The sequence below is a fragment of the Brassica napus genome, chromosome C4, assembly GCF_020379485.1.
Source record: "Brassica napus cultivar Da-Ae chromosome C4, Da-Ae, whole genome shotgun sequence".
In the NCBI taxonomy this organism is placed as follows: Eukaryota; Viridiplantae; Streptophyta; class Magnoliopsida; order Brassicales; family Brassicaceae; genus Brassica; species Brassica napus.
The window spans coordinates 60823991-60928458 of NC_063447.1; the positions used below are offsets into that span (position 1 = coordinate 60823991).

General features: G+C 34.4%; 14 protein-coding genes, 2 long non-coding RNA genes, 1 other non-coding gene and 5 pseudogenes across 23 annotated transcripts; 9 read left to right on the forward strand and 13 right to left on the reverse strand.

Moving 5' to 3' along the window:
* Positions 1 to 8714: 8714 nt before the first annotated feature.
* On the reverse strand, positions 8715 to 11486 carry LOC106391750 (G-type lectin S-receptor-like serine/threonine-protein kinase SD3-1). Of its 3 annotated transcripts, XM_022701560.2 has the most exons (3): positions 11336 to 11419; positions 11156 to 11227; positions 8715 to 11076 (listed from the first exon to the last, which is right to left on the reverse strand). In XM_022701560.2, the coding sequence occupies exon 3, from the start codon at positions 11072 to 11074 to the stop codon at positions 8825 to 8827; it is 2250 nt and encodes a 749-aa protein (XP_022557281.1). In that variant the 5' UTR covers positions 11075 to 11076; positions 11156 to 11227; positions 11336 to 11419; the 3' UTR covers positions 8715 to 8824. The 3 variants fall into 3 exon arrangements, with proteins under 3 accessions (XP_022557281.1, XP_022557280.1, XP_013687905.1); XM_022701559.1 differs by lacking the exon at positions 11156 to 11227 and having other exon boundaries at positions 11336 to 11486; XM_013832451.3 differs by having other exon boundaries at positions 8715 to 11227; positions 11336 to 11462.
* A 44-nt stretch (positions 11487 to 11530) lies between these two features.
* Positions 11531 to 13110, reverse strand: LOC125585690 (annotated as a pseudogene).
* Positions 13111 to 13777: 667 nt separating this feature from the next.
* Positions 13778 to 16068, reverse strand: LOC106355567 (glutathione S-transferase T3-like). The gene has a single exon (XM_048755228.1). It carries the CDS (start codon positions 14998 to 15000, stop codon positions 13807 to 13809), a length of 1194 nt encoding a protein of 397 aa, XP_048611185.1. The 5' UTR covers positions 15001 to 16068; the 3' UTR covers positions 13778 to 13806.
* A 9202-nt stretch (positions 16069 to 25270) lies between these two features.
* Positions 25271 to 28520, forward strand: LOC106391748 (zinc finger CCCH domain-containing protein 30-like). The gene is made up of 3 exons (XM_013832450.3): positions 25271 to 25666; positions 26012 to 28122; positions 28212 to 28520. The coding sequence occupies exon 2, from the start codon at positions 26035 to 26037 to the stop codon at positions 28117 to 28119; it is 2085 nt and encodes a 694-aa protein (XP_013687904.1). The 5' UTR covers positions 25271 to 25666; positions 26012 to 26034; the 3' UTR covers positions 28120 to 28122; positions 28212 to 28520.
* Positions 28521 to 30640: 2120 nt separating this feature from the next.
* LOC111205842 lies at positions 30641 to 34022 on the forward strand (annotated as a pseudogene). Its single transcript, XR_007322683.1, has 2 exons — positions 30641 to 31192; positions 31274 to 34022. The product of XR_007322683.1 is annotated as an uncharacterized LOC111205842 (transcript).
* Positions 34023 to 34206: 184 nt separating this feature from the next.
* On the forward strand, positions 34207 to 36015 carry LOC106395091 (mitogen-activated protein kinase kinase kinase 20-like). The gene has a single exon (XM_013835618.3). The coding sequence runs from the start codon at positions 34503 to 34505 to the stop codon at positions 35562 to 35564; it is 1062 nt and encodes a 353-aa protein (XP_013691072.2). The 5' UTR covers positions 34207 to 34502; the 3' UTR covers positions 35565 to 36015.
* Positions 36016 to 40641: 4626 nt separating this feature from the next.
* Positions 40642 to 41737, forward strand: LOC106394153 (zinc finger protein 8-like). Its single transcript, XM_013834749.3, has one exon. It carries the CDS (start codon positions 40681 to 40683, stop codon positions 41530 to 41532), a length of 852 nt encoding a protein of 283 aa, XP_013690203.2. The 5' UTR covers positions 40642 to 40680; the 3' UTR covers positions 41533 to 41737.
* A 7380-nt stretch (positions 41738 to 49117) lies between these two features.
* Positions 49118 to 53888, reverse strand: LOC106395314 (probable protein kinase At2g41970). Its single transcript, XM_013835813.3, has 8 exons — positions 53629 to 53888; positions 53284 to 53463; positions 52953 to 53206; positions 52696 to 52822; positions 52319 to 52592; positions 52020 to 52152; positions 51839 to 51925; positions 49118 to 51555 (listed from the first exon to the last, which is right to left on the reverse strand). Exons 2-8 carry the CDS (start codon positions 53381 to 53383, stop codon positions 51430 to 51432), a joined length of 1101 nt encoding a protein of 366 aa, XP_013691267.1. The 5' UTR covers positions 53384 to 53463; positions 53629 to 53888; the 3' UTR covers positions 49118 to 51429.
* LOC106394152 lies at positions 50167 to 51012 on the reverse strand. The gene is made up of 5 exons (XM_013834747.3): positions 50887 to 51012; positions 50750 to 50800; positions 50540 to 50591; positions 50411 to 50469; positions 50167 to 50322 (listed from the first exon to the last, which is right to left on the reverse strand). Exons 1-5 carry the CDS (start codon positions 51010 to 51012, stop codon positions 50167 to 50169), a joined length of 444 nt encoding a protein of 147 aa, XP_013690201.3.
* Positions 53889 to 54117: 229 nt separating the features above from the next.
* On the reverse strand, positions 54118 to 56875 carry LOC106391743 (annotated as a pseudogene).
* Positions 56876 to 56934: 59 nt separating this feature from the next.
* On the reverse strand, positions 56935 to 57016 carry TRNAS-GCU. Its single transcript has one exon. It is a non-coding gene; the product is annotated as a tRNA-Ser (tRNA).
* A 5440-nt stretch (positions 57017 to 62456) lies between these two features.
* LOC125585691 lies at positions 62457 to 65624 on the reverse strand. The gene is made up of 3 exons (XR_007322684.1): positions 65023 to 65624; positions 64714 to 64813; positions 62457 to 64626 (listed from the first exon to the last, which is right to left on the reverse strand). It is a non-coding gene; the product is annotated as an uncharacterized LOC125585691 (long non-coding RNA).
* Positions 65625 to 65717: 93 nt separating this feature from the next.
* Positions 65718 to 67574, forward strand: BNAC04G48080D. Its single transcript, XM_013832447.3, has 4 exons — positions 65718 to 66024; positions 66232 to 66287; positions 66825 to 66868; positions 66961 to 67574. Exons 1-4 carry the CDS (start codon positions 65821 to 65823, stop codon positions 67428 to 67430), a joined length of 774 nt encoding a protein of 257 aa, XP_013687901.1. The 5' UTR covers positions 65718 to 65820; the 3' UTR covers positions 67431 to 67574.
* A 109-nt stretch (positions 67575 to 67683) lies between these two features.
* Positions 67684 to 69552, reverse strand: LOC106394150. The gene is made up of 3 exons (XM_048755229.1): positions 68018 to 69552; positions 67859 to 67913; positions 67684 to 67769 (listed from the first exon to the last, which is right to left on the reverse strand). The coding sequence occupies exons 1-3, from the start codon at positions 68320 to 68322 to the stop codon at positions 67701 to 67703; spliced, it is 429 nt and encodes a 142-aa protein (XP_048611186.1). The 5' UTR covers positions 68323 to 69552; the 3' UTR covers positions 67684 to 67700.
* A 75-nt stretch (positions 69553 to 69627) lies between these two features.
* On the reverse strand, positions 69628 to 71450 carry LOC106394149. The gene is made up of 5 exons (XM_048756096.1): positions 71284 to 71450; positions 71211 to 71221; positions 71027 to 71152; positions 70886 to 70961; positions 69628 to 70826 (listed from the first exon to the last, which is right to left on the reverse strand). The coding sequence occupies exons 1-5, from the start codon at positions 71408 to 71410 to the stop codon at positions 70396 to 70398; spliced, it is 771 nt and encodes a 256-aa protein (XP_048612053.1). The 5' UTR covers positions 71411 to 71450; the 3' UTR covers positions 69628 to 70395.
* A 207-nt stretch (positions 71451 to 71657) lies between these two features.
* Positions 71658 to 73376, reverse strand: LOC106391741. 2 transcript variants are annotated; one of them, XM_013832446.3, is made up of 6 exons: positions 73133 to 73376; positions 72652 to 72744; positions 72454 to 72571; positions 72070 to 72382; positions 71944 to 71998; positions 71658 to 71875 (listed from the first exon to the last, which is right to left on the reverse strand). In XM_013832446.3, exons 1-6 carry the CDS (start codon positions 73250 to 73252, stop codon positions 71801 to 71803), a joined length of 774 nt encoding a protein of 257 aa, XP_013687900.1. In that variant the 5' UTR covers positions 73253 to 73376; the 3' UTR covers positions 71658 to 71800. The 2 variants fall into 2 exon arrangements, with proteins under 2 accessions (XP_013687900.1, XP_022557282.1); XM_022701561.2 differs by having other exon boundaries at positions 72652 to 72727; positions 73133 to 73352.
* Positions 73377 to 77578: 4202 nt separating this feature from the next.
* On the forward strand, positions 77579 to 80212 carry LOC106394148 (actin-like; the record flags this gene model as incomplete). The annotated part of the gene is made up of 3 exons (XM_022702096.2): positions 77579 to 77888; positions 79281 to 79894; positions 79971 to 80212. Coding segments are annotated over 3 exons (990 nt in total), but the record flags the coding sequence as incomplete, so codon positions are not given.
* Positions 80213 to 80419: 207 nt separating this feature from the next.
* On the reverse strand, positions 80420 to 83219 carry LOC106391737 (DNA polymerase delta small subunit). 2 transcript variants are annotated; one of them, XM_013832444.3, is made up of 14 exons: positions 83064 to 83219; positions 82833 to 82962; positions 82574 to 82680; positions 82381 to 82507; positions 82167 to 82277; positions 81967 to 82082; positions 81809 to 81892; positions 81659 to 81727; positions 81492 to 81563; positions 81330 to 81421; positions 81132 to 81259; positions 80960 to 81061; positions 80794 to 80861; positions 80420 to 80701 (listed from the first exon to the last, which is right to left on the reverse strand). In XM_013832444.3, the coding sequence occupies exons 1-14, from the start codon at positions 83118 to 83120 to the stop codon at positions 80648 to 80650; spliced, it is 1317 nt and encodes a 438-aa protein (XP_013687898.1). In that variant the 5' UTR covers positions 83121 to 83219; the 3' UTR covers positions 80420 to 80647. The 2 variants fall into 2 exon arrangements, with proteins under 2 accessions (XP_013687898.1, XP_013687897.1); XM_013832443.3 differs by having other exon boundaries at positions 82833 to 82965.
* A 3303-nt stretch (positions 83220 to 86522) lies between these two features.
* On the forward strand, positions 86523 to 87810 carry LOC106394822 (annotated as a pseudogene).
* Positions 87811 to 91481: 3671 nt separating this feature from the next.
* Positions 91482 to 92590, reverse strand: LOC125585692. The gene is made up of 2 exons (XR_007322685.1): positions 91923 to 92590; positions 91482 to 91833 (listed from the first exon to the last, which is right to left on the reverse strand). It is a non-coding gene; the product is annotated as an uncharacterized LOC125585692 (long non-coding RNA).
* Positions 92591 to 96410: 3820 nt separating this feature from the next.
* Positions 96411 to 98764, forward strand: LOC106392393 (annotated as a pseudogene).
* Positions 98765 to 99089: 325 nt separating this feature from the next.
* On the forward strand, positions 99090 to 100644 carry LOC106391736 (histone chaperone ASF1). 2 transcript variants are annotated; one of them, XM_013832441.3, is made up of 3 exons: positions 99096 to 99315; positions 99408 to 99527; positions 100010 to 100644. In XM_013832441.3, the coding sequence occupies exon 3, from the start codon at positions 100052 to 100054 to the stop codon at positions 100472 to 100474; it is 423 nt and encodes a 140-aa protein (XP_013687895.1). In that variant the 5' UTR covers positions 99096 to 99315; positions 99408 to 99527; positions 100010 to 100051; the 3' UTR covers positions 100475 to 100644. The 2 variants fall into 2 exon arrangements, with proteins under 2 accessions (XP_013687896.1, XP_013687895.1); XM_013832442.3 differs by lacking the exon at positions 99408 to 99527 and having other exon boundaries at positions 99090 to 99315.
* Positions 100645 to 104468: the final 3824 nt, after the last annotated feature.

Consider the following 104468-nt stretch of genomic DNA (forward strand, 5'->3'; position numbering starts at 1 on the left):
CAGATCCATCATATGATGGAATAATAGATATTAATTTTATTTAATAGATATAGATTGACCTAATTTTTAATATTATTAATTTGAATTATTATTTTTGATAAATTAAAATCAATATTAATTTTTAATAGTTGTTTATTTATTCTATTACTTAAATTAATAAACATGTATCTATCATTAAACTTTAAATAAGAAAAATTAAAAATATATTGATATGCAATTTTCACAAGAGTATCTTTTTAGTTAAACGAGTTAAATGTTGATCAAATTTAATATAATATATACGTTGTAACTTTGAATTATTATCTTTCATAAACTTAAATCAGTATTAATTTGTAATAATTTTGTAAATCTTCTTTTACTGAAAATTATTATAAATTTTATTATATTAAAAAAATATATCTATCTTTGAACTTTAAATCAGAGAAATTAAACATTTTAATTGATATGCAATGTTCAAAAGAGTATCTTTTTAGTTACAAACCGAGTTAAATGTTGATCAAATTTAATATGATGTAATAATTTTAATGATATCCTAAATATATTAAAAGTTAATGGAATAAATTGTAATATTTTACATAAATTTTAAATTAGTTTCATATTTATACTTTCTTTTTAATAGTATAAATATTTTCAAATATTTTTATTAAATTCAAATGAGTATCTTTCATACCTGATAAGTTTCGAACGTTACACACTTACCTTTAGGGCAGAATATTGAATGTGTTTTTTCAATTTATGGCCTGACTGGTTCAAACGCAGCGGTTGCGGTTGCGGTTGCGGTTGCGGGAGTTTGCGGATGCAGGTGGTTGCGGTTTCTAGCGGTTTTAAGAGATTTGTACGACTGGTTCTAGCGGTTGTTTCGTTTGCGGGATATTTACGACTGGTTAACTAACAAATGCAACAGCGGTTAAGTAATAAATTAACAATATTTATGTTTTATAAAATTATAAAAATATCAAAAATCATAATATTATAATAAATATAAAAATATATTTAGAAATTTATAGTTTTAAATTTTTAAAAATTATAGAAAATATTTTTATTTTTATAATTCCAATTTAAAATTTTTTTTGAATATTTTTATTTTTGTATTTGTATTGTTTAAAACAAAAGAAAAAAAAGTTATCATCCTGCAACCGTCCGCAACCGCAAACACTAGCTGGAATAAGCTTTTGAATTTATGAGGTTTAGAGCGGTTTAGAGCGGTTTGAGTGATTGTTGCAAAACGCCACCAACCGCAAAAGCTGCGTTTACGGGTGGTAGCGGAAAAACCAGTTACACCCTTAATGTATGCTGTCCTACCACGAGGGATGATTGCGAGATAGATCTTGATTGGACAAAAAGTTTAGATTTTTGGATACAAACGAAAGAAATAATAGAAATCGGGCCCTTGATTATTTAATGGTAATCCCTTTAAAAAAACTTCTTCTATATTTTTTTGAAACAATTTTTTTTTTGAAAACTGGCCTATTTTTGAAACAGTTGCTAAATAATTAATACATATAATTAGTTTTAGCGATGACAAAATAAAAAATATAACCACTAATAATTTTGAAGATCATAAAAGAATATTTTATCTCGTTATGCCCAAAATCAATAATGTCTTTGAGCTTTAGATAAAAGGTGCCTATCTTAGAGTTATAAGACAACTACAAACATTTCATCTCTAATAAAATTTAAAAATAACATTATCCTATCAAATTTAATATATTGTGATTACACCAATTTAGTATACTATTCGTGAGTCGTGACATCAAATATTTTTTTTTCATATAATTATAAATATATTAGTATTATTAATTAGCTTTAACTCATAACTGAAAACAAAGTATCATACTATTTTCTTTTTTATTCAAAATATTATTTTATTAATATTTTATTTAATAATATAACTAAATGAGTATTATCAAATTATAACAAATAATAAATTATTATGTTTTCATTTTTAATTAATTTTAAATAATATTTAAATAAGATAAATAAATCAATATAAAAATTAAATTTAAGAAACAATAAAAATTTTAGTTAAATAATGAAAATAAACTTATAAAATATTAACAATGAACATAAAAAATTAAATGTGATAAAATATAAAATAATGTATTAAATTATTAAAGCTAATATATATATATATATACAATATTAATTTGCTCTAGAATTTAGGGGGGTTATTGGGAAAAGAATTTTAGAGGAATTACAAAATTTTGAGAATTCATTGTTATTGGAACAAGAACTTTTAAAATCTAGGTAAAATTCATTGTTATTGGGATGCAGATTTTTAAATTTCATTCAAAATCTTTTGTTATTGGAAAAGTTGACTTATGATGGATTTAACAATTCTATTAAAAAAATTTGTTATTGGAATGTAAATTCTTTTTATTTTTACTCATAAGACTCAACTTTGAGAATATCTTCTGCACCCATAAGATTTCTAAAATCTATGTTATAAAACTCACACATATAAACTCACAGTCTAGAAGGATGCTTCAAGAAGAAAAAACAACGGAAGTAAAGCTGATAAAAATCTTGAACAAAATTGTAAAAGAAGATGTTAAAGTGGTGATGATGCTATTCGAAGTGTTTTTGCTTTCATCGATGATGTTATTCACTCATACTTTCATCATATATCTGTAGAAAGCTAATGTAATATATTTCTTTTCCCAGAAACACCGTAGACATAAATCATTGTTCAATTGGTAGTGATGCAATTCAAAATCAAGCTACTAAAATTGAAAAGTTTCTAGAAAGAGAGATTTGTTTATATTACCTTATAAAGAGAATTTTTTTGAAAAAAATATATTATGCAAATCCATAGCATTCAATATAAATACATACAAAACATTTGCTAGAAATTCAGAAGATATTTGTTAACTATACTTAAATTTTAAGAATCTCTCAACTTTTAAAATTATTAAATTCCATTCAAATTCTTGTTCCATTTAAAAATTATAGAAAATATTTTTATTTTTATAATTCCAATTTAAAATTTTTATTGAATATTTTTATTTTTGTATTTGTATTGTTTAAAAAAAAAGAAAAAAAAATTATCATCCCGCAACCGTCCGCAACCGCAAACACTAGCTGGAATCAGGTTTTGAATTTATGAGGTTTAGAGCGGTTTAGAGCGGTTTGAGTGATTGTTGCAAAACGCCAACAACCGCTACCAACCGCAAAAGCTGCGTTTACGGGTGGTAGCGGAAAAACCAGTTACACCCTTAATGTATGCTGTCCTACCACGAGGGATGATTGCGAGATAGATCTTGATTGGACAAAAAGTTTAGATTTTTGGATACAAACGAAAGAAATAATAGAAATCGGGCCCTTGATGATTTAATGGTAATCCCTTTAAAAAAACTTCTTCTAAATTTTTTTGAAACAATTTTTTTTTTGAAAACAGGCCTATTTTTGAAACAGTTGCTAAATAATTAATACATATAATTAGTTTTAGCGATGACAAAATAAAAAAATATAACCACTAATATTTTTTTTTTTTTTGAAAAAGGGCATACCACTAATAATTTTGAAGATCATAAAAGAATATTTTATCTCGTTATGCCCAAAATCAATAATGTCTTTGAGCTTTAGATAAAAGGTGCATATCTTAGAGTTATAAGACAACTACAAACATTTCATCTCTAATAAAATTTAAAAATAACATTATCCTATCAAATTTAATATATTGTGATTACACCAATTTAGTATACTATTCGTGAGTCGTGACATCAAATATTTTTTTTTCATATAATTATAAATATATTAGTATTATTAATTAGCTTTAACTCATAACTGAAAACAAAGTATCATACTATTTTCTTTTTTATTCAAAATATTATTTTATTAATATTTTATTTAATAATATAACTAAATGAGTATTATCAAATTATAACAAATAATAAATTATTATGTTTTCATTTTTAATTAATTTTAAATAATATTTAAATAAGATAAATAAATCAATATAAAAATTAAATTTAAGAAACAATAAAAATTTTAGTTAAATAATGAAAATAAAATTATAAAATATTAACAATGAACATAAAAAATTAAATGTGATAAAATATAAAATAATGTATTAAATTATTAAAGCTAATATATATATATACAATATTAATTTGCTCTAGAATTTAGGGAGGTTATTGGGAAAAGAATTTTAGAGGAATTACAAAATTTTGAGAATTCATTGTTATTGGAACAAGAACTTTTAAAATCTAAGTAAAATTCATTGTTATTGGGATGCAGATTTTTAAATTCCATTCAAAATCTTTTGTTATTGGAAAAGTTGACTTATGATGGATTTAACAATTCTATTAAAAAATTTTGTTATTGGAATGTCAATTCTTTTTATTTTTACTCATAAGACTCAACTTTGAGAATATCTTCTGCACCCATAAGATTTCTAAAATCTATGTTATAAAACTCACACGTATAAACTCACAGTCTAGAAGGATGCTTCAAGAAGAAAAAACAACGGAAGTAAAGCTGATAAAAATCTTGAACAAAATTGTAAAAGAAGATGTTAAAGTGGTGATGATGCTATTCGAAGTGTTTTTGCTTTCATCGATGATGTTATTCACTCATACTTTCATCATATATCTGTAGAAAGCTAATGTAATATATTTCTTTTCCCAGAAACACCGTAGACATAAATCATTGTTTCAATTGGTAGTGATGCAATTCAAAATCAAGCTACTAAAATTGAAAAGTTTCTAGAAAGAGAGATTTGTTTATATTACCTTATAAAGAGAATTTTTTTGAAAAAAATATATTATGCAAATCCATAGCATTCAATATAAATACATACAAAACATTTGCTAGAAATTCAGAAGATATTTGTTAACTCTACTTAAATTTTAAGAATCTCTCAACTTTTAAAATTATTAAATTCCATTCAAATTCTTGTTCCAATAACCCCCCCCTAGTGTTATGATAGAATACATGTGCAAAGAAGATCCGCAAATTAATGTGCCGATATTGTGGAAGCCCCATTAGTCCACTGGTTTGACTAATGGTTCATTAATGCTTCTACACCCAGAGGTCTAGGGTTCAAACCCAAAAAAACGCAAATTATGCATATTATAGAGAAAAAGGATCGCAAGAGGTCTTCAGCATGGTGCAAAGCATATCATCGAACATGGATCTCATAGGACGGCTCGGAGTAACGCAGTTAGACGTGTATTCTCATCTGGTGGTAGAATTGTCGGTTGTAAAATCATCTATGTAATATTTCTCAGCGTTGTAATAGCATAATTAATCAGACGTTAAAAAAAATGTGCGGATATTTCAGCACACTCAGTAATGACAAGCTGTATTTTTTACATATTTATTTTTTACATGTGCAAAGGAGATCTACCTTGGTCTATTTATTTTGTTTTCCCATATTTTTTACAAAATGACTTGGTATTTCTTCCACCATGTGCAATAATATTTTTTTTAAAATTTAGTAATATTGAAAAATAAAAATTTACTATTATTATAGATTTTATTATTTTCTTACCAATATTTTAATATTTGATTTAATTAATGATAAAATAAAGATAAAATAAACAATTTTGTTTATTTAAAATTAAAATTAAAAAAATATATGTATATATTTAAAATTATAATCTTATAAATTTATTTTATCTATTTTTTTGGACAAAATATATTAAATAAACTTGTATAAAATTAATTAAAAATTTCGATATAAATTTTTATGATTATCAAAAATTAAAACTAAATAATATTTTAAAAATTTGTAGATATTACGATTAAACATTTATAATTTAGAAACAAAATTTTAAATCTTTTTTAGCAATAAATTTGTGTAATTATAAAAAAAAAATTCGAAATTTGAAAATTTCTATTATTATATTAATTAATGTCATATTTGAATAAAATTACTTTAAGGATGATGTATAATTTATTATTGTATTCTACAAAGATTACCAAAATTTTAATTAAGCATTAAATTTAATTGTTCATGTCACATTTAACCATAAGCCATATCATCAAATTCTATCATCCATTTGTCACATTTATTTATTGAAATTGATTGTAGAGATAACATGTGTCAAAATCACTTTGTAAATAATGTCTAGGAGATTTATGCACGACAATTCGTAAATAAACAAATTAATTGACACAAAAAATTTTACTGCTAGGATTTGAAACGAAGGATAAAGTTTAACACCAAAATATCATATTTGGTATAATTATATCACTAAATCTATATTATTAAAAATAAAGTATATTTTGGTACTGTTTAGAAACATGAATAACATTATAAATTATATTATTTTTTTGGAAACATAGATAGTATACTTTTAGTAATTTTATTAATATAATTACATTAATTTTCTTTTTATATTCCACTCAGTTTAACAATTTCATTAATTATATTAATTTAACAATACATCACATCAGTAATTATATTACCATAATAATAATAGTGCATATTTTTATTTATTAGTTAATCAACATTAACTTTTTCCCAATTATAAAATCAAAAATGTAAAATAACTGGGTTTTGCCTATGGTTAACATTCGGTTTAGTTTGTTCTACAAAAACTTTTTTTTTTATTTTAGTTTCAATCAGTGAAAAATTACGTAACCAAAAACATAATTCAAAAGCATGTTTTTGTGAATACAATAATAACTTAAATCAAAATAATAAAAATGTATTGCATTTATTGTCATTTAATTTTCACTCCATATACTTAGAGGGGGTTATTGGTAGTTAAATTTTGAAGGAGTTATAAAATTTAGAGATTCTATTGTTATTGGTTTATGTATTCTTACAATCTTATTAGAATCCTTTGTTATTGGTTTATGGACTTTTAAATTCTATATAAAATCTTTTGTTATTCAAAAAGTTTAGTTTTTATTGATTTTTTAATTCTAGTAAACTCTCTTGTTATTAGGACATAAATTCTCTCTAGTTTTACTCATAACACTCAACTTTATAAATATCATCTATACTCATAAGATTTTTAGAATCTATGTAACAAAAAACACAAATATACAAACGCAAAAAGTTGTGTACATTTTTGTTGTCATATGAAAGATAATTGTAAAAAGAAATTTAAAGATAAAAAAATTATTAAAGATAACATAATCAAGAATCATGAAAAAATCGTAGGTTGACCTTATAAAACTTTAAACAAAAATCAAACAAGACAAATTCAAATATTAAAAAATAAATAAAAATTATTTTTAAGATCAAATAACTATATTTCTTGAAATTAAAAAAAATTAAGTATTTTTATTGAAAGATAAATCTGGAAAGAAAAACATATATGAAAATTCATGCTATTCAATCATAATCAATGACAATTTATGCAATACATATGGCAAAAATTCATCAAATTTTGTTAACTCTTAAAAATATTTGAACTTTAAAAAATTTCAGATTCCATACAAATTCCATTTCCAATATGCCCCCCTTATTTTACTAAATAGAAAACTCTTTTTATTTCACTTAATTTATCCAAACACATAGAAATAGTCTTTTTTATTAGTTTATTAAATCGGTTAGACATGAACATTGACAATAAATTTAGTTACGGGTTATTCTTTTCGGGTATCATTTGAATATTATAAATTTATGCGTGGGTTTTGGGTTGGATCTTTCTGGGTCTGGATGAGTTCGGTTCTGATGTATAGGAACCTAAAGATATCTAAATAACAAATGTATCTGAAACAGATTCGAATATTTGTACCAAAAATATATTTTGAATATAATTAGTTATATTACGACTTATCTAAAATATATAACACTAATTATGAAAAACATATATTAATGTATAAAAATGTAATAACAATATATGTGCATTAATCTAAAAGTATTGAAATGGGTAAACAAATTAGTTGGTGTATATTTGTGGTAACTCTAAAAGTTGGTGTATTAAAGTGGAAATAGATAAATAGTTGGTGTATTTTTACGGAATTTTCCCTCTCTAGTTTGATATTATAGTTGGACTTAACTTTAAGAAATAGTAGAATCTACACCTTTGATGCGACCCAACAAAATGAACCAGTGCTTAGGTATACAGTTTACTGCTTGTGAACCAAACAAAGGAATGCCACCTTACTTACTGCTCAAAAGATTATCAGTTAGTTAACCAAGTTGCAAAGGTTTGCGAACATGTCAGAATGACAAACCACATGTTATGTCAATCAGTGACCCAAGATTAGCCCAATTATCAAGCCCAAGATTTGCCATGATCCACAAGCCTATCAACAGAACCAGGCAAAACACACTTTCCTCTTTTTTTTAACAGCATCAAAGACTAGAGGCTTTATTGATAAAGCATTAGCATAAACGTTATTTATCCAATAAATAGTTGTTATAAAATCATTTAGAAAAATATTTACTAAATACGAATACTTTCCTACTAATTTCTGGTAAATGCTCTTATACGAAGCTTTTAGAAAAACATTTGCGTTTATAATTTATAAAATTAAAAAAATATATATAATTAATTCATTTATTTGTAAATTGTAAATTTTATTTTTAAAATAATATTTTTCGATACAAACATAATTATTAAATTATTAAATAACATAAATTAATTATATATCTTTAAAATTATATATATATATATATATAATAAAATATTATATACTAATTTTTATAATAATTTTAAATAGCATATTGTTCTACCAATCATTTAATCAAACAGTTTAGCAAAAAATACAGTTTCTGCAGTATACTGCTACTGTTTTATCATCTAATATGCCAATCAAAACCTAAGTAAAACCTTAATAAAAAAAGAAACAAGAATCATCATCATCCTTCACTACAACTTGTTAAATCAGATACCTCAAACTATACAAACACTTAACTTCACTCTCTTACAGATTCATACAAAGACTGACCAGACCCTGATGAGTTACTCGGCGATGATTTTACACAACCAAAAGGCGGCGGCGGTGGATCAACACACAATGTACCTTCCAAAACCTTAACCACTTCCCCCATAGACGGTCTCAACCGCTCATCCACCTGAACACACCAGAAAGAGATTCTCAAAACCCTCTCAAGCTCCTCTACATCAAAACCACTTTCTAAACTTCTGTCCACAACGGTTTCTCCCCTCCCTTCAATCCATTCTCTGTACACCCACTCCTCCTCATACCCACCAGTCACCAAAGCTAACACCATTTTCCCAAAATCCTCAACGTCTTTATCAGCAGCACACGAGCCAAATCCATATTCTGTCAACTTAGCTTCAAACTCCTCACCTATCAGAATGTTCCCAAGGCTCAAGCTCCCATGACTGACGAACTCTCTGCACTCCGAGTGGAGATAGAAGAGAGCTTTCGCCACGCTTAAGCAAACATCGTTTCTTCTCCTCCACGTTAGGTTCTTAGCGTGATGGTCAAGTAAAGACCCGTTCTTCGCGTATTCATAAACAAGAAACCTCTTGCCACGTTCGCAGCAGTAGCCTTCAAGCTTAGCTAAGTTCTTGTGATGCATTGTCCCAATCTTCGCCGCAGAGCTTCTAAACTTCCTCTCCTCTGTCAACGCCCCTTCAATCTCTTTAACCAAAACAAGTTCGTTCTCGGACATAACTCCCTTGAACATCTTTGGTCCTATGTTATCCTCAAAGTCATTAGTCATCTCCTTGATCTCATCAACAGAGAACACAACCACTCCTTTGGGGTTTCTCACCCGTTCAGCTCTCTTCACAGCTTCCTTCTTCTTCCTCTTATAAACATACACAATGACACCAACCTGGAAGGCAAGAAACAACACAAACGTAGTGGAAGTTACCCCGAGAAGACAAGAGAGACAGACACTATGACTCTTCTTCGTCACAGTCCCCACTACTTCCCTCTTCGAAGGATCAACAGCCACTGGGTTTAAACACGTTTTAACATAAGACACCGAGCTAAGAGACGGATCAGAGTATCCACTAACGTATCTAGTCAGCTTTATCAGACACTGAGGCTTCTCCACATCGTTCTTGTAAGTAACCGCAGTGCAAGAATCATCCTCCAAACACATCTTCTTGCATCTCAGTGAGCTAATAGGAGATACAACAGAATCATTAGCCGGATAGATCCCATACAACTCCATGTTCTCGAACGTCACCATTCTGAAACTAGACTTGCAGCTTAGCTTCTGGTAAGGCGTCACGCACTTGGATGCAAAGGTGTTGTAAGGACAAGTGCACTGAGAGTCTCCTGAGCCGTTAAAGGAGCAAACTTGCGATCCGCAGGTGGCGAAGACACGGCACTGATTCTCAACAGCTTGCCAGACAGTTCTCCAGGACCTTGAAGACTCATGGAACGAGTACATTCTGAGGTTACCGTCCCGGTCTAGTCTAAGGAACCGGAACTTCACTTTGTCGTTGTGGTCTTCTCCAAAAACAGACCAAACAGGTTTAGTAATGTCTTGATGAGAGACAAGAAGAGCTCCCTCTGGTGTAAGAACAGCACTAATGTTCTTGTACTTGACTGCTTCTTGGTTGCTGCTTGACCAGAAAGTGATGTTACTCTCCCACCTCAGCTCCAACCTCCCTGAACCCACCATGTGAAGGCTGTAATAGCTAGACCTAGAACTCTCGCTAGCGGCTCTAAGCATCTCAAAAGCCTTCAGCTTTTGGTTCGGAAGTAGAGTGTCAGCAGGAGTGTCAAAGCTCTCCCAAACAATCTCCTCCTTACCATTCAACAACACAAGGTTACCATCGTCACCTAGCAAAGCAGAGGAAACAGATTGAACAGAGAACCGGTTCGTTTTGCTGGTCCAAACCGGTACACCCAAAGAGTAATCAAACAAAACCAAATCTCCATCAGGGCTAAGCTCGAAGTAAGAGGCGTTGTCTGAAACGGAGACACCAGCTCCAGCAACCCAGACGACTCTCCTTTGATCAGAGGGGATGGATTGGGAGTTAAACCGGATACCGACGCTAAACCGGTTAGGCAAATCAGGAACGTTGAAGAACCCTAACGCAAAGTCTCCGTTTTTAGATACCCACGAGGCGTTTTCTTCACCAACCACGAGCTTGGAACCGAGCTGAATCTCTGAAGCCGCGAAGGGGAGGAGGCAGAGAGAGAGAGAGAGGAACAGAGCTCGAAGAAGAAGCTTCATCTCTGTTTTCATCTCAGCATCATGAGAGAAAAGAGAAAAGATCTAATCTTGAAATGTTTGGCAGGTAATTAAAGGTCTCACCTTTGGACCCACATCAAGTTTTCAAATCATATCTTAGTATCAAAAACTTGACCGGAGCAATTAAAGATTCGACTGTAAGAACAGAGACTTTAAGCTTTTAAAAAATGGGACCCAGGAATGACAGAGAATGAAGCTTTGTAATAATAATATGTAAGAGGAAGACAGAGAGGAGGCACTAACCCAGTAGCAGGTAGATGAAGAAGTAGACAGAGATTGGAAGAAGGAGATAGCAAGTGGTTGTGTGGATACTTTTGAGAGAATATCTAAAGCGGTTTTGGCTAGTGTGAAAGAGGAAGTGGTTTTTAAGGGAAAACATTTTGTGAAGAAGGCTTTAATTGAAGTTTGTCTTGTTACCGTTTACGAGTTGTCTTTTTAAAGAATGCAAACAAAAGGAGTGTTATTACAGGAAGATAATGAGGATTTACTATAGTTTTTGAAACGAGTTTAGACGATGATATTGATAATAGAGCATCAATAATTACAAAGTTAAAAAAAAAAAAACTCATAATTACAGTTTACGAAAACCAATAGTTCTACTAGTGATTTGATAAAAGAAAATAAAGTTGTTGGATTTTTTTTTGACATTATTTAAATAAAATATGTCACATTTATAATTAACACTCTTAGACTATATACAATAGATTCAACACACAACGCCCTCCACATCATCTTCTCTTTCTTCCACATCAGTTTCTCTCTCTTCCAACTAATAATTCAACACCCACTCATTTTTTATACTCTACAATGGTTTGTTTAAAATAAAATTCAACACCCTACCCTACAATTTTTATTTTCCATTTTTTTGTTTTGTTTTACATCTTTTATTTTGTAATTACATATTAATAATTATTATTAGTTTAAATTAAATTACAATACTTAAGAGCTATATAAATGATTAAATAATTTATGTTTAATTTTATAATTTTAATAAAAATATCAATTATTTAAGACATGAAATATAAAGAATTATTATTAAAAAATAGAATTACGAAAATTTAAAATTTAATACAATACATTAATAAGCACACAACACAAATAATAAAACACATAACATAATTAGTACAATAAACACAACTCACAAACTTGGAAATCTTTCTAACCACGGAACATGCTGAATTTTTGCCATATGTGTTTGACTAGATCTGTTTGCAGTTCGTGATGCACATTTGAATCCCGCAACTCAGATCTAGCACGCACGTGATTTGCAAATGAAGGTAACACTTCGGTCGAGAATGGTTGTGGGGCATTAGATCCACTTGCCTCAGATTGATCATAATCGGTCCAGAGTTGAGCATATGTATCTCGTTCATCCTCAACAATCATATTATGCAATATGATACATGACCTCATTATGATAGCCAAATCAGAAATTTCCCACAAGCGAGCTGGTTCCCGAATGATTTTAAATCGAGCCTGCAGCACTCCGAATGCACGTTCAATGTCCTTTCGACATCCCTCCTGAACTTGTGCAAATAACTTGTCTTGTTCACTCTGTGGAAGCCTAATCGATTTGACGAAAGTAGGATAAGAAGGATATATACCGTCAGCTAGATAGTACGCCATATTGTAAGGTCGTTGGTTCACGAAGAAGTTCACTCTTGGAGTATTTCCTTGTTCAACATCATCGAACACTGGTGAACGATCTAGAACGTTTATATCGTTCAATGTGCCTGGACATCCAAAAAAAGCATGCCAGATCCATAGATCATGGGTTGCGACCGCTTCAAGAATAACTGTGGTAGTTCCCTTGTCTCCCCGAGTATATTGTCCTTCCCACGCTTTAGGACAATTTTTCCATTCCCAGTGCATGCAATCAATACTCCCAATCATTCCCGGGAACCCTCGCATTTCACTAACATGCAAAATTCTTTGTAGGTCATCTTCAGTTGGGGCTCTCAGATACACTTGCTCGTACATGATCTCTTTTGTGGTATCTCCTCTTGCTACGAGGTGGATAGTCTTCCTCTATTTTCTTTCGACGCTCTCTAAACTGGTTGAGGATATACCTTTCTTCAATTTCAGATTGTCTTTTGTAAGCTTCGATATCAAAAAGAAGTTCTGAAGGATCCATATCAAAAGGAATTTCCGATGGATTCATTGTGGTATTGGTACATCAATGAAAGAATGAGTCTTTATTTATAAGACAATGAAATCGATAGATCATGTTCAGTGGTTGGAGGATAAGATTTTTACATTGAAGAAAAAGTCATGGGCACTCGACAGCATTATTAAATCGTGTTGAGTGGTTAGAAGATAAGATTCTCCCATTTAAAACTGAAATTGACGGATAGCATTGATTGAAAAGTCACGGGCACTCGACAGCATTATTAAATCGTGTTGAGTGGTTAGAAGATAAGATTCTCCCATTTAAAGCCGAAATTGACGGATAGCATTGATTGAAAAGTCACGGGCACTCGACAGCTTTATTAACCATGTTGAGTGATTATAAGATAAGATTCTCCCATTTAAAACCGAAATTGACGGATAAGATTTTATATTATTAAACCATAACATAACAATACATTATTAAAGCATCAACAGACAACAACATTATTAAAGAAGAAAATTACAACAAACATTACAAAAGCATGAAGTGACATGGTGCAGACAAGCATGGAGTGGGATGATGCAGAAACCACTTGTGACTACAATTATTTTCCAAATAATTCGTAGCTCAACTGTTGGAACAACTCGTTGCTCTGGTCATTGAGATGTTCCTTTTCACTTAGCTTCAGCCACATCTTCATCTTCTTAGCCCGAGTTTTTTCTTTCATCAATTGATTTGCCTCCTCTTGCCTTTGGTTTGCCTCCTCTTGCCTTTGGATTGCCTCCTTTCGCCTTTCGTTTGCCTCCTCTTGCAACATGGCTAATTTTTCCAAGCGTTCAAACTCTTGAGCCTTGATTTGTTTGAATTCATTAAAATCTTCGTTGACCACTTCCAGGGCTACGCTCTTGCCTTTCTTTTTAGCTTTTTTCTTTGTTTCATCCCTTCCCATTGGACGAGCAGTGGATCCAACAGAGTTAGAGTCACTAGCATCACTATCGTGGGCTCTCTTAGATCCACTGCTTTTAGAGCCACTATTCCCTCCAACTTGACTACCATAACGTGGTTGATCACGGACAGCGATCCATTCTTTCATTAAATTGAAATTTCCGGTACCACCACCTGAATAGATTTCTTGCGCTTTCGCCAATACATCTTGCTCCGACCACCCACTTTGTTGCATACGCTTAGCGTTATCGTAAGCGCCAATCCATTTTGACAATTTTTGGTTCATGTAGTTGTAATGATTTCTGCATGAAACTCCACTGCGCGGAGGATCAAATGAGCAATGTTCATTACAATACTCAGCAATTTTGCCCCAAAATGATTCATTTTTCTGGTTTCTGCCAACAACGCTGTTTGTTCCGTATTTGATCCACCCACTCAATAGCACCAAATTTTGCTCAGTTGTCCATTTGACGCTTTTTCGGGTAGCAGAGGCTGAACTGTCTGCTCCAAGAGTTGCTTCATTAACCCCACTTATACCACCAAGAGTCATTTGTGTAGAAAACTCGGGAAATTCAGTTGCTCCAACATTCGAAGCAATTTCCTTATCCGTTGGAGTAGAAGAATAAGTGGGTGGTTGAGATGAATATGACATTGGCGAACCATAATATGGATGGTAGTTTGGAACAGCCGATGGCGTGAAAAAACTTGGTGGAAAACCATAATTTGGTATGTTTTGGGGTTGGTTGGGGTTAGGAAACGGATTTTGGAATGGATAGTTGTTGGGATTCGGATAGTTAAAAGGGTTGTTTGAAGGGTTTTGGATATTATTAGAAGAGTTTTTGTTGGGATCCATTTTTTCAAAGAAGATAGAAAAAATATAGAAACGAGAGTTATGAGAGGCTAAAGATGGTTTTTTTTTCTGTGTCCAAATCTAATGAAACAAGTCTCTATTTATAGACTATGAAATATGATAAATTTTGATATAATTTTTTTTTAAAATAAATATTTTAATATACAATAATTGAATGAAATAATGTAGAAGAGGAAAAAAAAAAAATCTAAAACACAGCCAATCAAAGAAAAGTCGGCAGAACCACTTTCTCTTTGGCCAATGGAACTATGCCACATCAGACTGTCTCTCTCCCTCTCAACGGGTTTAATTTTTTCAGCTAGTTGTGTGCCAAATCATTTTAAACGTTTGATTAAACACACCACTGCATTTGGTTAAACGTGAGATTAATCTCTATTTATAAATATATGTCCAAATAAAATGAAACAAATTTCTATTAATAGAGTATGAAAAATGATGAAATTTTATGATTAAAATATAAATATAAAAATTAATTTACTATGAAATAAATGACATCAAATAATGGAGGTGGAAAAAACAAAATAAATTATTTCATTCTCTTTCTTCCTCAAATTTCAATTTTTAACTCTAATAATAATATGACACGTGGACTCTCTCTCTCCACCCATGTTCGATTCAACTAGTTGAAAATATTCAACTATGATTAATCCACCTATGATTCAACTCTCCTTTCAACACATGCATTGTAAGTATTAAACTGTTGAATTAAAGTTTCAACACCTCCATTGCTTGTAGTCTTATAAGGTGAATATCCGACTTGAGTTCCAGTGGAAAAAAAAAACGTAAATATAGTCGTTAACTACTTGACTAATAAAGGCATTCTTTCAATACTCTATAGATGAATTTGTTTGTCATTAACATTAGATCCTAGTCTATAGATGTAACTAATCACAATATATCTGAGTTTTCTTATTAATGCGTGTTTTCAATCTTTTGATTTGTCGGTAAATCTTTTGATTATCTTTTCTATTAAACAAGTAATAATTTAATAATGAGAGGGTCAGCTTTGGACAGGCAGGGTTTGACGAATTGATTTGCCTCGGTTGAAGAATGTCGCGCACTAGCAGTCTAGCACGTGTGTCTAAAATCCGCTTTGTTTATCTTTTCAACTTTTTTTTTTTTGTCAACATCTTTTCAACTTTTAAAAACAATATTTCACCGTATCCAAATTCAAAACACAAAAAATTACAGCATAACCTCGACGTCAAAGTATGTAAAAAAATTTTAATGGAGCAAACAGTTACGTGTTAGTACTTTGTAGTTAGTACCAATATACTAAAAAAAAAAAAATTCTTAATACTTCCATGTGGGAGTATTACAAAAGTTACGAACTAGTGGAAGACGAGAGAGATTCCTTTGTTAAGCTTTTAGACTTTTCCATTTCTTCAAGTTTCAAAAGAAACCTTTCTATCACTCTTTTTTTTACTAGAGAATCAATGCAAATCACTTTGTAATAAAGTCTCTATACGTTGCATGCAGATCATATACAAATACAATCCATGAGTCTTAAATAAAAAGAATAGTAATCATTTTTCCTTGCATTGGTTTTTTTGTTTAAGTACAACCATATAATCATAATCTGTTCACAAAATGAAAATCGATGATCATCAAAATCAAAGCAATAATAGTACGCCGAACCATAGAAAGAACTTATAGAGATGGAACCAATTGGGATATTCAGATGGAGAGGATATGGGTCTTGACATATTATTGTATATTCACAGGGTCCACTGAACTAATCATTTTAGCATGGAGCAGTTGGCCTAATTGATTCCCTTTTCTTTCTTGTAATTTATCTAATAATTATAATTTGTATTACTTTTAAAAAAACCAATAAATCGTACACTTTTTAAAAGTGCACATATTTCAATGCCAATTATATATTCCCTCTGTTTTTATATGTAAGTAATTTTAGTTAAAAAAGATAATATTAAGAAAATTGTTACTTTTGAAAAAATAACATTTAATACATAAATTTAACCAATAATAAAAAGGTATGGATTATTAGATTGGTCACAACATATGTAATAAATGTAAAAGCTGCTTTGGATTGTGTAAACATCTTATATTGTGAAAAAAAATTATTTTGCTAAAACTACTTACATATAAAAATAGAGGGAGTATTTTATAGTTCAGCAAATAAACCATTTAAAAGTATAGAAAACCACAATTTAAACTTGAAAATAATATGAAATAAATCACCATTGAACCATATTTTTGAACTGCAGGGTACTGTATTTTCTCTTTGAAAAATGTACAATATATTGGAAAAATCTCTGATTTATTTGTTGAAATCGAGACATTAGTAGTTTACTGGAAGAATGCAATCTGGTTAGACCTCGTATTTGAAAAGATATTTAAAGTCTTACTGTATAGCACAACTAGAATAAAAAGGAAAATGTGAAAAAAAATCAACTGGTTTACTTTCATTTCAACTAATCAAGGTATTAAAATGTAGAAGTCATTTGTGCCAAATTTTAAAAGAGGATAAGATAGAGTAAAATTTCTTTCAATTTTGGATGAATTGAAATTTTTTACTCCAACATATTACTTTTTCAGTTCATTTTCACTATTATTTTTTATCTGTTTCGTCTATTATATAACAAACCACACCCTTCGTAACCATGGTAGATTTGTTAGTAATCAAATCACCTCAGATAATAAATTGTCAAACATCACACAATACCTTAGAGCATCTTTAACCCCAGATACTTAAAAGGGGTGCTAATGAAATTTTAATATTAAATTTAATGTTTAGTGGGGTTAAGGATCTTTGTTAAGGTGTTCCCATTTTATGCGGTCCAATGGAGAGTTTTTAAGTTGGAGTTCTTAATAAAAAAAAATTTAAGAAAATTCATTTATTAATTATAATACATTAAAAGATAACATTAAAAACGTAGAAATTTAAAATAAAAATGAAAATAAAGATTAGTACAATAATTGAGAAAAAATCGAAAACAAACTTCCAAACTCAGTTGTTGTTTTCATCACGTCCAAATTTATGCCATAAATGTTGAACCAAAACTTTTTTCAGTTGTTGATTTGTATGTGGATCACGAATTTGTCTTCGACGTCCCATCATATTGGTGAGCACTTCATGGAATTCTTTTTCAATATCGGGATCGACATGTGAACTTCCGGTATCTTCTCCTTGTTGGAACTCTGAAACATTTCGCATGGTATGTCCATCTCGTTCATCTTTTACTATCATATTATGAAGTATGATACATGCCCTCATAATATTCCCAAAATTGGATGAAGTTTGAGTAGGGAGTTGTGAAAAACTAGCATACGGATGGACAGTATCTTGTTGACTGTTCAACAGATCAACAAAATTGGATGTCTGATCCATTTCCTAACCAGTGAGGGAAGAGAGGAAAAAGAAATGTGTTTTGAAGATGAAAAACTAGAGAGAAAGGTTCGGTTTTAATAGAGGAAAAGAGAAGAAGATCGACTTAGTTGGACAGCTAATTGCTTTTACTCTTCTATCTATCTAAGAAATTTATTATCTACCACACAAACCTAACATGCATTCATCACAGTCATTAGTCAGAGTTAAAGTTATCTACCACTAACACAAGCATTCATCACAGTCATTAATCAGAAGCATTCATCACAACCACAACCTAACTATAACCAACATTTATTATCCTAATAAATACTATGCATAAGAAAGCAATTAAGAAAAAAACAACAAACCTGTCTTTGCCTCCTCATTCTGATATTTGCTTCCAACATCCCGCCTGTCTTTGGCTCCTCATTCTCCTCTGACCTTCCTCACATGATTTATCTACGCAAACCACAGTAAACACAATTATATATACGTAACTGATTTCAGTTGTATAAACAACCTTAATTACCATTCCCAAATAACCAATACACGACACATGATTCATCAACTTGTTTGGACAAATAAAAAAAATGATCTAACGAGATGTCAGCAACAATACATGACACTATATAGTCCTATCTGATCTTCAATACTTGTTTCAAGATTTACTAAGCAATCAGACAAAACAATCACCTTTCATTAACTAAACAATCAGAAAAAAACAATCGCCTTTCATTTACTAAACAATCACACCAAGCACACTAAACATTTAAGCAGCCTACAATTTTTGATCAAAGGCTAAAGCTTTACAATGACACACAAAACTTAACTACTATCACATGCATTCATGAATTGAAAGGAGAAAGATGTCAATAGTTGTGAACTTATCTCCAACGGAGGAGACGCCGTCAACACGGACAGAGTCCTCGACCCTCACATGAAGTAGGAGGAATCTCCATGAGGAGCCAGACAGAGTCCGTCCTCGGTAGCGATCGTTGATCTGGCGGAGAAGACAACACAAGTGGAACGACGAGACTCCGTGAGGAGAAGAGAGTCGTCCTCGGTATCGGCGGAGATGGCGAAGGAATCCCCGTGAGAAGCCAGAGAGACGTCGTCTGTCACCAGTTTCGATCCTTGATCTGATGAAGACCCGACAAGTGGGACGAGACTTCGTGACGACAAGAGAGTCCTCGGTTTCGATCTTTGATCTGATGGAGAAGACCAGGCAAGTGGGAAGAGATGAGACTCCGGGAGGACAAGAGAGTCGTCATCGGTTTCGATCGTCGGTTTCGAGCGGAGAAGGCGGAGGAATCTCTTCGATTTTGTTATTTTCTCTCGACGGACAAAACAAGAACACGGGAAAATCAGAGAAAAAGAAGAGAAAAAAAAAAAAAAAGATAAAAGCATCTTTAAACACAGTCCACTGCTTACGTGACACGTGTTTTAAATCCCCATTAAATTCGATCACAAATTACCTAAGCTAAGCATCGGTTTTTGTCTTTCTGATTATTTTTCATTTAATTAAATCATTAGATTCCTCTAAGCTTCCTTTTAAATGCCCCGATAAACATGTTCTTAGATGTTGATGATATACAGGAGATAAGGGAGAAGAAAAAAAAGAATTGTGGGTGATATGTCGGTAATATTGACATATACTACCGTACTAGAAGTCTACAATCTTTTTCTTGGGTCCCCTAAATAATTTGGAGTCCTATTTTGATTGATAATACATCGACACAATGGCCAGTAAACTGGGCATCTTACGTTATCATATGGCCTCATTTGTCTTCACCTATTGGATAAATTATTGGGCTTGACAATGGGTTTCTTGGTTCGCTCCGTTCATTAAAAACCTCGCACAATAATGTGTCACACTTGTCTTTTTTTCGTAAATAACTTGTGGAAAAAAATATTATCCAACGTCTACAGTCCCATCTTAGATTTTCTTATTCGAAAGTTGAAACTAAAGGTTCCAAGTAGCAAGTAGCTGGACCCGAAATTTCTAGAAATAAAAAAGGAAATGTTTAAAATAAGAAAAAAGAAGAGCCACAAACATAGATGTCAGAAAGAAAAAGATGCATCTACGGTTCGTAACATCCCATATGTCGGACAATGGACCAAGTTTTTAGGTTCGGTTGTTTTCTCTTGTTCATATCATTTGACTTGTAGCTCGCTCTCTATCTTCCAAACGTCTCTATTTGACGTATACCATGATAGATATAACTTTAAGTATATCGTAATACTATTAAGTCAACTTTTGTTATTTTTGTTATTCTCTGTTTTACAAGTTGGTACGTACAACACACAAAACCATATATACAGATTTGAAATTAGCATTTTCAGAAAGTGATATACTCTTGATTTTTTTGTTTGGTTAAAACGATCGATATTCATATACTTGCAAACAAGACTATCTCATTCCTGACACAAATATATTATATATAAATGTGATGAGGATATATATATTTATGGTTTATAACGAAAGGAGAATATGTTGCCCCTCCAATCTAATGTCGAGAGACTCAACATCACCAAACCTTATCGAAAACAACACATATCTCTCTCTATTCGGTAGCCATCTCACCATATGCTCTTCTCTTGAAGTTTGTCTCTTGGTACTAAAAATGAAGAATATAGATTTATTTATAATTCATAACTTTGACTGTATATCTCGATTGAGTTATATATGTTGAGTACTAAATCGATTCAACTGTTTATGACACTTCATCTCAGACCTAACTGACGAGTGACGACGAGATGAATTATTCACAATCTTATACATGTATTGTCTTCACATTTCAATATTTATTTAAACTTATCTTTGTATATCACCGACATGCCATTTAGTTTCTAAAAGCGTACAATGTAACAAAACATATGCCATGCATTATGTATTTGCCTCCTACCATATTTTTCTGTTTGGAGTTCATATAGTACAACTACCGACGATGTACTTTTGTCATAAACATATTGATGGAGATGTCAGACCTCCTACTCTTCTTGGCTATTAAGAAAACGCGTTGTTGTATATGGAATACTTTAGACATCGTAGCAAGTTCTCATTGAATAAATATGTAGTTTTGTGTGCCCTATCACTATAACAAAAAAATATGAATATATGAAAATACAAACCAGCAGCTCGAATTTCACTGCACTGAAAATGTTAGAGAGATACTAACCAAAGATAATTAATTCATGTATGATACAAGAGAGCTGGAAGAAGTTGCCCCCTGTGGATGCAACAAGAGATTAGAGTGTGGTAAGTGTTCACGTGGAAAGCAAATAAAAGAGAGGGAGAGACATTTGACCAAAAAAAAAAAAAAAAAGAGAGGGAGAGACGCAGACAAAACACCACAAAGCAAACACACTCACAAGTTTGGTCACTCGGGCCCCTTCCATTATTGCTACTACTCTCACACTACTCTCACACGCCTATTGTCTTTATACACGTGTCATTTGTTATTTTTTACATTTACCAATTGGTAGTATTAAAATTTTCACATTGCTGATCGCTACTCACGAGAATTTTCACTATGATAATTTCTTTTCTAGGATAACAACCTTATGAATGTAATGATTGGTCTTAATTTGGTGTTGGACATGCTCTATATTGTCTTGTTTATTTACATGATCTAAAAGTTATATCGTGCATGAAAATAATGCTTTCTCATTTTTACAATTGGATTGGATGAGTACATTGGTGGGTGCCGCACCATTGAGTATTGGTGACGAATTATCATCACTAATAATGATTAGTTGGGAGAGTTAGTGTATTCCTCCCAGGGGTGGACGTTTGGGTATCGATTCGGGTTCGGTTCGGGTTTACGGATTCAAAGATTTCAGTCTCATTCGGATATTTATAAATTTCGGTTTGGATTCGGTTCGGATCTTTGCGAGTTCGGTTCGGGTTCGGATAACCCATTTAAATTGTTTTAAAAATTTTAAAATTCATTATATACTTTAAATTTCTCAAAATCTATAAACAAAACATTATATTACGTATAAATTTGAATAACATATGTCAAAATACCTAAAATTAACATATAAATTGATTTGGTTTGAATATTTGGATTGAGAATCAATAAGTATTGTTGGTGTTTTGAGTATACTTTAGCTATTTTAGACATGTACTTTTGATTATTTGTATATATTTATAAGTATTTTGGACAACTTAAAAGTATCTTATATATATTTTGATGTTCTTAATATATATTAAATCAGAAAATAATTAATATATATAGGTATATAAATCAATTTCGGATATAATCGGATACCCGAAATATTTTGGTTCGGATCGGATTCGGTTTCGGTTCTATAAATACCAAAATTTTGAACTCATTCGGATATTTAATCAATTTCGGTTCGGATTCGATACTGTTTTTTTCGGATCGGGTTCGGTTCGGTTTTTTTGCTCCGAGGTTTTTGCCCAGCCCTAATTCCTCCCACGGGATGAGGAGGCCAGTACTCGAACAATAATTATGTATGAATAACCATTATTGTTGTTATTTTTAGTTAGGCAATAGCCAATCAGAATAAGTAGACGTTTTATTAAAAGTTTAAAACTAACTGATAATCAAACTAGCATGCACATCAAATTTTCAACATTACGAATATATATATATGCAATATCTCATTTTTCTTTTCACGGATATATTTTGGATAGTAATATTTGATATTCAAACTATTCATTCATATCCAATCTTACTTGTTATTCTCTGACTTTATACATGTTATGTTAAAGTCTATATAGAGATGCAAAGAGTTTGGTGATTGTATCGAAATGTTTTAAGTGGTGCGAAATACAATTTTGTGGGGGTTTCAGAATTATATCTGATCATCAAAACTACAATTTTCAAACAGTTTAGTGTTTTTTTCCAGATTAATGATATTTTAATCTATAAAACGAAACGACGGAACTAACAATGTTTTTGGTTATAGTCGGAAATATTACCACATATTGCAATACATCTCTGATTCACTCTTTTACCTTTTAGGTAATGGAGATCTAACTGCAGTTTTCTTAATTGCCTTTAGTCTTAAAAATACTTTCTCTATTTCAAATTAAATATCATTTAAGGTTTTTGCATATATATTTCTAAAAGTTTAATATTTCATTTTTGTTTTATTTTATTATATATTTATAGCATTTATTATTTTCTATGGTTTTTTTAACAACTTCAAGGTTCAATACATAGGAGTAACAATATGCAGAATACTCTTGGCATAACTACGTGATTATGCACTCTACAAACATGCAAGAAATAGATAAAAGGAAATAAGAAAGAGACTAGATATCTAAAAAAACTTCAAAAAAAACTCCATACGATATGATTTCGAGTTAATAGCTCTAATTATTAACTCTAATGAACCCCAGATTGTCAGATGGAATCCAAATTTTCGAAAACCAACATTTATTTTGTAAATTTTAGTATACGAAAGCAAATAACATGAAACGAAGGGAATATCTTTTTTTTTTTTTTGTCAACATAATTCCATTAAGGAAATTGCCCAATAGGCTATTACATAGTAAACGAAGGGAATATCTAAGAACCACTTTATTTATCTCTTTGTTTAGATTGACTCTTACAATTAATTAACTGGAAATAAATAGAATGGAATGTGTCGAGTCCATTCTCCGTACGCTTTGTGGACGCCAGTTACCCTTCTTAAAATCGTTTAATAATCCTCTCAATTACGCCGCAATAGGCTACCGGTTCCTCCCGTTTTCTTTCTCCATCCCGCATGCCGTCCGTACCACCTGCTTCACCGGTAAAACCACAGAAGCTCGCGTCCGTGTCTTATTGTGCTCATTGCTCAATGTTTTTACTCCACGTGTCTCCTCAAGCAAAAAAAATAAAAGGGGTATAAATATAATTGACTTACTACAGTATTTCCGTGAGGATAATCTATAGGCCCTGAGTCATCGGACCGGATTCGGACTGGATCTTGTCGGGTCCGAATCTTTCGAACTTAGATATTTAGACCTAATATGGTAATTAAAATTTGTTGGTTCGGGTTTGGTTCGGGCCATGTCAAATCCGGATCAGTTCAGGTTTTTGATAGTTAAATCCAATAGAACAATTAGAGTTTGTCAGTTTAGATTTGGTCAGGTTTCGAACCGGATTCGGTTCGGATCCGACAACCCAAAAAATATTCAAAACACACAAAATATCTGAAAATATTTAAATACTAAAAAATATGATAAATTTTATCTAAAATCTGATCAAGACATGAAAAATATAAATTTTTTTTTTGATTATCGGAATTATATTTTTGACAATTTAAATTTTTACCCAAAATCCAAAACCATACCCGAAAACTCAAATCTGAAACTTAAAAAATATATCCATAATAATAAAAATATACTGAAACACTTATATTTATTTATAAAGATATACTAGAAATTTTAGGTTTTCAGGTATCTCATTCGGGTTCGGATCGGGTCGGATCCAAGATCCGCGGATCCTCCACAACAGGATTCAATAAGGTAAAAAGATCGGTTCGCGAACCAGAATTTTACGAGTTGGTTTCAGATCGGGTCCGAAGACCCGTCTAAAATGTCCACGCCTAATCAGGTGAAAGCAGAGCGTCTAGAGATTTTTTTTAAGCCACACTTGTGTCGCCACGTATCTGATTAAACTTTAATACGATGTAATTCGACACACTAGATTGCTACCTCTTTAATTTAGGAACTCACATTAAATATAGTTACTGCATAATTTGACCCGAAGGACAAAAGCTAAGAGGTTACATGCGTGTCCACTTCCACTGTCAACCAATCAGTAGCTGCCACCTCAGCTTCTAGAATTTTAAATGACAGATTTATCCTCAAATTCTTCTGTTTAGTTATGACGTGGATCGTTCTTATTGGGCTGAGCTGATTTAAAATACGTAAGATGGATAGAGGTTAGAATACAAATAATTTTTTATATCTTTCTTCTATTGGATAGCGAAATTTAATAAATAATAATAATGGAAAATGATATGTTTTCTCAGAAAATAAATATTTTTAATTTTAATTGGATGTAAAATACTTTTTTTTTTCTAGAGATCTGAGCTTGGGACATGGAGATGGTAGAAGAACAAGCTCTCACCATTTCTTCTTCTCTCTAAAATCACTTCACACCAGATTCTTTTTTATTTTCCTATCCCAGATTTTCTCGGGAAAAAATAAGTATTTCCTTTCTCTTTCTCCTCACTTGCTCAATAACACTCTCTTTATTTTTCTCTAGATCTACCTGATTTGTTAAAACCATCGAAAAGTCTCCGGCAAGATGTGTTCGCTTGTGTTCTATTGAGCTTCGAGAAAAATCAAAGGTGAGAAAAGATCGAATCTTTATGTTTGTTTTATCAGTTAACATGCATCAATACCCAGTTATGTCTTTTTTTTCTGATCTGTTTGACTTTGGTGTTCCTGTAAAGAACAAATCAGATTTTAAGATTTAGTTTTATCCGCGCGTGTCAGTTCTATTTTTGGAAGTAGCTTTTATGCAATAATCCTCTTGATTGATTCTTCTTTGAAATCTGTTTGACTTGAGTTTAAGACATAGTGTTTTTGTTTCAGACAGAACTCTCCCTTCTTGTCTGAAAATAACATAAATCCGAGTTTTTTTTTTGTTTTTTTTCGATCTGGATTGATGATCTGTTTATTTGATGATGCAGAATCCGATTCCACAGATGGAACTATGTGCTGTGGATCAGACCAATTAAACCAGATCTCGTCGTCAGAAGATTCCACCACCAACATAGAGATGAACCACTTGACAGTCGAAACAGAGGACACTTTCGCTAGCCTCCTCGAGCTAGCCGCTAACAACGACGTAGAAGGCGTGAGGCTATCCATCGACAGAGACCCTTCCTGCGTAGACGAGCCTGGTCTCTGGTACGGTCGCCAAAAAGGCTCCAAAGCCATGGTCAACGATCACAGAACCCCCTTGATGGTCGCCGCTACTTACGGAAGCATCGACGTGATCAAGCTGATCCTCTCTTTAACCGACGTGAACCGAGCCTGCGGGAGCGATCAGACCACCGCCTTACACTGCGCCGCCTCCGGAGGGGCCGTGAACGCTGTTCAGGTCGTTAAGCTGCTTCTCGCGGCTGGAGCTGATTTGAATCTGATGGATGCTGATGGTCAGAGGGCTGGCGATGTTATCGTTGTCCCTCCGAAGCTTGAAGGTGTGAAGCTTATGCTTCAGGAGCTTCTCTCCGCGGCTACCGCGGAGAGGAACTTGAGGGTTGTGACGAATGTTAGGACCAGCAGGTCTAATTCTCCTAATGAAGAGGAGTATGGTGATGGCGATGGCGAGTCTCCGTTTAAGATGAAATCGTCTACGGAGTTCAAGAAAGAGTATCCCGTCGATCCGTCGTTGCCGGATATCAAGAACAGTATCTACTCAACGGACGAGTTTAGGATGTATTCGTTTAAAGTAAGGCCATGCTCGCGCGCGTACTCGCACGACTGGACGGAGTGTCCCTTCGTCCACCCGGGCGAGAACGCGCGGAGGAGGGACCCGAGGAAGTTTCATTACAGCTGCGTTCCCTGTCCGGATTTTCGGAAGGGAGCTTGTAGAAGAGGGGACATGTGCGAGTTCGCGCACGGCGTGTTCGAGTGCTGGCTTCACCCGGCTCAGTACCGCACGCGTCTCTGCAAAGATGGAACGGGATGCGCTCGCCGGGTTTGTTTCTTCGCCCATATACCCGAGGAGCTTCGACCGCTGTACGAGTCGACCGGTTCGGCCGTTCTTTCGCCTCGGTCTAACGCTGATTTCGCCGCTGCGTTGAGTCTTTTACCGCCCGGCTCTCCGTCTGGAGTCTCTGTCATGTCTCCGCTCTCGCCGTCCTCCGGGGGTAACGGGATGTCGTCGATGGCGTGGCCGCAGCCGAACGTTCCTGCTCTGCAGTTGCCTGGGAGCAATCTACGGTCGAGCAGGCTGAGATCTTCTTTCAATGCGAGAGATGAGATGAATATGTTGGCGGAGTACGAGCAGCAGCAGCTTCTTAATGAGTTCAACAGCTCGTTGAGTAGGTCTGGTCGGATGAAATCGCTGCCTCCTTCGAATCTTGAAGATCTTTTCTCTGCGGAAAGCTCTTCTTCTCCGAGGTTTAATGATTCGGCTTTGGCATCTGCTGTTTTCTCTCCTACGCATAAGTCAGCTGTGTTTAATCAATTCCAGCAACAGCAGCAGCAGAGTATGTTGTCTCCTATCAACACAAGCTACTCTTCGCCAAAGAGTGTGGATCACTCTTTGTTTTCAGGGGGAGGAAGGATGTCTCCTCGGAATGTGGTTGAGCCAATCTCGCCGATGAGTTCTCGCGTCTCTATGCTTGCTCAATGCGTGAAGCAGCAGCAGCAGCAGCAACAGCAGCAGAATCAGTTCCGTAGCCTTAGATCCAGGGAGCAGCTTAGAACAAGCTCAAGCCCTGTTGTTGGTTCGCCGGTTAACAACAATAATAACAACAACGCGTGGTCATCTCAATGGGGTTCATCAAATGGTAAACCGGATTGGGGGATGAGCTCAGAGGCGGCAGCGCTTGGGAAGTTGTCGTTTGATGGTGGTGTTGAGCCTGATGTTTCATGGGTTCAGTCACTGGTGAAGGAGAATCCAAACGAGGCCAAAGAGAAAGCAGCTGCTACATCTTCTAACACTGGCCAAAACACAATGCAGCAGCCAACAACAACAACAACGTCTGAAATGGTAATGGATCATGCTGGCCTTGAAGCTTGGATTGAGCAAATGCAGCTCGATCAGTTCGTAGCTCAGCAGAATTGAGAGGTTAGTTAAAACCAAAGAAGCTCACTTTTTCTTGTTTTTTATTGTCTCTCTCTGTGTGGTTGGTTTATATGAACCTCTTTTGTTTACAGGTGGTAGAAGTGGTAACAAGATTAACAAAAGAAGGAAGAGGTTTTCTATGTTTTTGGTCAAATTAATTTTCACAATTTTTAGATAAGAGAAGGGAACAACAAAACAAGAACAAAAGGCTTATGGGAAGGAGGAGAAGAGAAAGAAAAAAAACTTCTTGGTTTTTTTTTCTCCCATTTTCATATTTATTTTTAGGATATTCTCCCATTATTATCATGATTATTATTTTTATTTATTGTATGAATATTTGTTATCTTTTATATGTTGAGAACTCTGAAATTAAATTCTATAATATTTAAACTTTTGGTTTATCTTTTTTATCCCTTTCGAAAAACATATTCTCGTATGTCTATTTATCTTTAAGTGACACAATATCTAGAGATATTCATTTGAGCATTAGTGCAATTAATAAATGTAATTATGTCGGGTAGAGTTGAGTGGGGGCAAATCCATAAAGGGTTTATTTTGGATTTTCTTTGAGATGTGGATGTGGTTTATTTATTGGGCAGGTGAGAATGATATTATAGACATCTTTAGTTAAGTTCTTGTCATCTATCAATCTTGATAAAACTGATCAACCACATCTTTTTCTTTTTTAAAAAAAATGCTTTGGAATATACAAATTTAGCTTTGCGTGGTGGTGGTGGCCTGGTGGGTTGATTTAATATGAACATTTAATATTCAGTAATTCTTAATATCTACATCTGATAAATTATAAACCTCTTTCTCTCCTTGGTGCAACCAATTTTGAGTCCTCAAGCTCACGTGACTGTTTTTCTTTAACTCATTCTTATCATTATTCTTTGATCAGAAAAATAAGGAAACCAAGATTAGTGCGAATATGTTTTTTTGTGGGTCTTCTTTTGCCATAGAGCATGGTGCAACAGTATTTTTAAGTTATTTATTTTTGTTGGTAATTCTTTTGTTCTTATAATTTAAAGTAAACAGATCAAATAGATTTGTGGGAAAGAACAAAACCGGTTGATCGTCACCTTTCAATGATCAACTTTCGGTGCATATGTTTGTTCCTAAGTGATTTTCTTTATCACCTTTTATATTCCCATTAATATTTTATTTACCAAAAGCTTTGTGGTGATGTGATCATCAAACACAGAGCACAAATCTTATGCGGAGTATCTTATTCAAGATAACACCAAACCTATTGAGAGAATATATTATACTCAAGAATCATTTTTAATATTTTCAAGAATTTATTCATCAATCTATCCCTGAATTTAAAAGAAAGGAAAAAGCTGATTTTAATGCAGCTTTAATCAAAACCAAAGGGGAAAGAATACAGAAAAAGTAGCGTGAGAAGTAAAAGCATATCAGCAGAAGCTAATTCATTCTTCCTTCTCCTTCTAATTATTCTCTTTGTATTCTCTTTATCTTTTATTATTTCCTAGAAGTCTTCAGATTTGATCACTTTATTGTCATTCATCAACAGAGATAATGGCAAAATCAATACCAGCAAATCTACTTTACCAGGAAAGTTTGGGTTGAGAACAAACTAATTACACATTTTGTCAAAAAACAAATTATACAAATACTCGGACAGAATATAAATATTTTCCTCCCGAACCAATCCAATACACAAACGATGACTATTTAATGGGCTTTAGACCTCTTTAAAGGATGAAGTATCCACATAAGAAAACATAATGAAGACATTGGACCTCACAAGATCCATGCGATCCATTTGAAACATTCAAACCAATTTAAATAACCAAAAGATATAAGAGCGACTGCAACGGAGGTCCAAGTGTGATCCTTAGGTGTAATCCTTAGGTTAGTGACAATATAATAATATTAATTATTCGACTTAAGCTAAGGATTGACCCGTCGCGAAGGGTTTTAAGGATTTGATCCTTGTGTACATGTTATGCGTTGAGAGGGCCGGTGTCGTTTGTGTTGCGTTGGGTCAAAAATGGTTAACTCATTTTCGACCGACCGCGTAGAAAAAAAGGGGCTCTCGAGAGAAAGGCGACAGGAAGGGCGATTCCTCTCCGTGTTCTTTACGAAGGTAGATCGTTGCGTAATTTTCTTGATTCCTCTGATTTTTCGATTCAGACCACGTTATCTTCTTACTTCCTCTCAATCTGGTTGGGTTATGGGGTTTGAATCGATTTCGTTTAACGATTAAAATTAGGGTTTCAAAACGATTTGGGTATAAAATGATTTGGGGAGAGGGGTTTTAAAGCTCGTTCAATCGATATGTTCTATGTTTCGTTGCTCGTTGCTTCCGTTTGAGTAGCTCGTTGATTTCTTTAAGTTGTAATTCGTTTAATTATTTGAATTCGTTGAATTAATATTTGGTTTGATGATTATACGCGTTGTACTGGGGTTTTGGTTGAATTCGTTTCGCTAACTAATTTGTTTTTAAGCTCGTTCAATCTTCTTTTAACTTTCTCTTATTATATCTCGCTGAATTCGTTTTGTGATGATGATTATTGTTGTTTAACTATGTTCTTACATAATTTCTTTCAGGTTAACGAAAATGGGACAAGATTACAGCTACAGTCAGTCCTTTTCATCATCAGAGTCTGTAGACATAACCTCCCTTCTTGAAGCCGAATGTCAGATTTACGGGGATGAAGCTGACAGTAGCTACTGCAATTCATTGCCGGTTCAGTACCCACGTCAACCAGAGGCTGATGATGGAATCCCCACGATATGTTACTGTGGAGCTCAGCCTGTTCTCGGATGCTCTTACACTTCTAAAAATCCATACAGAAGGTACTTTACGTGCGACAATGCTGATGATGGAGACTGCCACGTTTGGAAATAGTGGGAAGTGGCAGTAATGGAGGAGATGATGGAGTTTCAGAGACAACTTAGGATCTTAAGGTCCAAGGTTATGAGAGTGAGCAGAAGGTCCTTCACCTTGAGAAGACGGTACATGAGCTTTCCAAGAACAAATCAGGAGTTAAGCTAACGGTCTGTCTGTTAGTTTTAATAGGTTTGGTGTTATTGATTGTGCGAGGTAAGTTTCTCTCCTCTGTTTCATTGTATTTTCTTGAATTTTGATGAAAATTTTTAATGTTTTATCTCATGTTTTTTTCAGGAATCATTGGAAAGGTTTCAAAGGAGAGTGGCGGTCCTCGGGATTTTCTGTAATAAGGTATGATATTTTTAAAAAAGTTAGTATTGATGTTGTGTTTGAAATGAACTTAGTTTGCTTGTAACTTGCTATCTGCTCTGATTTGAGTTGCTTTAATTACTTACTTAGGAATTAATTCGGCCTAGCTTTGGTGTTAAATGATAGTTATTTGCTTTCTATCTACCCAACTGCTCTGATTTGATAGGCTTTAATTAGTAGGAAGTTAGCTTACTTAAGGGTCTTTGTCGGTAGAATAATGTCACACACCAACTTGTAAACATGGCTAACACTTCCGGTTATGTAAACCTACTAACTAGTCAAATCCCCATTGACATTGAATCACCCGAAGCTAATTGGTTCGATAGCCAAGTTCCCGATAAGTCTGGTGTGAAGGAGAGGAGGAAATGGTCTCCCACAGAGGATAAAATCCTTATTGGTGCGTGGCTTAACACCAGTAAGGACCCTGTGGTGAGCACTGAACAGAAAGCTGATGCTTTCTGGAACCGTATCGTTGACTACTACAACGCAAGCCCTCTCCTGGTGGGTACTATACCGAGGAACAGGGGCAATGTCTTCTTTCTCATTCGACTACTGTTTTTTGGCTGAGGTCACTGCTTCAAATCTACAAGAAGACAAATTTGTGAGTCAATTTAGTTAGTCAAATAAATGGTTTAATCTATTATGTGTCTTTACGTTATTTGTTTGCAGTATCTTCCTGTGGGAGCTACGAGTTCTACTGCTTTGAACAAACAATGCCAAGAGACCATACTGGTGAACAAAGAGGGAAATTCATGGAATGTGAGTTTGCGATTTACCGAATCAGGCGGCAAGTAATACATCACAAGAGGCTGGAGAAAGTTTTGTCTCGATAACAATTGCGAGATAGGAGACTTATTTGTGTTCAATGTGGTTGGAGATGGGAAAACTACTCCATTGATGTATGTATGTCCGGAAAGAAAAGAGTGCTCTGAAATACTGAGCAAATACTTGAGCAGAAAGAGTGGTGAATCTTCTCACAGATGAATTAGGAGAATGCTCAAGTCTTTTCCTCTGCTTTGACCGTGTGTTTAGCTACCGTTACATCTTATAAACCCTTATGTGTAATCTTTATATTTAATCATGTTTTTATTTAATCATGTTTTATTTAAATTTTCCTTTCTAAAATTATATATAAAAAAAAAAAAATTTATATACCTAAGGACTCCGCAATCAGACTCACCATTGGACTCACTATTTCGATTCGGATCCTTCACTATTCAAACAAAAACAAAACAAAAAATATATTAATATTTAACTATCTAAGGACTCCGCAATGGGACTCACCATTGCGGATGCTCTAAGGCCACTCAAACTTTCCCTCGTCAATAAACATTAGATCAAAGCTCATAAGATACATTATGTGGATTCTTTGATCCTATTAGAGCATGTTTATTGCAGGTCTCTTAGGTTGGATCTCTTATCGTAATATAAGATACGGTCTCTTAGCTTTTAACTAAAAAAGATAAGAGACGTCTCTTATATCTCTTATTTAAGAGACGTTTTTTAGCTTTTTGTAAGAGATTCAACCTAAGAAACCTACAATAAACATGTTTTTAGTTTGTATAAAATTAGCATATCTCAGCTGTTTCTTTCCTTAGAGACGAGCCAGCTTAGTAATCAAGTTCGTATTGATCCATACCAACCTATGAGGAAGGAACAATAGTATAGCGGGATCGGATGTAGTTGAAAATGCTCTCGGATATATAGTCATAAAAAGCTTAAAATATGAGTTAAGATCAGAGTTTCACAGGCCTAGGAATAGCAGCATCAGTGAATATTTAGAACATCTTAAACTATAAGCAAATAGGATTATTATAAGATCACATCACAACCATACCCAACACTAATGCAATGTATGCACACCTAATACTTCTTCCATCACAACATCCAATTTTTTTTTGAATTGTAGATATGCTACATTTAGTCCAGTCTGCTAATTTTGGTTAAAGGTTTGATATAGCTTTTTTATTTGTAACCTAGCTAGTGTGTTTTCAAAAGTTAAAAGTTTGTAAATAAATTAAATAGTGTTACTAACTTAGAAAAATACATATGACCCGGTAAAATATAAATGGATGGAAACGCTGAAATGACTCAAAGCCACACAATGGCATACAAATTCAGCGGTGATTAGTATCCTTAACTTACATTATTGATGTAATTTCTAAATATCTGGTTAGAAATCGATACCTAAAATAAACCTCCCTAAAAATAACTTATCTACCTCCGGTATAAATACTCTTGAACACCATCCTTTCTCTTCAGACCTGCAAGAAAATAAAAATAAAAAGTAACAAAAGTAGCAAGAAATAAGAAAAGAAAAAAACCTTTCAGGTCTCAACTAAAAATGGAGATGAAGAAGATTGCCTGCGGAGTTCTTTTCGCTGCTGCCTCCATGACCGCCGTCATGGCTACAGAGGTTGGAGCTCCTGCACCAGGACCCGCCGCAAGCGGAGCCTCCGTAGCCGTACCGGCTCTTGGCTCATTGGTTGGAGCTTCCCTTGTGTCTCTCTTCACCTACTACTTAAACTAAATTAATCTTATACAAAAAATTGATGCCCATGTCTGATTTTGTACGTGTTTAGACAGGCAAAGTGAATAAGACGGAAGACGAATACTTTTGATTATGGTCAGATAAACTTGATGTAATGCTGATTAATAAATATACGTTCTTCTCTTCCTTTTGTCCATATTATACGCCATTTTAGGCACCATCATTCGTTTCTGTAATAATTTGCATGCAAAGATCACCACTCAACATAACAGCATAATATACTGATAATAGACAGGATGATGGACATCTTATGGATGCTATATATCAATCGCATTAGCTGGTTAGTAGCTAAAATTATATGCGTAAGAAATATTTCAATCACAATCATTCGCTACTCAACATACATACTGATACAACGTAACGTAGTGTTATATTTTGTCTGTGGATTCTTAACGTTATCTTATTTAGCTACAGTATATGCATTATCTTCTAGAAGGGTATACTCAATATTTCCTTTTTTATCCGAGCTCAATATTTCCTTTTTTTTCTCAACAAATCATATTAGGATTTCATTTTCCTTTCTGACCAGTCTCAGGGTTTATAAATATTACATTGCACTAATAAACCATCAAGATTGATCGGAGCCAAATCACTTGCGAGACAATGCGACCTAACAGAAAGAAACCAAAGATTGATCAGACCAAACCAGAGATGAAGTTCATCAAGTCTCTAGGAAAGGGTACGTACGGCTCCGTAGATCTCTTTAGCTACACCAAAGACGACGGCTCAACGTTCTACAACGCCGTGAAGATCTCTGATTCTAATTACTACAACTCTATCAACAGAGAGTTTAAGATCCTCTCGGCACTCAGAGGATGTCAAGGAATCGTGCAATCTTTTGGTAACTCACTGCTTCAAGAAACCGATTCCAACGGAAAGAAAGTCTACAAGATGGCCATAGAGTACGCAGCTGGTGGTAACCTAACCGACTTCATCCGAATAAACCGAAAGTTATCGGACACGATCGTTAAAGACTTCACTCGGATGCTTCTCCAAGGGTTAGTGTTGGTACATGATCACGGTTACGTCCACTGCGATCTTAAACCGGAGAATCTCCTTCTCTTCCCGCGTCACGATCAAGAAACGCGGTTTTGCTCGTACGAGTTAAAGATTTCGGATTTTGGATTGACGATAAAGGCAGGAGAGGAGTCCGTTTGTTGGGAAACCAAATCTCCGTTTGTCGGAACGCCGTTATACATGTCTCCGGAGTCGGTACGGGACGGTACCACCGTGGAGAAAACCCTAGACTTGTGGTCGTTAGGTTGCGTGGTGTTGGAGATGTGTGTAGGTAAGCATCCGTGGTCAGGGTTTAGTGTTGATGATATAAAGTCTCGTTTGTTGTGTGGGAAGGCGCCGGAGATTCCAGAGACTGTGCCGTGTGACGCAAGGAAGTTTGTGGAGAAGTGTTTCGCAAGAAAGCCTGAAGAGAGGGGAAGTGCTTCTGAGCTGTTGTTGCATCCGTTCTTGAACGGAGAGAGGAAGGTGGATGGTGCCGGCGGCGGCGGCGGAGAGAGGAGGCGGGTGGGGTTGAGGATCAGAAAACAACCGGAGAGGTTTGAAGATATTGCAAAGAAGTCATTAAAATTGAAGATTATTTCATCGAAGTCCTCGCAGTTTAAAAGAGTTTCGAATAAACCCCAAAAGGTTAAGATTGGTCGTCCTTGACTCCCAAAATCAAATATTGCTCCCGTGCAGTAGTTTCCTGAAATTAAAAGTACCGCTGTTACTCTGTCAAAAATGTTAATTTTGGCAATTATCAAATTGTATGTTATATGAAAATCGATAATGCATATATTTCCATTTTTTCGAAAATTTATGTCCAGTTAATGTTAATGCTCAATATGTTTCCTCAATATACTGTATACATTGCGAATGAGAAAGTATGTTACAAGGTTTAAACATATGGGCCGAAACATAAGGCCTGTTGAAGAATTGGCCCATCGAGAAGCTTATAGTGGTAGAATCACCAACATCAAAGGAAGAATTTCTTTTGGTTAATAATAGGTTTTAAGTAGCTAGCCAATGCTATATTTCTAGCAACAAAAATGAGATATATTTATGTATACGTGACTCATTTTGACGCACGAGGGTTCTAATATTAAAAACCAAATCATTGTAAGAGTTTAGGTTTCCATCTTGAAATTTGTTTGTTTTAGACAGAAAATTGACAAGAGCGTCGGAGACATATCACATAATGTAGAGAAAGTTCCCCACATACATTGTTAAACCATTATCTGGCTTTCACTTATATTTTATATGTAGTTATGCATATATAGGAATATTCATAAATGGTGGTCCAAATAAAAGAAACAAGACCCATATCAGTTTCAGACAGTAATGATAATCACAAACCTACCAAAAGCTATAATAATCCACATTTCACATTTGTATGTATGTTCTATTGACATTTCACTTACATAGACAGAGCTGAGAGACCCATTCTCTCAAATGTTGTTGTCACTGCCGATTCAGAAATCTTACTCATTCAATCATGTTTTTTTTAATCTAACGCTTATTTTTAACTCTCTTTCTTTATACTAAATATTTATTCACATTCTTTTTATCCGACTCTATTACACGTTCTGAAACTAACGACTGTATAAATTTCAAACAATAAGACATGCAATTTTAAACGTTATCATATATAGGAGTTCTAAGGACACGAGTAAGAGTAAAGCTAGGCTGATACGTTTTTCTATGCCGAATTTAGAAAAATTATGTTGATTATTGCTGATTTGTAGAACATCGGTGTTTAGTTTTAAACTCACTAAGATTGTTCATATATATGGTTTTGCGTTAAATTTTCTAATCTTATGGAAAGGTATGTCTAGTTTAGTAAAAACAGTCCTCTTTAAGTTGTAATGTGTAATGAACATTATACCATGGGTATTAATTGATCGTGGCATTATTGTATTAAAAAACTAATAATGAGTTTGGTGAATTCGATGAAGTGGTGAGTTAGAATAGATGGTTTAACACTGAAAGAGACCGGTGAGGTCTTCATGTTGTTTTTAACTCCACTTGCATTTGTTCTATAGCTTTTAATTTTGGGCTTCCTACATATCATTCTTATTTTCTGTATTCTTCTTGTGCACAAAAAAAAAAACTGTATTCTTCTACTTGAAATAAAATATCTTTCACCATGTATTTTCTATATTACTTAGAAGTTCGGTCCTTATATATATATATAAGCTAAACATTGTGATGTCACATACAAAGGGAAAGGACAAGATATGCTTGTCCCTCAAAATCTAGACTCTTTTTCTCATCTTCTATATTTATGATCTTTATTTATTACTACACAATTTACCAATTTTCTTTTTTTTTTTGAGAAAGGGCTAATTCACCAATTTTCTTCTGAGAAAACAATAATAAATTAGAGGGAATTTGCTACATATGTATGTAAATAAGAGGATATAAGAGTGGAAGAGTTGAAACCAAGAAATGGATGTGAAGGCAAGAAAGTGAGAGATATGGTCCCCTCAACAAAGGCCATTAAATCTCTGAGCATATGACTGTGACTTTAATGGCAAAGCAAAGAGGTTCGCAATTGCATGATTCAACGAAGAGTTGCTGTTAGGGCTTGGAGATTTGTGGGCTTTTAAGTGCATGTTTTTTGTGGGGTTCAAATGCCATTCACGGGACCCGATTACATTTTCTCAGATTTGTTTTTTTTGGTGACCCATATTTTTAGATTGGTTAGACGTATTTATTATGTAACGTAAGTTCTTACTAGTCTATGGTTGTGTTTTTTTGAAGACCTTTTTTTTCTTGAAGAATTTTTTATTGCATGACCTTAAAATGATTATATATAGACTAATTTGCTGGATACTGATTAAGACTTAGGATCAAACAAACTATACAGATCCAAATATTCTTCATAATCTTCGACCGTCTTCGGTACACATATTTTTAAAATACATATTATAGGTTGTAAAGAGTGTTTTTCGGAAAATCACAGGTTTACCACTTTCATGCTACCACTTTTCATTTTTACCACTACTAAAGAGACATTTTCAAAAATACCTTCTTCACTAAGTGGCAAAAGACTCTTATGCTCATGTTTTTTATATATATAATAAATAAATAAAATAAAAAAATAAAAAAATAAAAAATAATTTTTTTAATTTTTTTTTGAATTATACTATTTCGAAATTCAAACCCTAAACCCAAAAACTCAACTCTAAACCCTAAATCATCAATCCTAACCCTATTTTTTATGAAATACGAATCCTAAACCCTAAACCATCAATCATAAACCCTATTTTGTTTGAAATAAACCCTAAACCCTGAAACATCAACTCTAAACCCTAAACCCCTAAACATCTAAACCCCTAAACATATAAACCCTAAACCCTAAACCTTCAACTCTAAACCCTAAAACATCAATTCTAAACCCTAAACCCTAAACTTCAACTCTAAACCTTAAACCATCAACACTAAACCCTAAACTATCAACACTAAACCCTAAACCCTAAAAAGTAAACTCTAAAACCTAAAAAATTAACCCTTAACCCTAAAACATCAACTCTAAAACCCTAGAGTTGATGTTTTAGGGTTTAGATTTGAAGATTTAGAGTTTAGGGTTTACGTTTAGGGTTTAGAGTTAATGTTTTAGGGTTTAGATTTGAAGGTTTAGGGTTTTAGGGTGTAGGGTTCGAATTTCAGAAAAATAAAAGGTTTAGGATTTATGGTTTACATTTAGGGTTTAGAGTTGATGTTTTAGGGTTTTATATGAAGGTTTAGGGTTTAGAGTTGATGTTTCGGGGTTTAGAGTTTAGAGTTGATGTTTCATGGTTTAGGGTTTAGAGTTGATGATTTAGGGTTTAAAGTTGATGTTTTAAGTTTAGATTTAGGGTTTACGTTTAGGGTTTAGAGTTGATGTTTTAGGGTTTAGATTTGAAGTTTTAGGGTTTAGGGTTTAGAGTTGATGTTATTTAGGGTTTAGAGTTGATGTTTTAAATTTACATTAGTTAACCATATGTTTTTTTGTCAAATGTAGTCAAAAGGTTATAAATGTTTTTTATCCTTCATTAAAGATGAAGATAAAAGTAGTTAGTGTAAACATGAAAAATGGTAATTTGAAAATGGTATTTTTGACAATTTCCCTTTCCTTGCTATAGACTAATAAAATAGTTCTAGAAAATACTTTAAACATTTTTTATAAATTAATATTGTTTAAGGTAAGCTTAAAGCGCTTGAATCACTTATGATGATTTGCCAGGGAATTCGTTGATATAGTTTTGAAAATTTAAATTGGATGTTAGGTTTATTTGTGGAAAATAAAGACATGTGGACTCCTCATGCGAAGTCCAAAATCTGCAAAATTATGTATGTAAAATAATGTACTTTGGGACCAGTACTTGGCATGGACATTACCATAGTTGAATTAATTTCCGTTCTTACAATACGTTTTGATTAGTCATACATCACATACACATTATGTGAATCAGTGAATTTGTGCAATGAAGTCACTCTAAAACAACCAGTGTAGGGTAATCCTTTTGAAGCAATTTTGAAGATATGAACAATTTTTTCTTAGTTGAAAAATCTATAAATGATAGCTTTTTTCTTTATAAGAGAATAGTTTCATATTTTGACCAAAAAGGAATAGTTGAGCTATCAACAAATGGATGATCCATATTGGAGTGTACAGAACAACGAGAAATGATACATATATATGCCAATAAACAATATAATTTTCTTTATGAAAACCCGTGTAATATTTCTGTGTTCTTTTTCTGGGATAATCGTTCATCTCTTTTCATCAAGCAAATATCAAAACTAGTAACAAACTTTGTTTTGTCAACTAACAATATTATTAGATTAAAAATCAAACTAATGGGATTAAAGTTGGATCTTCTTACAAAATATCAACATATTTTTTCTTAAAAAAGTATCGAAATTTATTGTGTAGATACATAAAGGTATTACATATAGTTCCAAAAAAAAAAAAGACGTGGATCAAATCTTGCCGGATGATCGAGTTGGTAAGTATCATCAATAATAGATTTACATTGATGATGGTATGGTGAGAACTCTACAAACAAAGGTTCAATATTATGTTTAATTATCTGGTGATGACTGATGACATAGACTAGTTGATTAATTATTAGCATCATTCAATGATCATGCATGTCCAAGGACCACCTCTCTCTCTTTCTTGTAAATTTTTGCACCAGTCGGACAAAACATCCAAGAGAGTAAAAATCTGGTCCTTGAGAGAGAGAGCTATCTTTAATCAGGTCTCTCTCTTATCTCTAGTCTATTAGTAGTAAAATTCATGTACTTAATACGTAGACATAATAACCAAATGGCTAGTTCATGGTGTAAAATAGTACATACCTAACTTCACCGTGGTTACCTACGAACTCTTACTCTATATAGTTCACATCCCATTAGTTATATATTTAGTTAATTAGTTTTGAGTTAAACTTAAATTAAAATTAGAAGTACATAAGGAATCAAGTGTGGTCGGTATCTAATGTGTATACATAATAGATCTTTTACATGTTCCAAAGATTATTTTGAACTATTTTTATTTATTTCTGCACAAAACTAGCATTTTAAATTCTTTAAAGAACATGTAAAAAAAATCCTTTAAAGAACAAAACAAATACTACTATACATGCGAGTGATGTGAATCACTTGGGTGGATAAAAGTAAAATTGTGATATATATACCCACGGGAAATATAACAATTAATTACCTTAAAAAGAATTTTAGAAAACCTCTTTATGTTTCACAAAAAAAAAAAAAAAAAAAAAACCTCTTTATATTAATGCAAAACCTCATCTCTTGTCTTCCTGTCTCTGAAACAGCCAACCTCTCAAACTCATTCATTCCTCACTCTCTTTCTTCCATGGACGAAACAAATGGACGAAGAGAAACTCACGATTTCATGAACGTCAACGTTGAATCTTTCTCTCAGCTTCCTTTCATCCGCCGTACTCCTCCCAAAGAAAAAAGCTCCATTATTCGTCTCTTCGGCCAAGAACTCGGCGGAGACAACTCCTCCGATGCTCAACAAGAAGACTTCTATGTAGATTCTTCCGAAACCACAACGACCAAGATCAACGAAGAGAGCTCTGAGAATGTCAAGAACAAGGACAAGGACAAAGACAAGGAGAAAGACAACAGCAATAACAGGAGATTCGAGTGTCACTACTGTTTCAGAAACTTCCCAACTTCTCAAGCCCTAGGTGGACACCAAAACGCTCACAAACGCGAACGTCAACACGCCAAACGCGGTTCTATGCCATCATACCTTCATCATGCTGACCATCACCACGTCTACGGCTTTGTCAACAACCATCACCACTGTCACTATCCCACGTGGACGACGGAAGCTAGATTCTACGGTGGTGGAGTAGGAGGAAACCAAACGCCGTCGTATTACTCACGCACTCTTCTTCCTCCTCCTTCTTCTTCTAACCCACCGACGATCAACGGAAGTCCGTTGGGTTTGTGGCGTGTACCACCACCTTCAACGTCAGCAAACGCTATTCATGGCGTTTACTCAGCTTCACCAGCGTTTAGAACGCATGAGCAGAAGCGTAAAGAGCCGAATTGGCCGTACAGATTGATGAAACCTAATGTGCAAGATCATGTGAGTCTCGATCTTCATCTTTGACACTTTGTTTTTGGTATCCATCATCACTTTAACTTAGCCGTGATGAGACTTGTTTGAACGGTAAAGCCTATTCTTCTGCGAGTCTTGGAGGAAAAAAAGAATACAAAACTAAGGAGAACCAACATAATGTGTAGATCTTGAACCTTTTCAGTTTTGAGTTTATATTGTTATGATTATTATTAAGGAATAATATTTGATTTAATTAGTATAATTTATTAGATCTTGAACCTTTGAGGAATTTTCAGTTTTGAGTTTATATTGTTATGATTATTATTAAGGAATAATATTTGATTTAATTAGTATAATTTATTCATGCATTTTCCTCTGAATCAGTGTTCAAGAAAGCGATAATTAATGGGCGGTGATACAACACCTAACATCTAAAAAAGTTTAATCGGAAGCTGAAATTATTACTTAACCGGTATGAATGTTTACAAAATATAATAATATATTCCTTCTGTGTTCCCAAAAGTATTTATTCCCGAAAGTATCTATTCCCGAAAGTAAGATTTTTTAAAGTGTTCACGCTTATTAAAAAATCAATAAATGTTTATAATTTAATTTTTCTTTTACTTTATTATACACTTTCCAATAACTTTTCACCAATGAAATTTAATCAATTCAAATATTTTCATTTAATGTTTCTTAAAAGTATAAAAAAATTACCTTAAACATATAGAAAATCTATCTTTGTGGAACAAATAAAAAATCTGAAACATTTTACTCTCTCTGTTTCTAAATATAAGACTTTTAGTATGTTTCACACAGATTAAGAAATAATAAATACACACTTTCTAATCATTTATGTTTAATGTTTACTCTGAATATTTTTTTTTTTAAATTGTTGTAACTAAACCAATTCCCACTTACCAATATTTGAACGTCTTTTTTAACCAATCAAGTTTGAAGAAAAGTAAAATTGTCTTTTCCCAAAAATTTACATTTAAATAAATCATTGTAAAAGTAATTGTAAATCAGTTGATTTAACTTTAAAAAAGATAAAAAAAATGTACAAAATTCTTCTTTGTGGAACACGAATAAAACATAGAAAATCTTATTTTTAGGAACATAGATAGTTTTTAGTTTCGGGAACGGAGGGAGTACTAAATATAACAATATAGTATTAGATATATTTGAACGATGGTTTGAATAATACATTTATCCCAAAATAAATCATCAGTTCATTTCTGAATTCTGTTATATGGCTTCAAGATTCTAAATAGGAACATTAAATTAAGTGTCGTGGAAGACATACATAAGCACGTACTTTCTCTGTTGTAGCAGTCAAGAAAATTCAAGTCTCGATCAATATGTGTCATTAAGTCAAATTTGTATGTCTTTTAAAACAATTAAAACCCTCAAATCTCTTAAGATCCAAACGTTCAGTCTATGTTTTACCAAACGATCTTTTACCGAATCAAGAGCCAAAGAAGAAAGCTCTTGATGTTGATGATGATGAATGATTCGGTGACTGTGGGGATCACTGAAGACAATGGACAAGACAAGAGGGGAAAGAGAGAGAAAGAGAGTTGAGAAGTGAAAGTGGTCCATGTTACAAATGTAGAGTTAGCCAAAGAGAGCTTTCACATCTCAACACACAGAACCTAAAGCCTTTCCTCAAAAGATTTCTTCTTTAGTTTCTTTACAGACTTTTTTGGGGCATTTCAAAGAGAATTATCAATCAAGCTGTCTACCAATTTGTTCACTCTACACATACACCATAATCATTAACTTGAAAGAACATGACCATGTTTCTTGCTAATAGCCTCCAGAGAATAGAGTTTGATAGAAGCACATACACCTTTACAGTAACAAAGGCCTAGAAGAATCATAAGTTATTAATCTCCTATCTCCTTAGAAGAAGCAATGATATCAATCATCGTACCTAACATGTGCCTTTATGTGTTACACTAATCAAAACATTAAAGACAACCGTATGCACCTATGACTTTTGTTTTAGACCAAGAAGTTTAAAAGCTAGAGTTTTCTAGTTTTGGCATGTCTTCAGTCACCGATTGCCTCGCACCATATTTAGAAGATAAAAATCAACAACTATTGATATGCTTGTTTGCATTATAATTACCAACTGGTGCATATCATACCAAAGCTAACCGATATATAAAGGCTAAAAGACAGATAATCTCACTTGATCACCTCTTCTAGGAAAGGATATGAAAAGGGTAATTACCGCCCAAACGACAAGTTTATATATTATTGAGGCTAAAATGCAGTTTAATTAGAAGTCTATTATATACAACAACTGTGATTGATTATGTCTTGTAATATGGTAAGCTTAATTCTCTAATTAATTATATCATAAAAAGTTGTAGCAATCACGATTGGTATTATCTAACTAATTAAGTTATACAACCAATCCTATAGTCTATAAACATATTGTTGTGATAACAAATGACCAAACTCAGCCCGTCAAAAGATTTTACAGCCAAGTCTTATGGATTGTTTTTGAACAAACTGGATGCAGCATCACATGGGGAAAAAGACAGATATGCCCTAGTCGAGACAGTTGTTTGGATAACAAAGCTGAAGAGAGTCTAAACCAGAGAACACAGTACATCTGCGAATTACGTGATGGTTTTATCAAATTATGGAAATTTAAGGATATATGGTGTCAAAGAGTTAACATATCAAGAGCAGCTAGAGAAGGACCCCACCAAAGTTAATGCAATGTAGAAGGAAAGCATGTGATGAACAAAATGATAAAAGAAGCACATAATAAAGACGTGTGAAGAGCATACACGTACATTATGTAAAAACCTTAGGACCACTTTTTCTCTGCTCACTTGTCTCTTTTTTAGATATGTAAAAAGGACTAGTGGAATTTAAGGAACATCGGCCCACAACCCTAGGAAAGTTGCAACTTGAGGATGATGATAGTTCTAACTGTACACATCTCAAAACACCCCTTTCAGAATAGAACTCACATTCTGAGGATACACAAACGATGCAAGCTTCCAAAATGGTGGCCTTGTTTTGGTAACCAAAGCTAACATAAAGTTACACCGACCCTATCTATCCAGACCATGTGGTTAGTCCTTTAGACTCTGGTTGCTTATTACTATACTAATTTTCAAAAATATGATGTTATGTAAGGATTCAAGGAAAACGTATTAAAATTTATGAAGTTGGATTAATATGTACAAAGTAGCCACTGAGAAGACACTATTCATGTAGTTACATGACTGCTTGTAAAATGAACCAGGAAGATATTGTTAATAATCATTGTAATAGTTACATTATATGACTTGATTGTAAAGAAACCAACCCTTGATAGTGCTTACCACTAGCCCAAGACCGTAATACCCGAGAACCCGAAAAAACCGAGAGAATTTCTAAGTATGAAGAATAATATGGAAGAACTCTCAAAAAATTTAGAGAACTTTGAGTAGAACACACTTTCTTTAAAAAAAACTTTCTTATTATTACAATTGTTCAACTTCTTGTGTTATGTAACAAATGAGAGAAGAGAGAGCTATTTATAGGCTCCAAAAGTACAAAATATCTTACAAACCTTATCTTAATCTCTAGAACTCTCAACCATAATATCTAGATTTTTTTTACTAATACTTATCCAAAAGAGATCTCTAGAACACTTGAGGAGGTGATGATTTTTTATGATTTTTCTAGAAAGATTCTAGAACCTTAACTTAACTTTGGGTTAAGCCAAATAAGATTATTGGAACCCATAATTAAGGATAGCCCAAAATCATGTTTAACTTCAATACTCCCCCTTAAACTTGATTTTGTCCACCATTCCGAGCTTCGAGCGGAGTATCTCGAACTGACCTTTTGGTAATGACTTGGTGAAGATATCAGCAATGTTGTCCTCGCTTCGAATCTCCAATGCTTCAATTGTTCCATCAAGCACTTTCTCTCTTATGAAATGATGTTCCAATTCAATGTGCTTCGTCCTTCCATGGAACACTTGATTATTTGCCAGCTTGATAGCACTTTGATTATCTCCATAGATGGTAACCGATTTATTTATTGGCTCAAACAAGTCTTCAAGGAGTCTTCGAAGCCATATACATTCTTGGGCTGCGAGTGTTGAGGCTTTATACTCTGCTTCGGTAGTGGACAGAGACACCGTTGCTTGTTTCTTGCTGCACCATGAAATGCTTGTGTCTCCACACAAGAACACAAAACCCGAAGTTGATTTTCGATCATCTAGATCTCCACCAAAGTCAGCATCTGTGAAACCATGAAGAGAAACCTTGGCATTATACTTGTACATCAATCCCATGCCAAGTGTTGTCTTCACATACTTCAATATCTTCTTTGCTGCTTCTAGATGTGGCTTCCTTGGTTCCTGCATAAACCGGCTTACAAGGCCAACCGCAAAGGCAATATCTGGTCTTGTAATGGTTAAGTATAAAAGACTTCCAACAAGAGAGCGATAAGGTCGAGGATTGGCTAACAAGGATCCTTCATCGCGTTTGAGCCTTATGTTAGTATCCAGTGGAGTAGAACGTACCTTTCCTTGGTGTACTCCAAACCTGTCAACAATCCTTTTTGCATAACCTTGTTGGCCGATGAATATTCCATCCTTTACCCTCTCGACCTCTAGACCAAGAAAGTGATTAAGCTCGCCTAACTTCTTCATCTCAAACCTCACCGACATATCCTCTTGTAGACGAGCAATTTCAACATCGTCATTTCCAGTAATGATCATATCATCCACGTAGAGGAGAACTGCTACATGAGCTCTTCCACTTCTCTTGAAGAATAGGCTTGGATCAGCACTTGATGCCATATACCCGCAAAACTGGAGAAATTGAGCAAGCTTTCCATACCAAGCTCGTGGAGCTTGTTTTAACCCGTACAAGGCCTTCTTTAGCTTGCACACATGGTTAGGATACTCTTGTGATTCAAAACCAGGTGGTTGCTCCATAAATATTTCTTTATCAAGCTCACCATAGAGAAAATAATTCTTCACATCTAACTGCCATAATTTCCATCCAAAGCTTGCAGCTAAAGATAAGAGTGAGCGTACCGTAGTCATCTTTGCTACTGGACTGAAGGTCTCATCATAATCTTCTCCGTACTTCTGAGAGAATCCTCGAGCAACCAACCTTGCTTTGTATCTATCAATGCTCCCATCTGCTTTTCGCTTTAGTCGATACACCCATTTACAAGAAACAGGCTGAGCATCCTTGGGTTTCGGAACCAAATTCCAAGTTTCATTTTTCATGAGAGCATTAATCTCCTCCTTCATTGCGGTCATCCATTCCTCAACTCCTTTTGCTTCTTCATAAGATGATGGTTCATCTTCATCTAGAGGAGCTGCAAAGTAACAAGAGTAAGTAGTGACGAACCTTTCATCTCTGAACCGAGCGGGTTTGACAATGTTCCTTTTTGGTCGTTGATTGGCGACAGAATCATGATCATGATCCTCTTCTTCATCTTGGTCAATGCTCCCCCTTTCACCTTGAGTCTCCTTTTCAAAGCTTTCATTATTACTTGGAACTTCAATAATTTGTTCATCAGTCTTGGAAGAACCTGTACCATTTTGCTCAGCCAAGACTTGAGGTGTTTCATAGTAGGATGAAACTTCGTCAAAGACAACATCACGAGACACTGTGTATTTATGTGTCTCTGGATCCATACACCTCCAGCCCTTCCGTTGTTCATCGTAACCGACAAAGATACACTTCTTAGCCTTTGCTTCCAACTTTGTTCTTTGAGAGTCGAACACATGGACGTAGCAGACTGATCCAAATATCCTGAGATGCTTCACTGTTGGCTTCTTCCCGTGAATCATCTCGTAAGGCGACTTCATATTGTTTGGACTGAGTGGCATCCGGTTGATGACATAAGCTGCACATCTCATGCCTTCTGCCCATAAAGCCTTAGGCAAATTCTTGTCATGTAGCCAGCTTCTGCACGTCTCGGTTAGATGTCTAATCTTTCTTTCTGCTACTCCATTTTGTTGAGGTGTATACGGGCATGTATATTCTCTCTTAATACCATTCTTTTGGCAAAAAGAGAGGAACTCCTTTGACATAAATTCTCCTCCATTATCCGTCCTTAGAGTCTTTAGCTTCCGACCAAACTCTCCTTCCACAGTAACCTTGAATTCTTGAAATCTTTGAAATACTTCTGATTTTTCCTTCACAAAGTATACCCAAGTGTACCGTGAGAAATCATCTACGAACAACAACATGTAGCGAAACCCGGAATAGGAGGATGTTCTTGTTGGACCCATCAAATCACTATGGACCTTCTCCAATGGACCGCTGCATCTTGAGGTTGAATGATCAAATGGAAGTCTATGTGACTTTCCATATTGACAACCTTCACAAATTTTTCCTCCATCTTGAATCTTCAATTTTGGAAGCCCATGAACCAAATCTTTATTCACCATGACCTTAAGCTTGGTCATATTTATATGGCTAAGTCTAGCGTGCCAGATGGAAGCATTGTCATTCGTACTCATCTTCTCCACATAGGCATGTGAGGCCGATAAAACATATAAATCTTTGACGCGTGCTCCAGTGTGAACAACATCCGCCTTTAATTCTTTAATATTCCTTAAGAACTTAACGTCTCTTGGGCCAAATAGAATATAGTTACCTGAGTCGACCGCATTCACCACCGAAAGAAGATTCTTCTTTACTCCAGGGACATGATACACATTCTTGAGGGTGATCGGTTCCTCATCATCTCCTTTAATGACAACAGTCCCTTCCTTCTCAACTCGATGGATTGAATTATCAGCGGTAATAATGGCTTCTTTTCCGTCATGACGTTGAAGACTAGAAAATAACTTCTCATCTCCGGTAATATGATGGCTACAACCCGAGTCTACAATCCAATCATTTCTCAAGTTCTTAGTTGTGGGTGTACCTGGATGTGTAGCCTCCACCGTGAAACATTTCCCCCATTCTTCGTCTTCCGTATGACTTTTTGACTCCACCATATTTGTTTCCTTCAACTTGACTCGACAATCCCTTTTGAGATGCCCAAGCTTTCCACACCGGTAGCACTTGAACTTTTTCTTATCCATAGAAAAGGTCTTTCACTTTCATCATTGTACCTTGAACCTCCATCTTTGTTTTTCGCCTTGAAGCTTTGTTGTCTCCGAGCTACAAAGGCGCTTCCCGAGTCATCATTAATTTTGACTCCTGACATTTGCATGGCTAATGACTCTTGCGAAGCTAGCAAATTTTCAAACTCTTCCAAGGAAGGCTGTGTAGCCCATCCTTAAACCGAAGTCACAAACGGTGTATATTCAGGCCGTAGACCTCGAATGATAGACCGCTTCAACCGTGCTTCAGAAATTGACTCCTCCGGATTTAGAGTATTAATCTCAGAGCATAGGTTCTTTACCTTAATAAAAAACTCCGAGATTGAAGACTCCCACTGCTTCGCATTCGCAAGCTCATTCTCTAATAATTGTAGCTTGGCCTCATTCTTCTTGTTGAACAGTTGATCTAAAGCTTGCCAAATGGAACTAGCGGAAGTACATCTTGAGAAATGCTCAAATATACTTGAAGATATGGACCTCTTCAAAGCAAACTCCGCCTTGGCATTCTTCCGTGTCAACTTCTTTGTCGCTTCCGGGGTTGCAACATTTCCCCTTGGTGGTGTTGTGTTGTTACCACCGACGACATCCCATAAGTCCTCACTCACCAGGTATGACTCCATGCATGACTTCCATAACCGGAAGTTAGATTGGTTTAGGATTTCCATTCCCAATCCAACAACACGACCCGTTGATTCCATACTTAGAATAGACCCGAGCTCTCTTTAAAAACCGATCTTGATGAGCACAAGATTAGCTTGGCTCTGATACCATGTAAAGAAACCAACCCTTGATAGTGCTTAGCACTAGCCCAAGACCGTAATACCCGAGAACCCGAAAGAACCGAGAGAATTTCTAAGTATGAAGAATAATATGGAAGAACTCTCAAAAGATTTAGAGAACTTTGAGTAGAACACTTTTTCTTTAAGAAAAACTTTCTTATTATTACAATTGTTCAACTTCTTGTGTTATGTAACAAATGAGAGAAGAGAGAGCTATTTATAGGCTCCAAAAGTACAAAATATCTTACAAACCTTATCTTAATCTCTAGAACTCTCAACCATAATATCTAGATTTTTTTTACTAATACTTATCCAAAAGAGATCTCTAGAACATTTGAGGAGGTGATGATTTTTTATGATTTTTCTAGAAAGATTCTAGAACCTTAACTTAACTTTGGGTTAAGCAAATAAGATTATTGGAACCCATAATTAAGGATAGCCCAAAATCATGTTTAATTTCAATATTGATAAGCTGCTCAGCCAGGCTAGTAGAATAGATTCTTGTTTATCTGTGCTGATTTCATTTTACCTATTCTTTCAGAGTTCGAGAGAGGTAATATTCTTCGATATGGCAGGTGAGCATAGAGATCCCATAATGTGAAGCACTTGAAGATGCATAATACGAGGTAACTGTCAGCTGATCAAATATTGTTACAAGATCAAAAAGTTCAAGTGCTTTCTTGAAAGAAAACATACAGATGTATATACATAATACATGAGAACTCATGGACATAACACTTCTTTGGGGTAATATAAAACAGAGAACTCCAACAGCTAATTATAATCCCACAGGTTCAAAATACAGCCCTTTCACAATATTTCAGGACAATGGGGCATGCATTTAATCACTAACGCAGGACATATTGATAATGCACATTTAGGCACAAAGTGAAGCAAGTCACCAAAGAAGATCCTGTTACCTCCAAAGGCAGCCCCTACACCTGAATATCCTAACAGCAATGGAACCTACAAGTAAAAGCTATAAGTGAGAAGCAAAAGAACATTCATATGAAGAAGTCCAGAACTAGGAGACAAGGCAAGATCAAATACATACTCCTACAAGAAAGGAGAGCCGCTTTGACCCAGAAAACCGATTTTGAAGATCGGGTATCCCTGAAAGAGAAAAGAAACGAGATCCATGACATTGTAGAAATGATTTGATAACAAGGGAATCATGCGATACCTGTATTGAAAGCATGGACGGCACTAAGCAAGCCACCAATACCAGAGCCAGGCTATTGCACATTGGATAACCTAGTTAGAAACATAGTAGTTCTACATGCACAATCAGATAAATTCGATTTCCACGTTGTCAAAAAAAGCTGATACATGTCACGGTAGTACCAAACCAAAACATTACTAAAGGAAAACTCAAAACCAAACCAAAACTGACCACAGCAGCAGCATCATGCAGAACTGAAGTGATGGTCCATTCTCCTTTCTCCTGATGACAAGAACAAAAGAAACTGTTTTTTTTTCAGACACCATCATAACTAAAAAAAAGCACTGAAACAAACTTTGACAGCTCACTGGATTAGGGTTTAAGAGGGAAAGGCAACGAGGACACCGAGCAGAACCAAGACCAGGGTTCATTGTCGTATCATAATCAAGATTCCCACCCCTCAGCTTCTCTTCGTATACTTCTCTCGTTCCCATGATCTCCTCTCTCTCAATCGCCGATCACCTGCTCTCTCCCCTGAACATGCTCCACCGTCGCTACACCATCAATGGGCCTTATGGGCTTCGTTATCTCGGCCCAAAGATAAACTCTCCTGAACACACTCAGAAGATAGAAAAGATCATAAACAGTCCTCGAGGGTTTTGGTTTCAATGAGCTCAGAAAAGAGAAACAGAGTACATCGTTTTTTAATTTGTATCTGGCAGCTAATTTAATATTTCATGCTGGCTTCTTACAACCAAAAAGAGAGAGATTGCTTTAAACCATTGAAAATTGTAAGTTACATTCGATTTAAGTAACAACATCTTATATAACCAACAATCATTTTTGTTTGAACAGAAAAAAGGCTTAACAACAACAACAACAAAAACAAGAGAAATGGTGATTTGGTTAATTTAGGAAGTACACTCGGGACCAGCCGGTCTAGAGTTGAGAAGAGGCTGTAGTGCCTTTACAACGATTGTCATGTTTGGTCTGAAGTCTGCTTCGTACTGTACACACAAGGCCGCCACGGCTGCTAACTGTCCGACCACACAAAAATGAAAAGTCAACATTACAAAACTAAACCAAATCAAACATCCTTAGTCATCAACTTAGAATTGATGCCTGTAGGCTGTAGCTAGTATTCAATATGAGTCATGAAAGAAATGTTCTAATTGCATTCACACACTCGAACATATTTGATTCTTAATTTACGCAAATTTTCCGTCTAAGCGGCAAACCGGTTATAAACGAAACGATTTTTTTTAAAAAATAATATCAAAATATCTTTTTATTGTTTGAAAAATAAAATGTAGAACGGACCTTGGCGACTGCTTTGGGAGGGAAGTCATTATTAAGCTTAGGATCTATGCATTGTTTAACTTTGTCTTCACTTAACCTCGGAGTTGCCTGCCCATAGCAAGACAAGTAAAAGAGTTTATTATTAACAATGGTAGATATGGACCTCTTTCGTACATATTTACTTTGACAATGTGTTACACACCCAAGTAACAAGACTTTGTTGGCCTTTAGGCATGGTATGATCTACAGGTTTTCTTCCCGTCAAGAGTTCCAAAAGCACAACACCAAAACTATACACATCACTCTTCTGCGTTATCTGCCCCGTCATAGCATACCTGAAAACAAGAACAAACTTTACGTTATCAAAAACATTCTGAGTGCTAAAAATGCATGCAAATACTTTTTTTTTTTACAAGTTCTCTAAGATTTGGTTCGTTTAATATATTTGTTATTATATGAGATGATATAAAGATATGGATTAGTGGGTTTATGGTACAATACTCTGGAGCGTGATAGCCGAACGTTCCCAAGACACGAGTGGAGTGAAGCCTAGCCGCGGTATCGGAGGATGCGTTGGTCAAGTTGAAATCAGCCATTTTGGCGACAAAGTCATTAAACAACAAGACATTGCTCGACCTTACGTCCCTGTGTACTATTGGTGGCTGGACCTTCTCGTGAAGGAACTCCATCCCCTTGGCTGCTCCATACGCGATCTTGACCCTCTGGTTCCAGTTCAGCACTGGCCCTGGCTCAGCCCCTTGGACTCCCTTTCTCCCTAAATATTCGATCCATGTATATATATCTCACATACATATATATATATATATATATATAACATGAACTAAAATATTAGTAGTGAGAGTTGAATTTTTACGTACCGTGTAATACATCGTGTAAAGAGCCTTTGGTTGCGAACTCGTAGATGAGAATGCGGTTATTTGCTTCTAAGCAGTACCCCATCAACTCCACAAAATGTTCGTTTTTGAGCCGTGATACAACCGATAACTTGCCATTTTATAATTAATAGAAATTACATATAGGTTATAAACTACCATAATATATATTGACCTAATCAGACATACATGATCGATGTTTGAGCTGAAGGATCATCAGTTTTGTGATATTTAATGTGTACCTGTGAGGTGAAATCGGAGTCAGGTTCTTCAGAAGAGCTAGCGTCAAGCTTCTTGATAGCAACATCATCTCCATTATACTTGCCTTGGAAGACACGTCCATAAGAACCTTCACCGATCAGTGCCTTGTTGCCAAAGTTACTCGTCATTCTATTCAACTCATCCAATGCAACAGCAGGGATCTCTATGGGTAAAACCTTTGCAGGACCTCCTGATCTCGGTGCGTTCGTATTCCTCGGCTCCCCTCTATTTCCACCTATTCACAAAACGCAAAACGCTTGGTGGTGAAACTCATAGAACACATTAAACTCATAAAAAAATAAGGGATATTACCGCCAAAGTTAGGGTTTCCGGCCTTGTTAGGAGGGGCTGAATTATACTGGTTTGCGGGCGGACCGGCAGGTTCCTCATCCGCACCTCCGCAACAGAACATGTTTTTCAGATGTTGTGCTTTTGTCTTATTCTTGTGTTTTGGTTCTGTTTCTGTTAATCTGTTTTACCTGTTAATAACATCTGAAAAAATGTGTTATTAATTATGAATATTATGAATTTAAATTCATTTGTGAGATAACATATACATGGCAGAAAAATTATTACGCCTCATATTGAAGATGGAGGGACAAAACCTTGAAGAATCGTTGATTGTAAAAGAAGATGGAAGAGATTAGTGATTGTTACCTCAATTCTGCCATTAAATCAACCTTAGACAATGATGATGTTGATGATGATAAGATGAATACTTCAGAACGTGAAAAAAGATCTATTTCTAGGACGTTTGAATAAAAACTATGTGTGATTTCTGGGGAAGAAATTGGTTAGAATAAAAAAAAAGAAAGAACAAATTTTATTTGGAGAATTTTTGTAAGTCTCTCTCTCTGTTCAGCGATAAATTAGGGGGATAAAAAGACACATTTGCTTATATTAATCTTGTTATTAAAATGAATTTTAGTATAACCAACTTAGGATAATGTTAAGTGTTGCCTCCACGTCTTGCACGTCCTCTCCGGGACCATACTACTAAATTTATCTTTGTAATCATTTGGTTATACTCATAATTTATCATTTTGGTACGTAAAATGTTTTCTTGGCAAATGAAAAAAATCTCTCTCAGATCCAGCAACATTCAAATGAAGCTAAGTTACTGTAAGATTATATTTTCTTGTAAGATGATGAGGAAGAGTTATTATGGATCATACTGTATGATAAAACAAAATCAACAATCGATACAAGAACAGAACCAAAACTAAAGCTTGTCTGTCTCTGTCTTTGTCTTTGTTTTGTTCCAACAAATCAGGAAAATTTGCAAAACAATAAAAGATTGGTACCCATTCATGGTGAAAGAAGCTCTCAAAATTCTGCTATGTACATCATCCGTTTCAACTCCAAACAAAATCATCATCAGACAGCTTATTGCTTCAGCATCATGAATCATCATCATCAGCTACTCTTCTTTCCAAATCCTCCCAGTAACTCGCAGCTTGAGCTCTTCTTTATCACTACCAGAAAAGTACAAAGCCATGTTCCTAGGGATGATGAGTCCATCCTGACTATCTCTGACTTTCCTGTGACTGTCTCTGATGCTTCTCGGAATCCCTTGCCACGTCAGTTTACGGCTGTGAGCTCCAACTTCCAAGCTGTAACTAAACTTCTTAGCCTCCTTCTCGTCTCCCATTAACCTTAGAAACGCCATGTACACTGGTGCCGTCCCAAGCTGAAATGCCTCAAAGTGTAAGCAGAACTGTCTTCCAAAACAGTTGAACACCTTAAAGAAAACATCAGACAAGACAAGATTCAAGTCAAGTAGTGTAAACACAAGTTCTTTATCTGGACTAGTGTTCTAAAAATCGGTCTAGACGGCAACCAATAGGCAAATCATACCTAAACTAAACAACTTTTTCCAGAAAGATTTTTTTTAAAATCGGTCTAGACAGCGACTAGTAGGCAAATCGGACCTAAACTAAACAATTTTTCCAGACAGATTTTTTAAAAATCAGTCTATACAGCGACTATTAGGCAAATCGGACCTAAACTAAACAATTTTTCCAGAAAGATTTTTTTTAAAATCGATCTATACTAGTAGACAAATCGGACCTAAACTAAACAATTTTTTCACAAATATTTATTAAAGAATTGGTCTATACACTAAAAAAAATCGGTCTTAGCGCCTGCCTAATCAATAATCTAATATAAAACGCCTAACTACCACCTACCGATTTCTAGAACATTGATATGGACTAAACGCAAGTTCATATGATTACCGTAAGCATCCACGTAGCATTCTCAACCTCGTGAGGATTCGACTTGACATAACGGTGGTTGAAGGTGCAACCATCGTGCATATCGACTTTATGATCATCTTTGAGATGGTCAACAAGGGTTTGAATATCACCGGTCACCGAACACTCGGAGCCAGCGTAGGGACAGTTGTATGATCGAAACCTGCAGTGCTGCTCGTGCTTGAGCTTGCTGTAGTACGGGAAAATGTCGTGACACCCTAGACTTTGGAACCGGCATGGAACTTCTAACGATTCCGCAACTTTCTCGAGCGCCAAGCATCTTATGTTGCCGAGCTCGTAGCGGCATGTAGGGCACGTGTTGTGCACTTTCAGTTTGCAGTTTGAGCACAGTGTGTGGCCATTAGGGCACTGTATGGAAGTAACACACTTTAACTAAACAAAGAAGAATTAAAGAGGAACATTAGTGACATTACATACCTGAAAGATTGGAGGATACATAAGATTTGTACAAACTAGGCATTCGAGGAGCTCATAGACACCATTGCTTGAATGGAGTCCATGTTTTCCAATGGAGGCATTACCTGATCTTGCTGGTTTGTTGTTAGCTTCCACTTTAGACATCTTAACCTCATAATCTAAGCCTGTTGAGTTGGATTCTAGGGGCTTCTTTGAAAGCATTGCCACCAGGAGGAGCCATAGAGAGTCCAAAGCTTTGTTTATCTATGTTAGCAATCAAGTAAAACCAACTTGCTCTCTCGTGTTACAGATGATATACTCCTGCAGGAAAAGAAACAATGTAAGCTTATATAACAGTTCTTCACCAAAACCTCTAAGAAAATGAAATGTGAATGTTAATCATAGGCAAGTAGGTAACATGTTGTTGTTAAGAAAATTGAGGAAGAGTAGGTTAGGAGGAGGTAGATACTTGGTTGTTCACTTAATCAAGTATTTTTTTTTTCTTTATATCAGGAAAACAAGATGAAAATGATAATCTCTTAACAGTACTTCACCATAAGTCACATAAGTGTAGGTCAAACCTTATATAACTTGGTAGCCACTTGGTTTGAGAGAAAAAGGTTGATTTGAGCCTTTGGAAACTATTGTCACTATAAAGCTCATTCCTAGTCAGCTGAAAATTGCCAACATCATTGTTTCCTCAGCTCAGGTCCCTTGATTCTTCTAAATCCTTTCAAAATGAATTAAAAAAAAAAAACAGAATGGGATCAAGTAAAGAGTTTGATTGTTATTAGCATTGATTATTTGGAAATTTAAAAGAGAAACATCATGTTATGAACAATGTGATATGGAAGCTTATAAAAACAAAGACTCGAAAAAATTTAGCAAATTTTGAATTTCTCCATGCTGATATTTTCTAGATTCAGACAAAGACCATATTTTTAGACCCCTAGAGAAAACAGCACTCAAAATTTGGCAGAAACAAGACCAAAAATAGAGACAGAGAGAGAAACATTTACCCTCTGGAGAAAATTTCCAGGCGTGGCGGTGGCGTTCAGTTATGGAGGACTTTGTTTTCAGATTCAAAATGAGGAGATTGAAGAAGAAGAAGAGACGCGGATTAGACAAGCTACTAAATTAAAGACGGAGACAGACAGGAGATAGTTGTGTCCGTCCTGTCCTGTCTTGTTGTTTGGCTCGATGATGAAAGCCATTTAATGGTTTTGCTCTGTTTTACTTTTATCGCTTTATTACACTTTTTTTTTAAAAAGTAAAAAAAGCAAAAAAAAATCGTCGCCTGAGAGATTCGAACTCTCGCGGGCAGAGCCCATGTACTTAGCAGGCACACGCCTTAACCACTCGGCCAAAGCGACTTGTTGTTCATTCGACAAATTTAAAATTTTATATAGGATAATCATCAGTGACAGTAACCAAGAAGTAGCGACAACCTAGTTTCATGTTCGACTCACCAGATAGAATTGACTTTATAAGCAGCTTGTTTGATCCAAGAATGGTGTTTATGCTGGTGCTTTTAATTGAATCAATACAATAAAAGAATCTAAGTTGAATGATTAGATTCTTGAGGCTTAGGAGAAATAATCAATGAAGTCAAATGGGAAAAGAAGATAAAAGAGATTTCATATTGATTAAAGATTGCATTACAAAGATGTTTGAAGTGTAAAGTGAATCTATGAATCAATAAGATCTCTATGAAAATGTCTAAAGAGTCAAAATGAGAGAAGATGAAATTCCTTGCTAAAGAGAAGTGTCCCCTTATTTATACAAAGATATGTCTAGGGTTTTATAGCCAAATAGGCCTAGTTCCTTGTCTTATGGGTCTTGCTAGAGGATCAAGATCCACCCCCAACAATAAGCCCCCCAAAGTTCGTTGAGAGAGACGAAGTCGATCTCTGCGAACTTTATGAATAGGGTTTATTAGACAATGAACTAGACACATTCATGCCTATGACGGTTTAGGCGATTTTATTTCGAACTTGTGCCTAGTAATAAGCAAGTTTTCTTTAAACTCGTGCTTAGCGAAAGACGAGTTTACTTGACTCATGCTAAGACAGAGAGTTTACTGAGAGCTCGTGCCTAGTAGAAGGAGAGCTTCTGTAAACTCATGCCTAGTCAAAGACGAGTTTCTGTAAACTTGTGTCTAACAATAAGCGAGTCGACCACAAACTCGTGCCTAATAAAAAGCAAGTTCAATTTAAATTCGTGCCTAAAATACATGTTTACCGAACTATTGCCGACCCGAAGTCTCGTGTTGAGATCGTGTGTACCAAGCAAGTTGTTGGCTTGTGTGTTCGTCAGGCTATGATGACGTTGAGAAACGTTGTGGCTTGTGACAATTGTACCGCTTCCGACAAGCTCGTAGCTCAGGGCCATCCTTTCGAAGCATGAGGACATGATGATGGCAGTCACCTGTTGATTCTCTTTGGCTCAATGATCTAATCAACTCTGGTTCATAAAAAAAAGGATTAGATCACGACAAACCAAAAGAAATAAACAACTTTGCATAATCAATAGAACTTGTTTCTACTTAATGCTTGTGGGTTGCACATGATGATATAATAATTATAACTTATTAATATCATAAGTCTACCAATCAGCAAAGCAATAATGAGATGAGTGAACAAGTTTTTAGAATTGTTTAATTGTTTAAACCAAGGTCACAATGTTTACTGTGACACATGTATTTAATTTAAAATTGATTAAAGCTTCGGATATAATTTAATAAAAGAGCTTATCTTGAGTGAAGAAATGGTTGGAAGCAACGAGTGGTGACTTCTCAGGATCTTGTTGCCGAGGATACAAGAAGCAGCTCAAGAATTTGCTGAGTTGCAGGGAGCAACGACTTTGTGCCTTTGACGTGATGATCAGAGCTGTACTTGGGCTTCTCGAGACACTGCAATCTCGTCCTTGAACTTGTCCAATGGCTGATGAGATGGCCTTTTTCGACGGAGCTTGTGCCGGTTACGGCAAGCTTGTCTCGAGCGCCTGCTTGATGAGGAACCCATGTGTTGATTTTCTGCCAAGCTACGCTATCATCGTTGCGGGCATGAAGGCTTTTGCCGAGATCATGTGATCCCTACGCTCCCACGATCCAATAGAGATTCAAGGACTCACAGCTTCTCAAAATTCAACTGCCATATCGGGATGTGACCTCTAAGACCGCAGTTTCAGAGGGCTGAGATGACGAGGTTGTCGAAGCCTGTTACATTTCTTCGCACCTTCTGCTCACATGAAGTTCTTTGAGAGGATAAGAGTGGAGAGGTTTCTGCAGTGTAGCAGCATGTCCATCGTTTTCGACAAATCCACAGAGCTAAAGAACATGTTCTTCAACGCTCCAGGACTAACCACAGAGACAAAGAGGGTGTGAAGATGAAGCTTGAGCCGTGACAGCTCGGCGTTGAATCCAAGTCGCGTAGCTATATCAAGTCTTGATCTTTGTTGTAACTTGCGGGGAGCTTGGAGACGTTGCCGTTAGTGGAGGCTTCATCCTCGAAAAGAAACATGATGCTGTTGGCCGAGAAGAATAGCCAGAGATACATTAGAGCTTATACTGAGACTGTGACTGCGGTTTTGTCTGAGCGGGAAGCTCAAGCTCGATGCTCTCCACCGGCGAGCTCTTCTTGGACATGAAGCTTGTACCTTTGAAGTTCTCTGGTCCGGAGATACAGAACTGAACGAGTGTTCGGTGAAGGCTTAAGATGGAGATCGACGACGTCGAAGCTCAAGACTCTTCTCGGCCAAAGCTCAAAACTTGACCTTTCAGCTTCCCCTTGCTATCAAGGCGAGCTCAATAGAAGTGAAGAGTCTATTAAACGGTTATGTTGAGAGGAACATGGCATCTCCGAGGTCGCGGTCGCCGACAAGCTGATGAGCTGACTGAAGACTCTGAACGGAGAGCTCAAGCTCAAGGCTCACCGCCGCTGAGGTCTTCTCAGATGAAAAGCTCGTCACTTTTGTCTTGGCTTAATCATGCCACAGGCAGTTTCCGAATCAATGACGAAATCTGAACGCTTCTCCCTGAAAGCTCCTCGTTTTGCAATCAGATGGTGAGATACTTCTCCATGTTCCCTCTTGTTCTTCTTGTCGGCTTCGAAGTCGGAGGCGTGGTTGCCACAGCGACGAGACGACGAAGCTACGGGATGATTTGGTTCATCGTCACTGCTTTCTTCACGAAATTGGACCTTGCACGAGCTTGCGCGAGCTAAAGAATTTGGAGCTTGCACGAGCTAAAGAAACGACCTGACTTCCATGGCATCGACCAAAAGCGAGAAAGTTTTTGTCTTTACCGGGAGCGTCGCAAGATTCGGCTGATTCTCGACGAGAGTGACGGAGATTCTTCTCTTGGCGAGAGAATCTGACTGTACAGACGCCGATACCAGATATTGCCTCTGCCGCTTCGGTTGATGACTTGGAGCAGATTGCCACCGTTTCTGTGCGGCTCCATCGTCGGGGTCTAATCATGGTCGTCGCCGTCTCTCTTCTCACTCCGAGCCTTCGATTTTGGTTCAGACACACCTGAGCCGTCGATTTGGGGTGGGCTTGGAGCTTCGTCGTCGGGAACTCTCCGCCGCGAACAGCTTCTTCGTGAAGAGCTGAGGATGCGACCCGTCACTCTCCGCCGCTGGTTTCTTCGCTGCTCGTTTTGATGATTTGGAGCCGATGGACATTGTTCATGTACGGCTCCGTCGTCGGGATCTCGCCAGAGGGAATGACGAGGACGAGGTGATTACGTCATCTCTTGGGTTTCACTTGGGCTTTCAAAACAACCTTTTTTTAGGCCCAAACAGCTTGTGTTGTTTCAGGTGAAGATCAAATGTGGAAACCGACCAGATATATGGTTTTCTCCCAAGTTCGATTTGATTCGATGATAAGATAGTTCTCCTTGGCACCCTCCTTCTAGCGCCAACTGTTTGATCCAAGAATGGTGTTTATGCTGGTGGTTTTAATTGAATCAATACAGTAAAAGAATCTAAGTTGAATGATTAGATTCTTGAGGCTTAGGAGAAATAATCAATGAAGTCAAATGGGAAAAGAAGATAAAAGAGATTTCATATTGATTAAAGATTGCATTACAAAGATGTTTGAAGTGTAAAGTGAATCTATGAATCAATAAGATCTCTATGAAAATGTCTAAAGAGTCAAAATGAGAGAAGATGAGATCCCTTGCTAAAGAGAAGTGTCTCCTTACTTATACAAAGATATGTCTAGGGTTTTATAGCCAAATGAGACTAGTTCCTTATTTTATGGGCCTTGCTAGAGGATCAAGATCCACCCCCAACACAGCTGAACATAAGATGTCACGTAAAACAGCTTGACCAACGACTAAAAGTAATGTGACAAAAAATAACAAAACAGTTGATAAACATATGAAGTTATATTTCTCAAAAAAAAAAAAAACATATGAAGTTATTCAGACCAAATATCTTTGAGAAATTCATCTATGGCGCCAAAAAAGTTTTCAAACGAGCGAGGTGCACGTTAAGACGTCAAGCAGGTTCTTTTCTTAACACATGTACAATAACAATGAAAAAAACTAATAAAACAATTTTGGCTTAATGTGACATGATTGACAGCCCATTCCCACCTATTTCAATTAGGGATACAAGTACAACACACTGTCGTTCATCTCTTTTCTTTTCTTGTTATTGTTCATTTTTGTAAAATACTAAACTTACATAATACGTTAACAGGTTTCACATAACAAAACATAATATGTTTAATCTATATATGGGGACACATGTATTATTGGACCATGATGTAAGCATACATTAAGAGGTTGATTGTTTGTGGTTTTTGATTTAGTTTTTGGTTTTTGCTTTTGTAGAAACCATTTTTCATCCAATCAAGTTTTTGGTTTTAGTTTTTGTTTTTATAAAAACCATTTGAGTTGTCAATCAAGATTTTCAATAAATAGATTCCCTAAAATTTAGGGAATCTAGTTTTTGAAAAGTTTAACCAATTTATGAAGAAAAACCAAAAACCAACTTTTGTGAGCTTTTATGAAGAAAAACGAATTTTGATTTTTTTTGTAGAAACTACTACATTATAATTAATTAATAATTAATAAATAATATTTTCATAAAAATTAAAATTATCATAAAATATTTTGTACATTAGATATCATTTAAACAATAATGTGAAATATTTCAATTTGTGTTTCATATCTGTAAATAAATTTATATATTTTATAAATAATATTATTTAATTTTAAAACTTAGTTATTAGTTTCTATAAATAAAACAATTGAATAATTTTAATAATTATTAGTCATATTAAAAATAACAAAAAATTATAAAAACATAATATGTTTTATTAATAAAATATATTGTATAATCCTGAATTATAAAAATTGCCATTCAACTTTAAGAAAATATAAATAATTTATACAAGAAAATTTATAATTAGTTTCAAAATTTTATGTTTTTTTATTTTTGTATCATTTATAATATTTATATAAGAAAAACTATTTCTATTCAAGTTTTAAAAATTAAAATAATTTATACAAGAAAAATTTCTAAGTAGTTTCAAAATTTAATATTTTTATTTTTTGTAATTATATATATATATTATTATTTATATTTTACTATAATATATTTTTTATAAAAATATAATAATTAAAATATGTTATTGTATTTTATTTTAAAATAATAATCACAGTATTTTGATAAATTTCAATTGTAAAATCTAAATCTTTATTTATATTTTATTATATTATTTTAAAGTAATGTATTAGTTAATTTTTGAAAATTTAAAAAAAATACAGCAAATCCAAAAACCAAAATCTAAATCTAAAAACCAAAAAACAAAAACTAAAAGCTGAAAACCAAAAACCAAAATCTAAAAACCAAAAGCTAAAATCTAAAAACCAAAAACTAAAATTAAAAACTACCGAAACAATCATCACCTTAGTTGTTGTAGCTCGATCTATCTTTTTTTCGAGAATATTATCACCCCCCTTGTTAGCTCGATGAAAGTATGAATAGGCCGAGTTAGCTCGTAAATACTCTCCCTCAATGAATAGGCCGAGTTAGCTCGTAAATAGTCTCCCTCCTTGCACTTCCTAGAGAGGATGGGGAAAATATAAAACAAAAAAAGTTAGGGGTAACAAATAGTATAAAACGAAAGTTAAGGGGTCGTTATGAGAGATGTAAAAAGAGGGACCCACACAAGAAAGCCTAAGGATAAAACTTCTCTCCCCCACCCACTCCCTCTCGTCCAAGCTGGCATCGATGATAAAGAGAGAAAGAAGCCACCGATTACCTCTTCTCCCGGTTCCCCGCACGTGCGCCACCCACTATCCACGTGCCTCCTCCCTCCCACAACGCAAAAAACATACCTCAGTTTTTGACAATTCACCCAATTTTTTGTTGAGAAATCTACATGTGAATGGCATTAATATTCAATGTTATATAGTAGTTGACAATAAGAGGAAGCATATAAACTATACAGTATATAAAGAGATGGTCTACTTAGGCTCTGAATGGTAATTGTGGATTGAGCGATGAAGAACAAACGTTTCAAGTACGGTACGGTTTTAACAGTAATAAAAATATATAAATATATAATATATGTAATTTTTTTGTTACTGTTAACTACGGTGCAATTCGATCGATAATATTCGAAGCCTTAATCACACTGATTCATATTCCTTTCCTAAGTCTCAATTACTACTAACTTGCTTTTCGGGTGCAACAACAATTAAAAAAGCGAGTGTGAGAGAGAGAAGAGGCCATTACACAACACCACAAAGCCTTCTCCTTTTAGAGCAACTCCATCCATTAGAACCTCTAAGGGGCTCTAATGATTAAATTAGTTGGAAAAAAATGTGATTTGATAAGTTTAGAATCTTGGTTAGTAAAATTGATTTTTTCTTCCTCCAATGGTAGAATTCCATAGGGGTTCTTAATTTTTTTAAAATTTTTTGTTTTATTAGAATGATTTAAAATAAAAGCATACATAAATTTATTAATAAAAATTACATAAAACATATGAAAGGTACAAATACAAATCAAAAACGAGAAAAGCCGATTAGTAGAAATCTTGATTTGTTCCAAATTTTTGCCAAATATGTTCAACCAAATCAGCTTTCAATTGTTGATGTATTGTTTTATCACGAACTCGATTCCGAACGCTCATCATATTGCCGAGATTTGAAGGCATATCTGTAGAATACGTGAAATCCACTTGTGAACTTCGGTTTGGTTCCGGTTGTGCGAAAACTGATACATCAAACTGACAAACCAACAAGCTTGGGACTTGATGCAAAATAAAAAGCAATTCTCTTCCAAAACGCTATGGCCTTTTGCTCATTACCAATTACAGGATCTTTGGAAGTATTCAGCCAAGCACTGATGAGAACAAGATCTTCTGTTGGTGTCCACTTACGCTTTTCTTTACGGTCAGTAACAAAGTGTGCATCTTGGGCCCATTCGCTACCGAAGATAGAGACATCGGAGGCTCCAAGTTCATCTACACTAGTTGACGGATGAGGGTTTTGACTGTTTAGAAGGTTTATAAAGCCTGATGTATGGCCGTATGAATCCATAAGAGAGTTTTAAAGCTAGAAGGAAATAGAGAAAGGAAAAGGAATGTGCAAAGGAGGAAGGGTGAATTCATCATATTTAAAAAAAGAGTTTTTGGTTGTTGAATTTATGTCTAACCAATACACAGTTACTGTAAAGCACACCTACCATAATCACTCTCTAACAATTGACACAATACTGGCTCGAACACAATTTATGTCTAACCAATAAACAGTTAATGTCCATTTAACTCAAACTCAGACACTACCACATCACACTTAAGTCCATTTAATTCCAAACCTAAACCGTTTCTAACATGCATTAAAAGACAAGTATACTAACCACTTGCCAGTGACACGTTTGGACTTAGCTTGATGCACTTGGTACAGAGTAAAGGTGGGATCATTGGCAATTTGCTCAGCCAATTCCTTGATGCTTGGATCCTGAAAGACAAAATAAACAAAACCCAGTTCAACTATAGAATCAAACAATACCCAAAACAAAAAAAAAAAAAATATAAATAGGCTTACATTGAGATAATCAGCAAACGTATCTGACTAATGACGTGAGATAAAACTCAATACCACGATTGTTGTCTGAACTTAAAGCCATCGGATATCACGTTAATCCCTATTAATTCACAGACAATTAATCAAAAAATCTGAAAAGAGAAGATCTTCATATTGGAATTGAGAGATGGTCCTTAAATCAAATGTACACAGAGCTCAAATCAAATAATTAATTCACTATCAAAAACTCAAAAGTCTAAAAAAAAAAATGTAGATCGAGAACAATCCAGAATCCTGTAGCCTTGAGATCGAGAGAGATGAAAATCTTACAGAGAGAGAGCTTCGAAACTGTGTGAGGAGGAAGAAGGACAGAGATGTTGAAGAAGAACTCGTTCTCTCTCGATTGCTTTCTCCATTTTTTTTTTTGCTGATTTCGGCGAACAAGGGTAGAGTCGTTCCCTTGCTGATTTTACCAATCGATCGCCGATGAAGAGAGCTACCACCGATCGACCGCAGATTTCGGTGATTTCATCCACGGATTTGGAAGAGGAGGAGGCCAAAGGACATGCATGAAAAGAAAGCGATAAAGAGAGAGACGGGTTTTGGATTCCTTTTCTCTTTTACAAGTACCCAATACAAAACCGCCACGTAGGGGTTATTACCATTACCAATTCTAAAATGACTCTGTTTATAACCGGTTCTGTGCTATTTATTCATTTTTCATTTATTTTTTTGTGTTTTTTGATTAAGAACATTTCCTAAAACTAATGGAGGTGCTCTTAGAGCATGATTATCCGGGGTTCTTAGTGGGTTTTTTAGTGCGTGGGCCTCCACAAAACTCTTAAGGATCGGTTACAAAAACTACTAATTAAAAACCGATCTTAGTGAGTTTCTTACACTGTTCGCGGGCCCCACTGACACGTGGCGGCCCGCGATTGGTTTGTTTTTTAATTTTTTTTTTTTTTTTTTTTTTAAAAAAAATTTGGGTTTCTTAGGGATAGTGATGGCCTTATTATCTTTAGATTTCCAAGTCCGTGTAATAAAAATAAAAGGGGGTTACTCTTTGTTTCCTTCTTTATATAAGTTCTTTGGTGCAAACAAAAAGTAAGAATCTTTTCGTACACGACGATGAGGATCCGGAAACGACAAGTGCCTCTCCCTCTTTCGTCTCTCTTACCTGTTCCTCTCTCAGATCTCTACTCTAACCGGTCTCCGACGTCCGCCGCTCGATACTTTCACGGCCAAGACATAGACGGAGGCAGTTCTGCTTCTCTTCTTCATCTTCCGCTGATTCAAAGAGATGTGACGAGCAAGAAGGAGGAGAAAGCTTTGGTGAGTTCTTTTTTCGTATACGCTGAGCTTGAATTATCAACAATTCTAGTTGTATTTATAATCGACCGATAAAAATACTTGATTATTGGGTGCAATTTGTGTTTTGTTTATAATTGGGTTTTACACCAGAGAATAATTGTTCTTCATTTGCAAAATCTTAATTTGAAGGATCTTATGTTCAATTGCTCTTTTTTGTTTTTCTAAAAGGATAATGGTGATGGAGATGATGTAGACGTGAAGAGCTGTACAGTTGCATCGGGCAGGTAAGTGAATTCTTGAACTGTATTGTATAAACTCTCTTTGTTCTACACTTCCATGTTATAACTTTCTGGTGTAATAATAATTGGGATAACAGTTTAACTAAAAGATACAAAGTTTGTTTTTCTTATTTTTCGGCTTTGTAAAAGATCCAAGCCTCAAAAATACCCAAAACACAGAAACATGATCTCAAAATTAAAACTTCCATGGTCTTTAGAACTTAGCTAGAAAGTTTTTTTGTTGTATGTGGTTAACGTTTTGCAGATGGAAAGTTGTAAATTCAGTTTCTTTTGTTATGGTTGTATAGTATCGTCATTCTTCTCACATCTTTAACATTTTGGGAATACAACTGTAGTTAGTATTAGCGATAATGATAACTCTAAACATGCACACCTCATGACGGTGCATGTTAGCATGGTCCCCATATCGACCCCTATACTATCTTGTGTGCTCTCTCTATTAATCTTCTTTTTACTGCACTCCAAGATCACTTTCATCTCTTTATATTAATTTTCCCTCCTTGTTGCTTCAAACTATCGCAGCAATAATGTTAATTCCCAAGGAGAATCCGACTTTTCAACACAAGGTAACACATAGAGCTATCTTTTTGGTGAAATGAAGCTTTATGTTATTTTTGTTGCACCAATGACCATTCGTATATGTTTTCTATATTATTAGCTGTGGAGAAGAATGAAAACGTTATTACTTTGAGGAAGAGAAGAGGCTATACAAGCTTCGAGGAACAAGAAGAGGATGAGGATGAGGATGAGGAAGAAGAAGAAGCTAATAAAGGGAAGAAGAAAAGGAAAGCGAAGAAAAAGAGCAGTGATGTATTAGAGGAAGGATCACGGTGCAGCCGCGTTAACGGTAGAGGATGGAGATGTTGTCAGCAAACTCTTTACGGCTATTCTCTTTGTGAGCATCATCTTGGTAAAGGAAGGGTAAGGAGCACGAGCAAGAGTTCCGGCGGTCGTGGCGGCTGCCAGAAAAAGTCGGTGGTGGCCGTGGAAGTGAAGAAGAAGAAGAGAGTGAAGCTTGGAACGGTAAAGGCGCGTTCCATAAATAGTTTGCTTGGACAAACCAGCACAAGTAGTGGAGTGAGTGAGATAAGCGCACCTGCTGATCAGTTTGCTGCTAATGATAAGTGAGTCATATGTATATGTTTAGGTACATATGATGATAATGGACATAGCTCTATGTATCGGATGTGTAGATTGATCGAGACCTTAATGGCGCTTCTTCTTGATCATCCTATGTATATATTTTTGGTGGATATTTCAGTTTCAACGATACATTGGTTTCTCAGGGTCATAAACTCATAATCAAAACATTTTTTTGTTATAAAAAAATCGTTAAGTAATGATGAAAACATATATAACTTTTAAATTTTTAATTAATCCGCCATGCTGCGTCTTAGTTTACTGTAGCATTTTGATTAAAGATTCATAAGCCACATTGCAGAATTTGAACTTAGCTTCAGCCTCAGCCTGTTTATATACATTCAAGAGTTATAACACAAATTTATAAAAACACTTGCAATGAAGATTGTAAAAGATTCTTATTAGTTTTTACGTACCTTGGTAGAGTCATCATGATGATCAGGATGCCATTTTAATGCACAAGCTCGATACCTAATCCAAAACAAAAGGAAGCAAGAAGTTATAAATGATCATCACGAGGAGTTGTAGATGGTTGCATGTGTTATGTCATGATAAAATTTAATAGAAAAACTCACGCATGTTTGACATCTTCAAGTGTTAAAGGAGCCCAAGGACTCAGACCAAGTGTTTCTCTATGAGAAGCTTCTATTGGGTCAGATAGTACTGAACCAAATTGAAAGTTTGATCTCCACGAGTTCCTAGATCTGTAACTTTCTTCTTCTTCTTCATCTTCATCTTCGTCTAGTTCTTCATCTTCATATTGTTCTAGATCTTCATATAGTTCTTTATCTTCGTAATTTAGTTCTTCCTCTTCTTCTACTTCTTCTACTACCTCTTCTTCGTTGTTATAATGTCTACGTGTTGATATCCACGAGGTCATACAGAAACCAGAATACCATGAAGGGTGATACCACCAAAGATGATCCGCCGCTGCATAGATTAAATAATCGAAACCTCGGGGGCGTACACCAAATAAAGATTGGAATACAATATCAAAGTCTTTATCCTCGCAATCAAATTGACCTTCAAAATGTAACACATGTTTCTTAATACGAATTTTGTATGTAATTGCACCTTGTGATTCAACAAAGCTACAACTTGTGATATATTTTTAAAAGGGACAACCACCTACTTTCACGTGTATTCAGGTTTTCTTTTGCCTTTTTAGCAGCGGCCTAATTAATGTGTAATTACACCAAGAGCGTTAAAAACAGTTAACTCATGGACAAGAGACATTATACACTAGAGCTAAAACGTTTTGTTTGTGTTTTGGTAAGTTATAAGTCTCATTTACCTCTTCTCTTTCACGTCTAAGTTCTTCCACAGCACGATGTACTTTTTCTTGATGCTCCCTCAACAACTTCTTAACATTTGATTTCTGCCAAAAAAAATTAAGCAGCAGTACTTTTCTAAAACACTATCTCAAAAATCAAGAAGAAGTAGACATAGATGCATATCAATTAATCACCAAAACATACTTTTCCTTGATGCTCCCTCAAAAACTTTTTTGATCTCTTGTTCTTCTTAGCCTTTGATTTCTGCTTGAAAAGTTTTTAAAAACACACACAAAATAATAATCAGAATTCAGAAGCTGTATATTCAGGAACACCTGTTAAAAATCTATCTAAAACGTAGAGAAAACACATCCTTTTTTTTCTCAAAAACCTAAAATAAACTGTTGAAATATTGATACATATCAATTATTCTAGATATACCCACGGAACTAGAAGGTGAGGAACCACGTTTGCGTTCCAAGACAGAAGTGGAATGAAAAAACGCAATATTCAAGAGAGAAAAATACTTTTGCGGTCTGAAAATTGCTGTTTTAGCAACAGCGTTCATCTTTCTCTCAAAGACTAGTACACAACACTGCGTCTGGATCGAATTATGTGCGACTCAAGAAGAGCTTTCCTCAGAGAGAAGAAATTTAAAAAATAGTGTATTCTCCAATTTTTTTTTGTTTTAGGGTAAAAGAAAAATAGATAATAGAATATTTACTCAAAAGTTTTTCTTGATCACCAAGGACTTACCATAAATGATTATCAACGTGTTGGGCGGTTAGGCTTCGAGTTCAAAAGGACCAAACACATAAAAGAAAAGAAAGAAAAAAAGAGCTGTTTAGAGGAAGGATCAAGGTCCAGTGAAAGACAGTGTTGGTGGAAGTGAAGAAGAAGAAGAGAGTGAAGCTTGGGACTGTAAAGGCGCATTCCATAAGTAGTTTGCTTAGACAAACCAGGACAAGCAGTAGAGTTGGTGATGTTGTTGTTGCTACTGAGAGTGAGATAATTGCACCTGCTGATCAGTTTGCTGCTTATGATAAGTAACTCTGTCGATCAGCCTTTACAGTTGATGCAAACTTTGATTCAATCTTTCACTTTGACAGGTTAAGTCACAGAAGCAGACGTAAGAGATACCAATATACACTTGATGCAAAGTTTAGAGAGAACACAATATTTCGATTTAAAAGATATGAGAGGACAATACATAGCAGTGCTTGGATGATGTATAGTATATTGGTTGGTCAAGGTCATAAACTCATAATCAAAACATTTTTTTTTGTTATAAAAAATCTCCATGTAATTATAAAAACATACATCACTTTTAATTAATCCACCATCTTTGCATTCTTCAAGTAATCTTAGCTGACTGTAGCTTTTGGATTAAAGACTGATAAGCCACAACGCAGAGCTTGAACTTAGCTTCAGCCTCAGCCTGTTAATAGTTTCAAAAATAAAAACAAAGAGAAAAAGAACAATTACAATGAAGATTGAAAGATATTCTTATTGGTTTATTACGTACCTTGGTAGAGTCATCATGAAGATCAGGATGCCATTTTAATGCACAAGTTCGATATCTAATCCCAAAAAAAAGGAAGCAAAAGAAGTTAAACATGATTATGAGGAGTTATAGATGAATGCATGTGTTATATCATGATGAAGTTTAATAAACAAACTCACGCATGTTTGACATCTTCAATTTTCAAGGGTGCCCAAGGACTCAGTCCAAGTGTTTCTCTATGAGAAGCTTCTATTGGGTCAGACAGTACTGAACCATTGGACTTTGATGAACCATAGCCATCTTCTTCCTCTTTTTTCTTTTCATCAAATCGAGATTTTGATCTCCACCAGTTACTAGAACTGTTGCTTTCTTCATCTTCGCTTAGTTCTTCTTCTTGCTCTTCGTCTTTGTCATAAAATCGATATTTTGATCTCCAAGAGTTGCTAGAGGAACCAGAAAACCATGAAGGGTGATACCACCAACGACGGTCCTCCTCTTCATAGATTGAATAATCAAAACCTCGTGGTACACCAAATAAAGATCGGAATATAATATCAAAGTCTTTATCCTTGTAACCAAATTGACCTTCAAAAATGTAACACGTTTCTTAATACCACTATGTATCAAAAATGCGACATGTTTAAAAGGGTTATACAACCACTTACTTTTACGTGGACTCTTGGAGTCTTGGTTGCATTTATTCAAGTTTTCTTTGGCTTCTTTGGCCTTTTTAGCAGCAGCCTAATGGTTTAATTACACAAAGAGCGCTAAAAACGTTTTTGTTTGTGTTTTGATAAGTTTTAATTTGTCTCATTCTCATTTACCTCTTCTCTTTCACGTTTAAGTTCTTCCACGGCACGACGTACTTTTTCTTGATGCTCCCTCAAAAACTTTTTGGATCTCTTGTTCTTCTTATTAGCATTTGATTTCTGCTAGAAATTCAAAACCAAAAAAAAAAATTTAATCTAACAATCCTTTTTTCTAGAACACTAGCGAGAACACTAAAGAATACACAGTAAATGTAGAAGCAATTGACAAAATATTAAATCTTAGATATACCCACGTACGGAACTAGAAGAAGAGGAACCACGTTTGCGTTCCAACACTGGAGTAGAATGGATAAACGCAGTTTTCAGGAGAGAACAATAGCTTTGCGGTCTGGAAATCGCTGCTTTAGCGGCAGCGTTCATCTCTCTCTCTTTCTCTCTCTCTCTCTCTATCAAAGATTAGTACACAACATTGTGACTTGATCGAATTATGTTCGACTCAGAAATATTTTTTTTCCAGAGAAGCAAGAAAAAAAAATAGTTTATTTTCCATTTTGTCTTTTAGGTAAAATAAAAACAGAGAATGGAATGTTCACTCAAAAAGTTTTTTTTTTTGCTTGAGCACCAAGAACTTTCCATAAATGATAATCCACATGTTGGGCCAGTGTAATTGGGCTAATGGGCCGTTGCAGTAGTAACCTTTTAATAATAAAAATGAACAGAACAAAGGTTTTGCTCTGAGATGAGCTCTAAAATGAAGCAACTTGGAAACAATAATGTAAGTAATCAAACACTATCTAAGCTCTTTTAATCTTAGTTCACTCCTAGCTTTTCGCATAAAGATTGATAAGCCACACTGCATAGCTTGAACTTTGCTTCAGCCGCCTCCTGTTTCAATACACATCACACATAAGAGAATGAAGATTTCAAATGGAGGAGATCTAATTGGTTTATACCTTAGTAGAGCCTTGATGACGATCTGGATGCCATTTCAATGCGCAAACTCGATATCTGAGATATAACCAAAACATAAGTTTCATGTAAAGTAATGAGACGATGAAGTGAAGTAGAAGTGTACTCACGCATGTTTGACGTCTTTGAGGTTTAAAGGACCCGAAGGACTAAGACCAAGTGCTTGTCTATGAGAAGCTTGGTTCGGTTCAGACTCACTCTCAGAGTCGCTTGACTCTGTTGAAGTTGTATAGTCATCTTCATCTTCTTCGTATATTCGATGATGTTTCGATCTCGAAGACCTTGATGATGAGTGGTTCCGCTGATGCCATCGAGGAGGTTCATCGTCTTCAAAGGTGAATGAAAAAGAGAAACCTCGTGGTCCACCGGGGAAGATATAGTCAATGTCAAAGTCCTCATCCACTTCGCAAAAATCAAAGTTCCCTACACATTAAGAATAAAGAAGTGCTTTAATAAGAGTATGTAGATGAAGACGCTAAAGACATTTCACTTACTTGGACCGTGTTTGCCGTTCCATTTCCCTTTAGGTTCCTTGGCGTATTGTTTTTTAAACCAAGAGGTTCGCTTCTGTGAGGAAGGAGGCTCTTTGTAGTCAAACTCATCATGCCAGCTCTGTAATCAAAAACGTCAAAGTTACTTAAACAAACCGAACAGCAAACACATGATAGCAGAGAGAGATTAGTTCATAGTACCGTAAACATGTTTGATGCGAAGGCATTCACGTTACGCAGCAACTCTTGCTTCTCTCTCATTCTTCTGAACCTCTTCCTGTGAACATTTGACTTCTACAGATAAATTAAATAAAACAGGAAACATCAGAAGATAAATTAGATCCCCCACATGTTCAAACATTAACACTAGTTTAAAAATTGGTCGGAACTTAGACAAGTAAAAACATCTCAAAGTCCCAGACTTTCAATTTATCAAACAAAAGCTAAAAAAGAAAAGCTAAGAACATGGCCATAGATCCACATCAGCTATATACATAAACCCAAATCAAATGGTCGGAACTCAGACAAGTGGAACATCTCAAAGTCCCAGACTTTCAAACAAAAAGCAAAGAACATGGTCATTTCATCGATCCATGTAAATGCCAAAGCACGAAACTTTAGCTGATGGGTTCAACGAAAAATCAAATTTTGAAGGAGAAAGAGAAAGAGAGAGAGACTAAACCGAATCCCAGGAAGTGCGACGTTTGCGTTCCAAGACGGGTGTGGAATGAAAGAACGCAGCTTTCAGGTGAGATGATACGCTTTGTGTTCTGAGAATCGCAGCTCTAACGGCGGCGTTCATCTCCGGGAGGTAAGAGATTGCGTATTGAGAAGGAAGGGAAGAAGAAAACTAAAAGAGCCGATGAGGTAGACTCGGTCTTTGACTCGGTGTGTGGACTCGTGATAAGGGCATATACTTCGCTGGCAAAAAGCATTTTCCGCCAGTAAAAAGAATTTAGAGGAGGAAGGAAATTACATTTTTACCTCTTTTTTTTACTGTTTATTTTTCTCTGCCTCACGATCAAAAGTTTTTTTTTTTTTTCATCGATTTTTACAAGATTCATACTGATTCTATAAATCAAACTGGATCCATGTGAACGACAAAAGGTGACTGCTATCTAACACTGTGTTCTAATCTATCGTAAAATGTTAAATGTCACCGTAAAATGTTGTGAAACCACTTGGAAATTAGAATGTATTGAGTATATTAATCTGCAATTGAATTTTTAATGATTAGATAACTTTTATATATTTTTAAGACAAGACACAAATTATGTAAATGAATTTTCAGAGAGTTATATATTTTTCGATGGGATTTGAACAAGTAATTCATTTTATTCTTATTTTATAATTTGAGAATTTTAGTCAGTAAACCAGTTTTCGTTGGTGAACGGATTATTATTTGAGTTGTGTATACAGTATACTATACTTGTTCAAAATGCATTCCGATATGTCATGTGTTTCTTTTCTGGTTATTGATAGCTTCTATAAAGCATCTAATTGAACGGGTAAATATACTTTAATTAATTTATCATACTGCAAATGATTTTTCTTCAAATACTATGAATGATCATCTTTACTCTTCAGTCTCCACATAATACAAATAAAAAACCATTCTATGAATTTGACAACACAAGTTCGTTTGGTTTGTTTTTTTTTTGGTAAAATATTAAGCTTACCATTTTCTGAAGAAATTACAAAGTTGTTGTTAAACAATTTATTACAGAGATAAAGAAACAGACAACAATCCAACTTAAGAGCATGTTCAACGCAGGCACGGAACTATAGGTTTTTTTTTTTTTTCCGTCTGCTAAAACAAAAATTAAAAGAAGAGCCAATCGCGGACCACCACGTGTCAGTGGGACCCGCGATCAGTGGAAAAAACAAAGAAAGATCGATCTTTATTCTCTTACTTTTGTGATCGGTTTTAAAAGTTTTTGTGGGGCCTATGCATTTAGAAACCCACTTATTACCGGCGATAATTATGGTCTAAACAACTTCCTTTGGTTTGTTTATTGTAACTTTATTACGTTACAATCATGAATTCGTGATAGTTATTGCAACACTATAGGGTATCATTTACTTACATCATAACTTCTATTCTCCAATATTTAGAACATGTTTTCTCACACAAAAAAATTAGAACATGCCTATGGATATATCTAATAGATTATTTATTAGAACATATATCCACAACTATAAGTTTTATCACTACTTAGAGTTTTTATTTGGGTTACCCATTTTGTTTAATTTGTTTCTATAACATATGTGATATGTACTTATATTATGTTAACTTTGTCTTAAATCATTAATCAAGAAATAACTTTTAAATAAAATTATGTATTATGTAATAAGAAACAAATTCGTATTTAGGAAATAAATCAAAATTTGTATTTAGGAAATAAATCAAATACATATTTAGGAAATAAATCAATTATAATATCACATTATTCATGGTTTTAGGTGTTTTGCAGGTTCCACATGTCAAGTAATTCAAAACAATTATATATGCAATTAATATAGCATAAAGTTATTTTGGGTTAAATGATTAATGTTTTCACTTTAAAAAAGGCTAAAAGTAGAAACTAGACACGTGTCTGCGTGTAGTAACAAATAATATAGCCAAAAGATGCACCTACGTACATGTATTCATTCTTATTACAATTTTGTTAGATTTCTTTTTTGTTGCATTTATTTTGCAGGAAGGGGATTTATGCGTGTTGGACTCAAGCTTATCATTCCATGCCACTATATAAACGCAACAAAGCGGTACGATTCTTGTCAAACGCGATCTTGTTAGTGAGACAGAGAGAAGAACAAACGAGAATACACCCCGTCTAGAGATGAATATAGCACTCTTGCAAGTAAGAAAAGGATGGTGGTTATACATTTGAACCCTTTCTCGTAATTCGTACATATCTATTTTTTTTCTTTTACTCTTTTTGTTTGTACTTGTTTTTGCACCAATGTTAATTAGCCATTGTTTTCAATGAAATAGTCAGGGTTCCTATGAGGTACGTACCATCATCCGCGAGTGGAATTTGATGGTTTTAGCTCTCTTTTTCAGTCTATTCATAGACTTTAGTTTCTGAGTTTTATTGTTAATATAAATTGGATATTTAGTTTGTACTCGTTAATTTTACCAATTTTTACATTGTTTTACTCAGAAAGTGATATTTTTTACATTAGGCTTTTATTTAGAAAAAGTGATAAAGTTTTAAAAAAAATATGAATATGGTAATCGACCCGCATATGTAGCAACAAAATAAAAGGGAAAGTAAGTTTTTGCACTATGAACTCAGAACGTTTGCAGATGTGAACCTACTTCATAACCATCCGAGTCAAATGATCTCTTGGTACATTGGCCCCTAATAATATTCTAAATTTACGGGCCCTGAAGCCAGCGATTCATCAGCTTGCTACTGCTACCTAGAGTAAAGGAAATTTGAAACTTTCGCTTAGGACAACATATTTTTATGAAAAAAACAATTAGAACATATATATATATATATATATATATCCATAAACAAAATGTTTGGATTGCTTCTCTATTAAATTACTTTTTAAAAAATATTTATGAAAGAAATATAAAACTATAATAAAGCGCATATTTCTGCCAAAATGTTATTTCAAAAATGATTCTGATTAGTTCTTCTATTCCATCAAAGAACATTTGGTTTAGGGCATCAAAAACAATTGGCGCCCTGCTGCTACCAGGACCAGCTTTGGCGCAGATGACACTGACATGGTGCCTATCGTGTGCGACAACGGAACTGGAATGGTCAAGGTAAGGAGACAAGTAAAACACTCCTTTTTAGTCCGCAATGTTCTAACTGTTTTAACCTCAGTTTATGCCTTTGCATGAAAAAAAACATGAAAAAAACATATTTTAATATTGTAGATATTTTCAGTTTTTATTTTCTACAAAATATTTTGCATAGTGAAAAACGCAAACAAAAGTATATCTTGTGTTTGCCCGTTTACATTTATAATTAACAACTAGGTTAAGACCCGCGCCTTGCGCAGAATAAACATTATATATAAAAATTATTTTATATATTATATGTTTATAGCATATTATGAAATAATAAATATATATTGAATAATTAAAAAGTCATTATCTACTACTTATATAATTAAATTGGTGCGAACATATAAATAAATTTAATAAATCGAAAAAATACTTTTTCTATTTGATATGATATATAATTAAATTTAAATGATAGTAACATATATATGGTATATGTTAATATTAATATTTATTAGATGATACTTTTTGCTCATTTTTTTTATCATTTGTATCTGTTATAGCAAAAAGTCTAAATTAGTGACAACAAAATTTTCACTGTGTGAATAGTGGTTTAAGTAATTTATAATATTTTAAAAAACTAAGCTGTCAATATTTTTTCAAATTTTTTATCAAAAAAATGTTCAAAGTAAATTTCAAAATTACGATATTTATGTATTTTTATATGGCATATAGTTTAATTTAAAATGATACATATATTTATATATCTTTTATTTTTGATACTTATTAAATGAGACTTTCAACTTATATTATTTTTCAATTATTTGTATCATGTCATAAAAAAAATTTAAATCATAGATCACAAAATTTGAATGTAAAACTTTTAACAGTTTTAGTAATTTATACTCGCTTTTAAAAATTCAAAATATAATATATAAATAATTTTTTTAATTTTTATTATATAGTTACTGTGATTGTTTAATTTATTTTAATAGCTTAAAATTAAACAAATATAATTATAATACATACTTATTTTTATCAAATCTTTATTATTCAAAATCATTAATTGTCATATATACTTTAGCCACATTAGGTAATTCCGTAATCTTATTTAAGGAAATAATGAATCACATTAATAATGTATTTATTGTGGTTTAATAAAAAGCTTATTATATATTTAAATGGATCAACATATTTTTCTAATGATTGTAAGAATCATTCTAGTGATGACACGTGACTACAAAAAAATGTTGCAATGCTTATCAAATAATATATAGGAGATCTAATTTTCATAAGATACTTCCGGTCGTGCATACATTTAGAAAATATACACTACATATAAACAAACAAAACAAGACAGCATGTTGTGATGATTGGTAAAATGTGCTGAAGGCGGGGTTAGCTCGAGACGATGCACCAAGCGCTGTGTTTCCAAGCATCGCTGGCCGTCCACGACACATGGAGCATATTAACAATTGGGATGACATGGAGAAGATTTGGCACCATACTTTCTACAACGAGCTACGTGTGGCTCCTGAAAAACACCCTGTGCTGCTCGGTGAAGCTCCTCTAACCCCAAAGGCCAATCGAGAGAAGATTACCCAAATCATGTTTGAGACCTTTGATGTCCCTAAACTATACGTTGCCAATGAAGCCGTTCTTTCTCTCTATGCCTCTGGTCGTACTACAGGTAAAGCCAACTTTTTATTTATGTTTTGAAAAAATAAAGGTAAAATTTAAATTTAAATTTAAATTTTCCAATTAATTAAAAAGAGTATGTTATTTTTTTCCGTCAACCACATGTAAGAATATGTTAGAAATTAAAATTTGGTTAGTATTTAATATAGAATATGTTATTCTTTAGGCATATGTTTTCTATATGTTTTTGTGAGATAAATATCCAAAAGCTGAATATAAGCACAAATAGCAATGATGCATTGGACGTCTAGTGGTTTAGCATAAAAAGTTGGGTTCGTTGTACTTCTGATTTGAATTTTTTTTCAAAAGATATTTTACGCCATGTTATAAGGTATTATTATGAACAAAACTTAGGTTCACCCCATAGGGTGAACTTTTAAATTCACCTCTCATTCTAGAACCAATCAAATTGCCACGTAGATAATTAATTAAAAAATATTAAATTTATTTTAAAATAACTAAAAAAAATAATGCTAATTTTAACAACGCTGACACCGCCATCTAAACCGTAAACCCGAAATCTTAATTTTTTAACCCTAAACCGTAATTCTAAAACCCAAATTCTATACCCTAAACTCAAATCCTAAACCCTAAAACCAAACTGTATATTCTAAACCCAAATCCTAGATCCTAAACCCAAACAGTAAACCTTAAATCCAAACCTTATACCCTAAACCAAATCCTAGACCCTAAACCCAAACCGTATACCCTAAACCTAAATCTTAGACTTAAAACCCAAACCGTAAAACCTAAACCCAAACCCAAACCCTAAACCTAGATGCTATAAGGTTTGGGTTTAGGGTCTAAGATTTGGGTTTATGGTTTGGGTTTAGGGTTTATGGTTTGGGTTTAGGGTTTATGGTTTAGGGTTTATTGTTTGGGTTTAGGGTATACAATTTGAGTTTAGGGTATATAATTTGGGTTTAGGGTATAGGATTTGGGTATAGGGTTTAGGGTTTGGGTTTAGGATTTAAGGTTTAGGGTTTAGAATTTAAAATTTAGGGTTTACGGTTTAAGTAACGGCGTCATCGGCATTAAAATTGGCATTATTCTGTTTTTTTAGTTATTTTTAAATAAGTTTAATATTTTTTAATTAATTATCTACATGGCAATTTGATTGGTCATAGAAAGAGAGGTGAATTTAAAGGTTCACCCTAGGGGGTGAACCTAAGTCTTGTTCTATTATTATCAACTGGTCCCCTGGGAAAAAATAGGATTTGGTGCAAACTACTCCCAGTTAAAATAAATAAATAAACACAAAGGAACAAGAGTTTGTTTGGTTAAGTTAATTTATGAAAATGTGATTTTAACAAGTATATATTTCATTAGTTGAAAATTGAAATGATTGGTGCATGAGGTCTTATCCTACTGATTTTTCTTCTAGGTATTGTGGTGGATTCAGGAGATGGTGTAAGCCACACAGTTCCCATCTTCGAAGGGTACCCACTCCCACAGGCGATCTCGCGTCTAGACCTAGCAGGCCGCGACATAACCGACTACCTCACCAAGATCATGATGGAACGTGGCTACACATACACCACAACAGCGGAGCGTGAGGTTATCAGAGACATCAAAGAGAAACTAGGTTACATAGCTCACGACCTAGACCAAGAAATGAAGAGAGCTACTGCGAGCTCAGCCATCGATAGAACCTACGAGCTTCCAGATGGTCAAGTGGTCACGATAGGAGCCGAGAGATTCAGGTGTCCTGAGGCTCTTTTTCAGCCCTCCTTGGTCGACATGGAAACTTGTGGTATTCATGAGACGACTTACAATTCAATCATGAAGTGTGATGTTGACACAAGGAAGGATTTGTTCGGAAACATTGTATTGAGCGGTGGCACAACGATGTTCCCTGGGCTTGCTGATAGGATGAGCAAAGAGATGGCTGCGGTTGCACCTGCTGGCATGAAGCTTAAACATGTGGTTGCTCCTGAAAGGAAGAACAATGTTTGGATTGGAGGCGCCATTTTGGCTTCTTTAGACAGTTTTCAACAGGTAAATTATTTGGATATCATATGGTTTTTAATCAAGTTAATGTGGTTTTTGTTGTAATGCATGTGTGAATATGCAGATGTGGGTGACTAAGGCTGAGTATAACGAAAATGGACCGGGGATTATTCACAGAAAATGCTTCTAATAATTAAGTTTATCAGCCTTAAATCATCATTTGTTCTGCTGATATATATATATATATATATGCTTTCTTCTTCTTAGTGTTATGCCTGGTGAAATAAATCGTGTTGAGGGAAGCAATATAATTGACTTCTTTGTTTGTATTAAGTTAACTTTTTAAAGTAATTTATTTTTCTCCCATAATATGAAAAGGAAAATGACAAATTTCATCAATTTTAGATAATCAATAATTATATGTCAAGTCTTTTGAAAACATCAAACTGATTTTCTTCAGGGAACAAAAACAATCAAAATTATGTCAAACATACGAAATACTTGAGAGCTAACATGAAAAAAAAACTCTTTCAAATGAGCTCCATAGGGGCATGCACCCCTATGAGTTTAACCTTTGGACATATTCAATGTCTTTTCATTCATATTTTACGAATTGTCAATCATGTTGCAACATTTGCATTGTAAATACTAAAAAGATTAATGTATCAGATTCTTAAGAAAATAATACAACAAATCCAAAGATTTGACAAAAGTACGTCTTAAAGAAAATACATCTGTTTGTTAGGACCTTGGAGATCTAAGATTTTACCAAAAGGTAGCAATTCATTGTTGTGATTAACATTATAACTGAATGTTAAAGCTACGAGTATGACATTCCAGATTCCTTAGGTTCACCTGCCAAAAAAAAATAACCATGTTAGTGACTCTGAGATATGAAAGAAAATGGAGTCCAGTGAGGACCATCTCTGCCTCAAATTTCAACTCACCGCAACAGCAACACCGGTCTCACAGAATTTAGGAATGCAGATCAACCTCACCAGCTGACCTTCTGACCCTGCAACATTAATATATTAAACTTAAAGCACTGCTTGACCCAAAAGAATAAAAGGTAAACTACCTATCATGTTCTTATATAATCAAAGGAGATTGTACCTTTTACCAAACGGCTGTCATACTTGTCTTGATTCCCAACGAAGTAAACATGAGGGCAAGTTTCAATCAAGAAAGGGTCTCTATCCGTGAAAGGATAACAACCTGTAAAAAAAATGAATCAAACCAATGGACACTAAATGTACACTATGCAGAGGGGAATGTTAGCACTCACCTAGCGTATTAGGTGCAGTGGGAGCAAGATGCCTCCACCTCAGTGTTCTTTCGACGAAATCAAGCTTGCTTTCAGCCTCTGAGTACTTGTCAAGGTCATCAATGTTCTGACCAGAAGTACCAAGAAATCTGCAAGAAAATGTCAAAAATAGGTTTTAGCTCAGACGAACGAACTGCAGTTAAGAGATTGTGACCATACCTGATATTATCGACGTCAAATGAGTGAGGATTTGTACATGATCTGAACGTGTTATAAGGTGCTGATCCAGGGAAAAGGCATCTGTTCAGAGGCTGAAACAAAAGAAAACTTTGTCAATTCATATTTCGGTTTTTTCAATGTTTAGTTATGTAATCTGCAAACCTGCTGAGGTAATGCGAAGTTAGCTGGATCATTCAGGCCTGGCATTATATCCACTGAAACTCCTGCAGCTATCTACAAACAGTCCACAAACAAACAAAAAAAAAGAATTTGAAATTTTCATCTCAATAGAATTGATAAGACACATGTGGATCTTGTTTTTAACTGACCTGGTTTAACATGATATCAAGCTCTTTGATGGGCTCATACAGTGTTGATTGATCTTTTGAGGCCATGTTCTGCAGAAAATCAACCAATAATAATCATAACAGAGGCAGATAACTGAAGATGTGTATATCAGCAAGGGAAGTTATCAGTACCTGTCCAGTTAAGAGTTTACGGGGGAATTCAACAGAGTTTCCAGCAATCACCACATGAACTATCTGCGCTGCAAGGCCTAGCTCCTGTTCAAACCAACATAACTATACATTAGAAACTAAAAGGAAGAAAAATACAGAAAGTTAAAAAGTTTTTAAACCTCATCATCAGAGACATGCCCAGTTATATGGTCAACAAGAAGCTGAAATAGCAGAGGATTAGACGAATTGCTTCCAATGGAGAGACCCGACACTAGTAAAACGTATTTATCTTCCTCTGCAGAAGAAGATAAGATGAATTATAAGAGAATGCTTTAAGATGTGATGACAAGCAAAAGGAAGAGAAGATATGTAGACTTACTTAGATGATCCAAAGGACGCTCTAACTGAGGTGGTAAACCAGCTTCTAGCACATCTTCAACAACGAACTCACCAGCACTAGTTTCCTTCCCGTGCAATGCAACAACAACACCTACAATTCTCTAATTCTATCACTATCCATTTTCTCAAAGAATCTTTCGTCCAAGAGACATTACCGCAACTCAAACAATCAAAGAAGAGGGACACAACAATACCTGTGACATAAACTGGAGGCGAAAGAGCAGAGCCGCCAAGCTTAACTCTACCACTCTCGTCTTCTAGGATAAGACTATCATCAGGGTGCATGAAGTTATGAGGCTTAACAAGAGGAGTAACAGACCTCTGCAATTGTGTTTTAACATGTACTCATCAATCTCAATCTAGAGTTTGTAAAAGCAATGAACGAACCTCTTTAGAGTATTCATCAAGAACGCAAGGTTTAAGCTTCATATGCTTGAACAAGGTGCCCACAATGATGCATTCCTTTCCTTCCTCAAGTCCCAACACCTTGCAAACTGCAATACACACACATATTAAAATTTTCAAAAAAAAAAAAAAACAGAACTGTAAATTAAACGATGCGAACCCAAAACCACACTCTACAAGAAAGTTATCTCCTTTTGTTGAGTTAAGTAAAAGCAAAAGCAAAAGGCTCTCTCACACTCACCAGGCAAATGGGGTTTCCAGGAAGGGGCAAGGGAGTAGAGAAGAGTTCTCATGAGGTGAAGACGGACGAAGTAAATCTGACTGTATTGCTGCCCTCTGTACATATCCTTTTGTATCTCGAACCGCTCATCCTGCTTCAATTCAAATATAAACCAAGTTCAGAATCACAATTTACAAACCCTAGCTTCCGCGCAGAGAGAGTCGTCGAATTAAAACAGAGAGGTGGGTGAACCAGGGAAGTGTAATCGGATTGCTTCCGTTCGTGAGTCTTCTCGGAGTCGATTTCCATGCCGGGAAGGAAGCAAAATTGGGGACTGACGAAAAATGTTATCGAACGAAAGAAAGAGACTCACTCTTCTTCATTTATCAGAGAGTGGAAAAGGGAATTTATTTAAACCGGATATCGACCGGTTTAACCAGGTAGAAATATATAATAGTATGCAATAATCTCAATCAACTTGTTATGAATTTAATACAAAACAAAACATTTGAAATAGATTAATTGTTATCATAATTACAATTTTAAAAGGAAAATAAATAATAGAAAATTAAAATACGCAAGAAAAAATTTATTAAAAAAAACATGATAAAACCGAAATGCCACGAAAAAGATCTTCAGAACTCATGATTTGCAATACTATAGAGAGAAATAACTAAGAATTAGTTTACCGAACAAAACATAGCTGATAACCAAATGCACTAAACTAATTGATATACATTTATCTGAAATCACCAATTTCTGGAACATCATTGGGTTTAAAAATAATTCTGGAAAATCCATCAATGTTGGTCACATACTTTAAACGACCTTAAAATGAAAAAAAAAAATAGGTGAGCAAAATATTAAGGGGATATCATCTCCAACAAATTTCTATTATAAAGTAATACTATAAATTAACTTCTCTCCAATTAAATTTTCAAAGTTGTAACACACCGACGACAACATTTGCATTTGTAGAATTCCATAAGTATTGGAAAACATGAGCACGTGCTCCATAAGCAACACACTTAATGACAATGTTACTGAAATGAATGAAAAAAAATCATAACTTAAAACTAGTTAAATGCGTAACTTTTAAGTTCAGATGTGAAATACTTATTCCATGTTTACTACAAAGAAACAGATCTTATGGTTAGTGAAATCATTGTTCCCGTTAGTAGGTTCTGTCATATATTCTTCAAGAAATCCTACTCCTACTACAACTCCTTACAAAAGAACAAAAATAAAACTTTAGACAATCACACTCAAAATATTGCCGATTTACGGCTATAATTAAACTTGACTATTAGAGAGAAGAAGATCAGATATAAACATATCAATAGAAAATTTAGGATGGGCAAATCCGTGGTAGAGGTCGGCAAACTTTGGAAAACAATAATAGTTGGACTTGAGAAATGGATCGATCATCGCAATGATAGAGGCCTTATTGAGTTTGATATGGTATCGTTACTTTGTCAATGACTTCCCTCCAATGGCATTTCAGTTGATGCATCCAAATCTCTGAAGAATGTGGCTTGGATGGTATTACCCTATTGAAAAACCAGTAAAAATGCGTCAGATAAAAACACAAATAGTAGTAAGACTAACCTAAATTTGTAACCTATTTAATTGACAAAACTTGGGCGAGAAGGTGTATACTAAGACTAACCTAAATTTGTTAGACACGATATCAAAACTTCCTAAAATTTCTCTACAAAATTTTGTAAATGGAATATAGTCGAGTATTAATTGATTGCAAATATTGAATCCATAATCTAAATTCCTTATATAAAACAATCACACTTTTTGATAAAGAATGCTAACCATAATCACCTCCTTAGTAATGATACGAAATTAAGCCAGTTAATCACTGCATATTATTAGGCTTTTAAACACGATTTGGTTACTAAAATCGTAACAGAAAAATATAACAAAGTTATTAAAAATGATTATTTTAACAATCACGATATCATTTGGCCTTGCTTGCTACGTTTTATTTAATGCCATACAGAGTAAACAAATAACTTTAATATTGATTGATTGAGATAAGTTTGAATTTGGTAGGCTATATTCATTCTGAATGTGTCAAATTAAACATTTGTGGTAGTAGTGCTTTTATTATTTTCAACTTAATATAGAGACGACATTATAGTTACAGATCTAAAAATTTGGACTCATACAAATAAGAAAACATATAAATGTCGTATGGTTCACTAATTTAGCTTGTCATAATCATACATATATCAAAAAGACAAAGTGGTATATTTGCTTTACAAAGCGACGTTCATATGGTTTTCATAGTAATGCTTTATTTTTTTTTTTACACTTTCATAGTAATGCATTATAAGGTTCTAGGAACTCTCCAAAGATTAAAAAAGATAACCAGATCTTATTATATGATATGTGATTGTATGTGGAATATATTAAATTACCGGTATTCAAAGTTTTTATATAATATGATATATGTATGAATGCATTATATAGTTTTTACACATTTTATATCACAACCCGTGAATTTATTTTTGTTACACATATTTTATATCACAACATGTTATTAATAACTCTCGAGATCACATTTTAATGCTATCACTATAACGTGAAGTGTATCCAAAAGATTAATAACTATCGAGATCGCATAAAATTTGCTCTTCGATATAGGAATGAATAATGTATTAGCATTAAACGTGGCTGGTTTTATTTGTTTGGTTAGGAAATAACAAAGAAGCTTATAGTATATTAATAGATTTATAATGTAATGGTCAATGACAATTTTGTAATTAATCTAGTTAACAAATAGTTTTTAAATTTAAGACGTAAGAGAGCTTGTGGTGCTGCCACATAGGAAATGTCACACATATAAATAACATATGAAGTAAATGTTATTTATTTACAATGTTCCTCAAATAATAATAAAGGGATGTTATGTCAATTTTAACAAATTTAAATCAGAACTAACATTAAATAAACCATATGAACTATCAAATTTAAATCAGAACTAACATTAAATAATATTGATTAACGATATTGAATTTAATTTCATCTGTTTAGTTTTTGAGATATCTACTGTTACATGTAAAATAATTAAAGAACAAATACAAATACATAGAGTTGAAGGATTTTTTTTGTGTCGACACAAGATGTTGATAAAAAAAAAATATCGTTTGAACAGATGATCTTCAGAACGTGGACTATTAAAAAAGCCTTATGGGCTTTATATGTTATCCCATTCGACAGATAACCTTTGTCTAAACTCTAACTGATCAACGCTTCTCTGAAGCAAGTAGGTTGAGGAGGTGGCATCATTCTTGGAGCACTATGGGCTTCATCTTTTCAATTTTTTATTATTAAATTTTTTTTCTTCATTTTTTGATTTTAAAAAAAAAAAAAAAAAACTAGACTAATCGTGGACCTCCACGACACGTGGGATCCGCGCTACAGTGATGAAATTTAAGAGAGAGGGATTCATCCCAAAGAGCTTTAGGAGAGAGGGGTTCATGGGATTAAATTATTTTATTTTTTTTTCGAAAGCATCACTACTCACAGAAACAGCTGTGAGTGAGTGAGTGAAAGATACGCGCCGATTTGAGCGCGTTGGATTATGAAGAATGTGAAAAATCTTGTAATCCCATCTTCAAAGGGGCTTGAGAAGTCATCCATTGGCTAATGGTTTTATAGGATGCTGCTGCTGCTGCAGTGTATGTGTGTGTAAGTAACAAAGGAAGCCCTTCTTTTACTCTCTTTGTTATTAGATCTCTCTAACGTCAAGGTTTATTTAGATTGTGTATGTGATCACTTTAGTTAAGAGTCTCAATGTCTCGCTGATCTCTATTTTCCTTCTGAGTATGATTCTTTTTCTAAGTATTTTCTATCGGAACACAAGAAAGAAACCATTTTTTATTGTCTGGTATCCGAGTAACTGATACATGTATTAGCCACACATAGGTGCGTATTACCCTATGAGTATTACCCTGTTCTTGCATCATTGTTAAGTTCCTTTATACTTTGTTTGTGTTGCTCTGGAGAAGCTCTATGAGATTGGAAACAAAGTAAAAGTTTTGCCTTTTTTATCATTTGATTTACTCATGCAATGATATTTCTTGGATGTTAATTGAACTTTCTGTAGCTTACCTTATCATATTATTCGTGCAGTTGTTAGATTGTTTAAAGAGGAGTGGTTAATGCCTTCTTGTGAATGATCTCTGTGCTTGCAGTGGAATCTTATTTTTCATGTTTATGATTGGTTATTTTGAAAGTGCTTGTTCCTCCACTGTTAAAGTTAAATAGTTTTTTTTTTTTCATGGATCTGCAACGTGAAATGTAGTAATGCTACTTGATTGGTTTTTTTTTTTAAAGTCCATATATATATATATATATTTGAGAATGACGTAATGATTTTCTTCTTATGAGCTAATTAGAAGCGATATTTATGTGTGTTTTAACTTTGTGTAGTAGCTTTGGGAGTTTATAGACTATGAGAAGGGGTAGAGGGAAAGGGAGGAAGCAGAGTGCATTTGCTCAGAAGACCGTGGAAACGGTGAAGAAGAAAATATCCCTTACAAGAGAAGAGGAAGGCCACAGAAGCCAATGAGAGATGATTTCGAAGAGGAAGAGGAGATGGAAGAAGAAGAAGATATTGGTGATACAAATGAAAGCAAAAAAACAAGAGAACGAGAGGAAGAGGAAGTTATCTAATGGAGACAATGTGGATTTAAAAGAGGAAGAGAGTGTGTTAGGATCAAATCAAGCACGGATGGTTCCACGAAATCGACATCTACTGGGTTTAGACAGAATGGAAGCAGGAGGAAGGGTAAGCCGAGACGAGCTGTTGAAGCTGTTGTGGAATGTATGGAGTTTAGGAAAACATGATGATGGACAAGTTAACCTGATAAGGCTTTTCATTTTGTCTTTATTACCCTGTTTGTTTTTGCATTTTGACAACTTTGGATATCTTTTTGGTGTTTATATGATCCATTGAATCAATGGCATCAATCTCCATACCCTTTTCTTGTGTCTCATACGTTTAGTTTCAGACATTTGATCGTCCAAGCATGGTCTTGCATATTTTGAGAGAGATGTGAGTGGGATCCTCTCTTCTACAAAAGTTATAGTTGCAAATCCGGTAAGTTAGGCAAAATTTTGCAGCAAAGCCAGGAAAATAGCTTAAGAGAGACTGAGAAGAGTCGCTAAGACTTAGGAGACAGGTCTACACAATTTTGAATCAATAATTTTATAGTATTACTAGTGGTTTGTCCGCGGGAAAGTTTGTTAATTATATAACACAATATTTAGTATTAGTTATAAGATTTGATTTTTTATACTACAAATTAACACTTTTATGAATGGACTGCCAAAATTTCATTTTTTATATTTCAATTCATCTTAGGTCATTAACAAAATGTACCTTCATGTCTATAAATCATCTATGCCTTTGAAGCTTAGTTATATAGATTTATATTATGTATAATTTTTTGTTTATTAAATGTTTTTTTAATACGGGTATATCATTATTGTTACGTTTTGTATGCAAGTTCTGAATAATATTTTAGCAGTGATCAATAAATATTCAGAAAATAAACATTCAGTTTGTGTGTACACATTTTTGTGTGTTTGGATGATACTTTTTTCGTCTTTTGTTTTGTATTTTGTGGTGCTAATTTGTGATTGTAACTACTGTTAGTTGGATGATCCTGATTTTCTTTAACTGTTTGTGCTTTTTTTAGTTGGTATATACATAGCTGCTGGTCATATATATGGCTAATTTTATGTAGTTGCCAATATCTAATCTATTAAAAGAAGAGTACAAATTAAAATTACCCCTTAGTTTTGCAAGTTATTTACAATGGCATGCCACTAAATTATTAATTAACATATCTTTTAGGATTCTTTATCTTTTCATCTTTAATTAATGCATTTCCAAAATTAAATTATAAATAAAAAAACATGGAAACAATAATTTATAAATCTAACTTTTAGTATTAATTGTCCTTTCCTATTTTATTATATATATGTGTTTGGAAATAATAAATTATACATATATATATATATATCGTAATTAAATACATACATTATATGAGAATTTAGGTACGTGTTCGGGTACGGATCAGTTTTTTGGGTATCAGATTTTTAGGTTTAAAATTAAACATTGTTCGAATATGATAAATTTTCGGACGAGGTTCGGACTAGGATCATTCCGGATCCAGATAGATTTGTAGAAACCTAAAAATATCCAAATAATTTATGTTTTTAGAAATGTCTTTATATAATTTATAAAAAATAAAAATCAATACACGCGTGCGGGTCAAGCTCTAGTTTTTGTTTAAATTGTAAGCTTGTAGAGTAAGTTAACTCATGTTGTTCTTGTGCCCAACCGTCGAATTATACAAAGTGTGAGAATCTTAGTATTAATGTTTAAATATCTAATGCTTTATATCTGTGTCATGCCCGTGTGCTTTGTATGACAATCTTCTCCTTCATAGTTAGTTGTAATCTTTAAGCTTTATATATGATTTTATTTTGGCACTATAATACCTGATGAACTTTAACCAAGAGAGCTCATTGTTCCAAGTAATACAAATAAATTAAAAGATTTTGGGCGTCAAGTGACTGAAAACCCAAATACAGAAGATTATGAAGCACGTCGTTCAGATGTCTTACATGCAAACCAATGAGATGATATATAGCTAAGTGTTCCCAAAACATATTAAGATGAGCAGCAGCCTGATTACTGGTGATGGTAATAAGGAAAGTGTTCATATATGCACATACAAATTTTGTTTTCATTTCACAAATTACTTACACCAGCCTACTATACTAAGAAATGAAAACTCCAAATATTCTGAGTTATACATGGATAAAAGTAACGTAATAATAATTCTTTATGAAAATACCAAAGCTCTTACATTATTCCTGTGTTAATATTATATATAACGGCCCAACATGTAAGACTTGAAACTTATATAAAGAACTACTGCAGCCCAAACAAAAATAAGTCTATAAACAATACGAAGCCCAAGAAGATAATAACGAACGCTGAAATCATAAAAGGAGAAGATTCGCTAGTTAGAAGCGAAAAGAAAAAGAAAAGAAGCCCCCTCCCTCTTCGACACGTGGCGGAAAAAGGAACAGGGTGTGCTGAAGTGGCACTCTAAGAAGAGTTTTTTTTGGCAACTTTCTTAGTATAGATTAGTAATCAACCCGCCCTACAGGCGGGAGTATGCAAATAAATGAAAAAAATAATATATTTTAAATATTTAATTTATTCTTAACTAAAGATAAACTTAATTTTGATATATATATATATACCTTTTAAAAATACGTATATGAACTGAAATTGGTCTATATATCTGTTTATTCAGAAAAAAAATAGGTGAGTAAATTTTTGTTTATTCAGTATTTTTTTTTTTTTGGTATATTTCTGTGTATTCAGTTTAGTTGGTGGATATGTTCTAGCGAATTGGTCCTTGCTTGCAAACCGAACCACAAACCGATTAATGAAAACAGAGAACCGATAATTTTGGTTTGGTCGGTTCCGTTTGCTTAGGTTTGTACCACATGCCCATCGTTAAAATCCAGCGTCGTTGAAGAATGAGAAGTTTCATGTTTGCTATTGGCAGTTTCGGGGAAATTGTCGATGTTGAAGAATAATAATGTGATCTTCTGTTTGTTATAAATCTTTAAATCTAGTTGCAGGTGACGTAAACATACATGTTTAAATTAATCCCATTAGCCACAATTATTAGTATTTTATTTTCTAGAAGAAAGATTGGTGCCCGTTATGCTAATGGTCCGAGGTAATTTATTAAAGGTTGAGTTAATAGGGATTATTTAATATTGGGACGACAATGAATCCCACAAATCCATATGTTGTATGCTTCCAGCTACTGAGATTTACTCAATTTAATGAAAACATTATTTTTTTCTTGAAAATTTTGACCTTTTAGCTTGTCCGTTTAATACTCGTTTAAAACATGTTTTCAGATAGAGTTTACATACATTGGAATTATAAAATGTCAACTGATGTAGATTCTATGCATTGTGCTCTTATCATAATCTGATTTTCCTTACTCGCGTACTCTTCCAAATTTGCCTTCACACAAATATTTTGTGTTCATGTTAGCAGGTCTAGGAAGCAATGATGATTATGGCTTCGTCATAATACCTACGACAGTTATTCTGTCTTTTTTTGACATGTCCTCCGTAAATATACACCTTCGGTTTGACCTCTGTTGCTTGGAAAATACCAAAATTGCGCATGCAAAACCCCATCTCGAAACTATTTTCTTCCTTCTCTTATTTACTATGTTTCGTTCTCTCCACTGCTCTGCCTTGTCCCCCCCCCCTCCCCACCCCCCCTTGCGACTCAACTCTGCTGTCACCATGACCCTACCACCACTTATCCACCATTCTACAACAACTTTCATTAGACTCACCCAGCGGAAACTTTGGCACTTTTGTTGCTTTCTATAACTTCTAAAGCACCATTTGATGTGGGACTCATCATCTCCTGCATTAATCCCGCAGACCCTTTCTTTTCTTTATGTTTCAATATAGAGAAGATGACAACAAAGCATTTAGGATATCAACTTTTTAACACATATTATCTCCTACATTTTTGTTTCTTCTTCTTACATTGGATAGCTGATAAGAATAATCAGTCTGAAGATTGAAAAGTAGCTGCAACAATCAAGTTCTTTTATCAGTTCAAATGTACATTAGATCAGATTCAATTGCAACAAAATGTTCAAGACAATGCAAATGTTATTGCAATTATGTCACATATAAGACCCGATGGAACCATGAATCATTCAAGTGTGACTACTGATTATAAGAGTTTGCTAAATGAAAAACTCATTTTAAATAACGTGTGCAAATATATTCATTGATGTTATTTAGGTTGTACCTCAACTTTGTCGGTCCTTAAAGCTGCACTATTGGGGGTATCTGTTGTTTTTAGCTGAGAGAGTGCATCCCCCATAGCAGAGTTGAGCTGAGTGAATTTCCAAGCCAGTACCTTCCAATTTTTCTTCATTTACCGTACAAATCATTGTTAATAAGTAAATCAACAAAGAGGGAAATGCATAAGTGATCATATAGTGTTTATTTTCAAATCACCTCCAAAGCTTTGTACTCATCATATATGAATTTAAGATTTTCCTCCTGAGAACTGTTAGTCTGCTCCAAATATTGCCTTGCTGATCTGATTTAGTTCATAGAAGTAACATCATATATCGACATATGTCGTCGAACGTTTTTGGGACGGCAAGGGTCGATGGTGGAGCCATTGTTTTTTTTTTGTGGAGTCTTCTTTGGAATCTTTTTTGATGCGTGTGAGGTTGATGTTGGTGGGATAATGAGTTTTATAGCGATGTGTCTCAGAGCGAGATAAATATTTAGAAATAATAATAATGTAAAATTACACATTTTTTTTTCTTTTTTCAGATAGATGTAATATTTGGAAATAATTAAAACATAAAATTATACATTTATTCATATATATGTTTAATGTAATATTTACTAATATTGTAATGTTACCATTTCTTAAAAATATTTGAAAATAATTAAAATGTAAAACTATACATTATTTCAGATATATGTTTAATGTAATATTTCTATTTTTAATTTTTTTACATTTTAACATCATAATAAATATACATTTTATCATACATAATCAACGTGGCATTATTACATTTTAATGGAAAATAAAATTTCATTTTATGTATAATAAATATACATTAATAATATTTACATATATTCATTTTTTACATTTTAAGATATATGTTTAATGTAGTATTTCCATTTGGTTAATTGTGTATTTACTATTATTTGTTTGATGTAAAACTATAAAAAAATTTTTGTTTAATGTAGTATTAATAATTTTTTTATATTGTATATTACTTTTTTAATGTAGTATTTCCATTTTTTAAATTGTGTACTTACTTATTATTATTTTTTCATATATTATATATTTACATATTTAAATGTATATTTGCTTATATTTAATTTTTACATTATTTTGTATATTATATATTTACAAATTTAAATTTACATTTACTTATATTTCGTATATTATATATTTATATATTTAAATGTAAATTTACTTATATTTCATATATTATATATATTTAAATGATAATAATGTGATTTAATGTAATAATGTAATAATAGTAATAACGCCACATGTCTTCTTCTCGAATAATGATTCTATGCTGATGTGGACATCCTATGGAGCTTCAAAAGTATAGATTTATTCATAATCTAAAACACAACTTCAGAACTTTTGCCTTGAATTGTTTAAAAAAAAACATGTGGTAATCATTTAAATTCTGTGTGAAAAAATTAACATTATATATATATATATATATATATATATTAATGTTCGAACAATCTTCTAGTTTCTCCTTTTAGCTAATTTTAACCCCAATGGCAGTGACTTGAAACCTAAGGTTACTAGACCAATGGATTATATTAAGAAACTCGAACCCTAATTCCCATCTTTTGTTTAACAAATAGAAAATAAACTGAGGAGTTTATGGCATTTTGTAAGTATATTACATCATATTTGATTATAATGACGACATAAATAATAGTATTTTCTAAATGCATATTGAAATATAATATCTTTTATTGTAAATAAATTAAAATTTTGATTAATTGCATTTTATTATTATAAAATTTTATATTCTTCTTATAGTTAAATCTTAAAATGAGAATTCATATTTACTTTGGTATTTTGATTGTGGTTATATTAAGTTTCACAAACATAAAAACATAAAATTTAAATGCAAATTTAATATTAAGAAAAGAAACAATATTAATAATAATGAAAAATTTTAATAATTATAAAATATAGAATATGTACCTCTTTAAAGTATATAGTGTTATGTTATTTAAAAATATTTTGTAATTATTTGATTAAAAAATTTTACTGTTAAAATATATTTTAGGTTTTTTACTTAAATTTCTCCTAAAAGTAAGCAGTAAAAACAACATATTATGTAAGTAAAATATATGACAAATAAATAAAATGTTTCAATAATACTAACTATAAAATATTATTAGTCAACTGAACATATATAAGTTTATGTTACGAAATTATTTTATTTAACCATATAAGAAAATAGATGGATGTATAAAAATATTTCTATTACTTTGAAAAATTTGTTCGATGGTTAAGGGATGATTGAAGACGATTGATTCTATTGGAACGTGAATCTGTGTTTGACTCGATCAACATCTTTTCTTCTTCAAGCTTTTATGATTCAATCGGTTCGACTCTCGTTGGTTTGAGTTCGATGTCTCTCGATTGGAACTTCATCAAAGAAGAGAGATCCTTTGACTCGTGAGGTTATTGGTAGATCTCACGTTCAAGTCTCAAGCAGTGTTTTTGGTGTGTCTTCAATTTCTGTTATCGTCTTCGTTGAGGTTGTTTGAACGGGATCATGTTCCGGTTTGTTTCCGGTGGATATGCCGATTAGACCTTCGTTGGTGGTGATTCGCATGGTGGACACGCGTCTCTGTCATGCCAAATGGTAACGCATGGAGTTCGAGTCGGCCACGCTTTTCTCTAGGACTTCTTTTTGTTGGGCCTCTTGTATATTTCTTTTTTTTGTACGGTTGGGCCTTTCTAATATTTGACTTGGATTTTTTTAAAAAGATGGCAAAACCTTCGACTGAAAAAAAAGAAAAGAAAAAGAAGACAAACAAAAAGAAGAAGAAGAAGAAGAAGAAGAAGAGTAGAGACACAGCAGTCATGAGAGAGAGGGTGATGAGAACGGTGATGGTTCAATGTCGCTTCCTGGATCATTCCGGTTAGTAAACACGGTTAAGTTAGATTTAGATATTTTTCACCGTTTCCGATTTCGCGCCCGATATAAACCCCCCCAAATGCATTCATGAAGCAATTCAATTTCAATTTCAACTTCTCGAGTAAGTCTGATCTCTCCCTCTCTCTCGCACTCTATATCTCTCTCTCTGTATCTCCGATTGTTTTGCTTTTGGATAGTGGAAACAGAGCAGGCCGTAGATGTCGCCAGAGATGGCACCGGAGCTGAGGCGTCTCACTCTCCTCCTCCAGGTAAATCATGATAGCGTCCCGTTCCTATTAGCCTCTGGATTGACTCGAGTGAGTGTGGTAGATATGATAAACTTAAGTAGTTTAGCTTCGGATCCGATAGTCCGATGTCTCGATCTCCGGAACCTAAAGTGTATGTGTGAGATGGAGAGTCTAGATCTGCTATTAGGATCGAGATTGATCTTGTGCTTTCTACTGATAAGAGATCGATTGTCATTTTCTTAGCAGCGACTGAGGATGCTTGGTTGAAACTTCATAAGGAGGTTCTCTCTGCTGTAGTTGCTCAAAACAAGCGGTTGATCGCCATTATTAAAAAGCAGAAGGAGTATGTTACCAAACAAGATTTACAAATGCTGAAAGATAAAATTGCCGAAAAAATCACAAGAGCTGTTCCAGCCATTGCAAGGAAGCAAATGGATGATATAAAGGAGAGGCAAGCTTGTGATGATGAGTCAGTTGCAAAACTTGTGCGAGACCTCAAAGAGCAGATTTGCCAATTTGTTGAATCTCTTGAGGTAAAACCAAACCTTGATGTATTTCTCATGTTTTACCTCAAGAGATTCAACAAATTGGCAAATCTGCTCTTTGAGGTCTCGCACAAGTTTTGCAACTGACTCATCATCACAAGCTTGCCTCTCCTTTATATCATCCATTAGCTTCCTTGCAATGGCTGGAACAGCTCTTGTGATTTTTTCGGCAATTTTATCTTTCAGCATTTGTAAATCTTCTTTGGTAACATACTCCTTCTGCTTTTTAATAATGGCGATCAACCGCTTGTTTTGAGCAACTACAGCAGAGAGAACCTCCTTATGAAGTTTCAACCAAGCATCCTCAGTCGCTGCTAAGAAAATGACAATCAATCTCTTATCAGTAGAAAGCACAAGATCAATCTCGATCCTAATAGCAGATCTAGACTCTCCATCTCACACATACACTTTAGGTTCCGGAGATCGAGACATCGGACTATCGGATCCGAAGCTAAACTACTTAAGTTTATCATATCTACCACACTCACTCGAGTCAATCCAGAGGCTAATAGGAACGGGACGCTATCATGATTTACCTGGAGGAGGAGAGTGAGACGCCTCAGCTCCGGTGCCATCTCCGGCGAAATCTACGGCCTGCTCTGTTTCCACTATCCAAAAGCAAAACAATCGGAGATACAGAGAGAGAGATATAGAGTGCGAGAGAGAGAGAGGGAGAGAGAAAGATCAGACTTACTCGAGAAGTTGAAATTGAAATTGAATTGCTTCATGAATGCATTTGGGGGGGGGGGGGTGTATCGGGCGCTAAATCGGAAACGGGTGAAAAATATCTAAATCTAACTTAACCGTGTTTACTAACCGAACATTAAACCAGAATGATCCAGACATTGAACCAGCACCGTCGCGAAGTCGAACGATACGATCTATCTCGTAAAAAAAACTCCATCGACTGTGTGATTAAACGGTTAGAGATTTGGAGGATTTTTTTAATGAATCGAGTGGTTTCGTGATGATGCAGGTCGTTGCGATCGAAGGTGAAGATGATTGGAAGAAGAGACGAGCTCGGATCTAGATAAGAAAGAGCTCCGCCGCGAATCGGATCGCGACGGCGGCGAACTGGTCCCGATTTCGCCGGATCCGGTAGATATCAGCTCGGTGAACGTGAAGAGAGAGGAGGAGATGGCCGGAGCCGTCGACGGAGGAGGAGAAGCGAAGCTGACCGGAGATGATTCGTGTAGAGGGAGCTGCGAGAAGGAATCGGGAGTTAACTCGGAGCGAGAAGGATCAGGTTAACTGAGTCGATGGCCGAGTCGGAGGGAGAAGTGAATCGTGGAGAGGAGGAGGCGAAGGAGACGAGCGATGTGCAGAGCTCGACGAGCTTGCCGAGGAAGTGGATAATGAGGATCGATCTCAGCCGTCGATTAGTTTCGTCGAGATGCTTCTGTCGCATCCGTGTGGCTACCTCTTTTCGTGCCGACTCGAAACCCAGGTGAAAATTGAAATTCGATTTTTTAATTTTATATTTTAACTATCTTTATTTAATAAAATAACAATACAACCGAAATAAAACTGGATAATTTATTCTGTTAAGAATAATATGCTTTGTTATAGTCAGCAGCATAGTATATTGTTAGCAAATATTGTTAACTTGGGTATTCAATGAAGAATTTGGATGATATGTATTAGAATGATAAATTTATTATTATATAAACAGATTTTTATTATATTAAAATTTAATGTTATTTAACTTGTTATTTTAGAATATACACTAAAATATAGGGCTATTGAAAAATTTTAATATAGGTGTTTTCTAATGATTTTATGATATTTTGGTGAAGTTTTTACCGGATAATATAAAATTGTAAATGGTTTTTTTAGAAATTATAAATATAATGATAGTAAATTATTTAATTCGAATAAACTCATTTAAAAATCAAGAAAAAAAAACAAATTACTCCAAACATTAAAAAAATAAATTAAATGCATTCATTTAAATACTCGGGTGTTTTTTAATTTTTAAAATATTTGCTAATAGTTACAAAGGAGTTTATTGAAAAAAGGTGACATGTGGGCATCTTTGATTGGGTTATTAAATCGCCCTTTAGGTTATTGACTGGTTTGGAACGTGCCCACGTTGATATATTTTTAAAACAACGCAAAAGCCATGCACTCAATCATACAGTATATGTATATTAAAGTGAAAAATAAAACCAAAATTCTTAATTAATCTGCATTGTTACAGGAAATACCAGAGTACGGTAATATAATCAGACAGCACGTAGATTTTGAGATGATTAGGAAACGTGACGAAGAAGGATTGTACAAAAGTTCGATGAGCAAGTTGTTTCGCGATTTGCTTCTACTTATCAACAATGTTAAAGCGTTTTATCTCAAGGGCTCTTCTGAGTTCAACTCTGCAGAGCAGCTTCTCCAACTCGTCAAGAAACAGATGATTACTACTCTGGAGAGACCTAGAGAGAAGATCTCGCCACCGAAAGAGAAGTCCTTGGAGTTAATTTCGTTTAAAGAGGCTGTTGCGGTCACTTCAAAGCCGAGAATCTCTCTCCCTATTGTAGCTTGTCGGAAACATAGTTCCTTGGCTGCTAAACCTTTGCTAATGATATCACCCACTGGAGGTGACAAGAAAGGGAAGAAGACAGATCAAGTGGTTGATGATGAGAAGCTTGTTTTATTGAAGGATGAAGAAACCTCTGGGAAAGATGACGAGTCTCTGGTTTTGAAGAAGATGGTGAGAGGAGAAGCCTCTACGGCTAAAAAAGTAGCAATTAGGAACGTCAAGAACAGTGATTCCAGCTTGAATGAGGTTAAGAAAACTGATGAAGAGAAGAAGGGTAACAAAAGTGGTAGCTCGAAAAGGAAAAGCGTTGCGAATTTTCTCAAGAGAATGAAAGGTGGTGGTTCTTCGTCTGATACAGTGGTCGAGACATCAAAGCCAAGCTCTGAACAGAAGAAGAACAACATCCGCAAAGCTGATGCTAAGAAACGAGCAACAGGGGAGAACCAAACAAATGAAAAAGCAAGTCCTGTGAAGAAGAAAAACAATGGTCGAGCCCTGAAAAGAGAGGCTGCTCCATCTCCACCTTCTTCTTCACCTGTTGTTGCCAAGCGAAGCAGAGAACCTGGTGAAAATTAAGAAGGAAGCCTCTTCTTCTCCTACTTCTACACGGTCGAAGAAACGTGCAAGGAGGTAATTAGTTATATTGTACTACTTAATCCTCTGAAGTACAGAGCTTTTTTCTTTTTGCTAACAAGTTAAGAGTATGATGTTGATGATTGGGGGGAGTACGAGGCAAAACATTTATCAGGAGTATCTAGTTTGGGACCTCTTTGTGATTCTCTCTATCTCTAAATCAGTAAACAACTGCAAATTATGTGTTTGGTGATTTGTATAAAAGCTTTCTACCACTTAGATATGGCAAAACACAGAAGTTAAAGTTACAAAGGAAGCTAAGAAGAATTGATTTAATGGATAAGAACTTTTATATGATTTAGTTACTGGAAAAAAATACAAAGCCATGAAGGAATAATTCAAAATAAAATTTGTACTTATGGTTATAGGATTCGATCTCATTAATGAAACAATTCGTTAAACAGTTGTTCTTCTGAACGTGACCCATTAGGAAAGCCTTATGGGCTTTATCCAGGACCCAAAAGATAAATAGCCTTCTTGTATCTGATCAACTCGTCACTTAAGCAGGTTGAGCTGTCCTACTTCTTATCCACACATGCACTTCGAGAGCACCACTACTCGCAGTAACAGCTGTGTGTGAGTGAGAGATACGCGCCTATTCTGAGCGCGTTGGATTAGGAAGAATGTGAAAATTCTAGTAATCCCCTCTTCAAACGAGGGCTTAAGAAGTTATCCATTGGCCAATGGTTTTATAGGATGATGCTGCTGCTGCTGCTGCTGCTTCTAAGTGTGTTGTGTGTAAGTAAACTGAGGAAGCTCCTTTTTTTATTACTGTCTTTTGTTATCAGATCTCTCTAATGTTTAGGGTTTTGTGTTTGTGATCACTTTAGCTCAGAGTCTCTCAGTGTTTCTCTGATCTCTGTTTCCTACTGAGTAGTTGAAAGCAAAGAAAGTGACCATTTGTATTGTCTGGTATCTGAGTAACTGATGCATGTATATGCCACACATAGGTGAGTTTTGTCTATTTTCTTCTTTTATGAGTATATTACCCTCTTCCTGCATCATTGTTAAGTTCGATTATACTTAGTTGTGTTGTGTCCCCATGAGATTGGAAACAAATTAAAAGTTAGCCTTCTTAATCATTTGATTTACTCATGCAATGATGTTTCATGGAAGTTAATCCAACTTTTTTTGTAGCTTATTATATTATTCATGAGAAATGGAATCTGTTTAATTAGGTTTGGAAGTTGAAATTTTTTTTTGTAAGTACAATTCTTTAGATGTTAAAAGAGGAGTGGTCAATGCTTGAAGTGGAATATATATATATTTTTTATGTTTATGATTGGTGGTTGAAAGTGTTTGTTCGTCCATTATTAACTAATTTGAAAGGGTGTAATGCTACTTGGTTGATTCTAAAATGATACATATAATATATATTGAGAATAGTATAAAGATTGTCTTCTTATGAGCTAGTGTGTTTTGAGCTTTGCAGGTTTCTAAGTTGTGTAGTAGCTTGTAGCGTTTATAGACCATTATGAGAAGAGGTAGAGGGAAAGGGAGGAAGCCGAGTGCATCTGCTCGGGAAGATCGTGGAAGCGGTGAAGAAGAGAAGATCCCTGCTTACAGGAGAAGAGGAAGGCCACAGAAGCCGGTGAGAGATGATTTCGAAGAGGAGGAGGAAGAAGAGATGGTAGAGAAGATGGAACAAGAAGAAGATATTGATGATACTAATGAAAGCTCAGTAACAAGCAAAAAACCAGAGAACGAGAGGAAGAGGAAAATATCTAATACAGATCACAATGCGGATTTAAAAGAAGAAGAGACCGAGTTAGGATCCAAATCAAGCATGGATGGTTCCACTAAATCGATATCTGTTGGGTTTAGGCAGAATGGAAGCAGGAGGAAGAGCAAGCCGAGACGAGCTGCTGAAGCTGTTGTGGAATGTAATGGAGTTTGAAGAACTAAAATGAAACAGGATGATGACAAGTTAACCTGAGGAGGCCTCTTCTTTTTGGCTTTTATTACCTTTTTTTTGTTGCAATTTGATAACTTTGGATATCTTTTGGTGTTTATATGATTCATGAATCATTGGCATCATCAATTTGCATACCATTTTCTTGTGTCTCATATGTTTAGTTTCCGAGGGTTGATCGTCCAAAGATGGTCCCTGCTGCAACACATGAATATGGGAGGGAAAGTCATTCATACATGTGAGTGAGTTCATCTCATCTACAAAAGTTATAATCAGTCTAAGATATTATAATTGCAAATCGTGTACGTTAGGTAAATGTAGCAGTAAAGCCATTAAGGAAGAGAGTTAAGAAAAAGGGCAGAGTCATTACACTTTTTTTTGAAGTCATTACACTTAAAGAGACTGGTCTACACAATTTTAAATAAATAATTTATAATATATATTCATAATCTAAAAGTCTAAACAACTTCAGAAACTTACAAAAACAAGCCTTGAATTGTTTAATTAGAAAAAAACTTAATTATTTAAAAAACATATGGTAATCATTTGAATTATGTGAGAAAAAAAACTAAACATATATTATATATACTAATGTTTTACTATATTTAAGTTTCTCTTTCTAGCTAATGATCAATCCCCCCCCCCCCCCACAACCCCCAAATGGCAAGGTTACTCAAGACCAAATGGATTATATATAGGAAACTCAAACCCTAGTTCCCATCTTTTCTTTAACAAATAGAAAAAAGTTGAGGAGTTTATGACATTTTGTAAGTATTACATCATATTCAACTATAATGACGATATAATAATAATTTTTCTGAATGTATAGCTTATCCAGAACCTAGTTGTTTCTGTGTGTGACACATGTTTGTAAAATCAGTCTTGAGAGATCAGGTCTTTAGTTTCAGGGTTTAACCAATGCAGCCAAACAAAAGGAAACTACTTTCACTAAATAAAGCTAAGCAAAAAGAACAATTCAAACCTAAACCTATATATAATATATAAAGTATTACAGTTTGCATAGACTCTGATGGATGTCAATAACTTTTCATACTTTCTATTATTACAAAAACCAGGAAGATCTTGCTTTGTATATTGAGCTGTGAACTTGTGACTATAATTTTTCAAACAAATCAAATGGGGAGACAAACCAAATACTAAAATTTTATTTACAAAAAAACAAGCAAACAAAGCGAAATCCAAAATAATTAAAACATCTTTTGGTTATAGCTTACTCCCTCTGTATTATTATAAATGACATTTTAGAATCTTTGTTTTGTGTCAAATTATTTGACGTTTTCAAACTTTTATGCACAATATAGTGACTTTTGACTTTATTTACCCTTACACTAATAGTTTTTTTTTTTTTTTTTTGTGTGCTTAGTCACTTACACTAATAGTTATGATCGAGAGTATTTTCACACTAAAACAATGATAAATAAGGATAGAACAGACAATATAATAACTTCCTTAATTTGTGTGCAATCTTTTGAAACGTCAACTAAATGAAAACAGACGTAGTAATATTCTTTGTCCGTTTTAATATAAATCATTTTAGAATTGTGCACATAGATTAAAAAATCATTAATTTTTTATATTTTTTAAACAAAAACATTATTAATTATTTACATAACCACAAATCAACCAATAATAAAATAGAAGGTATATTATCATTGATCATATAACATTAAATGTTAATAAATTTTACATAGAAAATCGAAAATATCGTATAATTTGAAACATAAAAAATTTTCTAAAATGATTTATATTAAAAAAATGAGGGAGTATATTTATTGTGTTGCTTGCACACCTGCCGACACCAGCTAGTTTCCTTGAAGTGTCACATCTTTTGTTGTGTTCCAATAAATGTACTGCTCATATTTCAGTCGTTAATATTTTAACTTTTTAACCTTTAAAATCACTATAATTAAAAATTCACAATCATATTTTTTACCATATTCGCTACTCTCTAACTACTACGGTTATTTTATTTGTAAAAGTAAGAAACCCTGTATTTATAGAACTCTGAACTCCTCGGCACTTGCTTTGTGGTTCCCAATGCTGAGTATAGAATCTATGAAGAATAACAGCATTTGAAGACCAAAAAGTCATTAATTTAAGTACAGAAAAATCAGATTATCAAGATTTGTGAAGTTGGGTACGTTCTATGCAAGTCTCAAGATTGCTCCCTTGTCTCAGATAAGATGCTCTCAACAAATTAAACGCAGCTTTTAATTAAACTTACATCTCCTATGACCCAGAAAAACGTACATCACATGACCGTTTCAGAAGATTGCACAGAAGTTATTATATTGTCTGTTCTATCCTTATTTATCGTTGTTTTAGTGTGAAAATACTCTCGATCATAACCATTAGTGTAAAGGTAAATAAAGTCAAAAGTCACTATAATATGCATAAAAGTTTGGAAACGTCAAATAATTTGACACAAAACAAAGACTCTAAAACGTCATTTATAACAATACGGAGGGAGTATTACATTACCTATGACCCAAAAGAACTTACATCACCACATGACACATCAGCATCTCATTTAATTATGGATGTCCACTTTAAGGAGAACCATCGAACTAGAACTCCTATCGTAACACATCGAATCCATATAATGTAGACGCACAAGAAAGTTATAGTGGACCATATAGGTTTTTAAAGTTAATAATTGACGCTTTTTAGATGCGAGCGGCCTGATAATAAAACTGTAGGTGAGAACGATTTATGTGAGCTAGAAACTGTAGATAGCGCTGAATCAATAACTTATGCGTATGAGAGAATGATAACACACATTTGTCAAGAAGAAAAGTATGCTCTTAGCAAAAAAAAGATGAAGAAAAAGGAAATAATTACACCGCTTGGCAGTTTTGAATTTCTTATTACATAGTGGGGTAGTTTATGCTACTAAAGAACTTTTTCCTAACCAAACTTATTTTCAGTTAGGAACTAACTCAATAACTTTGTAATCAACTGTTATACGCTAATTACACTTAATATCTATTTCTTTTTTTTAATGTGGGATTTAACCACAACCATTCATTCATTTATTAATCTAATGATCAAAATTCACCAGAGACAAAGTGGGTCTCTCTATATTTCTTCTTCGTCTTCTTCTTCATTTTTTCTAAATTAAAATCTGATTCTTCATATATTTTTTTAAAAAAGATTGGTATTTAATCATTGTCTCCATTACTCAATCTATCTTTTAAGATATGTCAAGTTGTATTTCTGGTGTTGGTGTAACAGTGGTGTATACGACGACAACGTCAACGGTGGAGACTTTAATGTAGATGACGAAGCTCTCCTCCTCCACGATTCCGGCAAGGAGAAGGATCGATAAACTCCTAGTAGAAGCTCTCCTCCTCCACGATTGAAACCGCCATGAAGCTCCTATCCACCACAATCAAAGCTCCAAGCCATTGTGAGAGCATTGTATAAGTCTTCTTCTCCGCCCTTGCGCTTTGTTAATACTATGTGACCGCCGGCGAATCACACCGGAGTTCATTCTTGATCAATATATGTTTAGTCGCAATCGTTGAACATGATTGATCCGACTTTCTTTTTACTGCGATTTGGTCCTTTAGCTTTTAATTAATCATGATTTTTGCCCCAAACATTTACAGATACACATATTTTTTCTCTGATTTTGGCTCAAACATTTTAATCATGATAATTAAATTCTGCTATCTTTTTACATTTATTCTGTCAATTCATACACACTTTTTTTGTTTTGTTTTATCTTCACAGGAAGAATTCACTTAGGTGGACAATATGTAAGGAAGAAAGGCTGAACACCCTTTTGTACATGTGGATATGTAAACCGATGTACAACCAGGTCACACACACCCTTTTGTACATGTGGATATGTATAATGATATACACATATATATCACTAAAACATTGTACATGTTGAAATTTCAAATGAGATTTGTACTTTTACTAGCTGACTGAACCCAAATATCATCCTTCA

Coding starts and splice junctions, on each gene's coding strand:
- LOC106391750 (XM_022701559.1), bottom strand. CDS start 11,471: ATGTTTTCCCTTAAAAACCACTTCCTCTTTCACACTAGCCAAAACCGC. Junction 11,077..11,335: donor CTTCATCTACCTGCTACTGG/GTTAGTGCCTCC, acceptor AGATGAAAACAG/AGATGAAGCTTCTTCTTCGA.
- LOC106355567 (XM_048755228.1), bottom strand. CDS start 15,000: ATGGATCCCAACAAAAACTCTTCTAATAATATCCAAAACCCTTCAAAC.
- LOC106391748 (XM_013832450.3), top strand. CDS start 26,035: ATGTGCTGTGGATCAGACCAATTAAACCAGATCTCGTCGTCAGAAGAT.
- LOC106395091 (XM_013835618.3), top strand. CDS start 34,503: ATGCGACCTAACAGAAAGAAACCAAAGATTGATCAGACCAAACCAGAG.
- LOC106394153 (XM_013834749.3), top strand. CDS start 40,681: ATGCAAAACCTCATCTCTTGTCTTCCTGTCTCTGAAACAGCCAACCTC.
- LOC106394152 (XM_013834747.3), bottom strand. CDS start 51,012: ATGGGAACGAGAGAAGTATACGAAGAGAAGCTGAGGGGTGGGAATCTT. Junction 50,592..50,749: donor TGCATGATGCTGCTGCTGTG/GTCAGTTTTGGT, acceptor AATGTGCAATAG/CCTGGCTCTGGTATTGGTGG. Junction 50,323..50,410: donor GGCTCTCCTTTCTTGTAGGA/GTATGTATTTGA, acceptor TTTTACTTGTAG/GTTCCATTGCTGTTAGGATA.
- LOC106395314 (XM_013835813.3), bottom strand. CDS start 53,383: ATGTTCTGTTGCGGAGGTGCGGATGAGGAACCTGCCGGTCCGCCCGCA. Junction 53,207..53,283: donor CGGAAACCCTAACTTTGGCG/GTAATATCCCTT, acceptor TTTTGTGAATAG/GTGGAAATAGAGGGGAGCCG. Junction 52,593..52,695: donor TTTACACGATGTATTACACG/GTACGTAAAAAT, acceptor TCGAATATTTAG/GGAGAAAGGGAGTCCAAGGG.
- BNAC04G48080D (XM_013832447.3), top strand. CDS start 65,821: ATGAGGATCCGGAAACGACAAGTGCCTCTCCCTCTTTCGTCTCTCTTA. Junction 66,025..66,231: donor AGAAGGAGGAGAAAGCTTTG/GTGAGTTCTTTT, acceptor TTTTTCTAAAAG/GATAATGGTGATGGAGATGA. Junction 66,288..66,824: donor TGTACAGTTGCATCGGGCAG/GTAAGTGAATTC, acceptor AAACTATCGCAG/CAATAATGTTAATTCCCAAG.
- LOC106394150 (XM_048755229.1), bottom strand. CDS start 68,322: ATGACCTCGTGGATATCAACACGTAGACATTATAACAACGAAGAAGAG. Junction 67,914..68,017: donor CTTGAAGATGTCAAACATGC/GTGAGTTTTTCT, acceptor GTTTTGGATTAG/GTATCGAGCTTGTGCATTAA. Junction 67,770..67,858: donor ATCATGATGACTCTACCAAG/GTACGTAAAAAC, acceptor GTATATAAACAG/GCTGAGGCTGAAGCTAAGTT.
- LOC106394149 (XM_048756096.1), bottom strand. CDS start 71,410: ATGAACGCTGCCGCTAAAGCAGCGATTTCCAGACCGCAAAGCTATTGT. Junction 70,962..71,026: donor AGGTAAATGAGAATGAGACA/AATTAAAACTTA, acceptor TTAAACCATTAG/GCTGCTGCTAAAAAGGCCAA. Junction 70,827..70,885: donor CTCCAAGAGTCCACGTAAAA/GTAAGTGGTTGT, acceptor AGTGGTATTAAG/AAACGTGTTACATTTTTGAA.
- LOC106391741 (XM_013832446.3), bottom strand. CDS start 73,252: ATGAACGCCGCCGTTAGAGCTGCGATTCTCAGAACACAAAGCGTATCA. Junction 71,999..72,069: donor CTCAAAGACGTCAAACATGC/GTGAGTACACTT, acceptor GTTATATCTCAG/ATATCGAGTTTGCGCATTGA. Junction 71,876..71,943: donor GTCATCAAGGCTCTACTAAG/GTATAAACCAAT, acceptor GTATTGAAACAG/GAGGCGGCTGAAGCAAAGTT.
- LOC106391737 (XM_013832443.3), bottom strand. CDS start 83,120: ATGGAAATCGACTCCGAGAAGACTCACGAACGGAAGCAATCCGATTAC. Junction 82,966..83,063: donor AATCCGATTACACTTCCCTG/GTTCACCCACCT, acceptor TTTGAATTGAAG/CAGGATGAGCGGTTCGAGAT. Junction 81,062..81,131: donor CACTGCACCTAATACGCTAG/GTGAGTGCTAAC, acceptor TTTTTTTTACAG/GTTGTTATCCTTTCACGGAT.
- LOC106391736 (XM_013832442.3), top strand. CDS start 100,052: ATGAGAAGAGGTAGAGGGAAAGGGAGGAAGCCGAGTGCATCTGCTCGG.